Raw genomic sequence first — 144179 nt, 5'->3', positions numbered from 1 at the left:
TTATAACCTTGTAATGAAGAGAGTTCATATTAGATTCCTCCAACCTGGAAAGACCTTGAAGTTGTCAGAAAAGTGAGAAGGGAGAACAAGTTCCCACTTCTCTCTACTCATCTGTCTAAAGTGTCTTCATTATCTTTTCTGAGCCACCTTTGGAAGGTGAGGTGAGAGCATAAAATATAAGGTGACAAATCTTTCCAAAATAAAAGGAATATGGAATTTTTTTTCCAGATCATACAGCTTCTGTTTGAAGGACCAACATGTAGAAAAGAAATTTGATTTCTTTTGGATTCTCGTTCTGCAAGACAGAATTAGAAATCCATTTCAGGCGGGACTATCTTATTTTTTTTTTAATTTTTATTAGTGAAACACCATGAGGTACAGTTGTAGATTTACAATTTTTTGTGCTTGGGTTTCGATTATACAATGATCAAATACCCATCCTTCCACCAAGGGACTATCTTATTTAAAACAATTTGGAGGGGTGGGTACAGAGTACAGAGGGATAGGGCGCTTGCTTGCCTTGCACGTGGCGGAACTGGGTTTGATCCCAAGCACCCATTTGATCCCTCAAGCCAACCAGGAGTGATCCCTGAGCCCAAAGCTAGGAGTAAGTCTTAAGCACAGCCAGGTGTAGATGCCAAAAGCAAACAAACAAAAACCCATTATGAACTTGAGCCAAGTATGTAGCTCAGTGGTAGAGAGCTTGAAGAGCATATGTGAATTCCATGGTTCAATCTATGCCCTACAAAAATAAATCAGTACATACAAGTAAAAATTTAAAAAATATGAACTTAACCTCATTTCTCCCAAGTCATACTTACTTGTATGAAGTCAGGAAGGAACTGGAGGATAGGGGAAACTGAGGAACTGCTAAGGTTACAGTCAACAGTCTCCAGAGTTGATATCACATCTCCAGTAGGATCATTGTCTCCCTAAGTTCTTTGGTCACCTTCTTTCTCCCAGAAGGTCCTGGAGAGAAGAGTTCATCACTCCCTTCTTGTTGCAGATTTGAAATTCTACCACGTGGCTCTGTGAGCTGTTTCCATGAGTAGCTTCAACCATCAGAACTTCTTTGATACCTCTCTTGCCTTTTTAGCCTGAGACCTATCAATATCCCAACTTGATGGAAGGTTCTTTCCCCAACAATATCATAACTTTTTAATAAGATAAAAAAGAGTAGCCTGTTGCCATTTTCATTAATTTGAAAAATATGTAGTCAATGAATATTTAATTAGAAGCTTGCATATTCTAGGCTCTGGAGCTGGGACTGGGAGCACAAGGGAAGATAGTCTTATGATGGTCAATGACTTCTGGAATATTGTAACTATCTTCCTTCTCAAATGGGCTGGAGCGATAGCACAGCGGGTAGGGCATTTGCCTTACACGCGGCCAACATGGCCGACCCGAGTTCGATTCCTCTGCCCCTCTCGGAGAGCCCGGCAAGCTACCGAGAGTATTCGATATGCCAGACACAGTAACAACAAAGTCTCCAATGGAGACGTTACTGGGCCCGCTCGAGCAAATCAACGATCAACGGGAGGGCCTTTACCTTTACCTTTACCTTCTTCCTTCTCAAATAAACTTCCAGTAATTTCAAGTACAAAGAAATGTCTAAGTGCGGCTACATGCAAAAAAATGGGCTCAGAACTCTGCCTAACACCATGTACAAAGGTAAGATCAAAATGGATTAAAGACCTCAACATCAGACCAGAAACCATAAGATACATTGAAGACAAAGTTGGCAAAACCCTCCATGACATTGAGGCTAATGGTATGTTCAAAGATGACATGCCACTGGCTGAGCAAGTGAAAACAGAGATAGATAAATGGGACTATCTTAAACTAAGAAGCTTCTGTACCTCCAAAGAAACAGTGACCAAAATACAAAGACAGCCTACAGAATGGGAAAGAATATTCGCCGAATACACATCTGACAAGGGGTTGATATCAAGGATATACAAAATACTGGTTGAACTCCACAAGAAGAAAACATCCAACCCCATCAAAAAATGGGGCAATGAAATGAACAGAAACTTTCTCAAAGAAGAAATCCGAATGGCAAAAAAGCACATGAGAAAATGCTCTACATCATTAATCATCAGGGAGATGCAGATCAAAACCACAATGAGATACCATCTCACACCTCAGAGGCTGGCCCACATTCAAAAGAACAAAAGCAACCGATGCTGGCGCGGATGTGGCGAGAAAGGGACACTCCTTCACTGTTGGTGGGAATGTCCACTGGTTCAGCCCTTCTGGAAAACAGTATGGACGTTCCTCAAAAAATTAGAAATTGAGCTCCCATTTGACCCAGCGATACCACTCCTGGGAATATATCCCAGAGAGGCAAAAACGTGTAGCCGAAGTGACATCTGCACTTTTTTGTTCATTGCAGCACTCTTTACAGTAGCCAGAAACTGGAAGAGACCTGAGTGCCCAAGAACAGATGACTGGTTAAAGAAACTTTGGTACATCTACACAATGGAGTACTATGCGGCTCTTAGAAAAGATGAAGTCATGAACTTTACATACAAGTGGTACAATATGGAAAGTATCATGCTAAGCGAAATGAGTCAGAAAGAGAGGGATAGACATAGAAAGATAGCATTCATCTGGGGGATATAAAATAATAAAATATGAGATTAATACCCAAGAATAGCTGAGAGCAACACCAGGAGAATTACTCCATAACTTAGAGGCCAGCTGGGTATTCTAGGGGAAAGGACAATTCAGATAGAAAGGGGAACACCAAGTGGAGGGTGTTTGGAGGATCCTCCCAGGAGGGGAGATGCAGGTTGAAAGTAGACTGGACTGAACATGTTCGCCACTCAATGCCTCTTTGGCTGATCACAGCGCCCAGGAGGAGAGAGAGAACAGGGGGGAATGCTCTGCCACAGTGGCAGGGGGGGATGGGGGGATGGGAGGATGGGGGGGGAGGGATATTATCCTGGTGGTGGAAAATGGGCACTGGTGGAGGGATGGGTATTTGATCGTGGTATGACCGAGATCCAAGCACAAAAATTTGTAAATCTACAACTGTACCTCATGGTGTTTCACTAATAAAAAAGAAAAAAAAAAGAAATGTCTAAGTGATGTTTTTTCAGGCTAGTACTCATAAGTATGATTCTCTCCAGTGGTCACTGAGCATCTTAGAACCCCTTATGTCTCTACCTGGTCATGTATGTCTTCTTAATGCAAGCAGTAACTTTGCAAAGGGTTATCTTTTGCCATCATTGGTTGCTCATGCCCATGAAGGGAGTGTGCTCTGAAGTTTAACTCAGTGAGGACACAGCAAAGCATATTATCCAGAGACCTACTCTCTGCTCTCAAATATTTTAATCACTATTTCACAGAAACCTTTTTCCATTCCCTTTCTCACAATTTTTTTCTAGCACAGCGGGTAGGGCGTTCGCCTTACACGCGGCCAACATGGCCGACCCGAGTTCGATTCCTCCGCCCCTCTCGGAGAGCCCGGCAAGCTACCGAGAGTATTCGATATGCCAGACACAGTAACAACAAAGTCTCCAATGGAGACGTTACTGGGCCCGCTCGAGCAAATTTTTTCTCTAGAAGAATAGAATTATTATGAAAATGGCATTCCTAGAGACAGAGTTATATTAATTATATGTGAGAATATATTCAATCTTAAGGGATGAATATTCATATTATAAAACCTTATAGAAAATGGTAGATGAAGTTTATGCTTGACATTGCAAAAGGATGTATCCGATATATTTTGTGTATGTTATTTATGGCTAAAGATATAGAAGCTCTTTAACAATTTTAGGAGTGATAAGATCAGTTTTATACTTCTCAGCCCACACAAGTCACTTATTTTTAAGGGAGCTTTTAAAATGAAGCTACTGGCACTGGAAAGGTAGTATAACTGTCAAGGTGTTTGCCTTGCTTGTGGCTGACCAGAGTTAGATCCCTCCACCAAAGTGATTCCTGAATACAGAGCCAGGAGTATGCCCTGAGTTCTGCAGAGTGTGGCCAATAAACAAAAGTGAAATTATCTAAGTGAAATTAAGGTGAACTCCTTTCACAAAGAAGAAATCCGAATGGCTAAAAGGCACATGAGAAAATGCTCCACATCATTAATCATCAGGGAGATGCAGATCAAAACCACAATGAGATATCATTTCACACCACAGAGACTGGCCCACATCCACAAGAACAAAAATAACCGGTGTTGGCGCGGATGTGGCTAGAAAGGGACCCTCCTTCACTGCTGGTGGGAATGCCGACTGGTTCAGCCCTTTTGGAAAACAGTATGGACGATTCTCAAAAAATTAGAATTTGAGCCCCCATTTGACCCAGCAATGTCACTCCTGGAAATATATCCCAGAGAGGCAAAAAAGTATAGTCGAAGTGACATCTGCAGTTGTTTGTTCATTGCAGCACTCTTTACAATAGCCAGAATCTGAAAAATAAAAAAACCTGAGTGCCCAAGAACAGATGACTGGTTAAAGAAGCTTTGGTACATTTACACAATGGAGTACTATGTAGCTGTTAAAAAAGACAAAGTCATGAAATTTACATACAAGTGGTACTACATGGAACATATCATGTTAAGCAAAATGACTCAGAAAGAAAGGGATAGACATAGAAAGACTGCATTCATCTGGGGAACATAAAGTAGCAAAATAAGAGACTAACACCCAAGATGGCCTAGATTAGGAATTTTACTCCATGACTTGGAGGCCAACCACACAAGCTAGGGGAAAAGGGAGCTCAGATAGAGAAGGGAACGCCAAATAAAGGGTGTTGGGAGGATCCTCCCAGGATGGGAGAAGCATGCTGAAAGTAGACTGTAGACCAAACATGATTGTCACCCATTGCCTCTTTTACAAACCACAACACCCAAAGGAGAGAGAGAACAAAAGGGAATGCCCTGCCACAGAGGCAGGGTGGGATGGGAGGGATGGGGGGTGGGAGGGATACTGGGATCCGTGGTGGTGGGAAATGGGCACTGGTGGAGGGATGAGTATTTGATCATTGCATAATTGAAACCCAAGCACAAAAATTTGTAGGTCTACAACTGTACCTCATGATGTCTCACTAATAAAAATTTAAAAAAAAAGAAATTAAGGAGAACTCTCATAGGTTTCACAGTCATAAGAAAAGGGTGTCCAGTTAATCTTCTTAGCCTTTCCTTCGCTGAGTGGTGATTTTATCCCCCATCCCAAAATCTTCTTAAAAAGGAATATCTTTTTTCTTTCTTTTTCAACAGCTTTCTGGTAAAAAATATAGCTATATAGCCAGACCTGTAATTTTGTCTATGGTGGTGTAGTTTGTTCATGATGAAAAAGAGATTTAGAGTTCTGGACTTAGTGTTCTGGGATGAGGAGACTGAAATGCCTGGTTGAGTATAAAGCAAGTTTTCCATTGTTGATCAACCATTTCTTACCAATGAGAACCCATTTGGATTGGAGTCCAAGATGAAAATTGTTCCCTTAAAATAAATAATAATAAGAAGAAGAAGAATTCTATTGGGTAAAACTTTATTTCTTCAGAGACTTCTTTGATATATCAGCTAGCCATATTGACTAAGACACTACTAATTGTTTTTGGTGATAATTGGAAGAGATTAGTTCATAAAATAGGTACTTGGAACCCAGAAAGTACTTCAAATTGTAGTTAATGTCTTTATTCTGAGCTAGACCAGACATCTTTGAGGTTGGTGCAAATATGAGGAACATAAAATTGGTCTGACTCAGCTAATGTTTCACTGATATTTAAAAAATTTGCCGTGTTCCACCTGCTCCCTACGAACTCTGGTGGGCGCCATTTTCTAGAAGCCAATGATAAGCCCCAGGTATTAGTAATGGTGACGCCAAACGCCTGGCCACAAGGAACAAAGGAGGAGGGGGGAGTGGGCACTCCTCCATCCCCTCCCCCTCCGCCGCCCTGGGACTCTGAGAAGATGCCACATCCAGCCACCATTTACTTAAGCTCCCACACAACCAGGATTCAGAGACACACAGACGAACCTCAGTCCCAGTCCCAAACAACTTGCTGCAGTGACCTCTTCAGACCCTAGTTATTAAAATTTTTAGAAATCTTAGCGTTGCCTTTTCAGCAGGTATGAGTGGTGGTGGATCTAGTCTCGAAATATCGAAGGTAACTAAAGTAGAAAAAGAGTATTGTGCAAATTGTCTGCCACACAGGCAGGGGGAGGTGTGAAATGGAAGGGGGAGGGGGATTACTGGGGATTTTGGTGGTGGATAATGTGCACTGGTGAAGAGATGGATTTTGGATGACTGTATTAATGAAACTCAAACATAAAAGCTTTGGTACTGTAACTCACGCTGAATCAATAATAATAAAAAAAATTGCTGTATTAGCCACAAAGCTCCAATAGCCACAACAGGATAACAATCTACAGTCAATGACAGGGAGAATAACAAAATGAACCTAAGTTGTCATATGTGAGCAGGTTTCCAACACCTCTGTTGTTGCTCAAGCACTAAACCTTTAGACTTTCCTGTCCAGGCAATGAAAAGGAGAGAGGAGTTACATTAATCATATCTTCAAGATGTCATATGTATTAGGCTTATATGTTCTTGATGAGTGACTGGATGTGCTGTTCTTACCTCAATTTCATTTCTTGCCTTTGTAACAGGACAGCTGTAAACTATCTCATTCTACTGTATTTCTCCCTTCATACAAATTCCTCACTTTCCAACTTATATGTATGTCATATGCATTCCCCTCTATCACTGAAAACTAAAGCCCAGGAGTGAGGATGCAAACATTGGTCACAGGAAAGGAAATATAAATTCAAAAAAAATATATTAACATGCTGAATGATTCATCAGCTGCCCTCCAATCACTCTGCCTCTGCCTCTGTCTCTGTCTCTGTCTCGCTCTGTCTCTCTTTCTCTTCTCTCTCTATCTCACATTATTTTATGACATTAAATAACCCAAAATTCTATTTTTTATTTGCTTGTTTGTGATCACTGTTCCCCACTAATATAAGTTCTATGAGGACAGAGATTGCATCTTATGACAGGAGCCATATCCCAGAATGCAGAACAGTGTCAGTCCCTAAGAAGATTTTTTAATGAATGAATGAATGAATTTCTTGAATGAATGGACGGATATCAGGGTCAATTGGGTTTGGTTATTTTTAGAAGACTAATCAAAGAGTTTCTAGAAGAACAAAGATAATTATTGGCCTGGTCCAGGCCTAGTACCACGTTACTTTTGGGATACCTGTTTAGGTATCCCAAAATACCTATTTATCCTGATGGCTAGACTCTTTTGTCAAAGTGGCTTAACATAGCCAAAACAACATTGGGAAATGAATGGAAATTTTACATCACTTCCACAGAGGTGAACCTAACTCTTTGTCACTCTATTATATTGCAATTCATTATTTTTCTTTGTGGTGCCAGAAAAAGATGGAAGCCCTTGGGATTAGTTAGCCTTGAGGAAAAAATGCTGAGATGAGATAGAATCTGCCTACAAAACAAATCTCATTTTCACCTCTCGTCTTTTGTGGTTAGGGTCATTAAACTGATGGGTAGGGGGAACCATTCTACAGCAAAGTATTGTGTGGAGTCTCAGATTCGCCTCACAGATAAGAAAGGAAAGAGTGAGTGAACTGGAAAGTGATTGAATGACCATTCCTGGCGGACACATCAGGGGTCTCTGTTGATAAATTTTAATGGCTTTAGAATGAATATTAAGAATATGTATGATCAAATCTGTGAATCACAGACAGAGCTAGGAATAAGAACTAATACATGCGTGACAGAATCAGGTCCCATAAATATCTTATTGAGCTGTAACATGGCCTGAATATAGAAAGACTGAATTTAATAGTGATAAATATCAAAGCCTTCACTTAGGTTCAACAATCAATCACACAGAACACCCAGCTAAGTTCATTTAAACCCAGCGGGCCATTCCCATGCTGCACAGTCAATATACTGAGAAACCCAAAGTCCAACCTCTAACACAGCTCAGGTGACTATACTTCATTTCTTTTTTCATTTTGTTTTGTTTTGGGGTCATATCCAGTGATGCGCAAGCATTACTCCTGGCGGTGCTTGGGGAGCCATATAGGATGCTGGAGAATGAACCCAGGTCAGCCACGAGCAAGGCAAGTGCCCTGCCTGCTGTACGATTGCTCCAGCCCCCCATATCTCATTTCTTGACCCTGATCTCTAACTCCAGTTTTCCCCCTTCCTTTCCTTTTTTTCTTCTATCCTTCCTTCCTTTCTTTCTTTTTTCTTTCTTTCTCTTCTTCTCCAACCACCCTGGTCTCTGTACTACCACTTCGATTCCATTTCCTCTTCCTTGACCTCTTTTGGTTTATATTTGAGCCTTTTAAGCCCAAACTCTGAGAATTGTACTGTACCTCCTCTGACTATAGGTTAAGAATAGAATACTTTGTACACCAGGTAATTTGGCACACCACAAGAGAACCTGCCTAAGTCTATGACACCCGGGGCTAAAACCACATGCTTCTGCATCTTGTAGATGCTTGGGAAACTTCCCAAGCACACTAATTTCCTGACACTTTCCAACTCTCTGACTCCAAGGATCTTTCGATAGAGCTCTGTTCCCAAGAATCAGGGAGAGGTCTCTGATTTTTTCCTGCTATGTGTTTATCTTCTACACAACCAGTGCCCACTAGAATCATAGGCAGGGAAAGCTCCCATTTGACTCAGTAAACCACTTCTGGGAATATACCCCGGAGAGGCAAAAAAGTATAGTTGAAGTGACATCTGCACTTGTTTGTTCATTGCAGTACTGTTTACAATAGCCAGAATCTGGAAAAAACCTGAGTGCCCGAGAACAGATGACTGGTTAAAGAAACTTCGGTACATCTACACAATGGAGTACTATGTAGCTGTTAGAAAAGAGGAAGTCATGAAATTTACATACAAGTGGTACTACATGAAAAATATCATGCTAAGTGAAATGAGTCAGAAAGAGAGGGACAGACATAGAAAGATTGCATTCATCTGGGTAACATAAAGTAACAAAATAAGAGACTGACACCCAAGAACAGCTGTGCTAAATACCAGGTTGTTCACTCCATGGCTTAGAGGCCAGCTGCACACTCTAGGGGCAAAGGCAGCTCAGATAGAAAAGGGAGCACCAAATAAAGGGTGCTGGGTAGATCCGCCCAGGATGGGAGATGCATGCTGAAAGCAGTCTATAGACAGAACATGATTGCCACCCAAAGTCTCTTCTGCAGACCACAGCAACCAAAAGGAAAGATAGAACAAAAGGGAGTGCCCTGCCACAGAGGCAGGGTAGGATGGGGGATGGGGGGAGGGATACTGAGATTGATGGGGGTGGAGAATGGGCACTCGTGGTGGGATGGGTACTCGATCATTGTATAACTGAAACCCAAACACAACAACTTGTAAGTCTACAACTGTACCTCATGGTGTTTCACTAATAAAACAAAACAAAACCAAAAAACAGGTAGCTTTTGTCAGATATTCCTTTTGGTCAGGGATTGTTCTTGAAGCAGAGACTATCAGAGTAACTTGACAAGTCCCTTCCCTTCTGAAACTTCTAATTTAGTCAGAGGTTTCAGCAAAAACAAAACAAACAAACAAACAAAAAACCAAAAACAGGGACTAGAGCAATAGAACAGCGGGTAGGACATTTGCCTTGCAAGTGGCCAACCTGGGTTCAATTACCAGCATCCCATATGGTCCCCTGAGCACCGCCAGGAGTAATTCCTGAGTGCAGAGCTAGGAGTAATCCCTGTACATCGCTGGGTGTGATCCAAAAAGGAAAAAAAAAGAAAAAAATCATCTAGCACTTCCAGGATCCTCCTTCCCTTCTCAAAGAAAACTTCTTGATAACTGAGGGAGAATTCCATTTCTCAGTGAGGTGGCTGAGCACCCTGGAGAAGGCCTGGAAAATCCGTTGGTTTTCCAAGTCTAATCTCTTGAACAGTCATTTCTCTTCTCTCTATTTCTTCTCTCTGAAGCTAAAATCAGCATCCACAAACCCACTCCAGCTTCATAACCTTTTGTTTCAGTGACATTCTAAACTAAAAATAAAAACAGTTCTCTCTGAAATTAAAAGGAGTGACTTAGTCTTTTTTTTTAATTTTGTATTTTTGTCTTTTAGGGTCAACCCATAACCCCAGCTATGCTCAGGAGTTACTCCTGGCTCTGCTCTCAGAAATTACTCCTAGTAGTGCTCAGGGTACCATATGAGATGCCAGGGATCAAACCCTGGTCAGCCACATGCAAGGCGAACGCCCTACCTGCTATGCAGCCTGACTTAGTTTCTTGCACAATGTCTTACCTCCCCCCACCTCATTTTCTCACTTCCAACTGCCTCTGGGTAAGTCCCTTGAACCTACCAACAGCCTTGCAGGACAAAATTTAAAGGCCATCAGGACAATCACTGAGTTCTCAGAATCAGAGTCTCTGGGTTTGGTAAAGGTGCTAACCTAGTATGATGGGGACAGGGAGTAAAGGAGGGTTCAGCCAGGAGGAAGCTGGTGTCTGCTTAGAGACACAAACACACAGGTCTGCCAGTAATAGGACTATCCAATGGCAAGAACCGCATTTGTTCACTGCCCTGGAGCTGGATCAAGGTTGTCATTTCTCTGTCATATCTGATGACCTTTAGTAAGTATGTTCCTCCCCACACAGTCTCTGAGAAAGCATTCAATTCTACCCTGCTTTGCATCTAAACTAGTTGTCTATGCATCTGCCTGGTTATTATGCAGTAAATACTTGAGGCCATTGATAGTATCTTATTTACCGCTATTTTAACTAGCACAGGACAAAATGATTCCTAGTGAAACCAGGGAAATCAACCTCCACCTATTCTGAAAACAGCCAATTCAGCAGTAGGAAGTTTAAGTGGGTAAAAGCAGAAAATCTTATAGGTGTGTTGGGTTTGGAAAGGATGGAGAGGAATGCAAAGGTCAAAGATCCCACGTGTGGGTCCTAGTAGTTCTGGGGACATAGAAAAGTGTCTTTTTTATGCTGCCATTTACCCTTGTCCGCTTGAGAGGTAATATTATTCACCTCATTGGGGTTCTTTTGAGAATGAACAATATAATGCTATAGAGGAGGTTCCAGCCCTGGCACAGTAAAAGCTTGCAAACGCTAGCTGTTATAATCTTGTTATTTTTTATACGCAACTCATAAAATTTTTCTCAAATCAGCATCAATGCCTTAGAAATATTTACTAGGCAAGTGCCTTTGGGTGCTGTGAGACAGGTATAAAGTAAAGACTCTCAAGATGCTGGTTAGGCTGTTTGAACAGTTATCACAAAATACCAAAGAGCCAGTATTGTTTGTCTTTCTGGGGGCTAAAAAGTAAAAAATCAAGATGGTCATCAACATGGTCACCAACACCCTCTGGTGTGAACCCAGGTCATAGCTAGTGTTTTCTCTATCCTCACAAGGTGGAGATGAGGACGATTTCTGGGTCTTCTTTAGAAGAAAGTAATAAACTTTTTTTTCTTTTTGGTTCACACTGGTAATTCACAGGAGTTGCTTCTGGCTCTGCACACAGGAATTACCCCTGGCAGTGCTCAGGGGACCATATGGGATGCTGGGAATCAAACCTGGGTGGACCTCCTGCAAGGCAAATGCCCTACCCGCTGTGCTATCACTCCAGCCCTCCTGTAATAGCAAACTCTTTAATGAGCATTATACCCTTGAGACCCTATCATCTTTGGGATTAGAATTAAGGTGTGCAGGTATACAAAGAAAAGCATACAGCCATGTCTCTCTCTCTCTCTCTCTCTCTCTCTCTCTCTCTCTCTCTCTCACACACACACACACACACACACACACACATATGCACACACACTGTCTGATTCTACCTGTCTCTATAGTCATCTCTCTCACAAAAACATATATTCCATGTGTCCTTAGGATAGAACTCTTTGAACTATCTGTCTCACACACATTCCTGACTCTGTCCTTCAGACTCAGTGTGGATGGAGATAAGACCAGAAAGCTACTACAGGGTTAAGGCACTTGCCTTTCACGAGCAATCTCAGGTCCTATCCCTGGCACTGCAGAAGACCCCTTCCTCCTCCTCCCAGAGCACTGCTGGGAGGAGGAGGAGGAGGAGGAGAGGAGAGGAGGAGGAAGAGGGGAGAGAAGGAGGAGAAAAAGTAGGAGGAAGAGGAAAAGAAGGAAAATGAAGAGAAGGAGGAGGAGAAGAGGAAGAAAGACTTGTGATAAAATGCTACATATGATATGGCAGATTGCTATTATTACTGTGAACAATGGAGTACAAAATAACGTGGATCGACGCCCTATCAAGGCCATGAGTTGCCCCCATGAGCAGCTCTCATGGCTCTCCACGACCATGAATCCAGAGGCACAAGGACTTAAACCAGAACCCGGCAGCTTACGGCACAAAAGTGAATGGACTATGCGTTAAACTATGGCGCCACACCTCCCCCGGGAGGGAGAGGGTGTCTCTCCCTTCTGCCTCCCCCCTCCCACCCCTGGCAGCAAGGTGGCCGCCGTCTCAGAGCTTATTGGAAAGCCAGGTATGAGCCGGCGGTGATGGAGCAACTGCAGCTTCATGGGAAGGGGGGTGGTACCGGCTCATCCTTCACGCCCTACGGAGGCCATGAATTGCCCCCACGAGCAGCTCTCCGGCACCGCCATGGCTCCAGAGGCACAGAAACCAATATCGTAATTATCTGCCTCTTGGCAGAAATCCCTCCAGACTTAATTAGTAAAATGCCAGAAATCCAAAATCGCGCAATTGCTATCGTGGCCGCGAGATCATGTGGTTCTCATAACCAGTTATAGAAAACAAATTATTTCACAATTCCTTTTCAGCAGTTCTGATTGTTGGGTGCAAATCTTAAACAATAATGGTGCATCTTTTGTCGAAATAATGGATGTAATCAAAGTAGAGAGAGAGTTAAGTAGAAATCATCTACCTCACAGGCATTGGGAGTGGTGGGAGGGGGGTATATTGGGGTTCCTGGTGGTGAAAAATAAGTACTGGTGAAGGGAAAGGTGTTTGATCATTGTATGACTGAGACTTAAACCTGAAAGCCTTGTAACTTTTCCCACAGTGATTCAATAAACAAATATAACAAAAAAATAACATGGATCAATTCATTTATTCATGCCCTTGAGTTTACATTTCCTTTTGTTTAATTATACACTGAATACATCCTTTACAAAGTGAAAGAATGCTAACCTGGTTTATAAACTAAGTTCACTTTTCTGGCAATAATAAAATATATATGACTCTATGTTTACACTCTTCCAAGAGACTATTTCTCTCTGACCTAGGATTAATCACTTAATCACTTAACTTCCCGTTAGTCGTCGATTTGCTCGAGCGGGCGCCAGTAACGTCTCCATTTGTCCCTGTCGCGTGCTAGTGTAGCCCAATGGCATCTCTTCGCTCCGGGAACATGGAGGGCCTCAAACCGATTGTTCATGATCTTGACAAAGAAGTCTGACCATCTGGTAGGTGGGCAGCCACGCGGTCTCTTGACATCCCGTGGAATCCAATCAATAACAGCTCTAGTCCAACGGTCGTCTTTAAATCTCATTACGTGACCAGCCCATCTGATTTTCGACACCTTGGCAAATGAGACAGCGTCCCTGATCCTTGATCGTCGACAGATGTCAGAACTCCGGATTCGTTCTCTCATTTGAGTGAAACGTGATATTCCAAGCATAGCTCTTTCTATTCTTCTTTGGGAGACCTGAATGGCGTTCTCATCTTGTTTGCGTAGGGCCCAGGTCTCTGAGGCATATGTTAATGCAGGAAGAACAGTGGAATCAAAGAGATGTGCCCGGAGCCGGAGGTTCTTCGTCCTCTTAGCTATTTCTTCGACGTTCTTGAAGGCGTTCCAAGCCGCTCTCTTCCTCCTGCGCAGCTCGGGTGCCAGGTCATTTGTCATGTTGACCTCTCGACCTAGGTACACATAGCTGTTGCATTCGGAGATGGTCGTTCCATTGAGAGCGAATGGGGCGTCAGGAACAAGGCTGTTTCTCATAAACATTGTCTTCGTAAGATTCAGCTGTAGTCCTACCTTTCCACACTCACGGTCAAAGTCGGCCAGCATTTGTGCCACTTGGCTGATGTTTGGTGTTATTAAAACAATGTCATCAGCAAAGCGGAGGTGGTGTAGTTGCCGACCATCTATCTTCACTCCCATTCCTTCCCATTCCAGTCGTCGCATGGTCGCATGATGTTCTCGAGGGTGGCACTGAAGAGTTTCGGTGAAATGGTATCACCCTGCCGCACCCCTCTCTTGACATCAACGATCACTTCTTTGTAGAATGGTGAGATCCTGGTAGTGAATCCGCAATACAGCTCACGGAGGATCCTGATGTATTGGGCTTGAATGCCCTGATTGGCTAGGGCTTCAATGACCGCTTCCGTCTCAACAGAATCAAAGGCCTTCTTTAAATCAATGAACGTTAAGCAGAGCGGCATCTTGAACTCCCGAGAAACCTCAATGAGCTTGGTTATCGTGTGGATATGGTCGATGGTGCTGAATCCTTTGCGGAACCCTGCTTGCTCACATGGTTGTCCTTCATCTAGTGTTCTGCCAATCCTATTCAGGATGACTCGAGTGAACAACTTGTAGATGACAGACAATAGGCAGATCGGGCGATAGTTGCCAATGTCATGGATGTCTCCCTTCTTGAACAGTAGTACGGTCCTGCTGGTTTTCCATTGAGATGGAACCTTGCATTCAGACAGGTAGCCGGTGAAGAGCCGAGCCAGTGTATTGATGAGTACTGACGGCAGGTTCTTCAGGTGTTCAGGTCTGACCTTGTCTGGGCCGGGTGCTGTTTGCTTCTTTACCGACTAAATGGCGTGTCGGATTTCGGAAGGGAGAACATTGGGAACGACATACCCATCCTGTGGAATTTGGTATGTCGGCAAGTGGACATGGCTATCGAAGAGATTTGAGTAGAAGTCATGGATAATCTTCTCCATTGCCGTTCTGGAGGATGTGATGGATCCATCAGGACGTCGGAGGGCAGTCATCTTGGTCTTATAGTTGGCGAAGGACAGACGGGCGTTACGAATACTTTTCCCGGCTTCTGCCGCATCTACCAGTACTTCTGCTCTTCTCTCTTTGAGGTCTTCCTTGATCGCATCTCTGCACTGCTTTGCGAGCTCGGACGTTAGCTTGTGGTTGCCTGAGGCATGCGCCAAACCACGCTGGCGAATTAGCTCAAGAGTTTTCGAAGATAGGCGACTTTTTGTGGCTATCTCTCTCTTGGCGTTCCTCGCACATTCATGGAGGTGCTGAGCCAGTCGATCGTATTCCTCATCAATGTTGTCAACAATGGCATCTTCCCATGTTGCCGCAATAGTACCAAAGAGTTCCCAGTTGGTGGTCGTTCTGGGAGTTCTCTTTTTGAACTTTGCAGCCCTTTCTCCCCGCTCTGTGAAGTAGAATTTTGCACGAAGGAGACGGTGGTCCGATCCCGTTCGAAATTTTGGGACAACAGCGACATCAGTCAGGCAAAACCGTCGATTGAATATGATGTGGTCTATTTCGTTGTGGAATCATCCACCGGGAGACTCCCATGTCCATCGTTTAGATTCTGCCTTCTGGAACTGTGAGTTACCATGAATGGTCTTGGTCGACATAATGAACTCAGACAGTCTCTCACCCTGTTCGTTCCATTCTAGGCCATGGGTTCCGATGTGAAGTTCTTCAGCTGATCTTCTCGGTCCTATCTTGGCATTAAAATCACCCACAATGATCTTGTAGAAGGTGTGGTCTTCTTTATAGAACTTCTCTAGCTCCATGTAGAACTTCTCGATTTCTCTTTCATCATAATGAGATGTTGGTGCGTAGACAACGAAGATAGAAACTGCAGGCAGTGAGCCACATCTATTCAAATGTAAACGTCCGATTCGGGTTGTTAGGCATTCGAATGAATCAATGCTCTTGGCCAAGTTTTGTTCCTCGGAACATGCGATAAAAGAGGTGTTGGAGGCGTCGGTGTCCTTGTCAACACAAACTTGGCCAAGACCTAGGATTACCTTGGAGAATTAAAAATTTTGTGTTGAAATGGGAACTAAAAATTATGTTAAACTGAAAACAGTGTGGTAAATAGAAAAGCTATTAAACCAGTGCCTAGCTCTATTTCAATGAACTGTAAATATCATTAATGTTCAAGTTTTTCTATTTATTATTCAACAATTATTATCAAGTGATTCAAGGGCTACGTCAACAGTAGCACTGTCCTCCCGTTGTTCATCAATTTGCTCAAGCGGGCCCAGTGATGTCTCCATTTTGAGACTTGTTGTTATTGTGTTTGGCATATCAAATACGTCATGGGTAGCTTGCCAGGCTTTGCCGTGCGGGAGAGATACTCCTGGTAGCTTGCCAGGTTCTCTGAGAGGGGCAGAAGAATCGAACCTGGGTAGCCAGGTTGGCTGCATGCAAGGCAAACGCTCTACCTGCTGTATTATCGCTCCAGTCCAACAATTATTATGATATAGGGCTGGAGCAATAGCACAGCGGGTAGGGCATTCGCCTTACAAGCGGCCAACATGGCCGACCCGAGTTCGATTCCTCCGCCCCTCTCGGAGAGCCCGGCAAGCTACCGAGAGTATTCGATATGCCAGACACAGTAACAACAAAGTCTCCAATGGAGACGTTACTGGGCCCGCTCGAGCAAATCGATGATCAACGGGAGGGCCTTTACCTTTACCTTTTAGTGTTTTAATATGCCTACGGTAGCTTGAATTTGTTGAGCCGACTGGAGGGTAAAGAATACCACATGGGCATCAGCTGTAGAAAAAGAAACATATCAAATATTCTAGCCCCTTAACCTTCCTAGCACTGAATAGAACTATACTCACTCCATCACTTGTGGTTCCGTGGGGCCCTGTGACTGATTCTGACCAATCGGTTGAGAGTAGAAGCATTACATGTCAACTATCCACAGGTTGAAGCTTTTAATTCTGGTGGAGAACCTGCCAGAGCTCTATTTCACTAAGTCGAAGGACCAGTGAGCAATATTCTAGATAACAACAGATCCTCTTCTAGTCTCCAACTGGAAACAATGATAAGATGAAGCAGAATTCCTTTGTAAGGCATGTACTATGAGCAAAAAAATAAATCTTTACTCTTTCAAGACACTGGGCTTTGAGTTTGTTTGTGACTATAAGTCACTTTAGTCTGTCATGACAGATTCCCACCAGAAACTTGATGAAGACAAGCTTTTGTACCAAAGAAGGAGTGGTTTATTGATATTCCAAAACTTAGAAAAGATTCTTGCCATCATATTTTCCTTTATTTTTTTCAGTCTGGGGGAATACTGAGAAGGGAAAACAAAGCTCCTGCTTCCATGATTAAAATCGGCTATGAACTCCTAATGTTATGGTCATTCCTTCCTAAAATTCCGTTGGTGACAGGTTGACCCAGTCTGGAACACCAGCATCTTGCTCCAACAGCCAAGGCCTAGTCACTAACCACAATACCTCTATATCACTGGCACACTTCCATATTTTTTTCTTACATACTGTCTCAATAGGTACCATATCAGTCATCAGATTTTCAAACAACGTTGAACATTAAAAGGGAAAGAAAAAGGGAGTTTCCAGCTCTTTAAATCTTGGTTCCTTATGCAAATATGCTTCACCCCGCCCAACAATCTTTAAAGTCTCTTTAACCCAGAAAATGGGTAGTTCTGTCATGCTCAAACTTGCCCCAAATTCCCTAACATCAAGTATGTACCCTTTTCTTATAATCCTCAATAGAAATCTTATAGCTCGCCTCCTGGGACCTTTACAATTTCACTTTTAGGATTGTCCCCCTCCCAAAATATTTATGTGGCTTTTTTAATAGCTGAGATTTAAATATTCCTTCTTACTTTATCATAAATACTGAATTAAAACAATGCTTGCCTTCTGTGGGGTCACCTCTGAAGATCTAGCTCAATTATCACATCCTTAAGGAAGTCTTTTGTTGACCTCTTCCTATTTCCCATCATTGAGAAAGGCAGAGAGAGCCTCTCACTCTGCACTCCCCCACCCTAATAAAACTTAATACTCTTACTTCTAATATTAATTATATTACAGGCCGATCTCATCCTTATAGACCGTCTCCTCTAACCCTCCAGGCTGAGATTTCCTGGAAAGTAAGCCTTACACCGTTATTTTTATTTTTATTTTTATTTTTTGTAGGAGTACTGCTATTTATTCAGCCACTGATTAGCTGATTGAATTGTGCATGAACTCCACCTTACTTTTTTTTTCATTTTTTATAATTTTATTTATTGAATCACCATGAGAGCAGTTACAAAGCTTTCAGGTCTAAGTCTCGGTCATACAATAAAACACCCATACCTTCACCAGTGCCCATTCTCCACCCCCAAAAACCCCAGTAAATCCCCATCCCACACCCTCCCCCTACCTGTGGGGCAGATGATTTCCACATTACTCTCTCTCTACTTTGATCACATTCAATATTTCGACACCAGACCCACCATTATTATTTGAGATTTTACCCCAACACTCAGATCTGCTGAAAAGGCAACAGTAAACAATTTGTGTTCTATTGCTGGTTATGAATAACATATGATGCTGCGTGGCTGCAGTAGGGCCATGTGATTTTGAAATTCTGAATTTTAACACTTAAATCTGAAGGGATTTCGGCCAAAAGCCACTAGGTTTTGAGATTTACTCCTGAGTCTCTGGGATCAAGGCCGTTGAGCAGCTTGATCAGGAGCCAGAGAGGCCGTTTGTGGGCGATGACTTGGGGTCTCGTTGGGGTGAGAGGACAGGCCCAGCTCCACCCCCATCCTGTGAGGCCCAACAAGTTTTGTCACTGCAGGCCCAAGCCTGACTGTCCAATGGCCTCTGGAGGATGACAGCCGAAGAGCCACCAGTGGGAAGCAGGAGGAGGGACAGCACCCTTTCCCCCCTGGGGTGGCCCGGTGACAGTAACCTACTGCATGGTCCGGACGCATTTCTATCAAAAGCCACTGGGTTTCGAGATTTGTTTCTGACTCTCTGGGATCATGGAGATGATCAGGAGCCAGAGAGGCCATTCATGGGTGATGACTTGGGGTCTCATTAGGATGGGGAGGACAGGACTGGCTCCACCCCCATCCTGTCAGGCCCTGTGTGTCCCGTCACTGCGGGCCCAGACCTGACTGTCCAATGGCCTCTGGAGGATGATGGCCAGTGGGCCACCAAAGGGAGCAGGCGGAGGGACAACATCCTTTCCCCCCTGGGGTGACCCAGCAACAGTAACCTATTGTGGGATCCGGACGCATTTCTGCCAAAAGCCGCTGGGTTTCGAGATTTGTTTCTGAGTCTCTGGAATCATGGCTGTTAAGCAGCTTGATCGGGAGTCAGAGAAGCCGTTTGTGGGCGATGACTTGGGGTCTCGTTGGGATGGAGAGGACAGGACCGGCTCCACCCCCATCCTGTCAGGCCCTGTGTGTCTCGTCACTGCGGGCCCAAACCTGACTGTCCAGTGGCCTCTGAAGGATGGCGGTCACTTGGCTGCTGGGGAGAGCAGGCCAAGGCACAAAACCTATTCCCACCTGGGTTGGCCCAGCACCAGTAACCTACTGCAGGGACCGGATGCATTTCTGCCAAAAGCCGCTGGGTTTTGAGATTTGTTTCTGAGTCTCTGGGATCATGGCCATTAAGCAGTTCGATCAGGAACCAGAGAGGCCATGCCTCCAATTATATACCTGAGCCAGAGGTGGTTTGTGGGTGTGTCTCCCACATACCTAACTTTTGGCAGTTTACTCTCTTGGTAAACTTTGCTCCAAGTTTTTGGGGTCTGGCCAGAGGCACAGCAGCAATTCGGGGGTATCTGGAAGTCTGAAGGCACCATCAGGCTGCTAATGCACTCGCCTCACAGGTACAGATTGACCTGCTGGCGGCACCATACCTCCCTACACCGTTATTTTTAAATTTAAATTTTCTTTATAGTCCCAACAACAAATACATTCCTGATCTATTTTTTTCCTACAATTTTTGTTTAGGCACCATGTTTTGCAATATTTTGATAACAGGTTTTAGGCATAAAATATTCCAACACTACACCCACCCCCAGAGTCTTAGCGTCCCTGTCCCTCTACCAATCAATGTCTCAAGTTCCCTTCCCACCCACTCCATCCCCTTAGCAGATTCAGTTCTGTAAGATGACTCTCATTGTCTGTTACCATTGGCCATTTGTTATGCCCTTACTATTTTCCACACAGATTTAAATTCCCCACAGTAGAGATATTAGTCCCTGCACCTCTGGATGACTTCCCTCAGCATGGTATCATGTAGTTCTGTCCACACAGCAGCAAATTGTATCATTTAATCTTTTCTTATAGCTGAGTAGTATTCTGTTGTGTATATATACCACATTTCTTTACTCACACCTCTGTTCACGAACACTTGGGTTGTTTCAACTACTGTGAATAGTGCTACAGTGAACACAGGAACATAGAGTGAATACAGGAACATGCAAGTGTATTTTCTATCAATTTTGGGAACTTGAGGTAGGCCCTAAAGCATGTGTATTCAATATCAAATTCACATACAGCTCATAGATTCACATAAATTCACACCTCTAGTAAATAACTTAGAGCCTATGCTGTTGGGGAAATGGATGTATTTTTTTTAAAAGACTCAAAAGATAAAAGATGAGAGAGAGAGAGAGAGAGAGAGAGAGAGAGAGAGAGAGAGAGAGAGAGAGAACCCTGTGGGTAAGAGGCCAGAGTTTGATCCTCAACACACAGTCCCTCTTAAGCACCTTGGTCAGAGTAGACCCTGAGCACCACCAAATGTGGCCCCCAAACCAAAAACTTAAAAGATTCAAAAGAAAGAGACAAACAAATAAGAGTGTGTGCCCAAATCAACATCTATTACTGTCAACCGTTAAAACTTCCTTGATACATATTGTGAGTCTTAAAAGTCTCATATGAATGCTTTCAGGTTTCTAGTTTGGGCCTGTCTAGGTCATGAGACAAAAACAGGCATACGATTCTTTTTTTTTTTCTTTTTGGGTCACACCAGGTGATGCACAGGGGTTACTCCTGGCTCATGCATTCAGGAATTACTTCTGGAGGTGCTTCGGGGACCATATGGGATGCTGAAAATCGAACCCAGGTTGGCCGTGTGCAAGGCAAATGCCCTACCCACTGTGCAATCACTCCAGCCCCTGGCATGCTATTCTTGTAGAGTTGCTCTTGAAAAACCCAAATGTTGACTGGACCCTGAAAGTTTTCAACCTGTCAGCTTCAGGGGTACTTGATCTTGAACTGAAAGTTGTTAATATAGAGAGTTCTGACCTACCAATGACAGGAGTGTTGAATGTAATATGCACCACGAGGACACAGCATGCAACAAACATGGTGCAGATGTTTAGAATCATTTTGGACTCCTTTCTCTCCTCCCGATGTGGTGGTCAGACTTGTGTCACCTTGCATCCTAGGAAATAGTGATAGAGCAGAGCAGGAAAGGACAAGCACTCCAGAAGCTATGAGGTGACTAGAATACTAGAATGGGTATGAGGAACCAAGTATGAGTTATGAGCGCAGATTAAACTCTCTGATAGAACTGTGTAAGACTTGAGACTCTTTGATAGAACAGTGTAAGACTTGAAAATCATGAGAAGGTGGGAACAGGAGCTAACACAATTTCAATAATGTCTATGTGTCTATCCAACAGAGGGTAAACATGTGGAATCTGGTTCCATATATATATATATATAATTTTTACCATACCCAGTGGTGCTGAGGATTTACTCCTGGCTCTACACTCAGAGATCACTCCTGACTGGCTCGTAGAACCATATGGAGTGGTGGGAATTGAATCTGGGTGGGCACACGCCAGGTAAGCACGATATTCACTGTACTATCACTCCAGCCCCATGGTTTCTTATATTTCTAATATCATCTCGCCTATCTCCTCATGACAGTAAATTTGCTCTCGAATTATCAGAATAGTAGATTCATTTCTACTTCTACTCCTTCGATTGTTTAATGTCTGACCTTCTCTACAGTCTTTTCTTTCTTTCATTTTCTTCTAGTTTTTGAGTGATTCCCTGTGAAGTTCACGGACTACTATTGGCTCTGTATAGAAGCTGGTCCTGGTGATGCTCAGGTGATCAAACCCATAGATCCAACACATAAAACATGCACTGAACTCATTGAGCTATCTCTCCTTTCTATTTTATCTTTATCTGATTTACTATGAACAATCCTTCAATACCCTCTTCTATTTGCTAGTCTTCTCAACCAATCTCTGCCTATGTGGTGTGTCTAGTAAGGTATGCCATACTCCATTATCACCTACTTAAGCACTTAATTGCATGCTGTCTCATGGAGATAGCACAGCGGTAGGGCGTTTGCCTTGCACACAGCCAACATGGCCGACCCGAGTTCGATTCCTCCGCCCCTTACGGAGAGTCTGGCAAGCTACTGAGAGTATCTTGCCCGCATGGCAGAGCCTGGCAAGCCGCCCGTGACGTATTCGATATGCCAAACACAGTAACAACCAAGTCTCCAATGGAGACGTTACTGGGCCCGCTTGAGCAAATTGATGAACAACGGGAGGGCTTTTACCATTACCTTTTACATGCCTATCTTGTCTACCTAACTTGACTATAGTCCCTTTGTGTACAAGGTCTTGGTCTTGAATGTCTTTTCTCTAAGAGTCCTTATGCTTCCACACCTGGAAGATGTCTAATATTCACTGGTTGGGTAGATGAAGAACTAGCACACGAATGTGGTGTTCATCTACTTCCCTTATATGATTCTGCCTAAATGGCAGGTCTTGATCATTCACCATAACTCAAGCTATTTTTCTTTTTTTTTTCTTAATTATTTTTTACTGTCCACTGTCCCCTGTCCTCCTGTTGTTCATCGATTTGCTCAAGCGGGCCTAGTAATGTCTCCACTGTGAGTCTTGTTGTTACTGTGTTTGGCATATTGAATATGCCACGGGTAGCTTGCCAGGCTTTGCAGTGCAGGTGAGATACTCTCAGTAGCTTGCAGGGCTCTCTGAGAGGGGCGGAGGAATTGAACCTGGGTCAGTCGGGTCCACCGTGTGCAAGGCAAATGCCCTACCGCTGTGCTATCACTTTACTAAATCACCATAAGATAGTTACAAAGCTTTCATGATTGAGTTTCAGTCATACAATGATCAAACACCCATCCCTCCACCACTGTAGCCTTCCCACCACCAATGTCCCCACTATCCCTCCCGCCACCCGCTTCAACCTCACCTGCTGCTGCCTCCTTGGCAGGCAGTTTCCTTCTTTCTCTCTCTCTCTACTTTGGGACATTATGGTTTACAATACAGATACTGAGAGGCCCTCATACTTGATCCTTTGTCTACTTTCAGCACACATCTTCCATCCCAAGGGATCCCTCCAATCATCATAGACTTAGTGGTCCCTTCTCTATCCCAACTGCCTTCTCCCCCAAGCAGCTCAAACTATTTTTTCCAGCAGTCAATCCTTCACTGGGAAAACGGGGCAGAAAAAAAGATCAAGTATACTGCAGCATAAATTGGGGACAAGCCAGGAGTTAGCTTGTATCTGAAAAATCCCTACCTGCAAAGAAGGGAAATGATAGCAACAACAGGGATAGCAAAAGTGGTGTGCACTGTGCATTGTTGTTATGTTCTTAGCATTCCTATAAAGTAATTTTCTCTAGCTCTCACCAAAGCTCCTGGGCTAAGGTTTAACCCAACTGAATCAACATGATCTTACCTCCTACTATAATTCTGATGCAGGTGTGAGCACTCGCCCCCAAATTCCAACAATGACTTTTGAGATGTTTCCTCCCCGATTCCAGGAAGAAACATTTTCAGGAAGGGAAACTTCCCAAAGCTGATGATGAAGTGGACACCATGGAAAGAACACATGGTAGAAGGATCAATAGAAACCAAGTCCTCCTGGCATTATTTAGGTGCTGAACCAAGTTATTATGGAAGTCCACCCTATTCTAAGTTGTATGTTCAAGTTAGGTAGAATTAGGTTTTCTGTTACCTCCAACCAAATAATCATAAAACTGATAAAATGAACACAATGACAATAACAACTGCATTACAAACTCAGAGAGTCTAGTGAATGAGGAAAGATTTATCGCAAATGTAAAATTTCTGCATATCATAGATTATACTGTGCAAACACTTGTGGCTGAGAGGCCAGGAGCTAAGGGTGGGAGCTTGGAAGAAAATCTTAAAAATGTAAAGGTCTTATTGGGTTGCTTATCTTGGGAGTTAAAATGATTTCTCAACAGAATTTTATCACAGTTTGATGTACAAGCTGAATAAGAAATACTGCAGATATTGTACGTGACAAAATTTCTAGAAGGAAATGATTTACATAAAACCTGGTGCCCAGCAGAGCGCTAAGAGGACTGTTTCAAATTTGTGTTTTACTTTTTAATTAATCATTTGGGTATCTTTTCTCAGCTGGGAGCCATATGCCCTGTTGTGGACCCCGAGAGACTCCAAAGGGGTCTCGGTACAATACTAGGGAAACAACCTGTAGGACCTAAAGTGCCACAAGGAAGGAAACAGAACAGAAAGGATGCTAAGGTTGGGGAGACGCTTGAGAAATACTGGATTGGTGGACAAAATTAAAAGTGCCGAAGTGTTGGAAGCACGGTGTCTCCCTCCTTCCTGCCCTCGCCCGCATTCAGAACACCTCCTTTTACTCTGCTTGTGCATCTTTCCAGAGCCCTTCTATAAGTTGGCAAACTATTCATTTTCATACAAATGTTAGCACCCCATTAGATGCTCCAAAAAAAAAAAAAACCACGCACACACAGCATGTATCTTGAAAAAAATCTGTCCGGTGCCTACAAGAACTGCCCATGTCTCTCCCACAGCCACGGAGCATCCCGAGTATCCTCAGCCGTAATTGTCGTTCCCTGGACCCACACCGTCGGCGAAGTCCAAGCGCGCTGCGCGGAGTTGGTGCCTCGCTCGGGCGGGCATCCTTCCACCGAGCCCCGGGAACCCCTCCGGGCCGCCTTCCCGAGTCGCGACGCTGCTGGTGCGAAGGGGCCTAAGGACAGTCCAACTTGGCTGGGGCTGGAGCACTCGGCGGGGCGGAACTCGGAGAAGCGCGAGGGTCGCATCCCCCCAGCCCAGCCCAGCCCAGCCCAGCCCAGGCCAGTCCCGCGCACCAGGCTCTGCAAAAGCGGCGGCTCCGCGCGGCCCCGCCCTGCGCTCCCGGCACGTGCGATTCCACGTGAGCCCCAGGGCCCCGCTTGCCGGCCGGGAGCACGCATGCGCCTGCCGCTGGGTGGGGGGGGCAGGGGGAGAAAGTAGGTCAGACTCCTCCTCTCACGTGACCCGCTCCCCTGCTCTTCCCTCCCCCTCCCACCCCGCCCCCCTCCCCCCGCGCCTCCCCGCCGGGCCGCAGCCGGGATGCGCTCTGCAGCCAACGTGACGGGGCCGGCCGCGGCTTGGGGCGGGCCCGGTCAGCGGGCGCCCCCGAGCCCACGAGGGTTTCCTCGGTTCTCCTCCCTTCGGGGCGCTCGGCTCCGAGGTCGGGCGGGCAAAAGGGAGCGCCGACACCCAACTGGAGTGGGAGCCCGGGGAGCGTGGTGGTGGTAGTGGGGGTGGGGGGCGCAGAGGAAGGGAACGGAACCGAGAAGCCACCTCGGACCCTTGACAACTGGACTGCACTGGACTGCGGCCACTTTTGTTTGCTTTTTGCTGTGCATAGCACTTCTGCGGGCCAGGAGACATGCCCGTCACTCTGCCCGTTGTAAACTGAGTCAGGGCCACCGTTTCTGGCAGCTCCCGTTGGGCCCTTGGCAGTTCCCAAAGGATGGCTCCATTCATGGAAACAAACTCTGTGAAAGGAAATAGGAGCGAGTGGTTAAGGGTGCCGGGATTTTGGCAGGAATATTCCACAGGACCCATTTTTAACCTCCTCTCACCCACTCGCCCCAAGGAAACTCCCCGGAGATGGATTTAAAGGAAAATCTCTCACCTCCCTAGAGAGACTACAGAGATGATGGGGGAGGAGGGAGGAAGGCACTGGTGGGGGGAAGGGGTGCTGGTAAACTGCATTGGGGGGGGGGGAATGAAGGCACCTCTAAATCAACTGAAGGTTGAGTTTTATGTACTAGGACTCCCTCCCCCCCCCCCCCCCCCCCCCACCTTTCAGGTTTTAACTTGTTGCAGGAAAGTCAGGTTTTGCCTCAATGAACTGCAATACAGTAAGGAAAACTGACAAGCAAAAATCAATGGGTTACAACGCAGTGAGTTGAACACCACTTAATAGAGGTGTGCCCAGGTGTTATATAAGCACAGAGGAGGGGCGACACCCAAGTGCATGGGGTAGGTACACTGAGTCTTGAAGTGAAGTGGGCGTTAACTGGCAGAAATGTAAGGCGGAGGGGGTGGGAAAGTGTTCCAAACAAAGGGAACTACTAATAGTTACATAATATTTCCCTCAAGAAGTTTTTTTTTTTTTTACTATAAATGTCTTAGCAGTGCCTATAGTTGGAACATATATTTCCATTTATTTCTCCTAAGCCCGGCTTTAATGAACACAGTTTTGCAGAACAGTTTCCTCCCTCCACTTGTAAGTGAATTGCCAGAATGAGCTGGCTATGCAAATGCTACAAGTTATTTTGTAACTTTTGATAAAGACACAAGTATTTTGTAACTTTTGACAAAGCATTGTCACAATATATTTTGAGTTGTGTTCATTTGTACCAACATAAAAATTTTAAATATTTACTATGTAAGCAGTTACCCATTATTTATTTCAAATCCATGAGGCCTGATGATGAAATTGACTAGAAATAGATCAGTCATAAAATACGTTTTTTCTTGGATTTTGTGAGCCAGGATAAATGCCTACTTGAATTCATGTTTGAAAAATAAAAGTTATTAGATCAGTTCGCTCTTTGTGGAGATCACCTCACATGTACTAAGGGGTGGGACTGGACAGGAGTGAGACAAACCAGAGAAGAGGCACCAAATGCTTGTCTCAGATTGCTGCTTTATTTCTGTGAATCAAAAGGAGCAGAGAATGTAGCTGCACACCAGTCACAACAAGCCAAGAGGTGGCCACACCTCTCCACAGTTGTCAGAACATCGGCAGAATCAAAGATGCCCAGGGTTTGACCCAAGTTCCCAGTATCACTTGCAGGAAGAAGAATGGTAACGTGTTTGAGAACAAATTTTCAGAAACTTGAATACTTCCTAAGTTGGTTTCTGTTGACATCTGTACCTGTGAGGAGAAAATTTTAAAAGACATATAGGAAAAAGGGTAGTTAAGGCTGATGGATAATGCATGCAGACTGAGTCTTGTTTTGGGAGGTACTAAGTCAGATCACTAAGAAACACGGAACCTAGGCAGAAGTTAGGATTTTACTGGACTGTGATTGTTTCCTTCATGTCCACTCTGTCTTATCTGATGACTTTATACTTTGGAGGAGGTCTCCCTCCACTCGGCTTCAGAGATTAACTTGGTTGAATGAACAAATCAGGGTGATTCCTTTGCTCTAGGATGAGGAAAATGTTAATTCCGCAAAAGAGTGTCCGGCACATAGTAGGTGCTCAATGAACATCTGTTGCTATTATTGTTATTGTGTTACCATGAATTGGTTCCCTGAAAGGAAACCTGAACTTGTTTCAGTGATAAGGTGATGTTGTTTTTCCCTTTAGATGAGGATAAAGAAGCATGTCGAATCATTGATGCTCTCTCTGCTCCTGGCAGGGGAAGCAACCCAATCACAGGACCACACACTATGTAAACAGGGGGGAGGAAGACCACACTCTGATCAAACTGTGCTTATACCTCACACTTCATCTTAACTTTCTAGTTGTTTAAGCTAAAAAAATTTAATTTGTTGCTTCATTCATTGGAGTTTATTTATTTATTTATTTATTGCTTTTTTGGGTCACACCCGGTGATGCACAGGTGTTACTCCTGGCTCTGCACTCAGAAATTATCCCTGGCAGTGCTTAGGGGACCATATGGGATGCTGGGAATCAAACCCGGGTTGGCCTTGTGCAAGGCAAACGCCCTACCCACTGGGCTATTGCTCCAACCCCTATAGTTAATTTTAAAGAGAGAGAGAAAAAAATGTGTGTGTGTTTACCCCTCCCCCCATGAACATGTGCATGCTTGCATGTATTTAAGTTGCATAATTCAAACTTCCAACCCTAACTGAAGGGTTTGAATTATGACACTGGCTTTCCATTCTGAGCATAAATTTTTTTTTCAAGAATGGGATTAAATCTTACTTCCATGGCAGATAAAAACAGTGATCAAAAAACAGTAAAAAAATGTGATTTCCCAATGGAGTACTATGTAGCTCTTAGAAAAGATGAAGTCATGAAATTTACATACAAGTGGTACAATATGGAAAGTATCATGCTAAGCGAAATGAGTCAGAAAGAGAGGGATAGACATAGAAAGATTGCATTCATCTGGGGGATATAAAGTAACAAAGTATGAGATTAATACCCAAGAATAGCTGAGATCAGCACCAGAAGGATTACTCCATAACTTAGAGGCCAGCCGGGTATCCTAGAGGAAAGGGCTGTTCAGATAGAGAAGGGAGCACCAAATAAAGGATGTTTGGAGGATCCTCCCAGGAGGGGAGATGCATGTAGAAAGTAGACTATGGACTGAACATGTTTGCCACTCAATGCCTCTTTTGCAGACCACAACACCCAAAAGGAGAGAGAGAACACAGGGGATTGCCCTGCCACAGAGACAGGGGGGATGGGGGGGTGGGGGTGGGAGGGATATTATCCATGGTGGTGGAAAATGGGCACTGGTGGAGGGATGGGTATCTGATCATTGTATAATTGAAACCAAAGCACAAAAAATTGTAAATCTACAACTTTAAAAAAAATAAAATACAATAAAGGGAAAAAAAAAGACATCAAAAAAAAATGTGATTTCCTCTAACTATGTAATAAAGCATTCAGGGAACACTCCTGGAAGTGTTCAGGGCACCGTATAAGGTGTCAGCGTTCGAACCCAGTTCTGTACTATCTCCCTCCCAGCTGTACTATCTCTCTGGTCTTAAGGGCCACAGATTGGATGGCTTAACCCAGTGGTCTTCAATGTCAAGTCCATGTACAAGGACTGGCATCCAGGTGTAAAAAGGGTAAAGTCTACCAGTCTACCGCAGTGGTTTTTGTTGCCAGTCCATCGACTGGTATGCATATAGGGGCCAGTTCCCATGTATGAAATTGTTGAAGAACGCTGGCTTAACACGTTAACTCTGGAGCATACCACTAGTAGATCACACTAGAGTATGGTTTGTTTAACATGAATTGTGGCATTGGCATCTATGTGTTAAACTATGAAAGTCTTTTTTTTTTTCAGTTCTAGAAATCAAGAGACTGAAATAGGTAGCAGCAGGACTGACTTCTGCTGACATCTCTCCTGTGCTAGCTTCTTCTGCCTTTTTTTCACTTGGTGTTGTGTGTGTGTGTGTGTGTGTGTGTGTGTGTGTTTCTTCTTACAAGAAAACAAGCCATAATGGATGAGGGCCTACACAGAGGACCTTGTTTGTGGTTTTTTTTAGGTGGGGAGGTAATTTTGTTGTTGGCTTTGTTTTGTTTGGGGGGTACACTAGGAAGTGCTCAGGACTTTGAGCTGAGTCAGCATTCAGGGAACACTACTGGCAGTGTTCAAGAGACCATATAAGATGCCAGGGATCGAATCCAGGTCTTTACTATCTCCCTCCCAGCTGTACTATCTCTCTGGCCTTAAGGGCCATATTTTAATTAAGTTGTTTCCTTAAAGAAAAACTGGATTATTCATATATAGTCCCATTCTAAGATACTGGGAACTAAGACTTCAATACATGAATTTGAGAGACGGGGCAAAGTTCAGCCCGTAATATTCAACAAGGCATTAATAAGTGAGAGTCGATTGGGATTGAATTGGTATCTGGGATTGAAGTTAGGGCCACATGCGTGTAAGGCATGCGGTCTACTTCTGAGCCGTGTCCCCAGCTCATAATATGAGGGTTTAATGTCAGATCTGGACCAGTGTTCTAGCCTTCTCCAAGGTTATTGTTTAGTTGTGTGTATGTGTGTGTGTGTATGTGTGTGTGTGTGAGAGAGAGACAGACAGAGAGGGGGGAGAGAGAGAGAGAGAGAGAGAGAGAGAGAGAGAGAGAGAGAGAGAGAGAGAGAGAGAGAAAGGGGGCAGGGGGCTGTAGAAGCTGGGGAGAGAAGAGAGACTGGGGTGAGATGAACACTTCTCTGAGCATAGATCATAAAAACTGCAGGCAATGACACCTTGACTGAGTCTCCTCTTGAATATCTGTCATCAACAACACAGTCATATTGATAACAGGAAAGCAAATGTACATTTAGCTATTTTATTTTTTCGAAGATGGACAACCTTTCTCATAATATGTTTCAACTTCATTTCTTTTATTCCTTAACTCTTCTTAACTAGAATTTTGGTGTTTTTTGGACAAGCAGAATCTCTTTTCTTTTCTTTTCTTTCTTTTCTAATTTTCTTTTTTTTTTTTAATAGAATCACTGTGAGATACACAAAGTTGCTCATGTTTGGTTTTCAGTCATACAATGTTCCAGCATCATTTCTGGAGATGGCCTAGAGATGGCCAAACAGCTCTTTCCACGCCCTTTCTAACTTCACTAAGGCAAAACTCCCGAAGAGAATGGAGAGTTTGGTTTGCAGGCCTTAATCAGCCACCGACTTGCATATTTGTACTCTGGGAAAAGCTATGTGGCTAGAAAAAGTCACTTCTCCACGTTAGGCTCAAGATCTCAAAATGCAGAATGACATCCTTGGATTCTACTGTTTCCTTCCATTCATTTGTCATCATGTGATGGGATGAAAAGAGAGCATAGGGAAGGGGGTAGAGGAAATGGATTTTGTTTGTGAAACTGCACTTTTTCTGAAAAAAAAAAAAACACTTTTTTTCATTGTGCGAGTAGCTATTAAACTCCACCCACACAAGCTATTCACAATAGATAATGAAGGTGCGTTTCTCTGAGAAAAAAATGATTCAGGTTTCCCATCTTTGAAGATAGGTCTGTGTGGATTTTATTGTATAATTTTTATGTCTTTCCTGGAGTGAGAAAAGGAGAAGAGCTATGTTGTTGTTGTTTGTTTGTTTGTTTTTTGTTTTTTCTTTTTTAGAATTTTTTTAATGAAACCAGCATTCTAAGGGAATATATTTTGTTGATTACCACTCCATGTACCATTCCAGCAAGGCCACACTCTAACCCAGGGGTTCTGAATCAAGCATGCAGGTCGAAATCGCTTCTGAATTTTTTTTCTTCTTTTTGAAATACACATGCACTCTATCTCTCACGTGTTGAGTAAATAAATCTGGGGGGGAAAAAAACCCTAGATTTTGCAGGAAATTCTACAAGTATAATGCTCTGCACCATCTGTTCTGAGCTGAAGTTTAGTCCAAACAATTTATTCCTTCCCATTAAATCATTCTTAGGTCCTTTTAGCCAAAGATGCTAAACTGTCTTGTACTGCAAGTATACTCATATAATTGGAAACACCTTCAACAGTTCAACAGGTGTACCTCTTATGCAAATATACGTTTTCAAAGTTTTAGTTGGTTGTAAGAAAAAATTGATAAACTCACCACATTTTTACCATGCTGTCACTCTAAGCACAGGTACCATTGCTGCAACTAGGTATAAAGTTTTGCTACAGCAATGTTGTATCTAAACAACAGAATTTGGTTTGACATTTTAAACAGATGAAGAACAATATTGGTATCAGTGTTCTTTGTTATATCACAAAGGTACATTCTGGAATTACAGCACTAAGATAGCAAGAGGTTTGATTCCATCCACCCTCCTGGAGGGTTTATTTAAGGAAATTGTATTTGCTTGCTGAACTGTAAGTTAAACAGGTTCTAACCTTCCATTTCTTCACACTTGTAGAATCTTTGTAATTACACATGAAATTTGTCCACTTTAAACACTAGTAAAGTGCTTCCAAGGGGAGAGGAAAAAAAAAGAAAGATGATTCAAAACAGAAAAAGCAAAGAACGTCCTGTTTTCTTCAGAAGTCAGAATCTTGCAGAGATAGGAAAAGCAGACAAGAAGAAGTCCAATGGAACTGACTCACCCCATGCTCCCTTTTACTACTACTGGCCTAGCTACATAATTCTATTCATATAACTCTCTGTAATCGCTGAGCTGCAATATTCCTATCTGCAAAAGGACAAATGCCACACATGTAAAAACTGTGAGGATAAGAGTAAGGATGATGGAGGGTGCTTGGCATTTAACAGATACCCTCAACTAGTTGCTACCACCACCATTTCTATTTATTTTTTAAATTTATTTATTTTTTTATTAGTGAAACACCATGAGGTACAGTTATAGACTTACAAATTTTTGTGCTTGGGTTTCAGTTATACAATGATCAAGTACCCATCCCTCCACCAGTGCCCATCCTCCACCACCATGGGTCCCAGCATCCCTCCCACCCCCCACCCCCACCCCTCGTTCCCCCATCCCACCCTGCCTCTGTGGCAGGGCATTCCCTTTTGTTCTCTCTCTCTCTCCTTTTGGGTCCTGTGGTTTGCAAGAGAGGCATTGAGTGGCAATCATGTTTGGTCTATAGTTTACTTTCAGCATGCTTCTCCCATCCTGGGAGGATCCTCCCAACACCCTTTATTTGGTGCTCCCTTCTCAATCTGAGCTTCCTTTTCCCCTTGCACATGTGACTGGCCTTCAAGTCATGGAGCAAAATTCCTGGTACTAATCTCAGCCACTCCTGGGTGTTAGTCTCCCATTTTGTTACTTTATGTTCCCCAGATGAATGCAATCTTTCTGTGTCTATCCCGCTCTTTCTGACTCATTTCACTTAACATGATACTTTCCATGTAGTACCACTTGTATGTAAATTTCATGACTTCATCTTTTCTAACAGCTATGTAGTACTCCATTGTGTAAATGTACCAGAGTTTCTTTAACCAGTCATCTGTTCTTGGGCACTCAGGTTTATTTTTTTTTAGGGGAGTAATTAGCACTGCACTGTAACACTGTCCTCTCGTTGTTCATCAATTTGCTCAAGCGGGCATAGTAACGTCTCCATTATGAGACTTGTTGTTACTGTGTTTGGCATACTGAATACGTCATGGGTAGCTTGCCAGGCTTTGCTGTGCAGGCGAAGTACTCTTGGTAGCTTGCCGGGCTCTTCTGAGAGGGGCGGAGGAATCGAACCTGGCTCAGTCAGGTTGAACGCACACAAGGCAAATGCCCTACCACTGTGCTATAGCTCCAGCCCTAATTAGTTAATAATTAATAATTAAGTGCCCCAAAAAGCAAGAAATATCAACTGTAAAGTGTCTGCATCTCTATAGGTAAATCTCAAATAGCATACAAATATTAAGACAGGTATGGTTGGCCTCATGAAAATCAAAACAGGCCTTTCAACTTCCTTCAAATTGCACAGTGAATTTGTCGCTGTGAGTTGACAGCTTCACTTGAAAGCCAGTGAGAATTCAAACTCCTAGGAATTGAGTTACTGCTACAATTTTGCAGTCCTTTCAACTACAGGGAAAAGGATTCAAATAGGATACGCAGTATTTACAAGATCTCAGATTCTTACAGAACTGAAGATTAGCCAGGACAAAGCAGGTGGCTGTAAACTGTACCTTAGTTGTTGTGAGGAAAGAGAAGGAGAAAGTTGAGCTCTTTAAAAAAAAAAATTAACTTGTTAAAATCCTGAACTTTCTTGGGACAAATTTGCACATCAAACTGAATGTTCAGAAAAGTGGAAGGAAACAGAAAGGAAAGGGGAAAGCTTCAAGCACTTATTAATAATGAATGTCTAAATCGATAAGAGTATCATAACTATCACAACACAGTAGCAATCATAAATCTTTTTGCACCTAAAAGCACAACAAAATGTTGAAACATTTATAAAAGTGACTAAATATGGGCACTCAAAGAAAGAGTTGATAAATTATCATCTATGGATAGAAGTTGGCAGTAGTTAACTCTGAAGGTGGGGTTCAATATGACCTTTACTTTTACATTTTTTATAATGTTTGACTATTTCTTAACAAATTTGTATCATTTTAATGTAAAAACGGATTTATTTTTGTTTGCACACTTATTTGTTTGTTTTGGGGTCACACCCTGTGGTGTTCAGGCCTATATTTAGTTTTTTGTTTTATTTGTTTTTTTGTTTTTTGGGTCACACTCAGCGATGGACAGGGGTTACTCTTGATTTGCACTCAGGAATTACTCCTGGTGGTGCTCAGGAGACCATATGGATGCTGGGAATCAAAGCCAGGTCAGCCTCATGCAAGGCAAATGCCCTACCCGCTGTACTATCGCTCCCGCCCCAAGATTTAGTTACTTGTGTGAAGGTTGTTTCCAGTGGTGCATGTGGGACCATGCAGTGTCAATGATCAATATGGAGCTGGTCCTTGACAAGTGCCTTAACCTCTGTACTGTCTCTTAAGTCCCTGATTTAGTCACGGTCACGGTCATGGTCCTCCCGTTGTTCATCAATTTGCTGGAGTGGGCCCAGTAACGTCTCCATCGTGAGACTTGTTGTTACTGTGTTTGGCATACTGAATACGTCACGGGTAGCTTGCCAGGCTTTGCCCTGTGGGCGAGATACTCTCGGTAGCTTGCTGGGCTCACCGAGAGGGGCGGAGGAATCGAACTCGGGGCGGCCATGTTGGCTGCGTGCAAGGCAAACGCCCTACCCACTGTGCTCCAGCCTGATTTAGTCATTTTATTTATTTATTTATTTATTTTTGGTTTTGGATCAGACCCGGCGATGCACAGGGGTTACTCCTGGCTCTTCACTCAGAAACTACTCCTGGCGGTGCTCAGGGGACCATATGGGATGCTGGGAATTGAACTCGGGTTGGCCGTGTGCAAGGCAAAAGCCCCCTACGCTGTGGTATTGCTCCAGCCCCGATTTAGTCATTTTAAAAAGAACTTTGAATGTGTAGATTTCTGGCTTCCATAATTTTGTGTCATCATGTCATTTAATTTTTCTTTGAATTCTTTTCTCTTCACAAACACCATCTATCTATTCTAAATTATTCACCCATTGAACAAATATTAAATTCATGTTGGCAATTATGCTCAACACTACTAGGTGCCAGGCATTGTTCTAGATATCAATAGCAGAGTAACGGACAGGGAAGACTATCTTTCTACCCCAGGGAGCATTCCTCTTGGTGGGAGGAGGCAGAAAATAATTAAGCCACGAAAAAGCCAAGTAAAGTAATTTTATGAAGAAAATCCAAAACAATTTGGTAGCAAGATGATCACAAAGCCATGCATCAAGGATGATGTCAGTGTTTGACCTGAACCCTGAAAGACAAAAGGAACCCTTCATTCAAAGACTCTTTGCCATTTTTCATGTCCCAGTCTTCTCTGTCACAGGAAGTCATTGGAGGAGTTTCCTACAACACAATCTGCCTAACTTTTTCAAAAATATTATGCGCTTATAAGAAACCACTTATCTCTTCTTTCTTTATTGAGAGTCACCTGGTATTAGCTTAATACATCTCCTAGCTCTCCTTGCAGCCGATTGTTGCCATGTGACCAAGTTTTGGCCTAGATTATTTCCTGAAGAAGAAAAGTTGTCCTTTCCTCCTTCCCCCTAGCTCTACTGACTGTGAACATGTGGCATGTGGGCCCATGCAGTCGTAAGCTACCTTTCAGATATAAAAGATGGCAAAATCTGGAGGGTGGTAGGATAATGAAAAGAAAAGTGGTTCCTGCCGGTGTGAAGGTCATTGGGCTGCTTACTCTCAGACTGGTTCATGAGAGAGAAAGTTCTGAATTATTTACATCTCTGCTATTTAGAGAACAGAAATGCTGTGTGGCACTTCTAGATCATTCCCTTGAAAGGAAAGTCACCTTGCCTTTCCCTGTTTTTTTGTTGTTGGATACAAGCACAGTATCATCAGAGGTACAGCCATATTGGATTCAGAAACAGAAGCAGCTAGGGGGTGCCAGGGCCACCTGTTCACCCTAACACGTGTAATGAATGGGCAGTTTTCTGAGAATGAAAGAAACTTAACAAAGAAAGTCCCTGCATCCTCCCTTGACATTGGGAAGTCTTGGCCTGGATTGGGCTTTAATAACCCTCGCCTCCAAACTGCCTTCACTTCCATGTTCCCACTTCAGTTCCTGCTGAGGTCTCATTCTGGATTGTTCTCTCCTTCATCTCCCATGCATGGAAAGAATTCAAGGTGATGATCAAATGTTACCCTCCAAGTCAGAACCAATCTCCCTGTTCCTGGTTCTGGCAACATCTAATAAGAAAATCTTACACATTACTTGTTGGAACCCCTATACTGTTAGGGTCTCTGTTAGAGCATTGTAAGTCTGACCTGACATAGTTCCTTTCACAAATAAATCTAACATCTGAAAGTAATGAAAGTAACATTATACAAATACCACAGTGACACTATTGCCCAGCATAGTGTTTAGGAAAGAATACATACTGAAAATATATCAGTGCCCTTTTCCCTCCCTAACTTTACTCAGCATGTCATTTTTTTTTCATTTTGGGTCACACCCAGTGATGCTCAGGGGTTACTCCTAGCTCTGCACTTAGGAATTACTCTTGGCAGTGCTTGGGGGAACCATATGGGATGCTGGGAATTGAACCCAGGTCGGCAGCCATGTGCAAGTCAAACACCCTACCTGCTGTGCGATCATTCCAGCCCCAGCATGGCATTTTAATGCCTGGAAACCTGATGACCAGCATGACTAAGGTTTGTTTGTTTTTTTAATTGTGGGAAGGTTTCCTTACATGTAGTGTTCAGAGGGGCACAGAGCTACCCCCTGGTGACTCTAAGCCCAGAGTTGCTCTGGACCATCACTGCTGGGGACCCCAGCGAGCCCTGTGCTCAAGAGGCTGTGTGAAGCTGAGATTCAAACCCAGGGCCTCCACATGCCAAGCATGTGCCTTCCAGCCCTCCGAGCTATCTCTTGGGCCCTGTGTGCCTAAGTTTTAATAGGAAACGAAATACCTATAATTAGACACGGTTGTTCTTAAAAGGACAGCACCACTATCTAAGTGTGTCAAGCGACGTCTCGCTGTATTTTTGACATTAGAAAGGTCCCCGTTCTTTGGGAAAGTGGGGCATTATTGATGCCTCATAGCTGTCATAGAGAGCTCCTCGTCCAATCTGTGCCTTCGTTTTCTCACTCTGCTCAGAGTGCCTACAGGAATGAATTCATTAGACATTCAGTGGCAGAAGCTTGATGTGTTAGCACAGTGCTGTGGTACCAACTCTTTTCTTAGACCGTTCGGGCCTGTGAATGTCAACCCTCTGCCAGGACATTCCTTATATCAGGCAACCACGGAGTCATGAGAAGGACCTGAGTGGAGGGAGGAGAAGCCTCATCTTGACAGACCCTGTGGCTGGCGGCTCCTATTCAGCTTGCAATCAGTCCCCAGGGCTTTTCCATAATTGTTTCTTTCCTCCCTCACCAGATCTCTATAAAATCTAATTAAGGCCCCCAGTTTGGTTTTGTATCCAGAGCTGCTGAAGGGGCCAGCCAGGTGCCCTTCCCATGTCTCTGTGAGCCCAGAACTTGAGTCCTCTGTCTCCTGGCCTGAGCCTGTGGCGAGGTGCTAAGGATGCTTCAGGCACCCTGCAGGTGGGTGCAGAAGGACTTCACCATCAGCACATGAGCAAGACTTCTCTGCTTCCCTTTCTTCCTGCCCAACAGGAAAACCTTTCCCTGGGCCACCGCAGGCCCCAAGGAGGCCAAGACAAAACTGAACAGGCCACACCAATGAACAAGAGACATGAAATGCCTGTTCTGTGGAGCTAGCATGTCAGTGGAGCACAGGCCATAAACAGTGACATATTTGGAAAAAAATGCTTGGAAAGAAACAGGTATGAGAAAACTCCCTGGCATAACCATAGAGAAGGCAGGGAGGGAAGACCCACTTAGAAGGTAAGGCAAGGGGGCTGGAGCAATAGCACAGCAGGTAAGGCATTTGTCTTGCATGCGGCTGACCTGGGTTCGATTCCCAACATCCCATATGGTCCTCTGAGCAGCGCCAAGAGTAATTTCTGAGTGCAGAGCCAGGAGTAACCCCTGTGCATTGTCATGTGTGACCCAAAAAGCACAGAAAAAAATAAATAAAAAATAAGAACGTAAGGTAGGGTCAGAGGCCAGACAGAAAGAAAAACAGGACTCTAAGGAGAGTTCCGTGGAGTGGACAGCTTGCACAAGGGCTAGAGACAACTAACGAGATATGTTGGAAATATTGCCGGAGTCCAGAATCTGCAAGGCAGGGTTTAAAGTAAGCAGCTTAGATTTTAACCGAAGCGCTATTGAAAGCCTGAGAAAGATCTTAAATAGGGAAGTAAAGTGACCCAACACCGTTCAAACTACTAGTGCTTTGGGGGAGTGCGTTTTTATTGAAGTAGGACATATATTCAGAAAATGTTTTACTCAATATATTTCAACCGTGTGGAAATCTCCATTTAACCAGCATCCAACTAAGAGCTGGAGCATCTCAGGCTAAGAATCTCCTCATATATCCTGAGCTATTCATGCATCACCCCCATATTGGGCTGAAACTGGCTCTTGGGATTTGCAAGTGATGCTCAACATCTTGTCAGGAGTTTACACATGGATGTAAAACACAGCCACAATGAAAAAAAAACAATATAAACTTCTAAAGAAATGAATTATAGAGAAAGCCAAGGAAAATATATTAGAAAATGCAAACCCCAGTGAATTGTGACTGAACACTGATTAATGGGGCCTGGAAATAAAGGGGGCAGGGAACAGGAAGAAACGGGCTGGGGGGTGTCTCACAGGGGCACTAAGGAGTTTGGGTGTGGTCGAGCCATTATTATGTTGATGGGGAGACTGTTTTATTGGGGGGGGTTGGAAATGTCAGATTTTATACTTACTCATGTGTAGTTCTTAATATGTTAATTATTCCGCAATAGAAGTTTGAAAAAGAAAACAGAGTGGCCAGAGGAATACAGCATAAAGGGGCATGCCTTGTAGGCGGCAATCCTGATTTGACCCCTTGTCACCACATGACTCCTGAGAAACACTTGGTTTTTGACTCTGGAGAGTCTCAAGCACCACCAAAGTAATCCTTGGAACAGCAGGACAGGAGTACCACTGCATCCTCAGGCCCTCACATTGAACCACTTGGCTAGATTGAATGAGAATCACCGGAAGGAGCCCCAGGGCTTCTGAGCACAGCCTGGGAGCCACCCAGTCTCCAAAGGAAAAGAAGAACCTGAGAGTTAATGCAATAAATAGATGCTGCAAAGCTGAAGAGATACAGGTGAGAGCAAACAGTTCAAGGAGGGTGGACAGTCAGACCTTCCAAGTAATAGATCTCTGTATTCCCAGGTAACTGAAGTTGTTGGGCCTTTTCAATTTAACACCAATGGGCTACCACAAAGCTCATTCAGAACATGAATGTAACAGATATGCAGAATTTACTACATCCTAAATATCCTGTGACATTTCACTAGTGTGTTTAGAAAGATGTTTAGTTCTGGAGGTTATTTACATCTTTTGTATCTGTCTAGTCAAAATCTCACATAAAGTGAGATTCACACTCCACACGGCTTCTCCAAATTCTGTATTAAGTAGCATCACATTAGTAACTCAAAACTGGTAAAGACAGGATTATCGACATCAGGGAAAACAGCCAATACTACACATACTGGCTTTGTTTGGGGGGAAAACCAGTTGTTAAACATTCACCAGTATCTTCCTTGTCCCTGAGCCTATCACTCAAGGATAATCACTACCAAACTGGCTTCTAATCCCTTAGAAATTGGACACATGACACATTTTATTTTGGATCAGGACTTTGGCTCCATGCATGCTGTATTTGTGAGATTCATTTAGGGAATTGCAGAGTGGGTTCCTGGAAGGGAAAATGACTAGCAGGATGGGAGAATGAGAGACATGGGCTCCAGTAGAGAGGGACTTCTGGACAGTTTTTGCTTCAGGTTGGATAATACTGGATACTGGAATTAGGGAACAGGGGTTGAGCTTCATTATAGAGTCCTGATCCTTAAAAAAGTGTCATAACCCTGGAGAGAGCCTAGGACCTGGGCCTGGTATGGAGGAGAAGGGACTGAGAATGGTAGAAAAGTAAAATTGTCTTGTCTAGGGAAGGTGCACCAGTGGAAGAATTTGTAACTGAGAGTCGGAGGATTAGGTGTCCAGGAAATAAACATATGGTAAAGGAAACAAAGGGTGTGTAGACAAGGTTTGTAGCCATGAAATTAAGAAGCCCCAACTTTTGCAGGAAAAGCAGGTATTATTGTCGATCCTTGGTTTCAAAGGCTTCTTTGGTTTGAAACAGGATGAGGAAGGTGACTAACCCACAGGAAGAGAAAGAGGAGGAGCCTTATCTCAATTATAACTTTATGCTGATAAGATTTATGAGGAGAAAACCTGGTTAGGGATTATATAGAGAAAGAAAGGGTTGATTTTTTCTAAAGTTTCAATATCCAAAACTTCTGCACTCCTGAATGAGTTCAAAGAAGAGGAAACACTTCTATACTTTTGCATGTTCATTCATTCACTCATTCATTCATGTAATGTGTATATTTCAAGCAATAGGTTTTGGATCAAGAGACAAGGTCTGAGCTTAGAACTTTACTTTTACTGCCATAGTCTTATTTTGGTGGCTGAAAAGGAAAAGGCCAGACTTTCAGGAGGAGAGATGAGAAAAGAAAGAGAGAAGGCAATATGGAGCAGAGGAATGAATCCAGCCCCCTTCTGCCTCCAAAGCAATGTGGGGTGCAAGATGTGCTCAATTGGGGGAGAACACTCTCCTTTTCTTATTTTTTCGCTTTTCTAGTATATTTGTGTAGAACTTATAGACTTCCTGAAAACTAGTATCAAAATTAAACTAGACTTAGTTCCTAGATCTAAAACTTGATCATTGTATAACTGAAACCCAAGCACAAACATTTGTAAGTCTACAACTGATAGTCTACAACTATTTGTAAGTCTACACCTCATGGTGTTTCACTAATAAAAATTTTTTAAAAATAAAAATAAAACTAACCTAGGATATAAGGCAACATTCCCCCCCCCATAATTTAATCCCAGAACCTCAGAAATCAGAATAACCTTCTATAATGGGTTGCCAATTGCCTCTCCCTCACCCAGCCCCCTTACCTACCAGAAAAATTAATATGTCCTCTATGCCTTATTTGGGGGGAAAAAAGGACCTTGCAGATTAAGTGAAGGATCTTGAAATGAAATCTTACTGTATTACTAGTGGGTTCTAAATCCAGTGACTCCTATAAGAGAAAGAAGGATATTTGATTCTCCGTGTCTGTCTCTCTCTCTCTATTTCTCTCTCTCTCAGACACATACAGACACACAGAGAGACATACACACACAAACACACACACAGACACACACACAGACATGCATACACAGAAACTCTGTAAAGGCAGAAGCAGAGAGTGGAGTGATATATGTCCAATTAAGCAATGCTTCAAGGAGCCAAGGGAGAATTCTCCAAGGGTCCCTTAAAGACAACAAGACTCTACCAACATCCTGATTTCTGTCTTCTAGTGTCCAGTACTATGAGCAGTTTCTATGGTGGCCACTTGTTATGGCAACTTCAAGAAATGAGACTCTTTAAAAGATTCATGAATGCTCCCTAGAATACTAAACACTGAGCAACAGCAGGACTAGGAATCCACATGCTAATGAACTCTTCAAAATGCCACTACGATAGTTTGACAGCTTCTGATCAAGAACACCTATAACTGCAGCTTATAAAATAAAAACGGAAACCCCACAGGCTACCTGCCATTGTCTTGCCAAAAATTCAAGCTTATTAGGCAATGGTATGAGATACCCAGATTACTAGTTATTGGAGACTTATAATTACTTAAACACTGACTCGGTAGCAAATGAACCACAAGCCAAAAAAACATGGTGGTAGGTCTTATTGGATAGTCCCCTTCCTGATTCAATGGGGGCAGAAAGTAAGAAGGAAGGAGAGCTGAATGGTCAGGGTTTAGCCTCAGCAGGTAAACAGAAACCCAAGCTGGAGAGGTAATGGAGAATCTGGGAAGCATTGATAAAAAACACAACTAACAATTAGATCTGGATAAAAGCTGACAGGCAAGGAGGAAGGACCAAGCTAGTGAACTCTGAAAATGATATTTTTCATTTCCTTCAAAAATAGGCCTGAAAGAATAATTGAAATGTGAGAGTTAGGGAATACAATGCGTAGGCAAACGGATCAGCACCTTGGAATGACCAGGTCGATGACTCTTGCTTTGAATGTACCCCAAATACTGTTGCTCATATAGATATGAAACCTATATATGGACTCCTTCAAACAGACACTGAATGTATGCTATGTGGTGGGTGCGGAGCAAAGTAGAGAGGAATATTCAAAAGGAAAAATCAGGCAGTAGTCTGATCTCAGAGACTCAGACTACTGTCATTTAAATACAAGATTGTGAGTGCTCTCCTCTGGGGTCACCACCCAAGCCAAGCTTGAGCTGGAACCCCGCCCCTTCCCTCCTCCAATGCCATTGGTGTTTTCTGGCTGCATCATAGCCCAATGTGTGTGAGCACAACTGGGTGGGGATGAGAAGGGTGATCCCTGATGGATAAAAGTGTGCAAGCACCATGTCTGGGAGGTGCAACCCTTGGCAAGCACTGCAGTCCAAATGCACGTGGGCACCAGAGCGAATGAGGTGAGCACCGCAGCCTTGTGTGCAAGCCCTGCTACCTAAGGTGGACCCTGAACCACCACCCAAACTAAATGTGTGAGTACCTCAGCCAGGACTGGGTACAACCCCTGTTCATTGCAGCAGTAGCAACAACAAAGGGAAGGGTGGAGTAATAGTGGAGTCAATGTTAAAATGAAACGTCCAGGAGCCAATGGACATGATGAGCCCGTAAGGAAGAGCTCCAGGAGACATGTCTCCTGCAGGCAGCAGGAAAAAACAAACCAAAAAAAGTGGGTTCTGAAGAGAGAGAGAGAGAGAGAGAGAGAGAGAGAGAGAAGAGAGAGACAGACAGACAGACAGACAAGTGCCTGCCATAGAGCCATAGAGGCAGGCAGGGGATGGGGGGTGGAGGATGATGGGAGGGAACCTGGGGACACTGGTGCTGGGAAATGTACACTGGTGGAGGGATGGGTGTTGGAATACTGTAGGCCTGAAATCCAATCATGAATAGCTTTGTAAGGGTTTATCTCACAGAGATTCAATAAAAAAGTGAAAAAAGAAAAAAGAAAAAGAAAAGGTGGTGGCTGAGGTGAGCCCAAAAGGTTGAGCCAGGCATTTGGCAGCTGAGAAGAGGAAGCCGTGTGCAATACGAATGCATGACCCCTCTGGATTTCCTGAGCTCCCATTCTGTCTGGCTAGCCTGACTGAATTCCTTATGTGCTTTAAAATGCGCTTAACTCTTACCTGTGTGGTCAGTGCAGTTCGAATCTCACCGGATGGCTGAGGCCATTGAAGCACCACCAAGAATCTAAGTGGCTTGATCCAAGTCACCAGCAAACAGACAGTGGAGCCAGGATCTGGGGCTCTATCTAGTCTAGATGGCCTTGCCATAGAGCTGTCCTTGCCTCCTGCTGATAGAGCCAAAGAATCAAGCGTGGGGAAGGGACTGGGAGGAACTGGAAAATGAGTCTGGAAATTAGGACCCGTCGGGCCTGGATGTAGGATATAGGAAGAGAAGGTTGGGTTTTATTCTGAATGAGGCCTGGAGCCTGAGAAAGCTCAGAAGTGAAAAGTAACCAAGTCAAATCAGTTCCACTGAGAGATTGTTTTTGGCGTGACGGGAGAGCAATATATAAAGAAGCCATGAGAACCCAGGAAGGGAGGGCTGAAAACTATGTTTTAAAGACACTTAACATGGAAGATAGAAAGGAGAGGGGAACTTAGGCTCTGGCTTTGACTTTAAACGTTGCGTTTGGTTCTCTTACAGTCAAACTGGGCGAGGGAGAAGAAAGAAGGTCCAAATCTATGGTTTTTAACATGGCAATAAAAAGGATGCCACTATCGGAGGGAGGAAATACAAAGAGTGAAGTTGGGTTATTAGAGAGTGAAGGAAAGAAGGATTATAATTAAGGTTTAGATTGCAAAGGTTATTTTGCATGTATCATCTCAAAGGTTTGGGGCTTTACTATACAACCATGGCATCTCGGCTTACTTGGATGAATTAGAAAATTGTGCTAAGCAGGCTACATGGTTTATATATTTTGTTTTCTCTATGTCACGATGGTTTGACATCTTAGAAATCTCTCTAGTTGGGGAAGACTACACTCTTGAGCTTTCTGAATTCTTACAGATTGCCAAGGATCAGCTGAAAGCATATTTTTATTTCTTTTATTTTGTTTTGGGACCACAGTCTGTAGTGTTCAGGGCTTCCTTTTGGCTCTGCACTCAGGGATCATCCTGGTGGAGCTTAGGAGACCATATGGAGTGCCATATGGAGTGCCAGGGATCAAACCCAAGTCAGGCATGTGCAAGGCAAGTGCCTACTAACTATCTCTCCAGCACCAGGAGCTTGTTCTTGGTATGCAAAGAAACAAAACCTAGAGGCATGCTAGCTCCCTTGTCCTGTAGACCCCATGAAGTAATATTCTTCCACCTCAATCATCCCTGAGCCAGAAAACAGAAAACTAGAAACCATTCCTATGGCATAGAGCCCTCCAGCTCTATTCAAAGTAGCCAATCTTAAACTACTTGCCTGGCCCTGCTTTTCCATCGACAGGTGTGAACCCACCTTTCCTCTGTTTCCTGTCTTTTGCTCTTGCCTGATGCTGAGTCTTGTTCATGGGGTGCTGCACATAGTTGCCTCTGCATCTTGGACGTGTGGCTCTATATTTTTAAATTTTTTTTGCTTTTCTGAGCCAGCTGTTTCTTCATCTTCTCTTATGGTCATAACCAATCTGAAGACACATCGCCTAAAGGAGGAGCACAGAACATAGGCAAATGCACCAACTCTGTCTCCAGAGGAACCCTTTCTCTGGCTACCCATCGCCCCACTACCCTTGAATAAAATTCTGAAATCCTACATGAGGGGACTCTTCCTTTCTTTTTACCCTCTTAAATAAAGTATCTTCTGAATTCAGGGGCAAAATTAAAGTAAAAGGAAAGATTTAAAAATATGGTTACTCCCACAGGAAATCTACTTCTCCTAATGGGGAAAATAAAAGTTCTTGGTAAGTTTAGACTATAATACCGATATATAAAAAGCATGTTATTAGATGATCAACTTTAGGTTGGATAAAAAAGTATTTAATCACAGAGAGATTAATGTACTCACTGTTTTTCACTTAGCTTGCAGGTAGATGTAATAATCAGAGAAAGCTGAATCGAGTACTTAGAAACAAGGTAAATTTCCCTATAAGGGAAAATTTTAAGAATCCAAAAATCTAAAGAATAGCCTGGAGAGAACCCACACAGGGCTGGAGTACATGCTTTACCTGCAAAGTTCCTGAGCAGAAACACATTTCCAAGCCACACATCGAACCATCTGGTCCAGTTGATCAACTATCACCGGAAGTGAACCCTGGCTTCCCCAAGCATTTCTTGGGAGGCCCCACACCGAACAAATAAAACCTGATGAATAAATTTGGAATATCCAACAGGTCATCTATATGTGTGTGGGGAAGAGACCTGGACCCATCTAAGGTCATTCAAGAGAGGGGGCAGGATAGGGACAGATGTGGTTCCTCAATAGTCAGAGTCAATAGGTTTCTGAGCCATAGCGTGCTTGGCATTTTAAAGCCAAAATAATGCTTTGTGCGTCTGTTTTGTACATGGTAGAATTTTGGCAGCGTCTCTGACCTCTAGCCACTGGATGCCAGGAGCAACCACCCCCCAATCCTGAGCTGCAACCCGCAGAAATACCTCCAGATATTGCCAGATGGCCCTTAGGGGAGGGGGCACAATCCTCCCTGTGAGAGAGCTGCCGAGAGACACTTAGATTGAATTTCGGTTTCTGCTACTTCTGAGCGATGCCATCTCAACATGTTTCGCAACCTCTCAAAACTTCAAAATCCTCCTCTATAAATGAAAAATGCAGTAGGCATATGTGATTTTGTTTGCCTTGGGAATGCTCTGCCTCCCACTCCAACCATTTGGTCCCAGTTGGAATGGTCGCTTTCCTCCCATCTATAGGCCGGTGTTAATTAGTCCAAGAACGGGCAGCTGACGGCAGCAAAGCCCATCTGAGCCCTTCCCTGGGATTTTTTGGAACTAAAACTGAGAAAGTGTCAGTGCCTCTCTGGTGGAAGAAAGCCAATGATGTGACACTCCTGAGCTACGGGAAGTCACATGCCCTGGTGCATGGAAGAAGCCAGTTTGCAGAGAGAAAATAAAGACAACACACAGAGAGAAGCAAGCGACAGTGAAGAGGTGAGAAAATAGCTTCCCCCTAATCTACCCCCGCCATGGTCGCTGAGCTGGGGTGACTGGGCTCATGACACAAACGAGACTTTTCATCAGTCAAGCATGTCAGGGCCTGTCTTGTGGGTCTGATTTGAAGACGGGTGGCAATGATGCATGTCAAGTGTTTATTAGCACAGTGCCCAATCCAGTCGGAGCCTGGCAAAGAGCACTTCTTATTTCAATCATCGGTTTCATTCTTCCTCTGGTAAACTTCGCGTTCCAGAAAGCGGAAAAGCATGCAGTCCAGCCTGCGTTCTTCCAAGCTTATGTGCCCTGGGTTTCGCCTACTCTCTCCTTCCCAGGCTCCACACTCGCCTCCCTCTGTGGAGAGTTTCCTGAGTCCTGCCCTTCCTTCTTCACTATCTTTGGAAGATGACATGAGACAGACATCAATTAAGTGGCTGTCTCCGGTCCTGGCAGCAAGGAACCTCATGCCTCCATTCTTTGCTTTCAACCTTGGTGCCCAGCTCTGCAGTTAGCCTAGAAGAATCCTTCATCAGGGTTTTGTGTATCAAGGGTGTTGCCTCAAGAAGGCAGAGCTGCTGGGAGCACATCCGTCTTTATGCTCCCTGTCTGAATTCCCCCCAAAGCATGAACAGATGTGGATGAATGGAATGTGCTGGGAGCTTGTAGACATGAGTGGTGCTCCAGGCACTGTGCAAAGCACAGCGGATGTGAAGCCCTCAGGACATCATGTGTAGGAAGTCACCCAGAATGTGTCTATCACTGTGGAATGAAACGATTTAAAATCACCTCCAGCCAAGGATGACCCTTCAAAATCCTTTCTTCCACTTTACTCACCCAGGCGCCAAGTCTCTAGATTGGTAAACCCTACAATCACCCAGTTTACTCTGCTGGAAATAAGTCTTAGCCAGGTTGTAAGTACTCTCTTGCACAGCCTGATGTCATCAAGGCCATCTGACCGACTTGCCTTACTCTAATTCTGGAATCAGAATGACAGAGAGAGTTATCCTACCGGGTAAGGAGCACATTGTCCAGATGATAGAAAGTGGTTTTTCTTTTTCTTTTCTTTCTGGGTCATGCTTGGTGATGCTCAGGGGTTACTCCTGGCTTTGCGCTCAGGAATTATTCCTGGGGGTGCTTGGGGGACCATATGGGATGCTGGATATCAAACCCTGGTTGGCTGTATGCAAGACAAATGTCCTACCCGCTATGCTATCACTCCGGCCCCTATAAAGTGATTTTTTTGTTGTTGTTTTGTTTTGGGGCAGCACCAGCAATGCTCAAGTCTTACTCCTGGTTCTGCACTCAGGGATCACTCTTGGCAGGTTTGGAGGATCATATGGGATACTGGGAATGAAACCAGGTTGACTGTAGGCAAGACAAGCACCCTACCTTCTTTCTGTACTATCTCTCTAGCTCCCAAGCTGACATAAAGTTTTAAGTCACATTTCAACTCCAACAAATCCATGTGCCCAATATTCTTTCTAAAAGAAAGTCTTGCTAAATATGATTGATGCCCTTTCTTCCAAGTTATACCAGATCTCTTAATCTATAGTGATCAATGTCCCAATAAAGACCCCAGTTTATTGGGATTAGCTTGGCCAGTAACTTAGGAAATGGTTCAAGTGAAGCTACCCAAGACCTCCATATAGTGTGGTGACATGACATCTTTGAATCAGAACCTTGGTTTTATGGTGGAGACATGAGGAATGGAGGAATGTTGGCCCGTCATGAGAGGGGCCTTTGTTCCAATAGTTCCAGCTCAGTTAGGAGTTATGCCTCTGGAAGCATTTGATCCACGGGAGCATGTGTGTTCTTAGCAAGGGATTCTCTTCCTCACCATCTACTGATTTCCAAGCACCTAGAAGAGTTTAACATGGACCTAGAAGAGTTTAACATGAAGCTTGGAAAATGTATATTAGAGTGCAGTAATTGTAAGTCAGTTTTGTTTGGCTTGATGAATCCTGGATCCTGAGTGAATTGAAGACTAGAGTCTAAATTTTTGCAGTACTCTGCCTCTAATAAATAGCTCAACTACCTTATTTTTGGAGATAGGGAGGGCATACCCAGCAATGCTCAGGGGTTACTCCTGGCTCTGCACTCAGGAATTATTCCTGGTGGTGGTCAGGGGACTATATGGGATGCTGGGCTGCTTTCAAGGCAAGCGCCCTACCCACTGTATTATCACTCTGGCCCTGCTTGACTACTTTTTACTGAAGCTGTTTTGATTCAGCTTTAAATATTTTAAAGTATTAATGCACAAATATCATATTCCACACCTTCCCCCCCCTTTTTTTTTATAAATTTCAGAAAGTGATATTTTCTTTCCTATTCCAACTGAGGGACTTTTTGAACTCTGCTTTTTTTTGGGGGGGGGGAACACCCGGCTAAGCTCAGAGGTGACTCCTGGCTCTGTGCTCAGGAATTACTCTTGGTGGTGCTCGGAGGATAATATGGAATGCTAGGGATTGAACCCAGGACTGAACACCGCATGCAAAGCAAGCACCCTACCCACTATACCATCTCTTCAAACTCCTAATTTTATCTTTTTTTTTTTTTTTTTGCTACAGGTGTTCAGGCTAGTCCTATCTTTGTGGTCAGAAGTGACCCTGACACTGCTCAGAGGACTGTATATGGTGCTGAGAATTGAACTGGGGTATGCTGGGCTGGAGCGATAGCACAGCGGGTAGGGCGTTCGCCTTACAAGCGGCCAACATGGCTGACCCGAGTTCGATTCCTCCACCCCTCTCGGAGAGCCCGGCAAGCTACCGAGAGTATTCGATATGCCAGACACAGTAACAACAAAGTCTCCAATGGAGACGTTACTGGGCCCGCTCGAGCAAATCGACGATCAACGGGAGGGCCTTTACTTTACTTTACTTTATGCTGCTTGCAAGATGAATGTACTGCCCCCTGTACCCTCTCTCATTGGCACTATCACACTGGCCCTGCTCAGCTACTGTTTAACTGAAGCTGTTCTACCACTATGGCCTCATCTCTTTGACCTTCTATATTCTAATTGAACTCCAAACTGTATTTCTTAGGGAGATCAATACAGCGTAGGTTCCCTGATGAGATGGAAACCTGGGTAAGAAGAAAGAAGGATGCAGGTGTCGGGATGGAAAGCAGCCTCTTTAGTCTTTGTTAAAAGACTAAATAACCAGATAGGCAGAGAACATCCTGTGATGATACAGAGAATCAGAACATGCAAAAATTGCCCCAATTAACAAGCCCTCACATGTGTTTATCCCTTTACAGTTTGCCGAGCACCTCCACAGGCATTATCTCAGGTGTCCTCCCAGCTGGAAAACACAAGCATTCATTTCTACTTTACTCAAAGATAACAGAGATCAAGAGATGATCCAAGGTCATGGGAGAGAAGCAGAATTTTAACCAGTTGGAAGCCCAGTGACTTTCCTGGATGCATACTTGTTTTTCGCAGCCTTTATGTAGATCGAAAGCACAATCTTCATAACAAGAACAACTGATTTTTGCACCATTCATTGGCCATGGGGAAACCAGTTAATCTATGCCTCCCCGTGTTCATCTATAAAATGGATATATTCAGGCTTGAATGATAGTACATGCGTAGGACATTTGCTTTGCACACAGCCAACCCGAGTTTGATCCCTAGCATCATATGTGTTCACCCAAACCCCACCAGGCGTGATCCCTGAGCACAGAGTAAGGAGTATTCCCTGAGCACTTGCAGGTGTGGTCCCCCAGAACAGAACAAATGGATATAGTCAGACAACATAACCATAAGTCAGTAAGTCAGCAACAAATGAGATTAGATAGCCAACCACATAATCTATGTCTTCTTTTTCATCCTGCTTTTACTATATTCATGCAACAGTTGTAGACACTACGGGAGGTCTGACCCAGACCCTATCCATGCTCATTCTACTGCCACATCCTTCCTGATTTTCCCTTCTCCCTTCCTTCCTTCCTTCCTTCCTTCCTTCCTTCCTTCTTCCCTCCCTCCCTCCCTCCCTCCTTCCCTTCCTTCCTTCCTTCCTTCCTTCCTTCCTTCCTTCCTTCCTCCCTTCCTTTCTTCCTCCCTTCCCTCCCTTCCTTCCTTCCTACCTTCCTTCCTTCCTTTCCTCCCTCCCTCCCTCCCTCCCTCCCTCCCTCCCTCCCTCCCTCCCTCCCTCCCTCCTTCCCTTCCCTTTCCTTCCTTCCTTCCTTCCTTCCTTCCTTCCTTCCTTCCTTCCTCCCTTTCTTCCTCCCTTCCCTCCCTTCCTTCCTTCCTTCCTTCCTTCCTTCCTTCCTTCCTTCCTTTCTTCCTCCCTTCCCTCCCTCCCTCCCTCCCTCCCTCCCTCCCTCCCTTCCTTCCTTCCTTCCTTCCTTCCATCCTTCCTTTCTTCCTCCCTTTCCTTCCTTCCTTTCTTTCTTCCTTTCTTCCTTCCTTCTTTCCCTACCCCATCTCCCTCCCTTCCCCTTCTATCACACTTTTCTTTCCTCTACCTTCCTATCATACCTAGCCCTTTACCTGTGTGGTTTTATAGAGGAGCACTTAACATTCCCAACACGTGTCAGATTGGGGGTTTTATTTATTTATTTATTTATTCATTTGGTTTGCATGCTCCTGCACCAGGAGCATAGGATTAGAGGGTCTCCAGCGGTTGAGTAAACACACTTTCCCCCCCTTTGGTGTGTTAGCTGAGTTAGAGGTTTCAGGAAGGAGAAGAAGAACAATTTGGGTTAGGCATAGCCAGCTGAGGTCCCATGTGACGTCTTTCACTTCTGAATTAATTCCCTGGATAAAGTGCCCTTTCTGGCAACAGGATAAACAGGTTCAGCCAGAGATTTGGCTGGCTGGTGTGTAAAGCCCCGCGTCACCACAGTGTTCGGCCCCATCCACTTCAGGCTCTCAGCCCTGGCGGGCTACAGTGCAGGCATTGTGTGCTCTGCAGGCTTCACACCCACCGGGCGAGATTCTGAAACGCACACTGCAAAGATCTCGCCTCACAGCGCTGCAGCCAAGACTCTTGACTCCCATTTGGGCCTATTGGGCTACAAAAACACAAAACAAACAAACAAACAAAAAACTTTCTTATTCAACCTTGTTATTTAAGCTCTTGAACTGATGAGACAAGTGGCTACCACTGGCTGGGCAGAAGGCCGATTTTCAGAGCTTCAGGGCAGAGGAGGGCTGAGGGGACATCATTTTAAAACCCAATTCTGAGAAACGACTCATCAATGGTCATGCCTCTTTTTATGTTTGATTATTATCATTATTATGACAATCATTTTTTTCCATTTGTGCCTCTTTTTATTTAAAAAAATTGTTTTCCAAATTTTATTTGATTAAAGAACTGTGAGTTACAAAGTTATTCATGGTTGGGTTTTCCAAATACAATGTTCCATCACCATACTCCCAACAGTGTCAACTTCCCTCTGACAGTGCTCCCAAGTTCCCTCTCCTACTCTGCTGTCCCAGCTCTAGCCTGCCATCTTGACAGATGCCTTTGACCTTTGATTGTGCCTCTTTTTAGAACAGTTCTTTAGTTTTTTTATTTTTCTAGCAAAAAAAAAAAAACCCTTTAATTTTGACCTTCTCTGATGCCCGCCCCCCCCAAACCCACACATGCACTGAGGTGTTAGTAGTTATAACCCAAAATATACAATAGACTTGATTGTTTGCTCGAAGACAGAAAAAGTGAACTGGTAGCTGCTTCTCCATCGGAGGTCTTACTTAAGTGAACAACTTTGTAGAACATCTTGTAACAAACCAAATGAGCCATGGAAAGTGTGCCATTCATCTCTGTCACAACTTGGATGAACTTTTTCCATTATTCTCTGTGAATCCGAACCTAGGAAACTTGGGAAGAGCATTTTTCTGTCCTTGGAGTTAAATCACTCATTTTGACTTGAGTTCAAAAATTGTAGACCCTCACAGAGTCAAGTAATTTTCAACAAATGGACATAAATAAATTTAAGTGGGGAAATGAATGCCTCCTCAACAGTTATTGTGAGAATAACCGGATAGCCCCAGCTGAAAGAAAAAAAAAAAAGAACACCTCATCTCCTCACTACACAAAAACTACCTTGAGATAAATCATACATCTAAATGGGAAAACTTAAACTAAAGTTTTTGATTATTAATTTGGAGTCCACATTATTATTTTGGGGCCACATCCATCCAGCCTCAGAGGCTACTTACGGGGTGGGGGTAATTGTTCTCCGCCATATTCTGGTGCCTGCTATTAAATTCAGGGCTTCCACATGCAAAGAAAGAGCTCCAGCTCTTTGAACTCTCTCTCTCTGGCCCCAAACGACACCAATTTTAGTGAAAAACACCTCTAAGACTCAGGGTGGTCAAAGGTTTCTTAAATCAAAGAAAGTAGTAACAATGAAATAAATTGGTAAATTGAAGTTTATCAAAACAGGGACACTCCTAGCCATGGGAGGAAAACAAGGTTAATAAAATTATTAACAAAATTCAATAACAAAATGTCTTTACCTAAACAAAAAAATTGTTTTTAAACCCAATTAGAAAAGACTTAGGATTTGAATAGAGAGTTTGCAAAGAAGCATATACAAATGACCTATAAGCACACACACACAAAGAAGGTAGTGTCCTTTTCTTCAAATTAAAGACACAATGAGATGCAGTGACCAGCTCACCTGTCCATCCACTAGAATAATCACCACCAAGTGTTGATTAGAATCCCGAGCAATGGGAGAGCTCGACTGTTAACCAGATAGACTAATTTTCTTATTTCATGAAGCCTTTTGATTTTTAGTTCTTTTTCTTGATTTCTTTTTGGGCTCCCAAGCAATGCACAAGAAAGTCAAGAGCTATATAAAGAGGAGAGAGAGAAAGAGAGAGAGAGAGAAGAGAAGAGAGAGAGAGGAGAGAGGGAGGAGAGAGGGAGGGAGGGAGGGAGAGAGAGAGAGAGAGAGAGAGAGAGAGAGAGAGAGAGAGAGAGAATAACTGTTCTGGTGTTCCAAGATTGCAGAATAACTGTAGCACTGTCCTTCTGTTGTTCATTGATTTGCTCAAGCAGGCACCAGTAACATCTCCATTGTGAGACTTGTTACTGTTTGTGGCATATCCAATATGCCACAGGGAGCTTGCCAGGCTCTGCCATGCGAGCGGGACACTCTTGGTAGCTTGCCGGGCTCTCTGAGAGGGACGGAGAAATCGAACCCGGGTCAGCCGCATGCAAGGCAAATGCCCTACCCGCTGTGCTATCGCTCCAGCAGAATAACAATAAATGATAAAATGTGTTTTTTTAATTCCATATAAAATAAGAAATATAATTTCCAAGGCTTGATGTCAGGCTCTCTCCAGGGGTAAGAAAAGGATTATGCCAGGAATCCAAGTCACTTGAAGAGATAAGGGTTTCACAGAAAAGTAATGAAACTGTTTCCGGCATCCTGAGGGATGGCAGCCAGCGTCCTGCAGCATGAGACCTGTGTTACACATCTCTGAGTGCACGGGAGTCTGGGATCAATTTCTCCCTTTTCTTGTGTGGTTGCTGCATGACTTGGGGGGAGGGCGTGTCCCACACAGGCCTAGTCATGGTTCTTGCTGGGCCACATAGTGGGCTGCGATGCTCCGCACTTGGCTGAGACGATCAGAGGGCATCTCACTCATTTTCACTTCTGGCATTGCACACACTCTGGTGGTTGTGTTTGCTGAGCTTGCTTTGGGGTCACACATATGCTCACCCCTGGGGATGAACGTCCTAGTTGCTCCTGGATCTTTTCGGTTGCAGAGCTCACTGGGGACCACACTTCTTGATTTCCTTTATTTCTTTTTTTGTCCCTTATTTTTGGTGCTCACTCCCACCCCAGCTACGTACTAACACAAACCGAATCAGGATCACAGACAGGAGGGCTGCCAAGACTGGGTTTGGCACATGCTATGAAACCAGGGACTGGACTCTTGCCCTTATGCTTGGAAGGCAGACATGCTTAGCAACCAGTTTATTTGTCACCAGGGTCCTGGAATCTAATATTTTCCCAAGCTGAGAGGTTGAAATAACCCCCACCACTGTAAAGGGATGGTAGAAAGGGAGTTCCTTCTTTTGCAGAGAGACAGTGGAATAGATCAAGTAACATGGGAAGTTCATCAAAGATCTTTATCTACATGCCTTGGGCAGACAGCAATCCTCCGATATAAGGGTCCATGTCAACTCTATTCGTCTTCTTTAAAGCTCTGTACTGTAAAATGTTTGCATATTTGCAGGCCCTGAACTGAGTTCTTGAGAGTTTGAATTATGTCACATTCAGGTTTTTGTTTGTTTGTTTGTTTGTTTTGCTTTTTGGGTCACACCTGGCGATGCACAGGGGTTACTCCTGGCTTTGCACTCAGGAGTTACTCCTGGCGGTGCTCAAGGGACCATATGGAATGCTGGGAATCGAACCCAGGTTGGCCACGTGCAAGGCGAACGCCCTACCCACTGTGCTATCTCTCCAGCCCCATCAGTTTTTTTTTTTAAATCTCCATTCTCAGACAGTCCCTGGCATACAGTGGGCACTCAATAAATGGCATTAGCTAAATGTGTTGTTTCCTCCTAATTTGGCTGAAATCTGAAACAACACAACACTGCTCACTTAGGGTCATGCGTTAGTGGTTCGTCAGTGTTTTCCAGTGAGGGGAAGTAGTCCGATTTGCCTATTGATGAAGAAACGACGGCCTCGGGGGAGAAGTTCCCATTTGCCAGAAGTCCCCTTGCTTGGATCATGCAACATACGTTGGGACACTTCTAGGTATAGAACTCCCAAGATTCCGTATATTTTACCCAAACACAGAGCCTTTAGAACCTACAGATCCTGCTCTCCTCATCTAAGCAGAGGGGTACAGAGGATGACCTTGCTGCCCACCTGGAGACCTTTGTGCTTAGATCCCTCCACCGGGCACCTGGGGTGCAGCCAGAGTCAAATTGGCAGAATGAGAGGCTGCAGCCGCTGCTACTTGGCAATGAAGCAATACCCACGAAGGAAAATGATACAAAATAATTTTAACTGCCTTGCAGTCCTTGAACCTTGACCTAGTCATTTTCTAAGAGCAAATATTTCGAAAAAATAAGAGAGAAAGATGAGAGAGGAGTGAGGGGAGAAGGGAGGAGGATTGGGGGAGGAGAGGTGAGTAGTGTGTGTGAGGGGGGAGCTGATTTCATTCAATTCAGACAAGTGTTTGTCGCGAGTAATAAGCCCTTGATAGCGTGGGAAACACTTCACAGCTCTCAGACCAGCCTCCCCCTCTCCACTCTCCTTTTATTCTTTTTCTTCCGTCTCACCAGAACTTCTCTCCAAGAGCAAGTAGTTATTTTTCGATGGTGTGGGAGCAGGGACAAGAGAGGGTGTGCTAAACTCGGGTGCAAATTATTTCGAAGCGTATTTATTTTTCGGTCCTCTCTAAAGCAATCATTCTCAAACTTGGTGCGTCGGTACCATCCTGCCAAAGAGGGTCAGCCCCAAGGTCCGATGTCATCGATCAGGGGTGCGGCCTGGATACAGGGGTGCTTTAACTCCCCAGGTTGAAAACGACTGACAGGACAGTGTCACTCTTCTTTTCCACCCTGGAGAAACAAACCTGGTTCTCAGCCCAGGTCAGGACCTGCGACGTCTGGCACCTGGCCCTAGGCAATCGCTGCTTTGAACGCCGCAAGGTCCTAGAAAATCCGCGCGCGCGACAACGTTAAACACCGGCTTGCGGGCGGGCGGGGCGGGCGGGGCGGGGGCGGGACCGCGTGGAGCCCCGCCCCCGCACGCCTATGGGCGCGCGGTGCGGGCCCTGACGTCACTCTTGTCAGGGCCGCGGCACATGTGCGGCCGGATGCGCTGAGCCGGGCGCTGCGGGGCCGCCAAGCGCGGGGGAGCAGCGGCTGCCGGCGCGGGGCGGGGGGTGGGGCGGGACGGCGCGCGGCCTCGGCTGGTTGCGCCTGGGGGCCGGGGCGCGCGCTGCCTTCCGCCCTTCTGCAGCCCTGTGCGTCTCTCTCTTTTTTTCCTTTTTTCTTTCTTTTTTCTTTTTTTTTTTTTTTTGCAATTTTGAACATTTTGCAAGACGAGGGGGGCTGGAAGCAGGTGAGAGCATCCTGCACGTCGCGAGGACTCCGCGGTCACTTGGCGCGCTCTCTGGAGACTGTCTGCGCTGGGAACCCGAAAGTTTTGTAAATTTATTTTTGTATGCAGATATATTTATAAAGAGATAAGTTTAAAAAAAACAAAAAAAATTTTTTTTTTTTTTTTGCATTCCCTGTCTCCACCTCCTTGGAAGCGAGTGTACTTTTGGCAAAGGACGGAGGGGGGGAAAAGCTCAGCAATCTTTTGAGGTGTTATTTTGCTTTTTTTGTTTTTTTTTTGAAAAAAAAAAAAAAGAATAGACATTGAGTGCATCGCGACGGAGAAAATGTCCCGACCGCTCCCCTTGAACCCCACCTTTATCCCGCCTCCCTACGGCGTGCTCAGGTCCTTGCTGGAGAACCCGTTGAAGCTCCCCCTTCATCACGAAGACGGTGAGCGTTGCCGCGGCTGCCCCACTCTGGGAAGGAACCGGACAGTCCCGGGAGCGGGGGGTCCCCCTCTTTCGGCCGGTCCTCCCCCCCCCCCACCCCGCGCTGAAACATCCATTCCCGCGCATCTATCACTCCTGAACAGGGGAGATGCAGGAGTGGGGGAGCTCTCCAGGAGCGATGTTTAAGAGGGCGCGGGGACCCAGCCTCCTGGTGCTGGTGCTGGTGGTGGTGGTGGTGGTGGGTGTCCCCGCTTCTGCGGGGCGGTGGGAGGGACAACTTGACAGGTCAGGGCTGTCCGCAGCTGGAAGTGCACTGGCCAGCAGAGCGCCTCGGCGGGCTCAGGAGGAGAAAGCAGCGGAGGGGGCGAGGCGCGGCCGTGCGGGGTGTCGGGTGCACCCCCCGCAGGCTGGCTCTCCGGGCCGTGCGGTTGTTTGTGCGGTGCTCGGGACCTCGGAGGCGTGCGCAGGGCCGGGAGGTGCGGAGCGCGGCGGGTGGGTGCTGGGCGCGGGTGGGGGGGGGGGGGGAGGAGTGGTCTCGGCGGGGAGCCGCGCACGCCTCCGGCGCTGACACTTTCCCCGTGCACTTTTCCCGGTGGGAGGGGAGCGCGGAGCGGGCTCACGTGGAACTGCGCAGGAGCCTCTTCGGGCTAGAGCCCTTTCTCGGTAAGTCCCCCAAAACCTTCCCCCCTCACCCCCCCAACCCAGGCAACCTTGGCCGTCGTTGGAGAGGAGGGGACGTGGCCCCCGGGAGGCGCCAAAGGCACCTGGTGACTCTAGGGCCGGGGGGGCGGGGGGGTTTAAGGTGGAGGGGGGGAACTGTCAGTCGTGGCTGCTGAGACTTCTTGCCTGGGAGCCCGCCGCGCGATCCTGAGTGTAAAGCCTTGCAGCTTGGGAGTTAACTGGTTTCCTCTCTGCTAGCTGAGCACAACCTGTTGAGCTGCCAGAGTCCAGGTGCTGGCTCGCAGCCTGCAGAGCCAGGCTACCCGCCTTGACTCCTCTCTGAGGAGTAGCACTTGGCAGGAAGGTGCTGCCTGCAGCCTTTTGCATCTGTGGGTGTTTGAAGTCAGATCAGCAAGAGATGAGACTGGAGAGGATGAAAAAAAAAAATTGGGTGGCGGTGGCGGCTGTGTTTCTCTGAGGAAGAAACTCAGAAGCCAAATTCCCTAATCCCAGATTCCACCCGCGCCTGAGTACTAGATTTGGCAAAATCTCGAGTGCTGATTACAGACGGTTGGGTGGGGGTGGGGGGGGGGGCTTGGGGGGCGCAGCTCGAGGTTGCTTAGGGGCTGTTTTGCATGCAGAAGGTCAGCTGGATCCAGACACCAAATGGTCCCTCACCCCCATATCCCCCGAGGGTGTGGTTCCCCAAAGTAAAACAAATAAAGCAACCAACCCGCCTTCTCAAGATCAAATGGGTGAGTCCTCTTGCAGGTAAAGTCTGCCTCTTCCTTCCTGGATGCTGCCACCTTTTCAGGAGCTGGGCTTTGCACAGGTTGCAGCCTTGCCATTTCGGGGCTTCTTGCTGCCCCTTGTGTGTTTGGGAAAGAAGAGGGAGACAAGACTTGATTTTTTGTTTTGTTTTAAATTCCTTTTGTAAAATGTAGTATACCCCTGGGGGGTTAGAAGCAAACACATATGGGCTCAGGAAGCTGTCAGTTTTCTTCTGGTTGGCTAAAAAGCAGTCAAGTTCCTCTAAGTCTGAGAGACTGCTCCTTTCCTGCAAATGGGGCTCATGGGCCCTTTGCAGGTTCATTGTGAGGTTTTTGGACACAGTATGTGGAAGAACCAGTCAACCAGTAAATGCTCAGACCTGATAGCAGAGGGTGGAGAGTCTCTGGTTTCACCCAGTTAGAGCAGAGCCGAAATCTAAATGCCTTCAGATCGCTCTTGTAATGAGTTTCCTGGGAGATAAATCATGCCTGGATTTTAGCTCTTGGTTTAGGACCCCCGCCACACACACGCATTAGTTGTTTGGGCAGGTGTCATTTTTCCACTGGAGATTTAAACAGTCTTCTCAGTGCAGGTGTGGATACTGGGGGTCTCTTGTTTATATCCTCAATCAGTCTGCCTTGTCCCAAAGACTAATGCTTTTTTTCCAAAGTAAATAGGAAGATGTTGAAAAAACAGACAGAGATCCATGTCCTGCCTGAACTTTTAACTCCAGACCCGCAGAAGCCAGCAGCCAGTGAAGATCGCTGGCGTGTCTGAGAAATAGTTTTGTAGCCGAGGCCTGAGGGGTGATAAAATAACAGGGACCACAAACGAGCATTCCCTGAGTGACACCCTTTCTTTCCTTTAAAGTCCAACTCTTTCCTTTTCCTGCAGCGTTTAGTAAAGAGAAAGACAAAGAAAAGAAGCTGGATGATGAGAGCAATAGTCCGACAGTCCCCCAGTCGGCCTTCTTGGGACCCACCCTATGGGACAAAACCCTTCCCTATGACGGAGATACTTTCCAGTTGGAATACATGGACTTGGAGGAGTTTTTGTCAGAAAATGGCATTCCCCCCAGCCCGTCTCAGCATGAGCACAGCCCACACCCTCCAGCGCTGCAGCCGGCCCCCTCAGCGGCCCCCTCTGTCATGGACCTCAGCAGCCGGGCCTCTGTACCCATGCACCCTGGCATCCAGACATCGAACTGTATGCAGAGTCCCATCCGACCAGGTAAGCTCTCTCCCAGCTTCTTCCTTCGGATGGGCGGAGGGCAAAGGGGATGGGCTTGGAAGAGGGGTGTCAGCATCCCACCGCAGGCGAGAAGATCGTGGCATTTCAGCCACCGCCTGGTGGTGGGCCCGCTTGGGAACTTCCCCAGTGCCTGGAAAGATGGCTGACTCTGATTCTGGGGCCCTGCGCCTAGAAATTCTGATGGATGCTACTCTGTGGTGAGAGCCCAGGAATGTGCATTCTAAAGCAGCTCCCTGGGGGAATGGGGGGGGGGATACTGCTGCAGCTAAACCCAGGGATTACTATTCACCACCCCCCACCCCCCACCCCCAGTAAATAGCCTGGATAATGGAAGCATACATCTCATCTCCTGCCACTTTTCTTCATTCCCCAAATAAAGGAGTATGGGTTGGGGCGAGCCCTGTCTGTTAGGGGTGTACCTACATTCTTTCTTTGGCCTGATGGGAGGAAAGCAAGTGAGCTTGGGTCATGGGGAGGGTCTCTTTTTCTTCCTCATCCTGTGTTGTGATTGATTGCGCGATGGCATCTAAAGGCAGTTCCCATTTCAAGCCTGTCTTTGCCTTATGTAGCTGCTCTCTCTTGTCTCTTTTTCCATACACCAAATGGTTCTCAGAGATTTTTTTTTTCCTTCTTATCTGTCACATTGAATCCACTTTTCTCAAAGCTAGGCAAGGCCACAAGGTTGGCTGTAAATTGTGTTGAAATTTTACACAGAAGCATCACCTGAAATGACCAGAGCTTCAAACCCCACTGTTAAGTGCTCAGATACTAATGCAGGTGGGGCGGCTTGGACTTCCTGCCGCTTGCACCCCGCAGCACCAAACGAACAGGAAGAAAGGCCATTTCATGTGCCCAGGCGACCAGGAACAAAGATCCAGCCAGATAAATTGTTGTGAAGGTGGCTGAGCTGACGCCCTGAGCCACGGGGGAGGACAGAAGGCAGGACAATGGGAGACTTGTGCTAGAGATCATTCCTGAACCCTGTGTCCTCGACGCACAAAGATCTGTGGTGGCAAGAGAGTGAGGGAGACTGAGAAGGAAGGAAATGGTGCAGAGGAAGGAGAGTATCTGCACCTTGAAGCAGGCAGAGGGGGTTGGCACCTCCCATGCTGAGTGGACCCCTTCTTCGGAACCCACTTGGAATTAGAGTTTAAGCCTTCTGGCTGCAAGGGAATTCAGTCTTTACCCTTGACCACCCTCTGGAGGCTGCAGAAACTTGGGGGTAAAGCTCCTATGAACTGGACTGCCTGTTACTGTGGGTGGATATGCCGTTGTCTGCAGTTTCTTTCAAGGAACAAAGTACCACTAAAATGAGTGTCTGTGGGGGGTGGGGGGAAGGGAGGGAAGGAAGGAGAGATAGATAGATAGATAGAGAGAGAGAGAGAGAGAGAGAGAGAGAGATTCTGGACAAGTGGGACTCTCACTCCTTGGGCTCTGCAGAGTAAGACCACCTGAGTGAGTGACTTAAGAAAGGGCCAGGATCTCTCAGTCGCAGTTCCTGTATGTCAAAGGGTATCTTTTCTACTTGGTTGTGTTATTGTGAAAAGGAGCGACCATATGTACAAAGTGTTGAAATATTACCACTAGGTATCCTGTTAATGAGAGCAGTTACAATCATTGATCACGCTGTGTTCATTTTTTATTAATGATTTCAACCCCTTTCTCATCTCCTGGAATACCTTCTTGAAGTTAGTAGATACAATCTGTGGCTCTTTCTGGAGAGACCAGTAGTTATTGGATTGGAGTATTCTACCCAAACGTTTATACTCAGCTGACACCTGTATTTCACTCCCCTGCCAAGTATAGGACCTGTGTCATGTTACAGAGACAGATTTATTCCTCCCCACCCCCCAAGAGGCATGCAAATGTGAGATATCCTTGGTTTCAATGCGAATCAAATTTTTGGACTTTGAAATTTGAGGCTCCCTTAAAAGCCTTTTGTCAGAATGCATCAGAATCACCTCCAGTGTATGATTCTCAGACACTGGGGGTACACCTATGCAAATTGTGATCCATAAAACAGGGTTCCTATATTTCAGTGGAGACTGTTTCGTTAGGTTGAGAGAAGAAGGATGAGGACCTTAGGGGGCACAGAGATCTAGAAATAAATTCAGGGTCTTTTTTGATCATGGTAACACTGCAGAATTGAAAAGTTAGTGATAGTCTTGACAGAACAACAACAAAAAGTTCTAAGGTCTTCAGATCCCAAACACAGATGAAATAACACTGTGTTCATACAACATTGATCTCTGTGGAGATTATCATGCAAATAAAATTCCAGGGGGACAAGCCCTAGATGGATAATCTACCCCAAGCAATCCTGAAGGGAGAAAATTTTCGATAATTTCGTGTCATTACAAATGGTGATCAGAATAAAAATACCTAAGAAATCCTGAGGAAAATGAGTCCTTGGAATGGAGCAGCCCAGATGTAGTCTTGTGCCGTCTAGGAATTGTATCGTTCCTTTCTAGATAGATACCTCAACTTCTGTCATGTCCCTGTTGTTTAGTTTTTGTGATGACGACTGCTAGATTCTTGGTTTACCAGTGTGGCCTCTGACCCTGGGTTCCAAATACTACCCCCACCCCACCTCTTCCATCTCAGCTGTGACAAGTAAAAACATCTCCAGTCAATGCTAGCTAGCTGTCCCCTGGGAGCAAAAATCACCCTTACTGAGAATGGCTAGTCTAAACTTTCAATTGAATTCAGATCCTGTCTCACTCATGAATGCTTTTAGCCTCCTACAGTGTTGGATAGTAAAACTTTAGAGAAGGTCAGGAAATCAGGTTGACCAGACAACTATAATTGTTAATAAGAGTGCAGGTATACACTTGGGATTTGTTTGTTTGTTTTTGATAAGACTGAGACATCAGGCTAAATTAGAGATGATTGCAGAGTAATTTTATTGAACATTTGCTTTCTGCTATTTGCTCAGCATGCATAGTTTTGAATCATGTCGCATTATGCCATTCATTATGTCAAATTTTAACCTGCCTGGTTAAAAGGAAATGAGGACATAGCTGGCCAATGATGATGAATTTCCAGCTCTATCCCAAGCTTATCTTGGGATGACTAGGGGAATAGTCTGCTCAATTTGCTCAATTCGCATTTACTGCAGTCCCTTTCCCCGTTGTCTGTACCTATCCTATGCCCATTCTCCTAGCTGCCTGATTGAAGAATGAATCAGATATCTAAGAAACACAATTTTTCTTTTAAGAAATAATTCAGGTGCCCACTGAAACCTCCCATGACTAGGAGGTGACCACTGAGCTTCTGAAGCTGGCGTTTTAAATGAAGAACCATGGTTCCCAGCAGCTGTGGCCTCCTGCCACGGGCTTCCTGGTCACCTGAGGGGCAGCGTTCTGAACCTTCCCAGGCCAGCAGCAAGGGCAGGAATCACCCAGTACTTCTGTGTTTGCATGTCTGATGCGATCTACAGTGATGTCCAGGACGGCCCTCCTCAAGGTATGCCCTAGCTTCTGGAAAAATAAGAATCTGCTTGCCTTAAGAACTTTAGCGGTGGCTTTAAGGACAGAAATCCCTGTAGGGAAAGTCATCTATGGCAGACAAAGGCAGAGTTATTTTTAAATCTCAGGCTTGTACAACTAGATTTGAAATCTTTTCCTTCGGTGATTTTTTTTCCCCTCTGACTCGCTTGGGGGTGTCCTGCCACTCTCAGGCTGAGTTTCAGCTCAGAGTCCAGAAATCTCTCTCTGGGGTTCTGAGCAGGAAGACTGGGGTTATCATGGTGACTGGCTACAGAAGCCAAGTGCGGGTGTGTGGGAACAGGAGGGCATCCATGGGCGGCACGAGCAGAGTAGGGAGGTGGGGTGAGCCCTGTGCGTCTCGAGACGGTGTGCGACGGTGTTCATATTCTGTGTCTGCCCGCCTTCCTGGGGGCTCAGGTTTTGGTGGGCGAGGAAAAGGCTGGCCTTGGGAGCCGAGTGATGAGGAAGAGCAGCTCAGAGCAGGCGGGAATCTCAGATGCCAGAGACCCTGCGGGGAGCATGGTCCAGCTTTCCCAGCATTCTGAGGCGAAACTGGAGTTTTCCTCTCTCCCTGAAGGGCCTGTGGGTTTCTCTAGTGCCGTGACTGGAGGCTGGAACTCTGACCAGCCAGCACTGGCCTCAGATCCCTTGGGAAGTGCTTTCCATTCATTAGTACTGAGTCTGTCAGGAAGGAAGGGGAGATGGTCAGCTCGCTTCTGGGGGCAGGTAAGCTTGCTTTGGTTTCTGGTGAGACTTACCTTCTCTGGCAAGAGAAATAGTACAGTGTGGAAGGCACTTGCCTTCCAGTCCCCTGTGCCATGTGTAGTCCCCCAAGCACTGCAGGGAGTGACTGCGGAGCAGAGCAGGACTAAGCCCTGAGCACCTCAGGGTGTAGCCCAAAACAACAACAAAGAGTTTATCTTCACTACTTCTATACTTGTTGTTACTATTTTTGGCATATCAAATACATTACAGGTAGCTTGCCAGGCCCTGCTGTGTGGGCGGGATACTCTTGGTAGCTTGCCGGGCTCTCTGAGAGGACCAAGGAATCGAACCGCGGCTGGCCGCGTGCAAGGCAAACGCCTACCTGCTGTGCTATCACAATGGAGACGTTACTGGTGCTCGAGCGAATTGAGGAACAATGGGATGACAATGCTACAATGCTACTTCTCTACTATATCTTCTTCCTGTTCTCTTGGCTTGGTTCTGTGGCTGCCTTTCCCAGGACAGGCGTTAGCTCCCTGCTTCCTGGCAGGAAGTATTTTCAGATGGGTATAGGGGATGGAAAGGGGTCATGTGGGTGCTTAAAAGCGTCAGCTCTGGACCTGTAGACATTGAGTTACTGCACAACTTTGGGTTAATGACATTGCAGTGTATTCATACATAAAATGGTGGGGTGGGGAGGGCTAGCAGGGTTAAATAAGGGAACATATGGCAAAGTGTGGCCAGGATCTGGCCCCTGAGCGTGCTGTATGTGAAACTGTTGTTACGGCATCAGTGCCAGGGCTGGGGAGATGGCACCGGAAGTGAGGCACTTGCCTTCCATTCGGCCAACTATGGTTCAGTCCCTGGCACTACATATGGTCCCCTGAGCCCACTAGGAGGGATGCCTGGGTCGAGCCAGGCATAAGCGCTGAGCACTGCCAGGTGTGACCCAACCAAAAAGTTGCCACCTGGACCAGAAGCAGGTAAAGACTAGATCTCCATCATCCCCCCCACTCTGGAGTTAGGGATTTTTTTCCCTCCATCCAATCCCTTCCTGTCTGCCAAAATAGGATGTGCCCCCTCATTGTTGGCACACCCTGGCCTGATCCAGTGGAGCCCGCTTGATTTTCTCCATTTAGGTTATGGCAGGTCACTTCCCGACTGTTAAGCCGGCAGCAGCACCCCTGGCTGAGCAACTTCCTTCTGCCCGTGGAGGAACAGTGCTGGATGCCCAGCCCCCTTTATGGGAGCCCCAGACAACCCTGGCTGGCTGCCAGCGGCGTGACCGTGCGCTTCAGGCACGTGGCGGTGCCCGGTGCAGCCTGCCCAACTTGGGTGGGGGGAGAGCTGGGGGTACTGGCCTGTCTCCACTGCTCTACTCCCGCTCCCCTTCCCAGGAGAGCAAGGGCGAGTGCCAGCGAGCAGTTGTCATCCGGACCCTGGCAGGAGAAAGTTGAACTCGGTGGGGCAGTTTGTGTGCCAGGGAAACCCATTTGCTCCAACATTCTTGCTGAACCCCCAAGTCTGGCCCCCTCACTGGTCTCTTTTTGCCCAGAGGCCCCATCTTCTCTGCATCACTGCGGTGGGCAGGATTCCTACAGGCCAGCTCCTGCCAAGGGTCTTGGCAGAACCTCTCCAGTTCAGTACTGTGCCTACCAGACTAGAAAAATATCCGTGTACAGATGGAATTAGGTAGAGGAGAAGGCAGAAGCTGGGGGAGGGGAAAGGACAGCGCCTTGCTAACATCCCGATGTCGAAAGCTGGAGGATGATTTATTAGGTTGCTCTGAAACCTCTCTTCCAGCCGCCACTAATCACTTTTACCCAGGAATCATTTCTTGCGTTTCAGCAGTGGAAAGGGAGGGAAGAGGGAAGGTAGGAGGGTAATAAGATTTCTTAAACAGTGGAAAAGAAAATAGGAGGGGAGGTACAGTGCCTGCGTTTGGTTTCGTAAGGAGAATGGTGGAGAATATTGGTCCTGAGAGTTCTCATTTATTACATTGGGTACTCTCCCAGCCATGGTCTTTTTTTGGTTTCTTTTTGGGTCACAACCAGCGATGCTCAAGGGTTTCTCCTGGCTCTGCACTCGGGAATTACTCCTAGCGGTGCTCGGAGGACCATATGGGATGCTGGAGATTGAGCCCGGGTTAGCCGCATGCAAGGCAAATGCCCTATCTGCTCCAGCACCCCAGCAGAGGTCTTAAGGTGAAGCCACTAAGCAGTTGTTTTCTTAGAAAAGACTTGACTTTTCCCAGAGACCCAGGTGTTTGCTGGCTCACAGTTCACAGGGTCCCTCGGAGCATCCTGCATCTGAGACTCAGTTCTTGCTAGGCCGTAGTTGGTAGTGTTCAAAGTACAAGCCCAGAGACTGGCCCGATCTAAAAGGCCTGGAAAGGTCACCTCCATCAGTGATTTGCTTCCTGATCTGAAGGCGCCGCTCTTCTGACAGAAATCAAATGGAAAACCACAGCCTAGAGTGCTGTTTTGTGTATTTGTTTCGGGGTCCAGGTGTTAAACAGCACTTAATTTTTAGGTGACCAGCTCTAGCCATGGTCATGATATAAATGATCTGAATTCCCTGTTTCTTGTCTGGAACGTAGGACTCATCATGGGCTCTGCCTCTCAGGACTGTGGAAGGTGGGCTGAGCTGATGTGTGGGGAGCCCAGAGCACAGCCTCTGGCACACGGCTGATGCTTAGAGGGAGTGTCCCCACGGCCATCTGACCTCCTTTCCCAGGAGGACTCAGTGCAGTATTCCTCGGGACTCCATCCTCTCCCTTTTTCTGCCAATTCAAGCCTCTAGTCAGGGATTTTGATTTTTCTCCTCTGCTTCTTCTTTGCCTGCTCTTTGTTATGCCTCTTAAACCTCTGGGGTTTAGGAAGTCTCGTTTAGCTACTGCCACCTTTACTTATTCTTCCTTGCCCATTAGATAAAAGACACACACACACACACACACACACACACACACACACACACCCCACTTTAAAAAATGCAGTTAAAAAGGTTCTTGATGAGATTCTCTCCTTAGCATCTTTGCTAGTAAATCAATCAATTGATGTTATTATATCTTTAATGATGCCATTCCTGGTTTTTCTTGATGGTGATAAAATGACCTCGGGGTAAGAAAAGCATCCTGGTTGTTAGGCTGTTGACAGAGAAGGAAGTCGGTTTAATCCTTCAGAGCAGGATTTGAAGTATGCCAGAGTCATTATTCCTTCTTGACCAACTGGTCTCTTGGTCTTTCTTGTGTTACTTTGTGTTCATGTCTATGAAGGAACAGCTCTATTGGATTTATCCCAGATTCCTAACATTCAAGAGGATTGAAGGAGGGCTGGAGTATAGCAGGTAGGGCACCTGTGTTACAGTGGCCTATCCCGGTTCAGTCTCCAGCATCCCATATGTTCCCTGGGACCTCACCACGAGTGATCCCTGGAATCACTCTTAGAATAAGTCCTGAGTACCACAGGGTGTGACCCCAAGACAAACAACAAACACAAAAGATGGAGAACTAAAGATCCAGCCTGATGCCTGACCCAGGAGGGGGCTATCGCACTGGTCAGTCCCATTGCTTCTCTAGTAAAGAAAAGAAGCATGAGGAAGCAAGAGAGGAAGTGGAAGGAAGGAGGAGTTGTATGGACAGTCCCCAGAAACGACATCTGGTTTTGCTTTGGGTTATACCCCCGAGGAAGACTGCCAGGCCACCGTTTAGTTCCAGGTCTCAAGGAACTACTTGGTAGGGGAGATAGAGCTTTTATTTTTTTTATTTTTTAATTAAAAAAAAATTTGGGGGGGCTTTTTGGGTTACACGGGGCAATGCTCAGATTCCTAACAGGAGCCAGATGCTCCTGGCTCTGCACTCAGGAATTACTCCTGGAGTTGCTCGGGGGACCGTACGGGATGCTGGGACCCGAACCCGGGTCCGCCGTGTGCAAGGCAAACACCCTACCCGCTGTGCTATTGCTCCTGCCCTGAGATAGAGCTTTTAAATAAAAGGATGAGCGATGGGCTGACTGGCATGCCCCTGGTGCCAAATGGCATCTAAAGAAGTCTCTGATCACTGTGGAAAAGAGAAGGGGTGAAAGAGTCATCAAGAAAGGGAGTGAATTTTAAAATAAATAAAGGAACAAAGCAGACACTAAAAGCTGTCAGATCTCACAGGAAGCAGCCTGGGCCCAGGGCAAGAGCCCCTGGGGCAAGGCTTTGAGAAAGAATTGGATCTTCTGTGTCAGAGAGGAGGCCTTGGTGTAGTCTGGGCGCTTTCCAGAGACTGGAAGACCCATGGGATGCTGAGGGAACTAGGTATGGATCTAGTTTGGCTGCTGTAGAAAATTCCTGTGAAGGAGTCAGGGAGATGAGTCTGGAGATGTGGCTGCCCGCCAGGCTGGCAGCTCCGTGAGCACCAGGCTGCAGGACTTGAACTTGATCCAGTAAGTAGTAGAGAACCATTGAAGGTTTTTGAGCCGGGAAGTGTCATGTGGACATTTCCACTTGGGTTCAAGGTTGGATTTGAAACATTTTTAGATACTTCACAATAGTTTCCGCTGGCAAACCGGGACTTCCTTATTATTTTTATTTTGAAAATAAATACGCTCCCTTGAACATCAAACAGGTTTTCAAAACACAATGTTCTAATGATCTAGAGAAAGTAATTCAAAAACACAGGGTTTAGGTTTCACTTGTAAAGCCCATAATTTTGGTGATTGGGGAAAATACTCTTTGGCAAGGAAACAGTTTGAAGGATTTGACCGGTTTAGAATTTTTTATAGTCCAAAGCAGGCCTGGTCTCAGAGGAGTAGAAAAATAGATTTTAATAAACCCAACCTATTAACATTCATCACTTTAAATGCCTCTGTTTTATAAAGCTTATAGGTTTGCAAACAGGCATATTTAACTGATGTCTCTGAATGTGGTTTCCCCCAGCATGTGTGTGTGAGAGAGAAAGAAAAAGGTGTTAAATGTCTCAGTGATACAAATAGTACGTGGTCTTAAGGATTACCTGCAGCAATAATATCAAACCTAAAAATACCGAGCCAAGTTTCTGGCCAGCTTATTAATTTTACTCCTGAGAGACAAAGGAGTCATTATTAGGATTTTGCATTCTTGAGTCTTGACCTTGTATTTGTGGTTCCCTGAAACTGAAATTAACTGCACATCCTATTGGAGATGGTGGGGAAGTGGGGGGAGGGGGGCATGGGTGGATTGAACCTAACATGCAGCAGGAGGAAAGGGACCTTTGGGGAGGAGATAAGGTCTGGGAGGTGCCAAATGGCACAAACATGAAGGGATTTGTTCCAGGACCCCCACAGGGCGCTCTGACTACAAGCCAAGATTCTGAAAAGCTGAAGAGGTTGCTATAACCCAAACCAGTTCTCTGAAGGAAAAAAATATCAGTCATTGTATGCAGTTTCACCATCAGTTAGATACCATAGACAATTACAGGAGTGTTGTTGGCAGGGTGAAGTGTCTGTTGGGGAAAAGCTATACACTACTTGTTTCTGCTAACTTGGCTTCTGGTAGAGACACACTCCATGATGGAATGTGAAAATTCCTAAAGTGTTTGTTTTCTTTCCTTTTCCAACTCGAGCAAATATCCTTACCGTTTCAACTCTCTACCCTTCTATCTAGCTAGTTCATAATGGGAATTCAGTCTTATTTTTTTTTTCCTCCTAAAATATGACACCCCTTGACAGTGACATAGTTCCTAAAAGTTTTGTTTTTAGAAGTTGAACCTACTTTTTTTTTTCTTTCCATTAACGATTTTTGAAAGGATTCTTTGGAATTTGGAGTCCTCTGATGCAAGATGGTTGGTGTCTAATTAAACCCCTTTCCTTCTCCAATCTTGCCTGGGAGACCCTCGGTCTCTAAAAAACAATGAATGCATGCTACAGAAAGACGCTCGTGGGAGCTACAACACTAAATCATCTGTGACAAAATGTTCTCCTCGAAAGTGGGATTGCATAAATGGATGAGCAGAAATAAGTGCTTTGGCAGAGTCTCCTTGAGTGGGGAAGAGGCGTGCTCTCATTTCTAATTAGCTCTGGGTAGCAGTTTGCTTGGATGTCTTCATTGGGGAACCCAGGCATGGACAGCTGAGCAGAGAAAAGTCTCAGCTTGCTCACCAAGTGCTGCTGCACTAATGGAAAGAGTTAAGCGAGGATGCCCATTCACGCACAATAATTGCCTCTTGAATGGAATTGAATTGAATGGGAAAAGGGAAGGTTTGTTTGAAGAAGGATGCCACCAGGCCCTGACCAATGGGAATCTAGGGTGCAAACCAGATGAACAAGATCATCCAGATATGCAGTAATCAAATTACCCAGAAGAGAGACCTTAGGACTCCAAGATAGGAAGGGTTGTTCTGTGAAGAGTGACAAACAGCTAGATTCCATCTTCCCTAAGGATGGAGCAGAAGACTCCATTCTTCTTAACAGCTTCGTTATACTGTGTCTTGGATCAGGTATCATTACGGAAGATTATGGAACCTTTTACAAGGAAAAACTTTAAAAGTGGGATGGAGATCACAGATTCAGTCAGAATAATATTGTTTCTCTTTAGTTTTTGAAAGGCCAAGAGTGAGAACCCAGAACCTCACACATGTAAGGCATGCATTCAACCTCTAAGCCACATGCCTTGCTCCTAAAATAATATAGATTTCTAAGAGATCAAAGATGTTTAGAAAGAAAAGGTCACTGAAATATTACTAGAGGAAGGGATAGATAATACAGAATCCAAATCTAGAAATAAAGCATGGATGGAGCCTTTGAGAATAGGAAGGGAAAAAATTGCAGATGCGACTGTAGGAATGTAATAAACTTTATTACATCATGATTGCTTTCTTTTAGTAATACACTTTCTCAGGGGTTAGTGGTATCTATTTCAAGTCACTGGTGACTTCTGAATGTCATTTAAAATAACAGTAGCATGTCAAAAAGAGCATATTTTTGCATAATAAGTAAAATTTATCAAACATATTAAATCACTCAGTTCTATTTTACTATTAGATTCCTTAGACATTTGAAGATGAGGGTCTCAGGAGATGGCTCAGAAGTTTGGAGCACATGATTTGCATGCAGGAAAACCATAGTTAGGTCCAACTGGGCAACTTTGGGTGGGGCCCTAAAACCAAAAAGAAAAAAAAGGAGCAAAAAAGAAATTTGAAGGTAAATAACTGGACATTTCAGTATTGCAAAAACAAGGTAAAGGAGCAACTTCAGTGTCTTTACTTTGTTTCTTTTTTTTTCCCCTTTTTTTCAATGATCCAGTGGAATTTATTTTAGTAGTTCAACGTTATTTTAACATAGAATGACCTCACTTTCTTCTGTTTCTCTTTTTACTGTGCACCTGGAAATCACATTGCCTTGATTCAAATTTTATGTTTATTTGACCATGAATTGACTAAGATAAAATTGCTATTTTTGTCTTCAGGAAGCGCATTTTACTTAAATACAAAATAGTCTTTTAAGGACGGTGTATGTGAATTGATACTGAGTAATAGGAGAATTTCAGTGACTCAGCCATTTGAGTGTTAGGATTGGTGTTCTCACCAAATCATATCTCTGTCTTCCCCTTCCCCATTTGCTCCAACACAGTAAATTTTAATGTGTCCAAACTTAATTCTCATACAGGTCTAGGAAATCAAAAGAACATTTTGGTTCATTTTCCCATTACCAAAGAGGATAGTAAAACCAACCCCCACCAAATTTTAGGAACATAATGATCTGTTGGCTTGACTTCCTCTCATCCCTCCCTTTCTCATGGTTGTGGGGAGGGTGGGTAACATTATGTGATGGTGAAACTCTCCCCCTGACTTATGTCTGGGGTCTGTCCTTTTAATGGCCTTGTCACCAGCTCTGCCTTTGTTGCCTCTTCTGTGGGGATGATAATTCCTGCATTGGAGGATTCCTGGAGGAGTAAATGAGATGCTGTAGATAGAACAGTTGGAAAACTACTCAGGATGTAAATGGTAGCCGGAATCACTCGAATCACTCCTTTTTTTTTTTTTTCTGATTTCAAATTCTTCTCTGCTTCTGAGCCCCTTGTCATCTTACACTTCAGTAAAAATGCAATGGTTCTACCCCCGTGGTGGCCTGGAATCTGCACCCCATGTATCAGACAGAGGATCACTTGTGGCAGTACTCAGCTCACCAGGTTGGACTGTTTAAAGCTTAAGCTCAGTGGTGTTGGGGTGCACCAGAATCATCCTGGCAGTGCTGGGAGATTTGGACGTGAATGTGCAAGGCATGCACTGCTGATTGCTGGGCTCTGCCCCCGGTTTGGGCATGCTACCTTTGGAGTCCCACTAGGGATGAGGGCTGTGATGGGGTAGAACAGGTGATGAACATCTGTGTGCTGACGTCTGTAAGATGGGCTCACCTTGGGCCCTGGGGGTCCTGGTCTCTTGCACAGTTGCCCCGGATCTGAGCTTCCTATACCAGCTGCTTGCAACTTCATTTGCCTTCCTCTCTCTGCTGGGCACAAAGAAACTTCAGCTAAGGAAGGGTGAATCGGAAGTTACACAGTGCCCTCAAGAGTTTCCAACACCTTGGAAAAAACGTACTTGAGTTTCCTTCTTCCTAACCATACCTTTGAGTCTTAAGATGGAGAAGGGGACAGTCCCTTAGTTGTTGAGAATGGGTTTGGGCAGGATACTGGGTCTCCCAAGTTCTGGTGGCTAACTCCATGGCCTTCTGCTCCCCCTAGTGTAGAAGTCTCTCCAGTGCTCTCCTCTGAGCCTTGCCCATGGGGGGGTAGGGGGGTGAGGAGGTGGAGAAATGACTAGAAGCTCCCCAGATCAGGGAAATGAACCCTTCTGTAAAAGTGGTTTGGAATCGTGAAGAACAGGAGAACAAAAGTGCAAGTACATTATTTGGAAGAAATGTGTGAAAATAATTTCTGCACAGTGGGGTAAAACCTAAACGTTGATTAATTTAAGAGATGGGATTAACTGTGGAGATTAGCGATGATGTGGAGTGCTTACAGTGGTCTGATAGAGCTGATAGAGAGCATTGTGTGTTGTGCACGTGGGTGTGGCAGGAAAAAGCTTTAAAGCACAGCATAACAGGTGTAATAAGAGTCCTGTCTTAAGGATAACCACAGGCATCAGCGTCAAATGAGACAAAGTGTTCTCTTGCTCGGGATGCTTCTAGCTAGAGCTTCCTTCTGCATATTTTTATATCCAGTCAACTCTCTCTGAGTTTTCATAAAAGAGTAGGCACATGCGCCTAAGTTTAAATCAGCTAAATGCGTATGAAGCCAGCCGATGCCCATGATATGTTGCAGCCAGGATGGTGCTAAGCACTTAATCTAAAGTGCAAAAAGGAAATCAGCACATACTAGACATTTATTGGTTCCTGGAATTTAGTCCACTCCCCAGAGGATTGAATGTTGTAGATACATTGCCAAAGTATGTTTTCTCTTTTCTTCACCAGCCCTTCCATTCTGATTACAGCGGCTTAAAAATAAATTCGGGCATATCTCACTGGCCAAAAACCATGGAGATCAGGATGAAATCATTTTCAAGGCAGAAATAACATGCTTTGAGAGAGATACACAGAGAAACACAGTCCTAATAGCATCAGCGCAGCAGTGGTGGACCCTCTCAGCACTAAACTAAATCGAAGTAAGAGTCTGACATCTCCCAGGAAGCTGATTTCTTGGGCCAGTCACTTCCCTTCTGAGCCCCATTCCAACCCCTGCAAGTCAGCGTGGTTGGTAAAGGGGTTAAATGCCTTCATGCGGACTCCAACCATGAACTAAATTGAGCAGATACCTGCTTAGAATTGTCTCTCAGTAAGTTTTAAGTCTGAGATAGAATCTGGCATCGTTTATTACTCTTTTTATGGGGGTCACTCCCCACAGTTCTTAGCCCAGCAGTGCTTGGGGCCATCGGGGCCTCACACATGCCAGGCATGTGCCCTTACCATTTATATTATCTGTTGGAGCAACCCCAGAGCACAGAACTGAGCACAGTTCCTGAGCATCATGGGGTATAGCCCACCAGTTCCCCATGCCCCAAGAAAACCACTGTTAGCTCATATATTTGGAAATCCCAGATTTCTGAGTTGCTGGGCTGAGTCTTTGCAAGCATCATGATGCTTCTTCAAGTGTGATAATATGTCTAATTTATTGTCCCAGCAATGCAAGTAATTCAAGATATAACCTTAAGCAAATTATCTTGTACTCTGGGTTTTTTTTTTCATCTATAAAATGGGAAGAGTCTTTGTCTCTTTAATTTCCGAATGTGTATGAATGAACGATTATGGACGATTCACCAAGTAAATTAAAGCACCACAATTTGGGTTAGCATTATTATTCTTTGCATTCTAAGTAGCAAGGGTGGGACCAAGGGAGCCACAGTTTCAAAAGTAGGCCAGTTACAGACAGCATGGACCTGAAGGGTGCTGATCTAGATTCCAATGCCTGTGGGCCAGGATTGGGTTGCACATCTCTGGACATATCCTGCACTTCTCAGGGTCTCCGTTTTTTTATCTGTAAAATGTGAATCTAGTTTTAGGCTTATTGTTCTGTGTTCTCAGACTCCTGCCAGCTGGAAGACTGACTTTCAGATGCTGGTGCAAAAAAAAAAAAAAAAGTAAGCCTTGCTTGTAGACAAAACCCCAGGAAGAAACAAGGCAAGAGTCAGAGGGTATGTAGTAGCAGAGTGCAATTTCCTGATACATAGCTGACCCCTGATTTGATTCTCAGCACTGTACACAGATCCTGAGCACTGACAGGAGTTAATCCCTGAGCAGAGAGCCAGGAAAAAGCTCTGGGCACTGCCAGGTGTCCCCCCAACCCCCCACCCCTCCTACACACACAAAGCCAAGCATCTTAAGAAATGGTACTGCTCTGAAGCAAGAAGATAGATTGAGATAGATTGAGATCTTCTTTATTTCTTTTGGTTTTTGGGTCACACCCAATGGTGCTCAGGACTTACTCCTGTTTCTGAACTCAGGGATCACTCCTGGTAGGGATCAGGACCATATAGGATGCTGGTTCCATCAAACCCAGGTGAACCGCATGCAAGACAAGTGCCCTATTCACGGTACTATTGCTCTAGCCCCTAGATTGAGATACTGTCACCCCTGGAAGATAATGGAGTTTGCTGGGAATATAGCTCTGTGGTAGAGTTCTTGCCTTAGATGTGTGAAGCCTGGGGTTTGGTCCTCCTTAACACACACACACACACACACACACACACACACAGGAGTTAAAAGAAAAAAAACAACTAAAGTTGAAAAGCAAAAGACATGACAACTTGGAGAAGAAAAATATATAACATTGAACTTAGTTGTTTCCTTAAAAATAGTCCTTCTGGGACTAGAGCAATAGCACAGCAGATAGGGCATTTGCCTTACATGTGGCTCACCCGGGTTAGATTCCCAGCATCCCATATGGTTCCCTGAGCACCGCCAGGAGTAATTCCTGAGTGCATGAGCCAGGAGTAACCCCTGTGCATTGCCGGGTGTGACCCAAAAAGCAAAAAAAATAAATAAATAGTCCTTCATTTGGAATGGGAGCCACCAACTTCTCCCTGGTATTCTCTGTTCCAGAGTAACCTTGAGTACAACTTATCTGGTTGTGGTCCTGGCTTCAAGATTTGGGTTTCTTAGCAGTAGTTTATTCATCAGAGAGGCCCCGGACACTGTGGTGGAGAGGGGCGTGGTGCTGGAACATTGCACGCTTGAAACCCTAACAGAATTAGCAACCTGACAGTAATGTAACTCATGGTGCTTCAGATAAAATAATAATAAACAAGTCTTTAAAGAAATAAAGTAAACTAAAAGATAAGAAGAGGATATGCACCTCCCCCCTACACACACACACACACACACACACACACACACACACACACACACCAGGCCTCCAACTTCCTCTTTCACTAGCAGCTTTTCTGGAATGGCAGCCGTGAGTTTGCTTGTCTGGGTGATGGTTCTGGTTGTTGGACTTTTCCATGTCTGGAGAACCCTTTCCCAGTCAGCTTTCAGGGATTGGGAGGTGTCTGAGATGTCCTCCTGAGAGACTGAGATGGAGTATGGATTGAGGGGGAGGAATTCTGTGATGAATTAATGATGTCTGCCATGGAATAGGTGAGGCAGTGTGTGTGTGTGTGTGTGTTTTGTTTGTCTGTGTGTTGTGTGTGTGTGTGTGTGTGTGTGTGTGTGTGTGTGTGTGTGTGTTCTGTCTGTCTGTCTGGTATTTGCAATCCTGATAAAACAGATAGGGAAGAGTTTCTGATACTTGTCCCTCCTCTGGGAGGAGGGTCTACAAGGCCTGTGCTGCTTCTGGTGTCCTGGAAAAGCCTTTCCAAGCTGCTGGCACATACTACTTTGCTCTCTGCTGGAGGCTTCTTCTGGTTCACTTAACAGAGAGAGTGGAGAAAGGGAAGACCTTGGACCCTGCCCCTTGGCCACAGGGCAGGAGTTGTACAGTGGACAGAAGCTGGAATTCCGACCATTCCATCAGGATCTTGTGGCTACAACTGTGGAGTCCAGACTCGTGTTTCCACTGCACTGGTGGAGTCAGCCACAAACCACAGAGCCCAGAGGACTGTGGCTGCTGGTCCAGGCTGCGCATTCCCTGGAAACTGGGTGTTTGGAAGGGCCAGGAACCTGTACTGTGGTCCTCCAAACTCTGTGTCTCTTTATCTTTAAAGCAGAGCTCTGCCACCTATTATTTTTTTTAAAGGCCTTGGAGAATTTCCTGGTCCCTGGGAATGGTGGTTCCTGCCTCACCCCAGAGGTCCACATGGTGGGTGTTCAGAAGCTTCTAGATTTGGAATGTGCTTTTGTTTAGGAGCTGTTGATCTGCTTTGCTAGTGATAGTTGAACTTTTCAGATTTTTTTTTCTTTTTGGGTCACACCCGACGATGTTCAGGGGTTCTTCCTGGCTTTCCACTCAGGTATCGACTCCTGGCGGTGCTCGGGGGACCATATGGGATGCTGGGAATCGAACCCGGGTCGGCCGCATGCAAGGCAAACGCCCTACCCGCTGTGCTATTGCTCCAGCCCTGAACTTTTCAGATTTTATGTTCCACCAAGGAACGCTTAAGTGAGATGGTGTATGGTGTATGGTTCTTGTTCTTCCCCTTCCCCCCCACCCCCGTGTGTTTCCTATAGCTGAGAAATGTCCTGGAGACTTCGCTGACTCCTAACCTACAGTCCATGAACTGTACTGGTTCCATGACAGCAGCTGTTCTTTATTGAGCACTTCCTGTGTGCTTGCTGCAGCCGAGTTTATGTATGACAAGTCATGGGTCCAGAGTATGCTATGTGGTGGTGGGGGAGCGGTCTGGAGCTTAACTGTTGCCTCTGGAGATTCTCCAAAAGTGTTCACCTTGACTTCCTCTGTTATTGCAGTTTCCTATTCTTTCCAAAGAACCACTTGAACTCTTCATACAATTAACTTTTATTTACCCTGAGGTTGATCAACCGGTTTGCAGATTAACCAAGGTAAAGGTTTACCTGGGCTGGGGAGGTGCTCATCAACCCCATTGCTCCATTATTAGTGGGTCATTGCCTACCCGGGGGTCAGAGATCCCATGTGCAGGGTACTGCTCAGGAGGGAGCCCAAGAGCACGATCTTCCACTGCCTCCATGCAGAGGAGCCTGCTGGCCCTGCCTGGCCCTGCATTCTCCCACCTGGTTCCCAAGAGATTCAGAAACTCTCAAGCATCCCGACCTCTTCCTTAGTCCCTGGTTTCCTTCCAGCCTCAACTCAGCTCTTCAGATTGGGACATTCCAGTTGGGCCATCAGATACAGTGAATTCAAAAAGCCTGGAGACGAAGTAATCTGGAAATCTCATCAGTGAGTGGAGGCTGCCTTCCAGTGACTCTCCGTGACCCAGGCTGTTCCCCAAAGTGTTAACCGACAGGCTTGAGGTCCTGAGCAGTGGATCCCACCTAAGGTTGAAGGAGACCAAGCCATGGTGGCAGTGGGAGAGGAGTGACCCACAAAAGCAGGCTCCTCGGGTCCAGGCCTGCCTGCATTTGATGTGTGGGGTGCTAGGGTCCCTCTTCAGGCCTGCCCAGTTGACTGTGCCTACCTGGGGAACTCAGGGATGCTGGAGTAGAAGCTGGTGTGAGTGTCACCCCTTCCAGCCCACACCTGCAGATCCCAGTATGCATGATTTCACCAGAGAGTCGCACTCCTGTACTCCTCAGGGGGTCTCAGCATTGGGAGATGCTTCCTTCCCTCCCAGGCCTACTCTAGATCAGGAGACAGATTGAGCGAGAAGGAGCAAACATTTTTAAAAGATTCTGTTGTGTCGGACTCCAGGGCTCCTTTGCCCTCCTCAGCTGCCTTCACCCCACCATCTAACCTCTTTTTCCCTCTGACTTTTCTTATCCCCTCTTTCTTCTTCCTCTCTCTCTCTCTCTCTCTCTCTCTCTCTCTCCCTCCCTATCTCTTCCTCTCTTCTCTTTCTTCCTCTCTCTCCTCCAATCACCTCTCCTCTCTCATCCTTTCTCTTTCTGTCTTACCCTCTCTCCTTGTCCTGTCTCTTTCTCCCTCTCTTTTCTAGAGTGTTTCACCCACCGTTGCCTGCAACTGTGATCCCTTTATGCCCAGGGCCCTTGGTTACCTTGGGCTCCTCTGTCTGGCTCCTATTTTCTCGGGGCTGCTAGTGTGTACAGTCTAGAGATCTCATTCTATTAACACAAAGAAATCTGCTTGGGCTGCCTGGCTCTCTCAGTCACGTGGAGAGAAATGTGCTCCTTTGGTACGCCAGCCTGCAGCTCGCTGTGCAGAATACAGCAGAGGGCTGGGCACCGGGCCAAGCTTACATTTCACTTTGGAACACACTTTCGCATCACTCCTTGGCAGAACATCCACGGCGGTGTCTATTTGGGGAGTAAGTTAGAGAAGTGTCGCTTCCCTCTGATGAGTGTCGAGTGATAGGACCTTTAAAAAACGGTTTGCATCGTTCCCCATCCTGGTCATTTTAACAGTGTCCAGGTAGCAGGGAACTTCTATTCAAGGCAGCTGCAGGGCCTGACCCCTCCCTCCAGTTTCTGCGGAGGCCCTTGCTAAGTCAGTACCCAGACCTGGGAGGGCCTGGGACAGAGGAACTCAGGCCAAGGTAATAACATCAAAACCCAAAGTCCTGGAACTCTGGGGAAAACTATTTTACTGTCCCAGATAAAATAGCTTTGTTTTCCAGAGATCTAAGACTTTTCCAGTGTTGGTTCAAGGCCAGCCATGGAAGGAAGGAACTTCAGCAAGCCTCCCAGAATGGCAAATGCTGTTAAAATAAACAAATGGACCACATCCATTCAGTTTTCCCTGACGGGTCTATTTTTGTTCCTTCTCTTCCCCCTTGCGTTTTTTTTTTTTAACCATTTTGCAGTACCCTCCCTTCTCCACCTCCACCTCCAGCCCACTTTGCTCAGGGACCAAGCTGATCACTATGCCTCCAGCGAAATAAAAATCCTCTTTTCGAAAACAAAACGGGATGGAGTGATAGTATAGCGGGGAGGGCATTTGCCTTGCACATGGTCGACCCAGGTTCAATCCCCGGCATCCCATATAGTCTCCCAAGCACTACCAGGAATAATTCCTGAGTGCAGAGCCAGGAGTAACCCCTGAGCATTGCTGGGTGTGGCCCCCAAAGCAAAAACTAAACAGGATTTAGGGGAAAGAGGTGGTCACAGGGACATCTTTTCCATGTCCCTGGCAGATTCTGTCCCTCTGGGAGCCTGCCCGAGGCCTGACTTGGATTTGAAAATAAAGTGGAGGCTGGCATGTTCAATGCTCCTTCAGAGAAAATGAACCAGTTTCAAAAATAGAAGATATATTGGAATTGTACCGATGACTCTCATTGAAAGCAGATCCCTCTTGGGACACATTATTGAAAGTCAACTCTACCTGCCCCCAGTCCATCCATCCATCAGTTTCAGAAAGGGCTTCCCAAGGGCCGGGCCTTATCTGATTTTCCTCCTCACCGCATGGGAATGTTTCCTTTGCTGTCAGAACCAGGCAGGGACTGATCAAGATGGAAACATCCCTGCAGGGGGCCTGGGCCTGGCTGCCGTGTGATAGGAACAGGCACCCAAAGGGTAGTTCTTACCTTGCCCCATCTGCCAATTGTAGAAGACAGCCAGAAACTCAGGGCCCAGGGTGCCTTCTCCTGCCAGTCACCCGGGGATGCTTTGCCTACTCTGCAGAAGCCCGGTGACAGAACCCCGGCACACCTATCTCAGAAACCTGCTGGGAATAAGCTTAAAAGCAAATGCCAAGCTTCTCCCCTGGCTGCTGGCGGCTTCAGCTCAGAGGGGGTTGCCTGGAGCACTCCTGCACAGAGTCAGGCTGTTGCAGTCCCCATTTGTCATTGCAGGTAAGGTGAGATGAGGTGACGGCAGAGAGGGGAGTGGCTCTGCAGCTCCAGAGAGGTTTGCTCGATCTGAAAGCATTGAAAACTGCCAGCAGTTTTCTAGGTCTTTAACTAGAAGCTTGGCATACCGTCTCATGATTGTCAGCAGACGGGTCTTTTTTTTTTTTTTTTGTCTGTGCGTTTTATAGTGGACAAAAGTGCCAGCTGATGATTGAGATGATCCGTTGCTCAGCTCAAATGGCCAGTTGGCTTTCTCCCGCATGGCCCCTGCTTGGGGTGTTGGCGCTGGTGAATGCATAACCCCCGCTTTGTTGCCCTGTGCCTCCGAGCAGAAACCCCCCCTCAAGAGTTCTCCCCACTGCTGTCACTGCAGGGAAGTGTCCAGTGGATGGACTTTGATTTGATCACTAACTGAAGCAGCCCAAAGTGCATGCGAAGGACAGGACAGCCGGATCCCAGGCTCCACTGTGTCTGTGTTCCTCAGAGAATCGGTGGCGGGCTGGGACCTGGTGCTGCATGAGGTGGTCTTCCATCATGCGGAATGTTTCAGTTTCCCTTAGAGCAGACCCTGGAGCAGGAAACCCCTAGGGCGCACATGTCTGTGTGTTCCTGGAACGTCTATTCATGTTCTGCCTTTGCCCAGTTCTCAGCGGTGAGGCCCAGCCTTTGTCACAGGCACCTCAGTATGAGCTATACTGGTTTCAGAGGAGTGACCATGGGCCAGAGCAGCAGTACAGTAGGTAGAGGGTTTGTCTTGCATGTGGCCGAACCTGGTTTGATCCCCGGCATCCCACAGGGTCCCCTGAGTATCTCCAGGAGTGATTCCTGCAGAGCCAGGAGTAACCCCTGAGCATCATTGTGTGTGACCCCAAAAAACAAAAACAAAACAAAAAAAAGAAAGAAAGGCGTAGCCATCAAAACATGCCCTTCTTTCTAAAGACTGTGATTTAGATGCTCGCAGGTCCCCCCATGGTGATGGGACATGGTGTTTTTTGGTGTAAAGTGACTGTGAAGAGCCACGATGATCAGGGATTCTTTGGGGGTAGAGCTGAATTTGGGTGGGCCCAGGAGAGGTCACGAACAGACCTGAGTCTGCTCACAGAGTTTAGGGTGAAGTCCCCTCTCCCCACCCCCTATGAGTGAGCTGCTCTTCTTCCTGTGAACACTTGATTTACTGGAAAGTGAGGTAGAGTTTGGGTCACACCAAGCGATGCTCAGGGTCCACTCCTGTTTCAGTGCTCCAGAAGCCATTTGCTGACCGTGCTTGGGGAAACCGTGAGAGGGTAGGGATGGGACCCAGGACTCCTCTGGGCAAATCATGTGCTGCAGCCCTGGGAACTGTCTCTCCTTGACTGTTTTTTTTTTTTTAATCAGTTAATAGGCCCACAGAAAGAATGGGTTTTTTTTTTTTTTGGTGCATTTTTGCTTTTTGGGTCAGACTCAGCAATGCACAGGGGTTACTCCTAGATCTGCACTCAGGAATTACTCCTGGCAGTGCTTGGGGGACAATATGGGATGCTGGGAACTGAACCGGGTTGGCTATGTGCACTCCATATCACCCCAGCCCCTGAGAAAAAGTGCTTGCACACAAAAGGATTTAGATGCTCACAGGTGAAAATGAATATTGACACACCCTCCACCTCATATTTTTTTTGCTTCGACAATGGAGACATAATTGGAAGTCTGCAGAGCTCCAGCCTGAGTGTCCTCTGTTAAGAATTCGTAAGAGTTCTTAGATTCAGAGTGCAGGCAGGAACAGGGTGGTGCCCTGGCTGGGTGGTGTGGAGGAAGGGTGGAACTCTGTGTGGGATGTATAATGGGGGCAAGAGCCCGACTCTCCATGTGGCATGGCAGTGTGTGAAATTTGAGGGGTTCTGTGCCTTTGAGCCCATGCCAGTCAGTGACTGTGCTCACTAAACACACTTGACCCTACTGAAAATAAGGGGTAGCCCTGGTCCACACTGTAGCTGTGGGGGCAGAGTCGGGGAACTGTTGATGAAAACTCACAGGAGTAAGAGCAGGTTGGTGGTGAAGGGAGTATTTTTAGGGTGAGGGCAGAGGGCTCCCAAGCACTACTCATGGACCAGACATGGCCAACTAGTGCAGATCGTTCAGGCTCTGTGATTAGATGCTGCGGGGGCCACCAGGGCCACTCCCAGTGGTGCATCAGGGGTGGTAGGTGATGTACAAAATGTGGAGGTCAAACCAGGCTCATCTGGCATGTGCTTCATCCTTCTGTGCTCTTCCCCTGCCACCAGTCCCTGGATGTTTGATGTCTCCAGCACCACGTTCACAGAACTTGTTCTGAGTCTCTACTCTCTGGGTGCACACCCCAAGGTGCAATCTGAACCTTCCGGCATACTGTGAGTGACTTCACACATGGTTCTGTGTATATGCCTGCCATTTATTCAGTTTTGCATGGAAACCATAGCCCCCTCCAGGGCAAGAAAAGTCCCCTAGATCCAGTAGTTCAGAAAATCATTTGGACAACTGAGGCAGTCAAAAATTATTTTGAGATATATTTAAAATGTTGAAAAATAAAAATAGGGACTAGAGAGATAGTGTGGGGGTTAAGATACCTGCCTTGCATGGGGGCAACCCTGGTTTGATTCCCAGTACCACATGGGCCCCCAAGCACAGAGCTGGAAATGGCCCCCAAGTATCACCAGGTATGATTCAAGCTGCCCTCCCCCAATAAATAAATAAAAATAAGCCATAGCAAGCACCTTTCTTCTTATCATCCAGGACAGTTTATATATTTACCATAGATCTTTATACATAAACATACTTAGAAATTTAAATGCTATAGACCCAGTTTCAGTCTTGAGGGAATTTTTGAAAGGTTAATACACATAGAAAGGTGAGAAACTGCACTCCCAGAATTTATGTAACATTGGAAACCAGTGGTAAATCCATAAGTTTTTAGAATTAGAAACTGAGAATACACACACACACACACACACACACACACACACACACACACACACACACTGTATTATCTCCTAAGAATTTAGGAAAAAAAATCCCGTCTTTATTCTCAGGTCAATCCCTGCCATCATGCTGCATCCTTTGAATTAATAAATAAACCTGTACCAGGCCCCTTCATTCTGATGCAGCCACCCCTTCTGTTATATGCTGTCACAAGACTGGAGGGCCATTTTTTGGCACAGACTGGATGTTTCCTTTCCAAATGTGGGCCTTGGGACAAGCCACTCTATAGAGAGATCCTCTTTCCTTGGGGAGGAAGGAAAGCAAAAACATGAAACCAACATAGAAAGACTGGAGAGATGGCTTAAAAAAAAAAAAAGCAGGAGTCCATGCTTTGCATGGAAGAGTCCCGGAGCTAGCGGGGGTGTTCCCAACAACACATGGTTCCCTTACTGTCACCAAGAGCTGCCTGGAAAAAAAATAATGGCTTAATTCAACTTGAAATCATTAGAAGCATGTTGTGATGCCAACTGACAGCAAGGCCTGTATGACCGGGGCCAGCAAAATTTTCCCATGTGTGACAACTAGTCTGAACAGTGCCCCATCTCCGGTAGACTTTTCTGACTGGTGAAATCTTGAGACGTGGACATTCAACTGCACACAGCTTGATTTTCTCTGAATATGGAGCTCCCATCCATTAGGATGGGGAAGGAAAAGAAACCGTTATTTCTAACTGTGGTGCTGCTGGGATTGTGCAGACAAGGCTAGGGGGCTTAGCTTATAAAAACAACCACTGGGTACTTATATGATTCGAAGCTAGGCACTATCACTGCCATTCTTTCATGGGGCAGGAAACCAAGACCCAAAGAAGTCAGTAAAACATGGGAGGCAGCAGGACTCCTAGGTGGCAGACAGGATTGTTCCCCAGATCTTGTGCCTTGTGGGAGCGACAGGAGAACCCCTGTGTGTTGGTACCACCTGGTACCACATGTGGACCGGGAGCTGGAGGATGAAGAACTTGAACAGGGCATGTGTGGGGCTGGAGGATGAAGGACTGGAACAGGGCAGCTCCAAATGCAAACAAGCCTGTACAAATCCCAAAAGACACTTTGAAAGGGCAGAGAGAAGCTCATGGTCCTTATCCAGGCTTTTTTTTTTTTTGTAAATCGTGAGGGATTTTATTTAAAAAGGAATCCTGGGCCAGAGAAATCACACAGGAGTTATGGTACTTGCCTTGCCAACCTCAGTTGGAGCCCTGGTAATGCTGCATGCAGTCCTCTGAGCACTGCCAGGTATAACCCAACGCTCTCCCCAGTAAAAAAAATTATTTTTATTTACTTAAATTTATTTAAATAAAAGGAATTCTGCCCTTATGTAGGCCTCTCCAATTCATTGCACCTTCAATAAGACTTTAAAAAATCTTGGGCTGGAGTGATAGCACAGCGGGTAGGGCGTTTGCCTTGCACACAGCTGACCCGGGTTCAGTTCCCAGCATTCCATATGGTCCCCTGAGCACCACCAGGAGTAATTCCTGAGTGCAGAGCCAGGAGTAAGCCCTATGTATCACCGGGTGTGACACCCTCCCCCCCCCCAGAAAAAAAGTGAAGCAGCAAGAAATGATTGACACAGGGACATGGGAAGATTTAGAGAGAGTCTGGAAGGATCTTAGGTCATTGTCTGTATACAGGATCTGTTCTCCAAGTCCCTGCTCTGGCTGCCACAGAAGTAAAGGGAGACCTGCGCAGGCAGACAGTCTCAGACTTTTGTACCCAGATTCCCTTGTCTGGCCCCGAGAAGTCTGTGTAAGGCAATGGGCATTGGCCCTGCATTTTGGGAGATGGAGGTGGTGCTTACTCTGCTCCTCTCCATGTGCTTTTCAGAGACATGCTGGGTGAGAGCTTCTGCAGATTCATAACATGGGGGAGGATCTTCTGGAGAGCTCTGTATGTGAGGCAGCCCAGGGCATGCAGCCGCACTTGGTAAATATTAGTTCCCTTCCCCTTCCTGTGTGTGAGGCGAGTCGTACAAGTGAAGCATCAGCAGTTCAGGAGGCAAAAATAGATCCCCATGTGAGCGAGGATGTGGCCTCTTTTCCCCGAATGTGGACCAGATGTCAGGCTGCCTGGGGGGGACTCAAGGAATGTGACGCTGCATCTTCCAGTCTCTGGTGCCTCCCCCACATGGAGAAGACTCCCTTCTGTGGCCCTACTGGGTGCTGGGTTTTTATGGAGGGGCGATGCTTGGGGAGCAAAGGAGCCACTTCTGAAGACAGCCAACTGGGTCAGTGATTCCGTGCCTGGGGATATGACGCAGCTGAGTTGGACCCTGTACCACCAAGGTCCAGCAGAGCCACCCCAGCAGTGCTCAAGGGCCTTCTGGGCTGCACCTGGCAGTGCTTGGGGGTGGGGGTGGAGGTTACGATGCCAAAGATCAAACGTGAGTCAGGCAAATGCAAGGCACATACCCTTATCCCTCTACTTTATTTCTCTGGACTGCTGAGGCACGTCTTGATCTGGAAAACAAGAAGAAAAAAGAGGCTGGCGCAAAAGTATTAGGAAAGAACCACCCGGGGTCTCTCCCTTAAAAAGACTTTGCAGTAGACATGAAATGTAGATTTGACTTTCCTGTCTGATACACAGTCATCATGTCATTAGCCTTCTTAATTACCTACCTCAAATTAATAGAGAACCTTAAACAAATGAACATTTTTCATTTTATTACCAAGCATTGACTGAGGACCAGGCTATTAACAGGTACTGACATAGGTGTCTGCAATTCATGAATGCCCAAGAGATGGGTAAATAATTGTGATTGAAGTGTTACAGGACAGGTGTGAGGTTGAACTAGGACGGCAAAAAGAATAGTCCACTTGGATTGAGGAATAGAGGGAAGATCAGAGATAATCCTTGAATTGTGTCTTTGAAGAACGAGCGAAATTTATATCAATAGGAAGGATACATTTAAGTGACTCACTTTTCTCTTGACTGCTGTTGAATTAATTGCCATTCAGTTGCACAAGAAATGATTCTTCCACAGTGTGAAAGGACGTGGGACTGGAATTTTACAAATTAGGGGGACCAAAGAAAATAACAGGAATGTGTATGGTAATTAAACCACAAAGGGGCAGACTCCCTCCTATCCTGAGAAAAGGAAGTTTCTTATATACTGAGAGGCCTGGGGCTCTGCTTTCTCAGGGCAGCTGAGACGCCGATCACAAGTGTGGTATGTTTAAAGAAGATGCTGGGAGGTTATAGAGGCGGCATAATTGATATGAGTTGACAGTTACTGTGGCAACACACCCACTTCCAGAAAATCAGAGTTAGTGGGAAGGCAGGAAAACTCCTGGTAATTGCCCTGGGCTGCCCTATGCCCTGTGTTTCCTGTACTGGACCAAAGGTATGGCCAGATTCAGAAGAAGAGATGCTTCTGTGACTGGTTGTCACCTGTCTGAGAAACTGACTTTGGAATAAGATAAGGAAACCAGAACCCAGACAACAGCAAAGAGGAGAAAGGGGAGGTCTGAGCTAGAATTGCCAGCTTACTCTTTGGGAAAATATTTCCCCGCTGTTGTATCTAATATATGGACTGACCCTTAGATATCTATGGAGGAAAATGCTTACTGGATCTTAGGGATGAATAGTATTAGAATGCTTGTCTTGAATGTCTGAGGCCCTGGGTTCGATTCGCAGCACCACCCACATAAACACAAAATTCATATGACCTCAGGCTGGAGAGATGGCCCTTTGGTCTAGAGACCTGAGGTTGATAGTACCACCTGATATAGCAGGCACTGTATGCACTGACCCCTGAGTGGGAGTAATCCCCGGACATTGCTGGATGTTGCCCCCAAACCAGATAACAAAAATGCATATGCCTGAATGCGTATGTAAACACCTGTCTAGAGAAGCAATGGCAGAGAATGCGCTGGTCATAAGTAAAATAGCCCTGGGGCCAAGGAAATGGTTTAGAGGGCTGAAGCATGAGCTTTGCAATGTAGGGAACCCCAGCTTTGATACCTGATACCTGGCACTACATGTTCCCCTGAGCACACTGGTGTGACCACCCTCCCCCCCATAGGCAAATAATAAATAATATGGAATGATTTCTGTTATATCAAAGAGACTTGGCTTTGTGAAAAATGGATTGCAACATTTTTCCTGAAAAAAACGGGTGATTGCCCCAGGGGATTCCACCTTGCATATCATAGGCACATCATAGGCATATAAGTACCAATAGTCCCATTGTTTTGGGGGGTAGGTCTCCTTATCCACTTGAGTTGATCTGCTACTTATATCCACAAGGGCTGTTTCTTCAAGGTTGGTGAGAGCCTTGACCATGAGAAAGAGCAGTGGAGATTTTGGAAATGAGATATTTTAAAGATAGTTAGTTGCAAAAGGAAAATAAAGTCAGAACCCTGCAGGTGTACCGCAGGAGTTCCTGTATCTCATTTCCAGCTTTAACTGTTTGTCCTGCAGTATTCTTCTAGATATTTTCTTTGTGATTGTAGGCATGTAGTAAGCACATCAGACATAAAGTAGTACACATAATATGTATATAGATGTCTACTATAGGTAATATTGTGCAGCTGACTTTTTTTACTGACCATCTTTTGTTTCATCTTCCATTGTCTAGATTTGTCATTAACTTGCTAGCATCCTTGGCTAAAGTTTACATTTGTTTTTGCTTTTTTTTTTTTTTTTGCCTTTTTTGGGTCAGACTAGGCGACGCACAGGGGTTACTCCTGGCTCTGCACTCAGGAATTACTCCTGGCAGTGCTCGGGGTACCATATGGGATGCTGGGAATCGAACCTGGGTCGGCTGCGTGCAAGGAAAACGCCCTACCCGCTGTGCTATTGCTCTGGCCCCTAAAGTTTACATTTGTAGTTGTAGAGTTTCTGGATCAGAGAGTGTTGTCTCAAAAGAAGTTGGTCTGTCTTTCTCCTCCCACTAAAGCCATGTGACAAAGGCTGTTTCCTCACTCATCAAATAAGTAGATACAGAATCAGGATCCCCTTTTTCAGACATTTGAATGAAAAGAGAGGGGATTGGGCAACTTCATTTTTTCAAAAGCTCCACAGATGAATCTTGTCTAACCAAAGTGATAACTATGCCCTTAGACAAAAGGGTATCAGAGTCAGAGATGCTGTTGGAAAACGTTGACGCCAAGTCCTCTCAGATCCACTCTACACTTCTCCCCTTAATGGGGTCATTTGGAAGAAATAGAACAACCTGCTTCCTCTGAAGTCCCTGTTAACCTGGAATTCTTTTTCTAGACAGACTTAACCATGAGGTAAATCTGTACTGATGGAAATTACTTGTAATTAAAGCTCCAAAACGTCACTGTTGGTTTAGAGATTTTGAAGATTGGTGCTTTCCTCATGATTCTGTTATTTGTTCTCATCCATTGCTTTTCTGTATAGGTTTTTCCAGACAAAATTATTTCATTTCTTCTAGTGTAGTAGCAGATCCTTTAGAAATAGGTACAGTTGGTGGATCTGAAAAGTCAATGCTGCTTTCTCTGATTGGAGCATGATGAGTCTCTTGCTGGTACACAGCTTACAGTGCTAGAAATTCAAAGTTTACTTGTTCTTGTTTGGTTAGCCCTCTTGGATGGAGATGGAGGAAATCCAGACTTTGCTTTGCCAAAAAACGTCTTCTAAGACGGATCCATCTTAAATAAATTTTCTGATCATTGACCTTTACAGCCTCTTTTAGAAAACACTCACCTGCTTTCAGGTCTTAGATTTTTTTTCTTGTAAGGCCACGCCTTGCCCTCCTTTTCTCTATGTTGTCCACTGAGCGGCTGCCAAGGATGATTGTGTCTAGCTTTTTAGTGTATGTGTACATGTACAAACACATACATACACACACCACTCATCTGTCTCTCACACTCACACACTACACTCATCTCTCACACTCACACACACTACACTCATCTCTTTCTCACACACACACTGCACTAATCTCTCTCACACACATAACACTCATCTCTCTCATCACACACAGCATTCATCTCTCTCACATACATGCAACACTTCTCTCTCACACACACAGCATGAAGGCTATTTGTGTTCATCTAATAGTGTTTCCTTCTTTCCTTCCTTCCTTCCTTCCTTCCTTCCTTCCTTCCTTATTTGTTTTGGTGCCAAAGCCCCATGATGCTCAGAGGTTACTCCTGGCTCTGAACTCAGGAATTTGGTGAGGTGGTGCTTGGGGGACCATATGGGATGCTGGGGGATCGAACCCAGATTGTTCATGTTCAGAGCAAAATGCTCTACCTGCTGTAGTATCACTATGCCCCTTTCTTTTCATTTTCGAGGAAATGACTTCTAGCTAAACACTGAAGGTCCAGTTGTTCTTAACCCCCAGTCCCTTTCAGGATTAGCTAAGGATCAGGAGTTTTGGGCTAAGAAAACTGAGCTTATTGGGACCAGGAGTTATCAGCATATTGAAATAGTCAAGGATTTCAAAGGTCAACTGGGAGATTCTTATTCTACCCAATGACTGCAGATTGGTGGGGATTTTCTCTCCTGGTGGTCCTTGGTTTAAGAAGCTGAGGGAGAAATCAGAGCTCGAAGAATCTGGATGAAAGTATGACAGTGACTAAGTATTTGGCATCTGTTTACCCTAGAAGGACCCAGACCTCACCTCATGCCCATGAAATAGAAAGACAAATTTTTTGTTCCATACAGATTTCACCATAGACAGCATTAGGCAGTAGCCAGATGGGTTGAGCTCGGCTAATCTTAGTGCAAGCTGGAAATTCTCAATTTTTCTGAAACAACACATTTCTAAGAAATTGTCTGGTCTAGAATAGTATTTTAGTGTGTGTTAGGGAATTGTATGACTGTAGACTGACTTACATAAATATGTGTGAAGATTACCTGCATCTCCTTCTACCCACCCTCCCCCGCGACTAAGTGAGAACTAGTGGTGGTAAGAATACACTTTTTAAAAGTCCCTCCAGTTTAATTACAGACTGAAGTCATGGCCAGTTGGCATTCTTTTATTCTAGGTACGACTTGCATTTTTTTTTTTTGGAGGAAACAGTGCATGTACAGATTTCCCCAAGGCTTGGTTTGTATCTGAATATCAAAACCAAATGCCTGTTCATTGCATTGTTAATTCTTGTCAGAATCATAAACAGTGCCTGCTCTCGTTTTTCTTTTTCCCCTTCCTCAATGACTGAGACCAAGGATTAGCTAAGGATCAGGAGTGTTTGTTGTTACTTTTTGAGGAGGTGATTCCTTCTCACCAAGGTGTATACCAGTGGGGCAAGAGCAGGTACTCAGACAGTGAAGGCTTCCCTGAAACTAAAGTGCCTAGCCACAACTGCAGAGGCTGGCAGTATTAGGAGCTTGCTCACCTCCTCCCAAATGAGGCACCTGGGGCACAGAATCCATTTTGTGTAGTTACCAGCTGACTCCTTGGAATTAAGTTGATTTCCCCCCAAAGAATCCATATTCCTGACTTAGCACAACCCCCCCCCCCAGGCGGCTCCCATTGCCTAGCAACACTTATTTTTGTAAGCGTTCAGAATTATCATTAACTAATAGAGCGTCTTCTTATTCTGTGTTATTTGCACAGCCTTTGGTACAGATCTTCAATCTCACTTTATCAGGAGTCTCTGTAGGTATTTTTACTGCCCGACCACCAGACCTCATATCCCTGTGCCCCAAAACATACACTTGCCAGGCCAAGATTTTAAAAAATATTATATATATACATACATAATGTATTATATATATACAATCTTACATATATAAACATATGTATATACATTTTTATAGTCTAGACCACTGATAGACCTAAAGCAGCACACATATGTTTGGTTTTAACATACATGTTTGTGTTCTCTTATATACATTCTCCATCCCTCTTGGAGAGCCTGGCAAGCTACCGAGAGTACCCCACCCGCACCACAGAGCCTGGCAAGCTCCCTGTGGCATATTCAATATGCCAAAAACAGTAACAATAACGGGTCTCATTCTCCTGGCCCTTAAAGAGCCTCCAATACGTCAGCATTGGGAAAGATGAGTAAGGAGAGGCTGCTAAAATCACAGGGTTGGGATGAATGGAAATGTTACTGGTGCCTGCTCGAGCAATGGGATGACAGTGATATATATATATATATATATATATATATATATATATATATATATATAAAGATGCTGTGAGAACCTTAGGTAGAAGGTCCAGTAGTCAGCAAAAAAGCAATCCCTCTGGGAGGCTGTTTAGTCAATGCATCGCCAGCTCCTCTCACAGAGTCCTCCCACTGAGAATGGAAAGTAGACAGTCCCCATTCAGGCAAGCATGTGAGAACCCCCGGGTTCCTGCCACGTGGAGGCGACAGGTGAATATTGCTTGCAAGGAGTGGTTGCCTGCCATCCTTGCGCATTCATTCTGCTGGTGGGCAGGTGACGGCAGAGCCATGTGGGAGAATGCACAGTTAGGGTTTGGAAGTGAGTCTTCATTTGGATTGTGGGCTCATCTGGCTCACTCGCTATTTGACCTTGAGCAAGTGACTTTGTCTGTCCAGCTGTAGTGTTTCTCATTTGTTTAATGGAGGCAATAATGTAGCTCCTTGATTAGGAGGTACAGTGACTGCCCATGAGGGATTAACAATATAATTAGGCAAACCATCTCCTTGGCCAGTCCTGTTTCATCAGCTTGTCCAAGATCTCGTTTGCCTCCTACCTTCCTGACCTCTCCGAAGTATCTACCTCAGAATCTCCTTTATCTTCTTTGTCCCTAAAATGTCAGTATTCCCCAAGGAGATTTTCTTTGGATTTCTTCTGTATTCTCTCTCTGGGGCAGGAAGGAATCTCAGAGTTATTACATCTGAATCTCTAGTTAAGATTGCTTTGCTAGGGGCTGGAGAGATAGAACAGTGGGTAAGACATTGACCTTGCATGCAACTGACCCAGGTTCGCTCCCTGGCACCCCCTATGGTTCCCCAAGCCCTGCCAGGTGTGATTCCTGAGCACAGAGATAGGAGTAAGCCCTAAACACTGCCAGGCATGGCCCACACAAACAACAACAACAAAGATTGCTTTTCTGAAGTCTAGACGTGCAGCATCCTCTGGCATCTCTACTGGGCATTCAGAGGCACCATAGATTTGAGGGAGTCTTCTTCAAGCACTGTCTTTCCTTCTGAGTGCACTTGCTGTACTCTGTCCCCTGTTGCCATGAACTTTCCTTCCTTTGCATTCCTCTTCAGCTATCCAGGCCATCTTGCTCTTTCTTCCACATTCAGTTGAGTCTTTTTGCCTCTTGATCCCACTTCATCAATCACCCTTGAATCTACCTGGTGGCTGCCCCTCAGGTGGAGGTGACATCGCTCCATTTTCCATTTCCATTCCCCCGCTTCCTTCCACCCCGCCCCCCGGGATTCCTCCTCCACTTGATGACCATCGCAGTACTACACTCCTTGCTGCCTGGTCCTTTGAGGATAAAACCTATTTCTTTTTCTGGTCTTTGCTGCCTTGCCTACTGAGCTCCAGCTGGTCAACTCCTTTCAGCGCCCTAAAAACACGTGAATTCTCTCACTACTTCACGGATCATTCCTCAGCCTTGATTCTCCCCATTGCCCCTGTCCCTTGTCTGGTTAGTTTCAACACTTGCCAGGCAGCCAGGTCTCTGTGAGAAGCATTTTCTAATGTTCCTCTCTTCCCAGCAAGGATGAAGACTCATGATTTACCTTTGACCCCTAACCTTCTGCTCCCTAAGCAAAGCTCTTGCATAGCACTTAGCATTCCTGTGCTCATGCCATCTGCATGCTTACCGGCCCCCAGAGATGGAGTTTTATTGATTTATTCTTATAGCTCAGCCCATAAGTAAGTGTTCGATAAATATTTGTTAAGAAAATGAATGTTTTAATCAGCCGGACTTTGTTAATTATTGTCCATGCAAGATCTGGAGATCTGCAGGGCTGCCATTTGAGTGTAGATACTCGCTTCAAAGTGATAGAGTCCCACGGTCGGATCAGAATCTTTGGTTGGCATTTATGAATTTGATTTGATGTGAAAGACGTTAAAAGGCATTTTTGCCCACACAGAGTTAGAAGAAGAAGGCTTGAATTAGGTTTTGGGCTGGAAACACAGGTGGAGATGGAGAAGGTGTCCAGGAAGCAAGCATATCCTGGAACCTAGAAGACAGATCAGCTTTGCATGAATCGAACGTGAAGGTGGGAGCAAGGGGCCTCCTTAAGGGGCCCTTGGCTCCCAGGTAGAGTTTGGGATTGGGATCAGTGAGAAGCCATTGGCTCCCTTTGATCATGGTGGAGAATTTCCAGGAAAAAAAAAGTGACTCTGGGCAGGGTGGGATTGCCTGAGTCAGTGAGCCACTGAGGCAGGGATTGCAGTCATGAAGAGACCATTGCCTCATGTGCACTTACCTGTGGCAGGTTCTGACCTCCCTGAGCTCCCACCACGGCACTGGAACGTGCCTTCGCTCTCCTGCTGACTCTCATTCCCCCACCCCCTTCACGTGTGGGCAAACCGAAGCACAGGAATTCCCATGACTGATGCGAGCTTGGGCCACCCACTGCTGCCACGTTTCTCCCTTCTGCACATGTGATGTGTGGTTGAAGCGGAACACTAGTAAGACAGAAGCAGCAGACGGTTGAGAGGCCTGAGATATACCCCCCACCCCCAGCTCAGGGAAGAGAGGCTGGTGGCCCGTGGAGGGTTGGCTCAGCTGGAGGCTGAGTTACTGTGGAGTTGGCAGCGAGGCCATGGGTGGTGGCCAGCTGCACCCCGGTCAGTTCTGGACTCTCTGTGAACCTGGCGTGAGAGAATGACAGAGGACACTGGCCAGCAACCAAGGCCAGGAGGCCGGGGGAAATGTTTGCTCTGGGCAGCTTCGGCTTGGGGACTCGTGCAGGAAGGAATTCTTGTGGCTCTCCTTCAGCAGCCGCAGAACCACAGATGTACCTGAGTCCCATTCATGTTCGTCCGGAAACTCGGGCTTGCAAACAATCCTGTTTTTCTTCCTCTGTGTGTGGGGGGCTGGTTTCAGGGGCTGGGCGAGGAGGAAGGGTGTTACGTTTGTTTGTGGTGGGTGCCAAGGTTCCCTGGGATGGCAGCCAGCATGGTTTTGAGGCGGTCACTCCTTTTCTTTCTCCACTGCTTGCAAACAGGACATGTCACTTGTGGTGCCCAAAGGCCAGTGTTCAGTGCAGTCATCAGCCCTGGCAGCACTTGGCAAGCTGCCCACTGTACATTTTCACCCACTCAGGAAATTAAAGAGACTCCGGGAATCTGGGTGGTGCTGGTTAGAGTGGTACAGTTGCCAATAATTGGGGAGAGGGGATGCTTCTGAAGAGAGGCTTCAGGTTTGGGGAGCAGGGCTATGAGTCTCCTCTTAGTAAGAAGTTCCTTTCGGTATCACTAAGTCAATGATGGTTGGAGGAATCTTTCAGGAGGGAAGATGTGTGCTGAAAGTAGATAAAGGACTAAACATGATAACCTCTCGGTATCTATATTGCAAACTATAAGGTCCAAAAGTAGAGACAGAGAGTATGGGGGGAATTGTCTGCCATAGAGGCAGGGGGAGGTTGGAAAGTGGGGAGCAGGGTAAGACAGGGGACATCGGTGGTAGAGAATGTGCACTGGTGGAGGGATGGGTGTTCCATCATTGTATGACTGAAACTCAAATATGAAAGTTTTTAACTGTATCTCACAAAGATTCAATTTAAAAAAAAGAAAAAAGAAGAAGGTCCTCTCACACCTTAGGAGGCACCTTGGTAAATTGTTGGGGGGCTCACACTCTCCACAGTGAGACCTGCCTGAGAACCCAAACTCTGTGCAGAATTAAGAGCACAGGTGGGATGAAGCTTAGTAAATACAACTGCAGAAATGTGAGGTCCAGATACAGAGCGGCATCAGAGCCCCCTCTGCCTCCCCAACCCAGAATCCCCTACACCCCTCTTGGGCACACCCGGGACTGTCCCCTCTCTACTGTCTCACCCTGCTTTCCTGCCTGTGCATGTGGAGCTTCAGGGAAACACAGACTGGACTTTCTTCAGAGCAACAACGCTCCCTGGGGCTGCCCCTGAGGGTCTGGCATGGGACACTGTGAAGGCTTAGAGTGAGCTGGTGGTCACTGGGGATGGAACCTGCTGGTCTCCAGGCTTTTGTCCTGGAAACATGGTCTGAGAGGAGAGGCTGGTCTCATCTCATAGTGCCGTGACTTTGGGGCTAAATTGGTGGGGAGAAGCTGCATAGAGGGGGTTGGGAAGTGGACAGTGTCTCTTGTTTTCTTTTCACAACCCTCAGATGCCCCTCTGGGCTATGGAGTGAGGCCTGCAGCTCTGCCACCTCACGTGTTGCTTCTCTGTGCCCCGAGGTGCTGGACCCATCAGAGAAGAGGGCCAGGAGCTGCTTCAAGGCTGGCACCAAGGGACCATAGCGATAGCACAGCGGGTACGCATTTGCCTTGCACATGGCTGACCTGAGTTCAATCCCCAGCATCCTATATGGTCCCCCAAGCACCGCCGGGAGTAATTCCTGAGTACAGAGTCAGGAGTAACCCCTAAGCATTGCTCGGTATGACCCAAAAAGAAAAAAAAAGGCTGGCACCAAAGGCAGTGGGTCACTCAGGCTGAGCCCGCTAGTGGACACTGCTTTCTCAGGGGCTCACAGTGGCATCTCTCACCTGTCCCACTCACCCCAAGCCGGCAGACGCATTCCTGCTGACCCAGCTGGCATGGGAGGTGATGATCAACACCTTTGGAATGAGAGGCCTCATCATCCAGGCCCGGTTCCTGCCAAGCCAGGAGCTGCCGAGTCAAGTCAGGGCCCTTCTGGGGTGCGGGTGTACCTGCCTGGGGCAGAATGCTTGTCCCAGATGCAGGGTCGTCTGGGGTGACCTCCTCAGGCTCAGCGAGGCTGCCTCTTGGAGGAGGGTGGGTGCCGAGGGAGGGCAGATGCCTTCCCAGCACCCTGTGCCCGTCCAGCTCCGCATGCTTTTTCCCCGCTTGACAAGTGAGCACAAAGGCTCTTCACGCCAGAGGCCACAGTGGGGCTAAGCCTGGGGTTGTGGGGATGGGGTTTCTAAGGAGTCTTGTGAAATGTAGGGCTGGGCAGGGGTCACTCCCGGAAACACTTGGCATACGGGAAAGATGGTTCAGTGGTTGCGACGCTCAACAGTGCTGAATGGACTGGCAGTGCCAGGGATCAAGGCCACACATGGCATGTCCCCATGATTGCAAGGCAGGCAGCCCTGACCACTGCGCCCTCTTCTTGACCCCTGTCAGTGCCTTCTCATGCAGCAAGCATTTCATACCATGCAGGTCAGAGTGGAGAGACAAAGGCCACAGAGAGCCTTGAGAGTGTACCAACTTCCTTGGCCCAAAGCCATTCATGCATTGGCACATGGATGAGCTTGGGGTAGATCTAAGAGGTGACTCTCCCAGGAAGTGGCTTTGGCAGCCCACCGGGCATGTGCAGAACAGGAGCCCAGTGTCCCACCACATGCGCTGGATGGAGCATGGGTTTGGGCTCTGCAGAGTCCCCTTCAAGAAACCAGTGATCGAAAGTGGACTATGGACTGAACATGTTTGCCACTCAATGCCTCTTTTGCAGACCACAACACCCAAAAGGAGAGAGAGAACACAGGGGATTGCCCTGCCACAGAGGCAGGGGGGGATGGGGGGATGGGGGTGGGGGGGACATTATCCATGGTGGTGGAAAATGGGCACTGGTGGAGGGATAGGTATCTGATCATTGTATAATTGAAACCTAAGCACAAAAATTGTAAATCTACAACTGTACCTCATGGTGTTCCACTAATAAAAAAAAAAAAAAGAAACCAGTGAGGGGACTGGAGCAATAGCACAGCAGGTAGGGTGTTTGCCTTGCACGCGTCCAACCCGGGTTTAATTCCCATTATCCCATATTGTCTCCTGAGCACCGCCAGGAGTAATTCCTGAGTGCAATACCAAAAGTAACCCCTATGCATGGCCAGGTGTGACAAAGAAAGAAAGAAAGAAAGAAAGAAAGAAAGAAAGAAAGAAAGAAAGAAAGAGACAAACCAGTGAATGGGAGAATGTGGACAGCTGCCATGGCTGAATCATCCCAGTCTTTTTCAAAGGCAGGAGGGAGAAAGAATCAGAGAGAAGAGAGTGGAGGAAGCGGAGGTGAGGGAGGAAGAGGGAAATGGGGGTGAGGTGGCCAATGGCTGCCCTCAGGGCTAGTCAAACTCAGAACATGTTGGGCTGGAGAGGATGGAGCATGCAAGAGTCATGTGTGGGGCACGGGCAGGGTCACTCCTGGCGACACTTGGCATATGAGAAGGATGCTTCATTGATGAGGCTCAATGGTGCTGATGGGCTTAGGGAGGCTTTCTCTTCTGCCTCTTGGAGGGGAAAGTGTGGAGGAGTGGAAAGGGCCTGGGCTGTGGGGGGTCACACAGCTGGAGACTCTCCTCCAACCTGTGCTGCAGAACTGGCTTCTGTGACCCTCCCTCCCTCCCTCCCTCCCTCCCTATCCTCTCTGCACACAGTGAGGCAGGCTCCAGGAGAAGCTCAGGGGGCTGCACACAGGCTCTGCAGGTGGGGATACTCTGCAGCACGGATACCCGCCCTTTACTGCTGAGTATGGTCCCAAAACAAACCCAAAGCCTGGGGTTCACAAACAGGACCTGACTTGTAGAGTGAACTGGTGGCTCAGGAGGATGGGGCACCTCGGGGTTCTGTGCCCCAGTCCAGAGCGGGACTGTCCCTCCAGAAATAAAGAGATTCCTGCTTTGTGTCAAGGATTCTTGTGATGAAGAACTGAGACTTACGTGCCAAATGCTAGAGTTCCTGAGTTCAGGCCCTAGCACCGTGTGGACTGCCCCCCACCCCCACGCACCACTAGACTTAGTATTGGTGGGAGCAATCCCCCAGCACCCTGACCATCACTGGGGGTCAATAGGAAGAAAAACCCTCTGATTTTGAGTCAGAAGGTATTGGGAAGCAGGTGTGTATGTACAGTTAGTAACCTTAGGCAGATTGTTTTCAGTCTTCCTGAGCCTGTTTCTCTTCCTCTGTTTACACATCTGGGAACCAGGATCTTTGATGCTTCTCACAGCCACTGTGAAGGTGATGTATGGGGGTGCATTGTGGGTCCTTATGGAGAGCCAGGGTTCCCCGATTCCCATCTGTCTTGCTAATACTGCCCCCGGCCCAGGGCCTGCATTTCACTGGCCCTCTCTAGAGGTGATCATGGATGGAACCATGCAGTGGTTGGAGGTGAACTTCCAGCAGCCTGGTTTGCTCCACCTGAGCTGCTGGTGACAGTTGGCACTTGTGATGGAGTTTTTCGAGAAGAGCTACTTGGATCCACGTGATATTTGGCGTGGGCTCTTGGTGTATCCGGAAGCACGGGCCGCACCTCCTGGTTCCTTATTGAAATGGGTGTGAGGGCGGGTGTGTCTATGTGCATGTGGGTGCATATGTGTGTAGTCATGTGTGTTTGTGTATCCATTAGTGTGTATGCTCATGTGTGTGTCTGTATATGTTCAGCATGTTTAAAACAGGCCAGAGACCTATCAAGTCCTAAAATGCTGGACCCCAGGACATTTCTCTATACCATAGCCAAGCCCTTCCAATCTGATCCTTCCTCACCGGTTTGAGAGGAGGAAGGGTGTTGGCAAATACTAAACAAACATGAAAAATAATTGTGTAATTATCAGGTAGAGATCGATTGCAAAAGTAACTGAACAGAGAGGTGGTAAGTTGGAGGTAGAGGTAAATCAGAGGATAAAAGAAAATGACACTTGACCTGGAAAAGAAGTTCAGGGTGATCACTTAGGGGGTCAATGGTACACGCCTTATATGCACACGGACCCAAGTTCAAACTCTAGCACCACACTCTCCAGCACTGCTGGGGTTGAGTATTGAATAGCCAATCCTAGTTGGTCAAGAATTGCTGGAAGTGGCTCTTGGGCCCCATGATGATTGTGGGCTAGGTTGGGGCTGCAGGGAGCAGAAAGTGGACCAATGTGACGGGTACATTGCCTGGGGAGAATATCTTAATGTAGCCCTCTGTGACAATTGGTAGTCTGGGAAGAGTATAGATCTGGGGAAGTAACTTACATAGGTCTCTGTTTTCATGTGACAGTTTGGGCCACATCTGTCGGTGCTTAAGGGGCTACTTCTGGCTCTGTGATTAAGGTTACTCCTAACGGTGCTCAGGGGTCCATAAGTGGTGTGGTGGATTGAACTGGGTCCAGCCTCATGTGAGGTGAGCACCCGTCCTATTTCTCAGGCCCCTGTGGATGTTCATTTTTGATTGTCCCTGAGGCATAAAGAGTGCATGGTGTGTGCACACAAATGGAAGGTGAGGTTTTAGGAGGATCTAATCATCCTGGGTGGGACATGGCATCATTTGACTTACTTCTGTTTGTAGATGTCTGTGATTATAGTATCTCTGTTTTGTATTTGTGTTTATATGTAGATTGTGCACCAAATGCTTTCTAGGTACTGTGCATCGTGCTAAGCACTTTATTTATAGTCCATGATTTCATTCACAGCTCAATCAACCTTACTAGGGAGCTATCATAATCCCCATTTGCAGATAAGGATGAGCAGGAATTAACGGAAACAACCACAAGAGCATAGTGGCTCCAGGACAGGACACACGCTGCCTATGTGTGATGCCCTTGGTTCAGTCCCTGACACCGCAACCCACCCACCTCCCCCCCCCCAAAAAAATGAAAGATGTCTCCAGTAATCCTTATTCCTTAAAATGTGTCTTATGAAAAAATGAGAGATATTTCTTTCTAGTCTTTTATTCACAAAAGCATATAGATGGTGAAGTCAGAATTAAACCCAAGTCTGACTTACTCCCAACCTAACTACTAACCTGTCCATGAAAACAGAAAAACCCCTATTAGAATAATGATCAGGTTACCACATCAGCATCTGCCAAGCATAATAGCTTGGCTTATGCCTCACTCGTCTGTTGCGCTAATGCTGTTGGCCAAACTTTCACCACACACAGACGAAGGTTTACTGTTCACCCATCAGGGTTTATTTCTTGCCCTTTATACACAAGGCATACTGTTGGCAGAATCAGAATTCAAACCGACGTCTGACTGCCTTCCATCTTAACTTCCAGCTAAACTGCTGATCCTCACTGCACACAACACCCCCGTACCTAGAGATCAGGTGACCAGCTGGCCTGTATGTGTCTTCCCCAGGAGGCCAGACTGAGCAGTATTTATGGTGATGGCAGAAGTGCTGGAGAGAAGGAAACCAGGCAAAGCATCTTGAGAGACAGCTTTGTAATTGAGTGTCCTGTCTGCTTGCTATGTGGCCTTCAGTTGAGCAGTGCAAGTCCCCAGATCAATCCAGACCTTGGGTGGGAAAGAGGAATAGGAGGTGGGGAATGAAAGAGCTTTGGCTATGAAGACACAGTTGCCTTTGCAGAGTGCTCTTGGCACCAAATAATCACTTCCTTGTCATCAGAATAGAGGCCAGGGAGTGGGCCTCCGGTTCCAGAAAGTCCCTACCCGCAAGCTACGCTTGTGAGGTTTTTATTTTAAATCCTTCTACATATTGCGAGCATGCTTTATTCATCGAGAGTGTTACTACGGTCTTCTAAAGCAATAGATTGCCCGTGCTGTGTGCGATTCTCAGAAGCAGGGGGTTGGGTGGTACCGAGTGAGCCTCTGAGCCCTGGTGGCAGTTTTTCCTCTGAAAGCAGTGGTGCAAAGAAGGGGAGAAGGTGCTATTCTAAAAGCCAAATTAGGACTCGCTGGGATGGAGAGTAGATCAAGACAAGCAGACACTGAGCAGTGGAGAAAGATCAGGCAATGAAGTTGCATTTTGTCACTTATTTAATTTTAGGCCTTTTGGTTTACAATACTGTTCATGGTAGGCTTTCATGCAGATGGCATTCCAACACGGTACCCGCCCCCCACAAGAGTCCACTTCCCCACATCACTGTCTCAGAGCCCTCCCCCTTCCCCCACAATCTACCCACCAACACTGCCTCCCCCCACCCCTTGCTGGGGTAAATTCAGTTTTGTAGGCCAGTTCTCAGGTTCTGTTTAAACATCTCACTTTTGAATCACAGGGAATCTCATTCATCAGTTGTGATAGAATAATCTCCGGCCCCCAACGGAACGCTTTCTCTTTTCTCAGTCTTCCTATTCAGAGTAATCGGAATCTGAACTGGAAATCTACTACTAATGCTCAGTACTGGAACCGTGATCAACACTAGACTATGGTGCTGGTCCTGACATTATCACTGCAGTCAGATGCATTGTTGATTTAACTGCCAAGGAGGAGCGCCTTCGAAAGGTTGGAGGTGTTGCCTGGAATTCGTTACTCTGATTTAGCCGCCAATGAAAGTTATGTCATTATCTTGAGAAGGACACTGGATGCAGATGGCTCCTCTTCCCAGACTAGTTGATCAGCTCACTGAATGTGACATGGGCCAGTCGGAACAAAAGCCCTCCTATCTTCTGAGAAACTGTGGAGCGGTTTGGTCATGCCTGATGTGGCCTGATGATGTGTGACAGCAGAGGGGTGGAGGGGAGTGGCTTGGGTTTAGGAGGTAACTTCTAATCTCTTCCCCGAGCCTTGTGTTCTGCTTTTTCCTCCAGAAATCCTCTCTGGCCCTCCTAGAAGTGATCTTAATCTCTTGGCCCTCCTAGAAGTGACTTTAATGTTTTTAGAGAGGGAAAAAAAAAAGACCCCAAAAAATTGTTCCAGGGGACTGTAGAGTTTAGCTCATGGATTTATCTGATTCATCCTGGCTTCTGGATCTTTCAAAGAAAGTCTCAAAAAGAAAATGCCAATAACAACAAACAAACAAACAAAAAAGCTGAAACAAATAATAAAGGAGAAAACTGTATCTTAACTGTTTAAAAAGTCATTTGAGGAACTTTATGTTCTGATTAAAAATAGATCTCTCTGTGCAATAGGGCTGGAGGGCTGGAATTGCCTTGCTTGTTAAACCTACCAGAAGTCTCAAAACCAAGGTGTGGAACATAGAACTCTATTATAACTGTCTGGGATCAGCAGGAATCTCTAATCTCATCCCATTCACTTCTCATTGATTTGCAGAGCCATCTAAAGCAAGAGGTTTTTTTCTCATTTTATTTTTAATATATTTTTTAACTTTATTTAAACAGGGTGGTTTACAAAGTGGTTCATGGTACAGTTCATATATGTTTCTGACATTTAATATTCTGACACCAATCTGACCATCAGTGTGACCTTCCCTCTACCAATGTCCCCAGTTTCCCGACCCCCACCCCCCCCCCGTCTGCTCCCGTAGCTGGCATAAAATAATTTACTTTGTATTGCTTCATACAACAAAATGACAAATAGAATTCTCTAAATATAGTTAACTAAAGTAAAATTTGTGAAAATTATTATATCTCACAGTAGTATTACTTTTTTTAAGGTGAAAATTAGAACCTCTGAATGAAAGTTACTGATCCAAGTGACTAATAAAATGATTAAGTACATAGAAATTTTAGAAAAGTTAGAATAAGAGTAAAGTGACTGCATGCCATTTTATTGTTTATTGTGTTTTGGATGCTAGCTAGGGATGATCCCAGGGCTTCATACCTATAGGGCTAGACCCTCGTCTAAGTCCAGAATTTGAAAGCTAGTAGCTTTCTGTATGCCAGCAATAATGAATTAGGAAATATAATGGAAATGGATACTGAAGACAGCTATTATAAAACATCTAAAACTGTAGAGGGGAAAATGTAAAAGGTTAAAATAAAGAAAAGCGGGTCAGTGAGATAATACCAGGGGGTTAGAGCACATGCCATGCTTGCATTGACCCTGGTTCAATCCCTGGCACCATGTGAAACTCCCCAACACCAAAGCCTGGCCATGGAGCTCTCCCTTGGTGGTCCTTAGCACCCAATGCCCAGGCAGCTCTATCTTCTAGTCCTGGAGTACAAATATGTTCAGCCAGGCCAGCAGGACTCACAGGAAGTGACCCCTCCCCCAGGCCTCTTAAGCACTGGATGGGGGACTTGGGAGGCCCCTCATAAAAAGAACTATAAAAATTAATTGGTTGATATAATAAAAATGATTGGACTTTTCATGTAGAATCAACAATATGAATATTGAATATTTTAAGAAATTAGTTGTCCCCAAATTAAATTATGGCTCTTGTGTAATCTTGTATTAAATATCCCAATAAATTATAGAATAATATGCATGCATACTTATATATTGCTAAATGCATATGAAATATAATTTGATGGCAGATAATATATAAAAGTTAAAAGTTATAAAAGAATACTTAAAGATATTATAGTACATTGTAATCCCTCTCCAGTAGTGAAAAACTTTGTTTTTCTAGAAAACATGTCTTGAAGAAAATATCTTCTAAAAATCACGGTCCTCCTGTTGTTCATTGATTTGCTCAAGCGGGCCCAGTAACATTGTAAGACTTGTTACTGTGTCTGGCATATTGAATACATCATGGGTAGCTTGCCAGGCTTTGCCATGTGGGTACTCTCAGTAGCTTGCCAGGCTCTCCAAGAGGGGCGGAGGAATCGAACTCGGGTCGGCCATGTTGGCCGCGTGCAAGGCAAACGCCCTACCCACTGTGCTATTGCTCTAGCCCTTCTAAAAATAAACAGGTAAAATTATATATTCACAAGCCAGAAAGAGTTCTTACAAAATAATCAGTGAAATCCATTTCAAAAGGGACAGAAGATATCATGCAAGAAGTGATACATAGGAAAAGGAATAAATACCCTCAAAACAGTATTTATTGTCTAACCAGTTACAAAGGAAACACTCAAAATGAGAAAAGAAGTAATGCTTCTCTGTGTCAGACTAGATGTAGCATTTTATCAATGCATTTGGAGCCATAAACTATAAATTCTACATGAATTTTGCATGATAAGTTGTACTGCTAGAAATATTTTCTACAAAAACTTGGGCCCAGAGAGATGGCTCAAAGGGCTAGTGTACATGCTTTGTACATGAATTTGATCTCTAGCACCACACTGTTCCCTGAGAACCACCTGGTATACCCCAGAGCACCAAGCCAGGAGTAGCCTAGGAACAAGCAAAAATACTCATGGGCTGTTGATACACCTCAAGTGGTAAAGCACATGTCTGAGTTATTTTTTTTTATTTGAGATCCTATGATTTACTGTCACTGTCCACTGTCCTCCCATTGTTCATCGATTTGCTTGAGTGGGCCCAGTAACATTTACTACTAACACTAATACTAATAAAACTAATACTATTAATGTGTTTCATGTACATAATTCCAACACCACACCCATGACCAGTGTACCCACTTCCCTCTCCCAAGGATCCCAATATCCTTCCCTCTCAAACCACCCCCCCCCCAGCTCAATTGCATGGATCAGTTCTCCCATGTAGGACCTTTGTTGCTACTTTACTTGTTAGCTTCAGTCCCAGAATATGAGAGAGATCATTCTGTATCCTGTTTTTTTTCTGACTAACTTCACTCAACACAATATTCTCTAGTTCCATCCATGTTGCTGAAAATTGTATGATTTTGTTCTTGGAGCTGTATAATATTCTATTGTATACCACAATGTCTTGATCCATTTATCCATACTTGGGCATTTGGGTTGTTTCCATACCTTGGCTCTTGTACTCAGTATACACAGATGCTTGAGTTTGATGGCCCCCCTGTTCCCCAGCACTGCCAGCCTGAGCATAGCTATGCCGAACAGCAAATCTCGGCCCGCACCGTGAGTCATGGGGAAAACCAGAACACCCCTAGGAACCGCCCCAATAAGGGTATCTAATAATTCATCAGTTTGGGACTGATTGACTTATTGTAAGATATTCAAACTATGAAATCAAAACATTTAAGCATAACAAAGTTTGGACTGAGGATGCAGTTCAAGTGGTAGAGACTCTGGGGTTGCCTGCTCCCTCCCTCTCCTGATCCTTTACATCCTCTGGCTGCCCCAGCACAGAGTGTGACCTGAAACAATGATAAATATACAAATGAGGGTCCAAGTGGTGGTACAGAGGATAGGGGGTTTGACTTGAGTGCACCGGACCCAGTTTCAATCCCTATATGGTCCCCTGAGCCTGCCAGGGGTGATCCCTGAGCACAGAGCCAGAAGTAAACCTTAAGCACTGCTGGGTGTGCCCCCCCCCCCCGCCAAATTAAAAACTAAACCTATAAATGCACAAATGAGCAAGGTACATATTTATGTTTCTGTTGATACTATGGGAAATTTCATGTGGCTTGTGAATATATTACGAAAGTCGTGTAGGATTTGTGGGTAAAGCCATACTATTTGGATTCAGTATTTATGTGTAAATACCAAGTTGCTAGAGGTTCACACCTTGCAGTTAAGGTTGTTTTCCTCTTGGAAGAAAAGATGGATTTGGGGTGAAGAAGAAGCAAGAACTGGACTTTCACTTTCTTTATTTTCAGAGGGGTTGGCCATATCCAGCTGTGCTAAGAGCTTATGCCTGGCTCTGTGCTCAGGGGACCATATGTGGTCCTGAGAATCAAACCAGGGTCATCCACATGCAAGACAAGTGCCTTACCCCTGTACAGCCTCTCTGGCCCTGAACTTTCATACTCTGGACAGATTTCTGCTTGTGTTGAAGTTTGCAATATGTTTGGTATTTTAAAAAATTGAGTAGATTGGGTAAAGGAAGTGTTCACTGACTGAGTGCATGCAGGAGGCCAGGGTTTGATCCCCAGTATTACATGATCCCCTAAGCTCTATCAGATGTTACCCCACGGCCAATAAAATGAAGTGAAATAAAAGAATATAATGATGCTTTCATCACTGTCACTGTCACTGTCCTCCCGTTGTTCATTGATTTGCTCGAGTGGGCCCAATAATGTCTCCATTGGAGACTTTGTTGTTACTGTGTTTGGCATATCGAATACGTCACAGGGAGCTTGCCAGGCTCTGCCGTGCAGGCGAGATACTCTCGGTAGCTTGCCGGGCTCTCCGAGAGGGACGGAGGAATCGAACTCGGGTCAGCCATGTTGGCTGTGTGCAAGGCAAACGCCCTACCGCTGTGCTATCCCTCCAGCCCAATGATGCTTTCATAAAGGGAAAATTCATATATTAAAATGTTGAAAATCCACAAAAGTAATAATTACGATCCTCTTTCTTCTTACTTGATGACACTGTGAACATGTTGGAATAGAGAGGGGTGGGGATTGAGTCTAGAAGAAGCAATTCAATAGAAAATATAAACACAAGGCTGGAGAGAGATTACAGGGCTTATCCTGGTTCAGCCTCCACCATGATATGTGCCCCCCGAGTTCATCCAGGAGAGCACATAACCATAACATGCCCTGAGCATCACCAAGTACAGCCCAACCGCACCTCCCCCCATCGCTACCACCTGCCCCTCCAAGAAATTATAAACACAGTGACATGAGGGTATCCAGGGAGAAAGGGGGCCTGTCTGTGTTTCTCAGATCCTTTGCTATTTGCCTCTCGCCATTGGAAAAGCCACTGCCAGTTAGATTTTTTCTCCAGGCAGCAGGTAGGGCTGACCTACTTGCATTAGAAGAAAGGGCTAGAAAGAATGTGGAGAAGGGTTCTGCCTAAATGTGGTGTTATTGTTAGAATGTCCATGAATGAATGTCAGAGCTCAGCCTCTCAGAGGGCTGCTAGGAGATGAGAAATAGTCTTTGTAGAAGCTGAACTCGAAAGCAGAAACCACAGTCAGGGGTGGAGATAAAATAGATAAAATATGAAAGACCATGATGATCTGGTGGGGTGTGTGTGTGTGTGTGTGTGTGTGTGTGTGTGTGTGTGTGTAATGTGTGTGTGTGTGAAGCTGAATAATCAAGGAGAACATTTGAAATGACAGCATAATCCTAAGGAAGAAAATGAAGTCACTTTGCACAATTAGATTTTCGAAATTTTAAGAGATGCTTTCATGAGGGGCTGGAGTGATAGCACAGTGGGTCGGGCATTTGCTTTGCATGCGACCGACCCGGGTTCAATTCCCAGCATCCCATATGGTTCCCTGAGTACCACCAGGAGTAATTCCTGAGTGCATGAGCCAGGAGTAACCCTTGTGCATCGCCAGGTGTGACCCAAAAAGAAAAAAAGAGAGAGAGATGCTTGCATGGGGTAGGAGAAGGTGCACGTGCCGGTATGTATGATTTTGTGTGTGTGCACGTATGCTTGGCTGGGAGAAGAAGGGATTCAGCAATGGCTGTGAAAGATGGGACATTGGGTCGTTCTGTTACTAAGTTCAAAGAGAATTTCTAAAGGAAAAGTAAAACCCCCATTTGACTCAGATGTGGTTCATTTTCGGAGGCAGTGTCGAGAGGCACAAGATCAAATCTAGCTTGACACCCTCCGGTTTGGAACTCAGCAGTCTCTGAAGAGGGAGCTGCGCTGCAGCCTGGCTAATGAGAAACTCATCTTCTGCTGGTACACGGGGCCCCTGTCGTTCTCGTCAGTGAGCAGGATATAAAGAGAACACCAAGCAGAGGGGAGACCTCACAGGTCACCCAGAACATTCGTTTTGCAGGCCCCCCCACCTGGCCTTTCTGGAAAACGGTTGCACAAGAGCTCACAGTTTAGCCAGGATGCACATCGGTGGCTTGGTTCTTCATCCAGGGGTGGTTTTGAAGGAAATAGGATACTTCACACATTGTCTGACCATTGGCAGGGAGGAGGAGGGGTAGGGGAAGAGGGGATGAGAAGGAAGAGGAAGAGAGGGTGGAGGAAAAGAAGACAAACAGACCTAACCAAGCAAACCAAACCCTCATTCTTATTCTCCGGGTGAGAACAGCTATTGCAAAGTTCAAATGAAACTAGAAGTTGAGCTCTCCAAATAAACACTTTAGTCTTTTTAAGTTCATGTTCTCTGCCCGACACATTCTGAAACACCATAAACCTACAGACATTTGTGTCTCAGTGATCTAGCCTATGGAAGTGAGGTTCCCAAATATATTTGACCTAGCATCCCCTTTTCAGAAAGAAAGATCCCTCAGCTCCAGCCTGGAAATCTTAACTTATTTAAGCAAATAGAAAATGTCACCTTCATTTGCCCCCAAGGCTACAGACCTTCTGGATACAGACACTGGAACCAGTGTCCCTGACAGGGAAAGAAGCATCACCCACTTTGGAAAACACTGATCTAGAAACTCAAAGGGAAATTAAGGTGCTCTCCGGGGACTGGAGAGATAGTATAGGGGTAACAGCTATTGTCTTGAATGCAGCTGATACCAGTTCCATCCCAGGTACTACTTACGGTCTCCTGAGCACCACTGGGAGAACTCCAAAAAGCTGGTGGTGAAGGGAAAGAAGAAATAAGGATATATCTCTAGTATATCCTTAGAATTTGTCGGGGATTCTGGAACCCATCCCCGCTGTCAATCCCAGTACATGCCTGGATTGTCTCCATAGCCTAGGAGCCTGGGCACTTGGCTGCCAGCTCCCCTCTCCCCCCCCCCCCCCACCCCCAACTCTCTTCCTCCTGCTGCCTAAATCTGCTTGCCAAACTTGAGCTCTGCTGTCACGTTGATGCTCAGAACCCTTAAGTGACAGGCAGAGCCTTTTATAATGTCCCCACCGCCCGCATCTCTGGCTTCTACCCTTGATCGCACGCCAATCAGTGCTTTGCCTAAGGGCCTCAGTCCCCAGAACAACTTCTGTCTCTTCTCTGTGCCCCAGTGACCTCGCCACTACTTAATGTTTGTCGCAAGAGGCAACTTTTCAGATCCACCTCTGGAAAGGGTCCTTGAACTCCTCTGTGTCATACGTTGCACACCTCTGCCACACAACACACACACACACACACACACACACACACACACACACATCTGGGAACACATGAGGGTTATTCCATCTCAGCACCTGGGTGGGCAGTAAATTCCATCTTCCAAATTCCATATTCTCACTGGCTAGTTATTTAGTCTGATGCCCTAACTTGCCTGGGGAGTGAGGTTATTATTTTTTTTTTAAGGTAAAAGGTAAGAATAGTGGCTTTTCCTCCATCATAGCTGGTAGAATGCCTAATACATAGTGGGTGCTTCATAAATGTTCAAGAGCTAAGAGTGTCAGCCCTGCTTTTTCCTGACAATGCCAGGGCCAACTACATCAGAAGCTTTTCAGAGAAGGTACATATATCTTCCCATAAGACAAACCCTCTGGGGATGAGAGATACGGATCAAAGAGGCTGGAGCTCATGTTTTACATGCGGGAGTTTTTCTGGTTCAGTGCTCAGCACCTTAAGGTCCCCTAAACACTACCAACGTGCCCCATAAACAAACCAACAGGGACCAGAGTGATACAGGGGTTAAGGCGATTGCCTTGCATGTGTCCACCTGATTCTCTCCCCAGCACCGCCAGTGGTCTACTGAGCCCTGCCAAGAGTGATCCTGAGCACAGAGTCAGGAGTGAGCCCGGAGCACTGCTGGGTGTGGATAAAGACAAACCCACTACTTTGCTTTAGGATGAAGAAAGGAACCTCAAACTACAGGCAGTTTGGAATCTGTGCAGGCCTCCGTGGACGATTCCCACCAGTCCTGGAACCCCCTCAAGTCGATGTAGGCTGGGACTTCTAGGGTGTTCGTGAATTCCAATCCCTGTCTTGTTCCAGGTCAGCTGCTGCCAGCAAACCGCAATACACCGAGTCCCATTGATCCTGACACCATCCAGGTGCCCGTGGGGTATGATCCTGACCCAGCCGACCTTGCCCTTTCCAGCATCCCTGGGCAGGAAATGTTTGACCCTCGCAAACGCAAGTTCTCAGAAGAAGAACTGAAGCCGCAGCCCATGATTAAGAAAGCACGCAAAGTCTTCATCCCCGATGATCTGAAGGTAAATTGGAACTGGTAATCAGGCTTTGGGTGCGTGGAGAGTGGGCTCTAAGGTAGATGAAAAGGTGAACTCACCCTGGGAAGATCTCACAGCTTGAGAATGCCTGGTGATTTCTGAACCTTGTTGTTGGCGGGGATTGTAGGCCAGGTAGATTGCTTTCTGGGTAGCTTCTGAAATCCATCTCATTTCTTTAGGTGCAGGGGGCTAGGGAGCGGGGAGCGGTCAGGCCACACCTGAAGGCGCTCAGGAGCTGCTCCTGGCTGTGTGTGCTCAAATCTTGAGAACCACACATGCTACTGTAGGGGATTGAAGCAGGGTTGGCTACAGGCAAGGCAAGTTGCTTTACCTCTTGTACCATCATTCCAGCCCAGAAATCTACCTTTCATTGGCTTGATGACACGGGAATAAAGAGAAGCAGTAATCCACTGGTGTGACTGATAATGCCAGTTATGCAAATCACCACGTTCTGCAGAGAAAACGATGCAAACCTAATCCCAACAGACTTTTTTTTTTCTGTTTGGGTCACACCTGGCAACACACAGGGGTTACTCCTGGTTCTGCACTCAGGAATTACTCCTGGCGGTGCTCAGGGGACCATATAGGATGCTGGGAATCAAACCTGGGTCAGCCACGTGCAAGGCAAATGCCCTACCTGCTGTGCTATTACTCCAGCCCCCCAATAGACTCTTTTAGAGTTGGAAGTAGAGGTTATTTGGCCAGGGTTCCTTTTGTCATTCCCCTGAGGATTGGGTGTCATTTCCTTTCCTTTGGGGATTGATTGATCATGAATCACTGTCATTTCCCTGGAGGCCTCAGGAAAGAATTGCCCGACAGACCCTCTCTCCTTGTGGCCACTATTGGGTGACCAGCAGGGACACAGGGGTCTGTTTAGGAAACTGGAGTTTTTCTGTTCATTCTAGAGTTCAAGGAAGGGTCACGTGAGACTCTCAGTGAAAAATTAATTCTGTGGGGTTTTTTTTTGGTCGTGTTGAGGGGATACCTCATTTATAAAGGCAAATAGTTTTACCATAGGAAGTCAAATAGAACTTTAAACGAACATAGCACATTGTGCAATTTCTTAGGAAGAGAATTCTCTTTCAAAAGTATGCCATGTCCACTGAAACTGAAATATAACCATTTGTGATGAGCTATTGCTTAGAATTTTAGTGTATGTTCCCTTCCACTCCTCGAGACAATAGAGATGTGATTGTGGACATTCAAGGCCTTGAAACCAGGCCATCATTAGCCCTTTTCTCGTTTCTGATCCCCATTCCCAAACCTAAAGATGTTTCAAAGTGAGAGATCCTCCCAGGCTGGGGAAAAATGAGAGCTTGGGACCTCGTCCTGGAACAGATTTAGACCAGTTGCCTCTGCTTTTCTTATCTGGAAGGAATATGTTAGGGCAAAGGCCTCGTCACTGCTATCAGCCACATACCCGAGAGAGGACAACCATCCTCCACCCCCTGGGGGTGCAGCATCCAGACTGACAGGGACCTTAGAGATGCTTTGGACCAAAGATGTCATTTTGCAGGGGAGGGAATGGAAGTGAGGAGGGTAGATGGGTGGGGTGCTGGTCAGGGCCAGGCTCAGCCTGGTCCCCATATCCTCCAGAAGAGTGACAGCAGATGTGTGTTAGATGCTTTTCCAAGGGGAAAGCAGCCATGAAATGTGTGCTGGAAATGCTGGTCAGGCGTTGGGTGAGAGGTGAGTCAGGCCCTGTGAGCGTGTGCAGGGTGGCTAGGTTACCTTCTCTTGCTAGAGGCTTCCTTTATCCTTGCCCTTAGCCATTCGATGCTGTGTGTTTTAGAGGTCATCTCTGCAAACCAACTGGGGAGCTCACTCAGCATGGCTTTCCTCTTCCGTGGAGATTGCTGAGTGGTAGCTGGAACTTCCAGCCAAACCTTCACAGGGGCTCCAAACTTAGAAGTTCAAAGGAAAGAGCCAGCTTACTTAATAGCCTGGGTAACCCTGGCAACAAAGAGGCCAGGCAAAAGCCTTCTGGGCTGGAATTAATGCATATTGCTGCTGCCACAGCCAGGCCTGACCTTTTCATACGGCAGGTGGGAAGCCAGCAGAAATGCTCCTGGGCTTCAGCTGTGAGCAAAAGTCTCAGGCCTTAGGGCACAGGCCGGTGCTGAGCAAGAAGCAGTGTTGGGACATCCTTCTCCCCAGATAGTGGGAGGACTGAGCTAGGACTGGGCAGGAGGGATGTCGGAACCCCCCAGCTTAGACAAAGCAAACTGAATGAGTTGAAATGGCTTGATCTGGTCACCCCCTCATGGGCCCTTTATTTGCCTTTGCATGTGCTTCCTGGAAGCTTTCAGGGTTGGCAGACCCATTCAAGCAGAACAAAGCACAGGCTCAGCCCATTAAGGCATCTCTCCAGCCCCATACCTGATATCTTAGCAGCTTTAAAAAAAAAATCATTGATTCACTGAACAGCATTTTTCAAACGCTTGTTTATGCCAAGGCCTGGGGATACCAGTATGACCCAGTACTGACATTGTTCCCACCCCTCAAGGGATGTCTAGTTTGGAGAGAAAAGAATAAGGTGTGTTGAGAGCCAGAGATATAGTAGGGCAACAGTGGGACACTTTGACTATGCACAGACTGACCTGGGTTCAATCCCCAGCACCCTGGAATGTCTCCTGAGCCCCACCAGGAGTATTATCTAAGCACTGCCATATGTTCCCTACAAACACACACACACACACACAGTGTTTACCTGTGAGCTGAGGATTGTTGAGGTGGTATCAAACAGACCATCAAGAAGATGGGGAGTGGGATTGAGACAGAGTGAGTCCCTCCTGGGTGAGGGAGTTTGGGAGTTGATGAGAGAGTAGAGAAGAGGTGTGTCAAACTGATTGGGCCCATTCAGGGTCCTGTTTTACCTCCTCATTTTCAAAGGTAACAGAAGGTAGCCAGTTGGCTTTTGGAGCCCAGAACAGCCCTCCTGCCTTTTCATTCATCCATTCCCAGATTCCTGCCCCCAGCCCCTCCTCCCCCCATCCCAGAAGGTCTGGATGCCCCACCTTTCCTAGGTTATCTGCATCTATGGGTGGGCAGGTGAGGCCCGGGAAGGTGAGGGTCCTGCAACATAAGGACTTTGGTGGAGAGTCTTGGTCACTTAGGTGTTGGTGAGATGTAATAACTATATCAAAACCCTAAATGTTAACACAGTTGGAAACATGTGGCCTAGAAATTAATGATTAAAGCTTAAAGAGAGCAGAGACAGAAGAAGCTGGTTATTAAGAAACAGAAATTGGTCATTACCTTCAGGTCAGGTGGTGGGTCCCTGATCCTTAAGGCCTGAACAAACTCCCACTTCCTCTCAACCCCCAGTTCCTGGTCTATAGTACAATCTTCCTCCCTGCCCTCTTCACACCCACTCGTGTGCAGTTCCCTGGGACCTTGATCTCAAGTGCTCCCTCACCTCCCTGGTCCTGTGTTTCTTCCTGCAGGCTTGGGTAGGTCCCAAATTAGCCCCTGTAAATGATTCTGAAAAACAGAGTCCAGGGAACAGTGAGGAGCGTGATAGATTTACTCACACAGCGGGGTTGAAATTGATGTGTACATCAAAGTCATACAGAGCTTCCATCAGAACAGGCAGCTGCAGTGTTGAAAATGTTCCTTGAGACCCCTGCCTTGCCCCCTTGAAGGTGTGACACCCTGCTGGCCCCTTCCTGTCTTTCTTCCCTGCCCCTAGCACCCCTCACCCTCTCAAAGACATAAAAAAAAAAAGCTCTACCAACCACCCGTGCACCCTCACTTACCTGTATATTCTTCTAAGGGCAGCCTCTTGGCTAAGAACTCTTAATACCTGCTATTAAGAAAATCATTTGTTTTCCACTTTGTTACATGTGATGATGAAATGTATAGAAAAATGGGGAGCATGTTAGAAGCATCAGCTCCAGCTCCTGGAAGCAACCGCCAGAAGGTGGCTTCAGAGCCATCTTATGGTGTCTGTGCAGGGCTTGTGTCTGTCTGCTCAGGGCTGGGGCTGGACCACTGACCTTGAGACTTCTTTGCAACTTTGGTGTCAGCCCAGCTCCTCCAGAGCCAACTGCCCCTTAGCATCCTGGAGGGCGGGGAGTACTGTCCTCACTTGCTCTTTTCCTGGAGGAGGCACAAAGTGCAGGTGTCCGCCTTGTTAGAATGGAGGGATTTGCTATAGCAGATTGTTAGGGAGAAAGGGAGTTTGTTGCAAAATTACCCGGCAGACACCATAAGAATTAGCATGGTCCGAAGAGAAGATGAGAGAAGATGGATAATTCTGTCTTCTACAGAAGGTTTTACTTTCTTTCAGTGTGTGTGTGTGTGTGGGGGGGGGGGGGGGGGGGGGAGGAGAACACCGGAAGAGAGGGAGAGTTTCTTACAACATTGATCTCAGTTAAATATTAGTTGGGTTAATTAAGGCATACAGCACAGTTAAACAGGAAATTAGAGTAAATTATTTAAATTCTAGCATCAACTACAAATATATAGGTTGGCAGAAGGTGGAAGCTTGGTTTATTTCTTTTTTTTTTTTTAATTTCTGCTTTTAATTACCAATGTGTTAGCACAGCAGTAGGACATTTGCCATGCACGTGGCCAACCCGGCCGACAAACGTTCGATTCCTCTGCCCCTCTTGGAGAGCCCGGCAAGCTACTGAGAGTATCTCACCCACACAGCAAAGCCTGGCAAGTCCCCGTGACGTATTTGATATGCCAAACACAGTAGCAACAAGTCTCACAATGGAGATGTTACTGAGCCCTCTAGAGCAAATCGATGAAAAACGGGAGGACAGTGCTACAGTACTGTGCAAAACCAACATATGATATTCTAACAATTCAAGAGGATATAAAGGATGAAAAATTCTGCCTTCCTATTTCACCTCCCTGCTTTAGTCCTCACGCCCACCCCCTTCTAAAGACTGTCACTGCCACTGTCTTCCCGTTGTTCATCGATTTGCTCGAGCGGACCCAGTAATATTATGAGACTTGTTACTATTTTAAATACCTTTAAATAAATCCCTCTGGACCTCTTTCTATGTAGGAATTAGAGAACATGATGGATTCATCACCAAAATGGGATGAGGCCATAAATATTTATATGAAAATTGCCATTGTTTCCCATCTCACAGTATATCATGAACATCTTTTTGCGTCAGCCAGATCTTTTTTTTAACAGCTGCAGAGCATCCTTTTATGACTCTGTTATGATATAGTTATTAAATCTACTGATCATTTCCCCCTATTACAAACAATGCTGCGGTAAAGATTGGGTGCATCTCTGTGCACACACATGGGAAGCTTGCAACAAAAAGATCCTAGAAGTTGAGGCAGAAGCGATAGTACAGTGGGTAGAACGTTTGCCTTGCACACGGCTGATCTAGGTTCAGTCCCCAGCATCCCATATGGTCCCCTGAGCACTGCCAGGAGTAATTCCAAGTGCAGAGCCAGGAGTAACCCCTGAGCATTGCTAGGTATGGCCCCCAAAGAAAAAAAATCCTTGAAGTAGAGTGGCAGCATCAAAGATAAGTGCATCTGATTGGTAGAATTGTCTGAGTGTATCTAACAGTAGGGTCTCTGTTTATGCCCCCACTGCATAGAAGCCCATAGAAGGGTTTCATCAAATAGGATTTCCAGCAAGAAGAATGAAGTACTTTGGCACTATTATTTAAAGTGTGAATCAAGAGCTTCATCATATATCCTGGATATTAGTCCTTTATCTGATAATAATGTGTGTAGATACCATCTCCCAGTCAGTAGGGTATCTTTTTATTTTTATCTCAAGTTTCACCACACAAAACCTTTTATTTTTATTTATCTTATTTATTTGCTTTGGGGCGACAACCAGAAGATACTCAGGGGCTATTCCTGGCTCTGCATTCAGAAATTCCTCCTGGTGGTACACAGGGGACCATATAGGTTACTATATGGGGATCGAATGTGGGTTGGTCGCATGCAAGACAAGGGCCTACCCTCTGTACTATTACTCAATCCCCCACAAAACCTTTTAATTTGATATCATCCCGTTTATTAATTTTAGTTTCTTACTATTGCAAAGGAGGGATAGGACAACGGTAGGGAGTTTGCCTTGCGCACAGCCAGCCCGGCTGAGCCAGGTTCGATTCCTCTGCCCCTCTTGGAGAGCCCAGCAAACTACCGAGAGTATCTTGCCCACACAGCAAAGCCTGGCAAGCTACCTGTGAGGTATTCAATATGCCGAACACAGTAACAACAAGTCTCAAAAGGAGACGTTACTGGGCCCGCTCGAGCAAAATTGATGAACAATGGGAGGACAGTGACAGTGACTATTGCCAGTAGAATTGCATATATTTCAGCATCTTTTGTTGAAGAGACTGGTCTTGGCGTATCTGTTGAAAACCAATTAATATTAGTTTGATTAATTAAGGCCTAGAGCACAGTGAAAAAGGAAATTAGCTGAAGCGATAGCAAAGCAGGTAGCGTGTTTGCCTTGCAAGTGGCTGACCCGAGTTTGATTCCTCCACCCCTCTCTGAGAGCCCGGGAAGCTACCAAGAGTATCTCGCCCGCATGGCAAAGCCTGGCAAGCTACCCGTGACATATTCGATATGCCAAACACAGTAACAATTGTCACAATGGAGATGTTACTGGGCCTGCTGGAGCAAATTGATGAACAACGGGAGGACAGTGACAGTGACAGATTTAAATTCCAACATCAAATACAAGTATATATGTTGGCGAAAGATGGAGGCTTGGTGTGTGTGTGTGTGTGTGTGTGTGTGTGTGTTTATGGTATATATATTTGGTATATGTGTGTATACACACACACACATGCATATATATATGTTCCTATGAAACAAAAGGGTTGGTAGTTGGAGCGATAGTCCAGCGGGTAAGAACTTACCTTGGAAGAAACTGGAGCAATAGCACAGCAGGTAGGGCGTTTGCCTTGCACGCGGCCAACCCAGGTTCAATCCCCCAGCATCCCATAAGGTTCCCCCGAGCACCGTCAGGACTAATTCCTGAGTGCAGAGCCAGGAGTAACCCCTGAGCATCACCTGGTGTGACCCAAACTGCAGGGGGGCGGGAGGTGGGGAGAAGCAGCAGCTGACCCGGGTTTGATCTTCTGCATCCCATATGGTTCGTTCCTCGGCCAACTCCAGGAATAATTCCCGAGTGCAGAGTCAGGAGTAAACCCCTGAGCATCGCCGAGGGTAGCCCAAACGCAGATAGAAACAAGGAAAAGGGGGTGTGCGGTGACCCCTTTGGATTCCCCGCAGCCCCTGCCGGGTCCCACCCAGGTGCGGGCGGCAGGTCCGCCCCTGACCGGGAGAGGGCGCCCCCTGCATTTTCCCCCCTCCCCCTGCACACCCCCCTCCCAACCCCCAGCCCCCAGCCGCGCAGCCCCGAGGAGCAGTGAGTGGGTGGCCCGGCCCGCCCGGCCGAAATCTAATCGCGCGTTTCTGTCTCCTCGCGTGGCCCATGAGCAGGACGACAAGTACTGGGCCCGGCGCAGAAAGAACAACATGGCAGCCAAGCGCTCCCGCGACGCGCGGCGGCTCAAGGAGAACCAGATCGCCATCCGGGCGTCGTTCCTGGAGAAGGAGAACTCGGCGCTGCGCCAGGAGGTGGCCGACCTGCGCAAGGAGCTGGGCAAGTGCAAGAACATCCTGGCCAAGTACGAGGCCCGCCACGGGCCGCTGTGAGGACCGACTGCGCCGGGCGGGCGCGGGACGACGGACGAACGAACGAACGAACGAATGAATGAACGAACGAACGAACGAACGGCGCGACCCCCGGCCCGGGGTGGGGGGCGCCGCGCCCTTGGGGCCCGCCTCCCCGACATCAGCACTTTACCAGCGGCATCCACGCGACCGACTCCCGTCTGGGTGTGCGTGTGTGTGTGTGTGTGTGTGTGTGCACGCGCGTGTGCGTGCGTGTGTGTGTGTGTGTGTGTGTGCCCGTGTCCACGTGCTTGTGCGCCTGTGTGTGTGTGTGTGTGTGTGTGTGTGGTCGTTGGTGTGCAACTGTGCATCCCCAGCCCCGCCCCCACCCATGCCCTCATCTTTCCATGCCACCCCGACCCCCACCCCGTCCCAAAGAAAGGTGCCGTGTTTTTACTGGACTGTGGAGACCTCGAGGGGGGCGTTTCCTGCCTCCCTCCCACCACCACCACCACCACCATCTCTCTACTCCTGCGCCTTCCACGTTGCTTCACTCCTGTTGGTTCTTCTGTCCCCTACCGACCCCACCCCCGACACCCCTCATCCCACGCCCCCCCCCACCCCCCACACTCGGCTTGGCTGCACTAAGCAGGACCCTGGTATAACAACTTTCTATCTCCGTTTTTTTTTTCTTTTCCCCAGACGCTGCAAACTCTTGTTTCAGTTCAATCTGTAAGTTTAAACATGCTAATTAGGTGCACAGAATCATTTAGCACTACACTGCAGCTCGATTCAGTTATAGGTTGCTTTCCTCCTCTTTTTCAGTTCCCGTGATAAGCGTCTTCAAATTTAAAGTGCTGTTTAGATGGATTAGATTCCATACTTACTGCTCTCGACTAAGTTTCCTTTGAATTCTGCCAACCCCCAGATAAGTAAGAGTACTACCCTAGAACACAGAGTGTGTTTTTTTGCACTGTCTGTACCTAAAGCAATAATCCTATTGTACGCTAGAGCATGCTGCCTGAGTATTACTAGTGGACTTAGGATGTCTTCCCTACCTACGAATTTCACCGTCTTTTTAAGAAACAAAAATCAAAGCAATGCATTGGAGCATGCCCAGAACATCCCCGGGTGAGGGAAGCAGGGGGCAATGCCAGGTCTAAGAAGGAGGGGTTACTTTATCAGTATATGAGCCAGAAATGCAACTTGGAACAGCTTTGGACATCAGCATGTTTGGGTTTGTTTCCTTCCGCTCCTCTGCCCCACCTCCCACTTTTTCTAGTTACAAGTTTTCCATCACCCTCTTGAGAGTCAATTCAGTGACTTAAGATTTCGTTTTCCCCATTTTTTGTAATATATATATTTTTGTGAATTACACCTTGCTGTTTTTAAAAATCAGTTAAGTTAATAAGTTGATATTTTGTAAGATCCCTTTTCCTAGTGGTGTCATTTTTGAATGCTTCATAAATTAATGATTCTGGAGCTTATGTTTCTTAATTCTGTTTGCTTTTGAACGTACGTGCTCTTATAAAGTGGACTTCTGAAAAATGAATGTAAAAGACACTGGTGTATCTCAGAAGGGGATGGTGTTGTCACAAACTGTGGTTGATCCAATCGATTTAAATGTTTACTATAGACCAAAAGGAGAGATTATCAAATTGTTTAATGTTTATACAGAGTAACTATAGTAAGTTCTTTTTTGTACAGTATTTTTCAGATATAAATACTGACAGTGTATTTTGGAAGACATATATTATATATAGCAAAGAGAAAAGGAAAACTATTCCATGTTTTAAAATTATATAGAAAAGATATATATTCATCCATGTTGCACAGAGAAAAGAAATGCTTGGGGGGTTGGAAGTCTTTAATAGTTAAGCCCATCACTGACACATCAGCATGTTTTCTGCTTGAAATTAAAATTTTATTACAGTTTCCAGGCTCGCTATGACAAATTTTGCTCTCAAGTATAGAAGGAGCTTTCTTATTTTCTATTAGGTGTCAGAAAGAAGTCAGTTAACGTCACCAAAAAGCACAACATGAATGTTAGTCAAATATTTATTGGATGATACAGTGTTTTTTAGGAAAAGCATCTGCCACAAAAATGTTCACTTCAAAATTACGAGTTCCAGGAATGGAGTCTGACTGCAAGCACCCCAAACAGTTCTGTTCTCTGTGGGCCTGTGTGTCTTAGGCAGTACCAGGTTGATAACGGTGCTATGTGTATGGTTCATCATTTGATAGATGTTTTGACTTCCAAGATGATTGTTCTTTTGTTTTACGAAGCTGTGTAACGTCAAGAGATTCTGCTGTTATTGCAAAGAAATGTTTTTGTGCTTAGATTAAATAACCTTTTATCAATGGGATTTTTCTAGTTTCCTGCCTCCAGGGTCTCTTCTTTCCTGGCCTGATGTTCTCCTAGTTAGTTCATCAGCAGTGTTTCAGAGTTTCATAGTCTTTGGAAAGCTGAGTGTTAAGGCTGTTCCTCTAGGTTTGCATTTGTCCTAAACTACAGATTAAAATGGGAGAGAGGCAGAGGATCAGAATTGAAGCCCATTGTTCACGTAAATGACTCAACAAATAGTCAATGAGACCATGGGCAATCCGTGAGCAGAACTGAACAAGTGATATTTGAAAAGAGACCCAAGGGGGTGCAGAGCTGGCAATTTCATATGGACAAGAGGCTGACTGCAGCGGAATTGTTCAGTGGCAGTAATGTTGAAAACAGAAGCCAGAGATGGCTTTAAGTGGAGAAGTGCGGAAGGGTCTTGCCGCCAACAGTTCGGTGATGTTAGCTAACGAAATGGTAGCTAATGAAATTGTGTTTGAATACTGGTCTTTCTTAAAAAAATTAAGCTGTTTATATCAAATAAGCATCACAAATGTCTTTTGCAGAAGGAATAAAAAATCATAATAAAACTTAAACTCTTTTAGGTGCCAGGAGAGGTTTTAGAAACCTACCTCATCTTTAAAAATTACTTAAATTGGGCCAGAGAAATAATAGAACAGGTCGGGCACTTGTCTTGCATGCATCAGACCCAGGTTCCATCCCTGGCACCACAGATGGCTCCCAGGTACTACCAGGAGCTATTTCTGAGCAGGAATGAGACCTGAGCACAGCTGGGTGTGCGCCCCCCCCCCCAAAAAAAAAATAAAACAATCAAAAAAGCTTAAACTTTGGAGTTTATTCAGGTGCCTTATACGTGGGGCACTTTCCTCACACACAAGCACTTTCTTGAACTTGCAGCAGCCAGGGACCCTCAGCTAGAAACAAAACCCTCTGGGTCAGTGTGTGGGAAGCCAGAGCCTGATGGGGAGCGACTTCCATCAACCAGGGTCAAATGAGTTCAGCAGAAAGCAACTATTTTAAGAATACTGTTGTCATTTTTCACCTTTTGATCATAAGCATTTTTCAGAGATTAATTACTTGGCCATTAAAAATGAATTCAAATCATATCATGCCAACATCAGTTCAACATGACTGACGATGGGCGGCCTCCGGCTTCCTGAAGGGCCCATCATTTCTTTTGACTGGACTTGGAAAGAAGGACTGAATTGACCAGCCTCTCCTGTACACGGTCCTTGTGGAGATAGGCAGGGCACGGGATGGCTGTGAAGGATGATTTCCTCCTTTTGAGGATATGACTGCTCACCATTCAGATCTCAGGAAAGACTGGTTGACTTTTGTTTTCAGATACAGCTGGCAGGGCCGAAGCAAGAGTACAGTGGATAGGGTGCTTGCCTTGCATCCAGCATGGCAGGGTTTGATCCTTCATTACCCACATGGTCCCCTGAGCCCCACTAGGTGTGATCTCTGAGCACCATAGTTGTGGAACTTCCCCAACCCAAATCAGATATAGCAGGCCTTCTTGAAGCCACTTCTCAAGGCAGAAGGTCCATATTTTTGGTCAGGGTGCGGAAATAGCCAGTGATTTCCTAAACAGTTCACTAGTCTGATGAAAGAACTCAGTAATTCTGAAAATGCATTGAAAAGATTTTGAATCTGTTTACAACAGAGTCAGAAAGTTTAAGTGGAGCTTTCTTCCTGCCAGCCGAAGGGTGACATTCTATAAAATATAAAATTATGCTTCAATTTTTCTCTTTCTCTCTCTCTCTCTCTTTTTTTTTTTTTTTGCTATAGTTTATCTCATATTCCCCAGATCTCCCTGTTGGGATACATTTGCACTTTTTCTGAGAGTGATGGAGGTAGCCTACCTGTAAGGGTGGAGTTAGGTTGGGGTGAATACCAATGTGCTGGTCCCTTTCTCCTCTCAACCTACCCTCCTACTGGGGCTCTGAGCACCCCCTCCCCCGAGAAGTTTTCCCCAGGTGTCGCTATTATTAATAATGCTGTTTTTAAAAATGAGTAAAGCCTTATCGTAGGTCTTGATCCATTTGATTTGGCAGCTAAAGTCAGTACATTGTCAGAGGGTGAAGTGTGTGTGTGTGTGTGTGTGTGTGTGTGTGTGTGTGAGAGAGAGAGAGAGAGAGAGAGAGAGAGAGAGAGAGAGAGAGAGAGATGAGAGAGACAGAGAGAGAAAGGATATTTAACTCAAGACATAAATTCTTTCATTTTGGAGCACCTGACCGGACATGACAATAAGCCACAATTATCTTTTTGGCAACACCACTAAATTGGCGTCTGTTAAACAGGTACCAGTTCCCATGAGGTCAGTTTGTTGTGCACTGTGATTCTGGTGGTGTGTTTGCTGTTAAGTCCAATCTTGTATGTTATATTCCTGATGTTTAATAAACTTTGGAGTTTTTCCTTTCTTTCATGGAGTTTTGTTGACAGTCTTCTAGAAATCAGCTCTTTCCCCAGCACCAAGAAACCATACGCTTAGCTCCACTAGATAGGTGATGACACTAATTATCAGTAAATGAACATGTACTGAGTTTTTGCAAGACATTCTATTGGGCACTTAAATGGAATAATATATTTAGGACCATAATGACGCTATGAAGTCAGGACAAGTGTCATCCCATTTTACAGAAGTGAAGAATGAAGCTTTTGAGAGGCAAAATAGCTTTCCTGATTTATCGGGAAGTGCCTGATGCATTCTGAACCACTGCATGAGCCTCCTCCTATAGAGAGATAGTTGCCGGAAATAGGCCCAGGACTTCTCTAGTTGAATGTGTGGAAGTCATGCAGGAGAAGGAAGAGATGGCTCAATGGTCAGCATGGGCTTTGTGTCATCACAAAATAAAAAAGGGGGTGCACACTCTCTCTCCACGTGCATTTGGTGGTTAGGCTGTTTTCCTACCCTGGATGGACTACAGTGATGGATGAGTAAAGTAAAGTAAAGGCCCTCCCGTTGATCATCGATTTGCTCGAGCGGGCCCAGTAACGTCTCCATTGGAGACTTTGTTGTTACTGTGTCTGGCATATCGAATACGTCACGGGGAGCTTGCCAGGCTCTGCCATGCGGGCGAGATACTCTCGGTAGCTTGCCGGGCTCTCCGAGAGGGGCGAAGGAATCAAACTCGGGTCGGCCATGTTGGCTGCGTGCAAGGCAAATGCCCTACCGCTGTGCTATCGCTCCAGTGATGGATGAAAGAAGGATAAAACGGGAACCAGGCTAGATGGTGATCAATTGCCATTTATTATTCCTCCACTTCCTTCCACTCTCATTCACTGCCCATATTCTTCTCCTCAGCCCATTCCCCAAGTCTAGTTATACCCTCTCTCCAAGGGTTGAGGGTAGCAGTTACACACAGGTGAAGTTGTACAATCAACATATATATGTAAAGGCCTTTCCTTCTGGGGAAGCTCTTCTTAGACAAAGATCTGCAGCCAGGAGGTTTGGCTAGGGGTGTATTTCTCCTTTCCTTAGTCCAACAACATTTAAACATTCATCTTAATTTTACTTCTTAATATTAATCATTTTGTATGGACATAGTAAGAGATACATTAAGCTTGTAAGGTGGCTCTCCTGGGGATATCTCACTATAGATCCTGGACTACAGTGCTCAGGCCAGATTACTCTTTCCTAACCCTAGCAGGTCCTAATCCAGTTGTTAACTCTTTGGATCATGACAGAATTTGTCCATGACCATGCCCTTACCTTATAGTTAAGTATATTATGGTGCTTGGCCTGACCCATTTTGATGCCAGGGTAGCTCACAGCTTGCCCTGGATCCATCCAGTTCCTCACCGGGGCCCTGATTTGGGGTGCTAGGAACTAAACAGATGCCCAGGAGTGAATATTATTTGGAGTCAATTAACTCCCAAGTTACAAAAGCATTAACTGTCTTCCTGTGTCTATACGAAAATGACATTGCTCTGAAGTAAACCATGCAAAGAACATAAGGGAAGGAGAAAAGCAATATTTCACTTACAAATACAAAATCAGAGATTTCTGAGGAGTTTGGCTCTACAAGTCACTTTACAAGTCACTGCTTAGGGGAAATGAGTGATAACAGACAGGGGAAGCAGAACAAAGGAGAAGTTAAAGATGAATACCAAAGAGGAGATGGGAGAGTTTCGGAAGTATTGTGATGGGTGTCACTCAGTAAATCTAAGCTCCTTGTTGTGGAGGAGAAAGGCCAGATGAGAACTGGCAAACCAATGTTAAGCCTAAAATGTTTAGAATTAGGCCCAGGTTTGATCCCTAGCACTGCATGGTCTCCAAAATGGCCCCTGGTGACTGGGTGTTACTTCCCAAATTTCTTTAAAGTCATCTGGGGAAGCAGAGGATTCCAGATACAGCAACTTTGAATGGGGTTTGGGAGGAGGCCAGAAAGCTGAATTTGTAATAAGCCTCTAGCCAACTCCCAGGTGTGGCCAATTCACTGGAGCCAAGAGCTTATAACCTTGGCCTGCTTTGAATGCATGACCCTTGGGAGATCCATAACGAAGCTTCCATTATCACCTAGAGAGACCTGCAGCTTTTTGCGTGTTTTTTTTAAACACTGTGCCCCTCACCCCACCAAGAAACCTGAAATGCTAGAAGAAATGAAGACCTCCAGGATATGGAGTCTCGTGCCATGTGACTGGCCCAGGCAGCCCTTGGTAGCTCCCTGGGGAGCTCAGGTACCTGGCAGGACCAGACTAGGTGAAGGAAGGCGGGTTCTCTAACACAGGTGCTGGGGCTTCTGTGAGAGGTTCTCCGACTCCAGATTCAAATCTGCTACTCAGCAACAGTGCCCTTGAATGAAAACCTGCAGTTTGGAACCCACGTCTGTCCATCCATGAGACCGGAAAGAGCATTCATCTCTGAGGAGAATGGGAACACAACAGATGCGTGAACTTGCACATGATGAGCCCTCAATAAAGACCTCCTAGGGGAATACCGCCCCCTCCCCCCACCTCCCACCACCCACCATAGGAAGGTGCCTCAGGAACTTTTTCTTGCTCAGGAGCTCTTACCCTGCATTCCTGCGAACAGGACAGAAAACAGTTCTGCTGAGGAGAAGTGGTGGGAGCGTGGGTTTGGGGGATCCCTGAAGGTGATGCAGTTCCACTACTCCCCCCCCCACCCTCCACACACACACCCCTCAAAGGGCCTTGCTTTGTTCCCTGGGCAGCCCCTTCCAATTTAGATGGAGCTGTTACAAGTTGGGGTTCTGCTCAGTTTTCATCATCAAACATCCTTCTTTCTCAGAGGATTAAGTACAGCCATCTTAGCCCTTAAGATTCTCTGTGGGCTGTTCCAACACTGGTGAAGTGACAGGTGTTGGAATATTGTATTACTGAAACCCAATCATGAACAGCTTTGTAACTGTGTATCTCATGGTGATTCAATTAAAAAAAAAAGATTTAAAGCAAAGAACAGAGAGAGAGAGAGAGATTCCCTGTGACCTGCCTGCTACAGCACCTGCCTCATAGGCCTAAGGCCAAGAGTTCAATCCTCATAACCACATGTTGAAAGCACTGCTGTTTGGTATCCCTGGTGCCACCACAAAGTGTGTCATCTTGAGGGCACAATAACACAGGTCCTAGGGGCAACTGCCAAAAAAGGGAAGGGAAAGGAAAGGGGAGAATGAAGATTGCCTTTGCGCATCTCATGTTATACTGGTTCACCCTGTAGAGCTGCTGGTGTGAAGCCAGGCCTTGTGGCTGCTGGGTGACCCATAAGGCCTCAGTGCCTAGGCCCAACCCATGGGCACATGCCACTCCCTTGGGTGACTCTTTCCTTCACATCTAAAACACAGTTGACCGTAGCAAATGTCTTCATTTCCCTGTTTGAAAAATCACTGGTTAGAAGTATCTCTGAGCACCTTTGGCCAGGAACCATATGAGAATGTTTGATCTTAAGACCTTTGTGCTCAGGTAACATCTTGGTAATAAGTTACAGGAAAGGTCTAAGTGAGGAAGGTAGGCCACTTCCTTTGCTTCTCTGGGCTTTGAGCCAAAGAGGGTTCAGGAGGGGACATGGGTCTAGAGCTTCTATCTCTGACTTCTTTCCCTCCTTCCTGCAGAGCTTGGCACAAGAGAAAGGCTGGTTCTTACTGAGCCCTGGAGCTGTGGCATCTCCTTTAATTCCTCCTCTCTGAATTAGGGTCTGCTTTTATCTCTGCTTTGCAGCTGAAGGAACAGATGCAACAACATGAAGTTAAGGGGGATTGAAACCCAGGCTGAGTCTAGAATTTATGTTGAAAACCATCCCATGCCATGGTTTCCTGCATTGTGTAGATGTTCAGCAAAGCCAAAGGCAATGATTCAGGTTGGAAGGTTGAACCCAGAGTAGCCAAACGTGGACTTAAATCCCAACTTTGTTACTTGCCATCTGTGTGACCTTATAAAATACACCAAAACACCTTGAGTTTCATCTGTGATACTGGCGTAACCATATGCTCTTTGATGGGCTTGTTGTTAGGATGAATTGAGACTTGGCATGAAAAGCACAGTGCCCAGAGTAGAAAAGGGATTCAGCAAATATTTGTTTTTTGCATTAACAATAGCAAAGGTTAATTTCTATCGCCCGTTTTGATTTCACCAGAGACGACAGTGTTAGACTGGGTGTTGTATACTTTGATGGATGCGGTTTTATTCCTATTATACCTGACTCAAGATCCACTGCTGTGTGTAGTGCCAGCCCTCTTTCACGGAGATGTAAACAGGATGGAGTATGACCCATGTGATGAGCCCAATCTTATGAGACTGACTTCCCCCCTATACATAGCATTCACGAAGCATTGCCAGTTTCAATTTGGGGGACTCAAGCAGTGTTTGGGGGCTTTAGGGGGCCATTTCTAGTGATACCCCACCAACCAGGCCACATGGCTCATTGCGAGGGTCTGAGAATGTGATGTCACTCGGACTTTGCAGCACTCGGGATCAATAGGGCCACTCCAGTGCTGTGGGAGTGGGGGGATAACAAAGCTGTCACCTGGTAGTGCTCAGGCATCAAACTGGGGCCCAGCCCCCTCTGCTGTCTCAGTCCCAGATTATGAGTTGAGTGTCAACTACATTGCCTCTTATATAGAAGTTGACTGAATTTGATTTTCTGAATGTGCTGAATGGGACTAGATAGATGGCCCTGCCATGTGACGGAAGTTGCTTCTCAGAGATGTCAGAGGCACTTCCCCAGGCTCCTCCTGATTGCTTCTGCCATCCAGCCTGCCTTAGTCTCCCTGATGACTATTCTCCTGCTGATCACTTGGGCACCCAGATCCAGGCCGACACCATCCAGGACGAGGGTAAGAAATATGCCAACAGCTTGCTAACCCCCTTGCTTTCCCTTCTGACATTTCACCGTGACTACCTTTGGATTCCAGACTCCCTTGTATTTGGTGTGAATTTTTCCCAGGAGATATGACACAGGCTGACAAACAGCCCACCACATTGCCATGACCTCCTCTCTCCTCTTGACTTCAACAGAGGCCATGCACAAGTAAGAAGACACCGGGTCTTTTTCTGAGTCACAAAATTGCTCTGGCTGGAGAGAGCGATGCTTCTTTGAATTATACCTTGCAGTGGTCAGTCAATCCCAGTAGAAAAAACTTCCTCCGACAGCCATGTCTTTTTGTTTCTTTTTTTTTTTTTTCTTTTTGGGTCACACCCGGCGATGCACAGGGGTTACTCCTGGCTTATGAACTCAGGAATCACTCGGAATCGAACCTGGGTCATCCACGTGCAAGGCAAACACACTACTCTCTGTGCTATCACTCCAGCCCCATCCATGTCTTTATTCAGAGTCTTGGCCTCTTTGCCAACCTCCTCCCTTGATGAGCAAGTAGGAGATGGTTCCTTGTCTGAATCCAGGCCCACCCCCAGGATCCGACACTACCTCTCAACTGTGCTCCTGCAGCTTCTGTGCAGCTGCTGAGTTGGACCTTCAGAGTATCACTGCTAAGGCCTGACCTCAGGTTACCCAGTACTTGAACTCTGTCTTTCTTTCTTTCTTATTTTTTTTTAATTTTATTGAATCACTGTGAGAAAGTTACAAGCTTTCATGTTTGAGTTACAATCACACAATGATCAAACATCCATCCCTCCACCATTGCACATTCCCCACCAACAATCTCCCCAGTATACCCCCCTTCTCCACCCTTCCCCTGCCTCCATTGGCAGACAATATTCCCCATACTCTCTCTGTCTCTCCTTTTGGGCATTATGGTTTGCAATACAGACACTGAGAGGTCATCATGTTTGGTCCATTATGCACTCATTTGTGGAGTATTGAACTCCATCTTGAGCTTCCCAGTTGCCCATGGGAGCTGGTGGGGTAAGATTGAGGTAGCAGGGAGCCAACTTCAAGATACCAACCCAGAAAGGGAAGACTAATATTTCTTGGAGCATTGGTCTTCCTTTTTTTTTTTCTTTCTTTTTTTTTTAAGACTGGAAATTTCCTTTTAAATCATGAACCCACATTGCATATTATAACGTGGATATCTAAAATTTTTCATCACAAGTTTAAATAATTGCAAAGGATGAAATAGTTGCTTTGTTATAAGTACTGGCATTTTAAAATAAACCTCTCTGTTGCTCTGAAAATGTAGCCAATGAACTCTAAACCCCCTTGGTGATTTGATACCTAGCAAAAATCCATGTAAGGAATGCAATTGGAATTTTTGTATGTCAGATTTTTCTTCAAAATCATTCTTTCCCCTCATCTAATATGAGGGGAATACATTTCTGTGCTTGAAAGTCTTATACTGGTTCCCTTTATCCTATTTAGTTATAATATTATCTGTAGAATGAGATTATTATTTTTATTTTCTCACTACACTAAATATATTACCTCAGTATGATGTATGGTTACCTTTATTACTGGTGTTCAGTTGATCAAACCATCTACATATATTAATATATAGGTAAATAATTATTGACCTTAAAAAACAAAGTTTTAATGGGATAGCAAATCTAGGGAGACAGAAGTGGGGATGATGTTGTCCTGTCAACAAAAGACTTTGAATTCAGTGGTACCACAAACTGTAAGTACTATCTGGGGACACATAGCTGATGATGGTGATCAAGGAAACTGTTAAAATGTGTTTTCAAATAAATTCAACTTACTATCAGCAAATGTTTTATTTGTAAATCTGTTTAATACCCATCTATCTGGGGTTGCATAAAATTTCTCAAATGAAAAAGGTCGCAAGTTGAAAGAGTTTCAGTTTGCTTTGGGAGCCATACTGGCAGTCAGAGCTTATTCCTGGCTCTGTGTTCAGGGATCACTCCTGCCAGTGCTCAGGAACCACATGTGGTGCCAGGGATTGAACCTGAGTTGGCCGCATGCAAGAGAAGTGCTTTAGCCTCTGTTCCTTCTCTCTGGCCCAGGAGTGAAAGGATTTAAGAAGCCCTGCCTGAGCAGCACTTGGTCACTCCCAGGGCTCACTCCTGAGCACAGAGCCCGCTATAGCCCATGAGCACTGCTGGTTGTGGCTCAACCCCCCAGGCCTCCAAGTGAAGAAAAAAAAAGGACAGATGTCTTCCTCCCACTTTCTTAGTTCTAACATTGACCCAGTGTAGTGTGTGGAAATGATAAAAGAGCCTGATATCTATTTGTGGTCATAAAGGATTTAATGAGGGAGTGGGTGGTTTATTTGACCTCCAGCAAATCTAAAATAATAAAAAACCCCTGGGATTAGTCTTCCAGGGCTTGAATTGATCCTTCATAGATGAAATGAAGCACGAATTTGAAGAAAAAATTATGCTGGCTCAAGGCTCAAAGCAGAACCACTAGGGAGATGGATGGGTGGGGGTGGGATCAGGTGGGACCAGGGAGAAGAAATGCTTATTTGGCTGAATCTCATATTTTTGAAAACTGAGGATGCTTGTCACCAACGGACACAGGCTCAGTAGAGATAGAATGGCAACTTTCTGGAGGTCACCTTCTCTGAGCTTGACTTCATCTTTTGAAATAGACCTTTAAGTTCATGAAATAGAACCTCTACCTTGACCTCACCAGAGATAAATCAGTTTCTGGAAGGAAGTGGCCCAGGATAAATGATCTCTCTCTGGGTTTTGAAAATCAAAATTTGTTAACAAGTAGCATGAAAAAATCCATGGAGACCACTCATTACTGAGTCCCTTCATATTGGTGACTTGCAAGGTTTTTCTTTTCATATGTTCGTGGCAAGGAAACGGATTTAGGAAGGAGTGTTAAAGAACTGCTCATTTACTGTCTTTATGTTACAGTGAGAAACCGGATGTTTGCAGATTGAGACTGGATTCCATGTGAGGTTTGTGAATCCTCAGTCTTCCACTCATGCTGATACATCAACCTTGGCCCATTAGAACTATCACCAGGGGCTGGAACGATAGTACAGCAGGGAGGGCGTTTGCCCTACACACAGCTGACCTGGGTTTGATCCCTGATATCCCATATGGTTTCCCAAGCACTGCCAGGAATAATTCCTGAGTGCAGAGTCAGGAATAACTCCTTTGCATCACTGGCTGTGATGCAAAAAGCAAAATAAGAAAAAAACAAAAATCAAAAAAAATTAAAAAAGAAAAAGAACTATCACCAAGTCTTCAACTCTAAGTTCAACTGGCAGTGGAGCATGGTGGACAACCCACCATTGCCACTAATTTTTTAAAAAGCTCCCCTAAAGCAGTATATATTAAGGAGAAAGAGAGATGGGTTCAATGGCCTGAGTCCATGCTTTGCATGCTGACCCCCAGCACTTCAGGTCCCCTGAGAGTCTCCTAGAGGGACCCTCAAACACTAAGGAAGGCATAACCCCTGAGTACCAACTAGTTTTCGTATGGCACCTCTCAAAAATGAGCACATTCTAAAAGTAAAACTAGAAAGCTTATTTTTCTCACCTAACTTCTGATTTTTCTAGCTGCACCTCCCAGATCAAGTGCAGCTCTTCAAACACTTCTATCTGAAGCCACTACTGAGCCTCGGGATAAGAAGAACTGAACACTGTGTCTTGAAGTCCCCAGTCCAATGGAGAGTTGGATGACTTTCCTTGGAGAGGTTATGATGGACTTATTGCCTGAGTCATGAGGTCCAGCTCCCATCCAAACCCTGTTCTCCCCCAGTGACCACTTCTCCATCTCTGGGTATTCACCCATGACTTGGGAAGGAGGAGAGAGAATGGACAGAAAGAGGATGTGTCTCTCCAGGAGGCAGAAGTCTGGGAAGGAAGTTGCTGCACTGGCACAGGCTACTTAAGGGATCCTGACCTGCCCCCACACCACTGTCCAATGGCGTACCTCCTTATTGGCGTCTCAGGTCCTCCTGACAGCTGCTCAAGTCAAAGGGGACATGGAGGGCCATGAGATGGCTCAAAGCCCGAGCATGGGCTTTGTCTGAGTGAGTCCCAGGTTTGAGCCTCAGCACTACAGTCCCTTGAGCACCCCTGGGAGCAACCCCCAAGCACGCCAGAGGGTGTGTCTCCTCCCTAAAGCAGACACCGACTTTGAGGACAGGTGTGTCTAAGATCAGAGAGGAAGGGGTCCTGTGTGCTAGAGCCCTGACATCTGAGGGGCCCTTGAAGAGAAGGCACTGATCCCAGCCTGTCACCTATGTCTCCAAGGCACCCACAAACGCAGTCCAACTTCCTTAGCTCTCACTGAAGCCTATTTAAATGCCACTTCTTGCTGCTCCCTGAGCTACATCCTGGGGTATCCTTTAGCACCCTACCTCTGCGATCAAAGACTCAGGAAGGGGAAGCCCACTGCTTTTCCCAAGGGGGACCTTCCTTTCCTGCGGCCTCTTGATCAAGTTTCTCTTCTGAGATCTGAAGGCCCAGATATGAGCGTCCTTGGACGAGGTTCCTGTTGCCGACCAAGACTGTCCCACCTTAGCTCCGCCTGGCAGCATTGTAGAAACCCCTTCACTCTTCTTACTGAACCCCTCTCCCCCGCAACCCCACCCCACAACTACAGAGGGAAGCGGGCGCACACAAAAGCCTTGTGAAGAGACCAAAGTGCCTTTCTTCCTTCTGAATGAAGATGAAGCTCGGAAATAGAAGAAAAGTGATTGAAGCAAAGACGGGGGGTGGGCGGGGGTGGGGGGGTAGAAGAGCAAAAAGAAAATGAGATTCCCTTGGTCTCACAGTTCACAGTGGGCCGCTGGGGGTGAGCTGTCTGTGTGCTGAGACGGCCATTCATTTGCTGGCTCTCCTTTCTTCCCTCCTGTATATGGAGGTGCAGGGGGGCTAAAATAGGGGGGTGGAGGGGAGAGAGGCAGGGGAGAGGCCCTGGCGGGGGGAGAGGAGAATAAGATTCAAGGCCCCAGACAGACGGATACATAGAAAAAGTCCCAACTTCCTGTGTGCCCTGATCCACCGATCACTAACTGACCTTGTAAACCTCAGTTGACTCTCTTAAGAGTGCCTCACTCATGGAGCGATGGGATTGGAAGGCCCCTTTCTGTGCACAGACCCTCACCCCTCATGTTTTAGCAATCTCATGGTAACTGTCAGGTCAGAGGGTGCTTTTGAGATATTCATCTGGGCCAGAGAGATGGCTCAAAGGGATAGAGCTTGTGATTGGCATGTAGGAGCCCCAGGCTTGATTCCCAGCACCGCATGGGCCTCTGACCACCACCAGCAATGACCTCAGAAAGAGAGAGAGAGAGAGAGAGAGAGAGAGAGAGAGAGAGAGAGAGAGAGACAGAAATTGAGACATAGATGGAAAGAGAGCGGGAGAGATTGAGAGACAGCAGGAGAAGGAGAGATGGGAGGGAAGAAGGGAGGAAGGGAGGGAGGAGAGGTTTTATAGGGTCAGTCCTTGCTGTGTTCAGACGAGAACAGTGCCATCTGGAGGAGAGAGACCTGCTGAGTCTCTCATCCAGCCTCAGACATGCAGAGCCCCTGATGTTCCAGCTTTATCCGGTGCTCTGTCTCCTCTCCTGCTCTTCGCCATGTGAACCCCAAAGACAGAGAGGATCCGAATTGCAGATGCAAAAATCTGACTGCACTGACTGCCTCCACCCACCAGCTCCTGGGCCTCAGCACAGGTGCTCCGGGTCTGGACACTCCCATTCATCATGCTGAACTGCAGCATCACTTTCCCCAAGAGATGCCTCTAGCCTCCTGCTGGGAGGCAGCTCTCCCTGCCCTGAACCTTAGCTCCCTCCACCCCCAAGTGTTCCAGCCATCCTCCTCTTCCCATGCCTGGCTTCTACCATGTCACCAGTGTTCACCATGTGTTCACCAACTGCCAGCGCCTGGGGAAGGGGTGGACTGAGACTGTCTATAATGCATGGGTTGATTCCAAACCTACTCATTCAACCTGGACTCTTTATTTTTTGGGATGTTTCTGTATTTTCATATGCTATTTGCAGAGATTTAAATAAGGAAAAAAAGAAAAGAAACTGGGACTGGGGTGTGGCTCAAATCCTGCAGTGCCTGCCTAGCATTTCCGGTTCTGTGGGTTGGATCCCCCAACACCACACGGCTTGCACAAATACGGCGACATTAGCAGGATGGAACCAATATCGGATACTGTGGTTCTGTGTGGGCTGCCTTACTGCACAGATCTGCACTCAGTCGCCTGAGTAATGAGACTTACCTTGTCCAGAAAGATGTGTACCAAGGGCTGGGCAGCTGGACTGCTGAGTGGACGAGCTGGATATAGGCAATAAGGGGAGAGTCGAGGTTACTGTCTGGAGAGACTTTTTTTAATGCTAACCCTTGAGTAAGGACATTAGGGAAATTTCTGAGCACTTTGGTGTTGGTGGGGTACAATAACTTTGTCTATTAATACCATAAACATTAGCACTATTATAGCCTTGCTACCTAAACGATAGTAAAATAAAATTTAAGATAGTAAAATTAAAATACTTAGTAATAAGCTTTAAAATGTCAGATAATATATCACCTTAGAATATATATATCTCAACAACTCAACAACAAAAAGTAAATGCCAGTGTTGATGTTCTATGTTATTTGGCCATTTCCTCTTTTTATGCAGATGAAAATTTAAGTCTCACCAAACATGATGGACATTTTGATCCTGTTTATGTCGGGGTGTTTTGACTGTGGTGACTTTAGAATGGTGCTAGAATAATAGAGTCTGAAGGGAAACCAAAACAATCTATGTTGCAATTTCTGGATTTTTTTTTTTCAGAAATTGGATATTTTATGCATCTCTACCAAACTTGCCTTCATACATTAAAATTCCTAGTTTGTAAAACCTGTTGTTTGGTGGGGGGAAAAAATTCAAAATTTAGACGAAAATGTTTCTTTGCCTAATTATGTGTCAAGAAAAGTGGACAAATCCAACTGCATAGTCCTACTGAATATGAATATGCAAAGACCAGTTGAGACAGTCATTGACAAACTCTCAGTGCTTAAAGCAAGAACATAGCATTTGTCAGCCCTTATTTATTATTGTAACAGACCAGTTTGCAGGTCTGTTGTCTTTTTCCTTTAAAATGAAATCTAGTGCTTACTTTAGCAGCACATATACTAAAACTGAAAAAACACAGAGAAGATTAGCATGGTCCCTGTGCAAGAGTGACATGCAAATTTGTGAAACACTCCTTATTTTTAAGAAAATAAATATAATAAAATTTATTGGGGCTGGGAACTTATCTCAATAGAAGAGCACAGACTTAGCATGCAGGTGACGCTGGATTCCATCCTTAACATCATACACATGTAAAAAAAATGTAGATTAATTTTAAAAGTTTATAGCTCTGTCCTCCCATTGTTCATCGATTTGCTCGAGTGGACCCAGTAATGTCTCCATTGTGAGACTTGTTACTGTGTTTGGCATATCACATATCATAGTAAAATAAAATTTAAGATATTGTTTGGCATATCAAATACATCATGGGTAGCTTGCCAGGCTCTGCTGTGCAGTCGAGATACTCTTGGTAGCTTGCCGGGCTCTCCGAGAGGGGCAGAGGAATCCAACCCAGGTCAGCCTGGTTGGCTTCGTGCAAGGCAAATGCCCTATCTGCTGTGCTATCACTCCAGCCCATTTTTTAAAAAATAGATTATAAAGTAGACAATTCCAGTTTTATAATTCTATTGAACATGAATCTCCAAAAACAAATTAAAGCAGTCATTAATAAACCCACAGTGCTTAAAGCAAGAACATAGAATTTTTTGGCTCTTTATTATAACATACCAGTGTGAAGGTTTATGATTTTTTCTTTTAAAATGAAATCTTTGGGGGCTGGAGCGATAGCACAGCAGGTAGGGCATTTGCCTTGCATGCGGCTGACCTGGGTTCAATTCCCAGTATCCCATATGGTCCCCTGAGCATCATCAGGAGTAATTCCTGAGTGTGTGAGCCAGGAGTAATCCCTGTGCAGTGCCGGGTATGACCCAAAAAGAAAAAAAAAAAAAGAAATCTTTGGGAGCTGGGAACTTAGCTCAACAGGAGAGCACAAGTTTAGCATGTATAAGGTCTTGGGTTCCATCCTAGCACTAAACATATGCAAAAAAATACTTATACTAAGAAAAAAAGAGATTCATTTAAAAATTAGATTTAAAAGTAAACACAAATATTCAAAACTAAATTCAGACAGTCATTGACAACCCGCAGTGCTTAAAGCAAAAATACAGAATTTGTTGACTCCTTATTTAGTATATAACAGACCAGTATGCAAGTCTATGATTTTTCTTTTAAAATGAAATCTTTGGGGGCTGGGAACTTAGCTCAATAGAAGAGCACAGATTGGACATGTACACGGCCCTGGGCTTCATACTTAGCATCACACATATGCAAACATACTTACACTTAAAAAATATATTGATTTTTAAAATATGCGTCTACAAGCCAGATATGTGGCTCAGTGGCAGAACAGTTGCTCTGCATGTGTGAGGGTTCAATCACCAGCGTACACACACACACACACACACACACACACACACACACACACACGGAAGAGTATTAATCTACCACTCTCCGTGGTAGTTATTCATGATTGAGTTCCAGGCACACAGTGTCCACTTCCCTCCATCAATGTTAGTTTCACTTCAGCCTCCCCCTCTCCCACACCTGCCTCCAGGACAGGCACTTTTTCCTTTTTCTTTACATCACTGCAAAAGATTCACTATTTTTTTTAAACCAATACGATTTTGCACATGACATTCAATAAAAAAGAAGTCCTCCACTTTCTGTCTGTTATTGTTTGTTTTCATTTATGAATTGTTACCGAACATAATTTTCTTTTCCAGATGAGAGAAAACGATTTTGCTCTGACTTTGCCCCTGGGTGTTCCCAGCTTTGGTGAACTCAATTTCATCTTGATCTTCCAATAAGACATTTGACCCATCCACCCCCCTCCCCCAGTCTCCCAGATTAAACTGTGATCACCTTGGTTCTGGTGCAGGTCCATTTTGATAAGCATGGCAGGAGATGAATCCCTGACAGCATTTAGGAGATTTACCCACTATAGCCCCCTTGACATTGAGGCCAGAGACATCTCAACTGTGAGAATCATCTGGAGTATCACAGGATGTCTAGCGGCATCCCTGGACTTTACCAGCTACATGTCTGTGGCATGTCCTCCACTGAGTGGTGACAATAAAAACTGTCCTTGAGTGAGAATCATTGCTGTAGCTGGAGATTGAGCAGTCTACAGACCTGGAAGAAGAAGTTGAACTTGGACAAATTTTTTGTCATCAAGGAATCTCTGCTCTCTGCATTCGTAGTTGGAATAAAAACAGTTAGTTTGATTTGACAAGTTCCAAGATCACGTACATGAAAATGACTTGTCTAATAGCAAACCATTTATAAATGCATTGGGGGTATTATTATAAAGAGGTTAAACATGTTAGACTGCATTGCAGTGGTATGTGGAGGGGAGGGGGGAATGGAGCTCTTAAAAATATCTACAATTGATTTCTTCTATATTTGGGTCCCAAAGAAACTTAATTGGCCAATTAAAATTAATTTCTTCTTTTCCGATGTAAAAGACCCATTCATTCAGCTTGATTTCTTTGGCTTAAGTATTTAGTCAATTCAAAGAACAAAGGTTTGAAACCTTTCCCTTCATTGCACTCCACCTTCTCTTCCTGCAGACAGTTTTTGGGGAAGGGCATGGAATTTGTGGACCTTAGGTTGGGGTGGGTTTAGGTCTATGCCACTCATGGCTCTGTGTTGGTCCCTGAGCAGTTCTGGTTTCTAGGTAGCATCCCGGGAAATGGATCCCACAGTCTCCTTAGGAGCTTTGGGTGTGGTTCCAGATTTGACACTCAGAGGTGAATCCCTGCACCCTGCACACAACTCAGTTTGATTTTCATCGTTCCTTGATTCCATCCTCTGTGTCTCACACCAAGGGACTCTGTACCAAGCAGACATCCACAAGCCTCTGCCCTCCAAACCTCAGCCTCTACCCTAGCTAGCTTCTTCCCAGTTCTCCTTCCTGCCGAGAGCCCCACTGGATGGTCTGTCAGAGAGCTCTGCTCTGCCTTTCCATATTCAGTTCTCCCGCTTCCCCTTGGGGTCCTGGTATCTCCTGTGGAACATTTTTCCTCCCCTCTCCGCCCCAGCATCCCTGGGCTTGACCCTGAGTTTCTGTGGGAGCAGAAGTGCCCACAACTGCCACTTCTTGCTCTGTTTTCTCTCTTTTCTGAGCCCCCTTCTCAGACCTGTAAATATCCTCCTATTTTCCTGTTGGGTGCAGAACTCCCCAGATATCCCATTTATACCCCATTTCCTTCCCTCAAATTTGAGGGCTTCTTCCTAGAATGATCAGGAGGGGCTTTTTTGGGGGGGGTCCCTCCCAGTGATGCTCAGCTGGCTGTACAGTGCTGGGTCCTGAGGATGTGACCCTGTGCAGGACCTGCAGTACTCGCTATTATCTGACCCACCTCCAGAGCAGAGTGCTTCGATGCTCCAGGGACCATGTGGTGCCAGGGATCAAAGCAGGGTCACCTGCCTGCAGGGTAAGCGCCCTAAGCCTTGTCCTAGCTTCTCTTCTTCCCAACTCGCTTACAGCAACTTTTTCCCAGTCAAAAGGGAAGAGCCTCTGGTGAAGAACCAGCTTGATCGGTTCAGAGTCCTATCAATTACTAAGAGCTCAAGACACATTTCAAACCATGAGCAGTCAGAGCGAGGGCTCAGGGCCAGGTGATGGGAAAGAAGAATGTGCTGGAAATGAAAAGCAGGCCCCCAAGGCCTTCATCTTTCAGCCAACTGTCCTCCCACACAGAGATCCACTCCTGCCCTTGAAAAGCATGCTCTTCCTCCCAGGGAACATAGCAGAGATCCGCTCCAGTGTGTGTCCTGCCTTCTCCTCCATCCCCTCCCTTTCCCCCCGCCTTGCTTTTTCCATGTGAGTTCCCTGCTCTCGGGATGTGGTTTCCTGGGAGGTTTGCTCTTGGGAGTTGTCCCCTGGAAAGAGGCCTAGGGTGAGCAGAGGGCTCCCTGCTGGCGTTCCTGCAGTGTTTAGCTGGGGAAGCCGGGCTGACACAGCTGCTCTGGCAGGCCGTCTTTCCAAGGAGAGCTGCCAAGCATGTGGGGCCTCTGTGGAGAGAGCTGGAGACGCACCCTGCACAGAGAAGCTGTGTGCGTGTGTGTGCGTGTGTGTGTGTGCGCGCGCGCGCGCGCGCGTGTGTGTGTGTGTGTGTGTGTGTGTGTGTGTGTGTGTTGTGGCGGAGGGTAGGGAAGAGAGGGAGAGGGGTGTCTTCAGAACCAGCTTGCAAGATTGTGAGAGGAGATGCCAGAGCCATTCATTCACTGGCCTGATGCACTGCAGAAAGCAATTCCCAGGGGCTCCAAAAGCCTTCCTAGAGAATTTCTATCAGACCTCTGTTGGGGGCCATTAAAGCATTCTGGGTAGCCCCCCAAACTTCTGTGCACATGTGTGTAGGATCATGCACATACACACAAGCACACATGCATGATTGTGCATGGGCACACGTGTGCTTGCACACACACGCGCACACACACACGCGCGCGCACACACACACACACACACACACACACACACACACACATGCACGCACGCACCTCCCCATTGGACTTTGTGTAGAAGCCAGAATGAATTTAATGGAACTTCCTTTGCCACATGGACAAAAATAACTCTGGCATCCCCTTCTGGATGGATTTTAATTAAGAAAGACACAGCACTTAAACTATGCTTATTACTTTCAGTTGTTTGAGGAGGCTGCGGGCTTAGAGAAGGCAATGGGAGTCAAACCGGGTTTTTGAATGCGATGGCTCTGGCAGGAGGGAAGTGACAAGTTTATAAATCTCTCTCTCCCTGCTTCCAGGCAGCCTGGCTGAGCTAGGAGGTGCCGGTTTTAACCTCAACCACTCCAGGGCTAACATTCCGAGTCCTTCTCTGAGCCAGAACTCCACCAAATTAGTATTTCATGGACATTTGCTTTTTCTGAGTTAAAAGAATTGGAATTTGACCTGCAGGCCCTATTGGAGACCCTCTTTCTAGCGGAGACTGGGGAGACGCCCAAATGTGATCAGGGGTTTTCCCTAGCATTGCATGTAGCACACTAGCGACTGTAATTCACAGCACACATGGCATGAATCATTGTAAAAGGACATGAATGACTGCGTGGGTGGGTGTGCTCAGAATGAACCCGAGGCGGAAGAATTATGTGCGGAACCTGGTGGGTCTCCCCACAGACTGGAGTCCTACCACAAACTTGGCCTATGGGTGCCCCCCAGAGAGATCCCATTGCTCCATTTTCCTCCATTCTTATGGATGAAGAAATCTCTGATAAAATTTTAAACCTGGAAGGGGATCCTAAAGAGATAGTACAGGGATTAAGACACTTGCCACAGCTGACCCTGGTTCTATCCCTGGCACCACATGCAGTCTCCAGATCTCTGCCTGGAGTGACCCCTGAGCACAGTGCCAGGAACAGCCCCTGAGTATTTGCTAGATGTGGCCCCAAATCCCAAGACAAATAAATGGGAAGAAAGGAGGGAACTTCTCACCACCCCCTTTCCTGCACTGTAAAGTAATTAGAATAGTAATATCAACCTTAGAGGGCTCATATCAACCTGAGAAGGATCATAAAGAGCTCAGACATGTTGCCAAAGATTTTGGGTTCCAACATATTGCATGACTGTATCCTCAAAACGTAGTCAATCATGCAGCAAATATTTGGTTATCTGTTATGGACCACACACACCCTATTCTAGAGCCTGGGGGGTACAGAAGTGAACAGGGTAGGTGGAGCTGATGAATGAGACAAGAAAGACAAATAAAAAGAAAAAAATGCCACATCACAATAGATATCAAAAAGAGAACAAAATAAAACAGAGTGACAAGTTGGGGTGGAGGTGGAGTGAGGGAATTTTAGATATTTTAGATGAGTTTGCTCTCCAAACAAATGAGCAAACAAACAAACAACAAAATTTCCTTGAAAGTTAATTTCCTTGGGGGCCTGGAGAGGGAGTTCAAATAATTGGAGCCACAGCTGGTGTGTGTTAGGGTCCAAGTTCAATCTCTGGAACTACATGGTCCCCCAGCACCACGGAGTATAGCTCTGGGCACCACTCAAGCACTATTGAGCCTAAGCAGTGCTACATAGCACACTCGGGACACCCTGCCCCACCAAATATGAAACATCAGAGGAGGAAGTCACTTCTGGCTCTGGGAGAAGAGTTTAGTTGTCAAATACGTCAGGAGTAAAGGCCCTGGGGCAACACTGATCCTTCTTGCCCTGGAGATGTGAGCTCAGTGAGTGACCAGAACAGGTTTCCAGGAGAGGCACGGAAAAAGGGGGCAGACGTCTGCTCATGGAAAGTGGCGCGGGCCTTGGTAAGCAGTTTGGCTTTGATGCTACATGCAGTGAAAGTCTTTGGAAAGTTTCTGCCTAGGAGTGGCATGTTCTGATTTACATTTTTACAAGAGCCCTCTGACTGCCACATGGAGAAGGAGTCTGTGGACACTGACAGGAACAGTGAAGGCTGAGGTGATGGTGGTGTGGATTAAAAAGTGGCAGCTGGGGAGAGACTTTTGGATCCAGCTAGGAAGAAGGGTGCTGGTCTAGTGCAGCATCACCTCTGGGCCATCCCACACCCATAGAAACGCCCCTATTGTACTCTGATATATGGATTTACCGTGTCGAAGGACCACACACGGAGAATGGGGAGTTGCTGATTTCTCACGGAGCAAGAATCACTGTGCAGTGAGAACATGTCCATCAGCTAACTGTCTCAGCAGTTCACGCTCTGCACAGGAAAAGGGCCAGGGAAGTAAGTTCAGGATGAAAACAGGAGGATTGTGGGGCCCCAGGGTACTTGCAAGGCAGGCAGCTTCCCACCCAGGAGGCAGAGGTCTGAGCACTACATTGAGGGCTGACATCCAGGAGGGATGTTGGTGATAGAACTAGGGTTCCACAGCCACTATGGAACAAGTTGGAGAGCCAGGGCATGAGCTCTGTTGTCCAGACAGCACATGTGGCATATGCGGGTGGGGATGGAGTGGGGGGCTGAATTTGATCTTCAGAATCTCATGGTCCCCCAAGCACCTCTGGGAATAAGCCCCAAGTACTGAGCCAGGCATAGTTCCTGAGCACTGCCAGGTGTAGATCCTTTGTTTCCCTGCCCCTCTACCCCCCGGAAAAGAAAGGTGGTATGGAGAACCCTCAAAAACCCAAGATAGAGAATGATTCATGGTCCAGCTATTTGAGCTCTGGGTAGTTGTCCAAAGAAGACAGAAACAGTGACTGAGAATGACATTTGCAGCCCAGGTTCAGGGCAGAGTTATTTCCAACAGTCTAGGTAGAGAAACAACCCAAGAACCCACGGAAAGATGATTGGGGAAAAGAAACAGGGTGTGTATATGCAAGGAACACTCTTCTCCCACTGTAGGAGCAATCTGGACGTTGGTGACAATGTGCGTGGAGAGGGTGACGCAAATATCAGAGGCAGGAAGACGAATGCTCTGAGTTTGCCCCTGAGTGAAAGATAAAGAAACAAAGCAAGTGCATGAACAAAACTAGCACAAACTCTTAGATCCAGAGAACAGATTAACGGTACCCAAAGGAGGGAGCTGAAGTGGTGGGGGTGTAAAGAATAAAGGGGGTTCGGACATGCTGACAGATGGAGACGTGACTTTTGGAGGTGATCATGATGTGGCTATAGAAAGTGTGCCCCTGCCACTGGCAAGGTTATAGACCAAAGATGCTTGAAATGGAACCAGAGGTTGGACAGTCTGGAAGAGATGGGAGGGGTGGGTCAGGGGGAACTAGGGTCCTTCTGATTACTGAATAGACATTCCTGCCCCATCCCCCACATAAACCCCAAGGGGATCTCATAAAAGTCCCCACATTTATCATCGGGTTTTATTTATTTATTTTTTGGTTTGTTTCTCTGGTGCTAGGGATGGAACCCAGAACCACACACATGCAAAGCTGGTGCTCTCTCACAGAGCTCGATTCCCCCGACCTACTCAGTACTTCTTGTTCCCTGCCTGGGGACCAGGAAGAAATGCTGCCAACACATCCAGGGATTCTGTGTTCCTGGGTCTGGCTCAGTATATGCCAGATATCTCCTTGCCATTCCTGCTTTGCACTGGAGTTTCCTTAGAAAGTTGCAGCCAGAAACTCAAGAGCAGCTAGCTGAATCCATGACAGTCCCAGATGTATAGAGCCAAAGAGCTGCATAAAGGTAGGTGATAAGAATTTATGAAACAGGGGCTGGAGCAACAGCACAGCTGGTATGGCATTTCATTTGCCTTGCATGTGGCTGACCCAGGTTTGATTCCCGGCAACCCATACGGTCCCCTGAGCACCGCCAGGAGGCCAGGAGTGATTCCTGAGTGCAGAGCCAGGAGTGACCTCTGTGCATTGCCGGGTGTGACCCAAAAAGAAAAAAAAAGAATTTATGAAACAACATGTCCTCACATTCTAAATCATTGTTGGTCACATGCCTTTGGGAGAAAATGTCAGTTCCTGACTCTTTTCCCAGTAAAATTCACATGCAAAAAATATATATTTTGATGTAAATTTTTGGGAGTTTTGTATTGAGGGGTATTTACTTGGGGGCACCCCTGGCAGTTCTCAGGGCTTACTCTTGTCTCTGCTCTCAGAGATTATTCCAGAGATCACTCAGTGGATCATGTGCAGTGCTGGAGATAAAATCCTGATCGGCCCCTATATTTTTGTTTGCTTGGGGACCACACCCAGTAGTACTCACAGAGATGGAACTCATTGCTCCATGCTCAGGACCACTTCTGGCCATGCTTTGGGGACCACACACAGTGCTGGGGATTGAACCAGGGTTGATTGCATGCGAAGCAAGTGCCTTAGCCCTGAATGTACTTTTTTTTTTAAGGTGCAAATACTGAGGACCAGAGAACAGAAATGACTTATTCAAAGTCACCAAACTCGCCTGTAACAGTGCGTGCTGGGAGCCAGGTGAGCTGTTTCTCCCACTCCGTGTCCCTCCTGCCATGCCTTGCAGAGCTGGTTGGAGCACCCCACTTGACCATAGATAGCACCAGAGGGTGCCAGGATAGTGATGGGGAATGTGCCAAGAACTAGCCTAGGGAAGAGTCTTAGAAGAGCTGCTGGCCTGGGCTTCGGCGTCAGTGGTGTCTGTCTTGAGTGGACTGGGAGGAGCCCAAAGGCTATTTAAGTCCTGAAGACGGGTGACTAGTCAATAGTCTCCGGCAGCCAGGCAAGAACACCAAGTGGGTGTTTAGGAATCTGGGCTTAATTGTCATCACTAATTAGCTCATTTTCAGCCTCCTGGGCACAAATACCTCAGAGCAGCAAAGCTGTCTCTGCATATAGGTTTATTTAGGACAAAGTTCCAAGGGAAGAAACTTGGAGCCTCCTATAAGCCGACCCCCTCCGGGTAGCTAAATCAGAAAGAAACACGGATTTTTGCCAGGTTTATCCCACCTGCCTCCTGCAGAGAAAGGCAGAGACTGAGGGAGGAGAGGGAAGAAAGAAGTACTCAAAAAAAAAAAAGAAAGAAAAAAGAAATACCATGAAGAGGAACAAGGAGCAAGCAGCAGGGAGTGGTGAGAAGGCAGGAGAACCTCATTCCCAGACAGTCTTTTGGGTCTTTACAAAAAGACACCCCCGACCCCCCTCAGTTACATCACAGGAGTCCCCAGCCCTGAGAAGACCTGGTGGGGGGAAAACTGACATTCCACCCTCAATCCCTACCTCCATCCCATCACCATCTTGGCCATTTTCTTCTTTCCAGAACCATCAGGCTGAGTCTTTAGGAAAACAGAAGAAAACAAAACACACTGGGGAAAAATTAAAAAAGACAACTCCATTCCCTCGGAGGATTTTCATTAAACACCAGATGTCCAGCACGGAGAGGCTCTCAATCAAAGCTGCCTGTCCGCAGACGGGGTGCCCACGCTCCCCACTCCCCCCTCCCGGCACTTCAGCACCACAGGAACTATATCTCTGCCCACCCTCCCGGGAAATCCTGCAGGACACACCAGGTACTTGAGGAACAGCATGCGGGTCCTCAGAGCACCACCTGCCTCTCAACTATGTGGTCACGAGTTTAACTCCCCCACCTCCCACATGTG

At 45.9% G+C, this 144179-nt stretch overlaps 1 protein-coding gene and 1 non-coding gene across 4 annotated transcripts; both read left to right on the top strand.

The window, feature by feature from the left end:
• Positions 1-56558: 56558 nt before the first annotated feature.
• On the top strand, positions 56559-117395 carry HLF (HLF transcription factor, PAR bZIP family member). 3 transcript variants are annotated; one of them, XM_056127514.1, is made up of 4 exons: positions 56559-56803; positions 59128-59463; positions 109493-109713; positions 117169-117395. In XM_056127514.1, exons 1-4 carry the CDS (start codon positions 56698-56700, stop codon positions 117385-117387), a joined length of 882 nt encoding a protein of 293 aa, XP_055983489.1. In that variant the 5' UTR covers positions 56559-56697; the 3' UTR covers positions 117388-117395. The 3 variants fall into 3 exon arrangements, with proteins under 3 accessions (XP_055983489.1, XP_055983490.1, XP_055983491.1); XM_056127515.1 differs by having other exon boundaries at positions 56572-56803; positions 117172-117395; XM_056127516.1 differs by lacking the exon at positions 56559-56803 and adding an exon at positions 57348-57465.
• A 16741-nt stretch (positions 117396-134136) lies between these two features.
• Positions 134137-134243, top strand: LOC130036259 (U6 spliceosomal RNA). Its single transcript, XR_008794312.1, has one exon. It is a non-coding gene; the product is annotated as a U6 spliceosomal RNA (small nuclear RNA).
• Positions 134244-144179: the final 9936 nt, after the last annotated feature.

The sequence above is a fragment of the Sorex fumeus genome, unplaced genomic scaffold, assembly GCF_029834395.1.
Source record: "Sorex fumeus unplaced genomic scaffold, SorFum_2.1 ptg000063l, whole genome shotgun sequence".
NCBI lineage: Eukaryota > Metazoa > Chordata > Mammalia > Eulipotyphla > Soricidae > Sorex > Sorex fumeus.
The sequence above is the reverse complement of the archived record's forward strand: the minus strand, read 5'-3'. Positions and strand labels throughout refer to the sequence as shown.

Excerpts from the sequence above, each read along its gene's own strand:
- HLF (XM_056127514.1), top strand. The coding sequence starts at position 56,698 with ATGTCCCGACCGCTCCCCTTGAACCCCACCTTTATCCCGCCTCCCTAC. Across the intron at positions 56,804-59,127 it reads CCCCCTTCATCACGAAGACG|CGTTTAGTAAAGAGAAAGAC; the intron begins GTGAGCGTTGCC and ends CTTTTCCTGCAG. Across the intron at positions 109,714-117,168 it reads TCATCCCCGATGATCTGAAG|CAGGACGACAAGTACTGGGC; the intron begins GTAAATTGGAAC and ends GTGGCCCATGAG.